Source organism: Stegostoma tigrinum, chromosome 14 (assembly GCF_030684315.1).
Source record: "Stegostoma tigrinum isolate sSteTig4 chromosome 14, sSteTig4.hap1, whole genome shotgun sequence".
NCBI lineage: Eukaryota > Metazoa > Chordata > Chondrichthyes > Orectolobiformes > Stegostomatidae > Stegostoma > Stegostoma tigrinum.
In genome coordinates this window covers 10,748,366-10,892,544 of record NC_081367.1, presented here as the reverse complement: position 1 = coordinate 10,892,544, position 144,179 = coordinate 10,748,366, and the positions used below count along the sequence as shown (strand labels likewise).

The 144,179-nt window shown below is 44.0% G+C and overlaps 2 protein-coding genes across 4 annotated transcripts; one reads left to right on the top strand and one right to left on the bottom strand.

Annotated features, from left to right (window-relative positions):
• Positions 1-8,777: 8,777 nt before the first annotated feature.
• Positions 8,778-37,538, bottom strand: klhl24a (kelch-like family member 24a). Of its 3 annotated transcripts, none has more exons than XM_048542013.2 (7): positions 37,212-37,538; positions 31,240-32,205; positions 29,937-30,121; positions 25,039-25,157; positions 19,532-19,720; positions 17,648-17,836; positions 8,778-15,869 (listed from the first exon to the last, which is right to left on the bottom strand). In XM_048542013.2, the coding sequence occupies exons 2-7, from the start codon at positions 32,157-32,159 to the stop codon at positions 15,672-15,674; spliced, it is 1,800 nt and encodes a 599-aa protein (XP_048397970.1). In that variant the 5' UTR covers positions 32,160-32,205; positions 37,212-37,538; the 3' UTR covers positions 8,778-15,671. The 3 variants fall into 3 exon arrangements, with proteins under 3 accessions (XP_048397970.1, XP_048397969.1, XP_048397971.1); XM_048542012.2 differs by having other exon boundaries at positions 37,257-37,538; XM_048542014.2 differs by lacking the exon at positions 37,212-37,538 and adding an exon at positions 36,831-36,937.
• A 32,572-nt stretch (positions 37,539-70,110) lies between these two features.
• klhl6 (kelch-like family member 6) lies at positions 70,111-121,539 on the top strand. The gene is made up of 7 exons (XM_048542323.2): positions 70,111-70,405; positions 81,407-81,572; positions 91,784-92,233; positions 103,632-103,869; positions 108,393-108,595; positions 109,984-110,197; positions 119,714-121,539. Exons 1-7 carry the CDS (start codon positions 70,146-70,148, stop codon positions 120,013-120,015), a joined length of 1,833 nt encoding a protein of 610 aa, XP_048398280.1. The 5' UTR covers positions 70,111-70,145; the 3' UTR covers positions 120,016-121,539.
• Positions 121,540-144,179: the final 22,640 nt, after the last annotated feature.

Here is a 144,179-nt window from a genome sequence, read left to right as displayed (position 1 = left end):
ATATAATCCATGGAGCCTCACAATTTACTGTCAAATCCTTTGGTTACTTCAATGACTGTAACGAAGGGTTCCTGGTGTTCGTCTTAATGCTATTTTTCAGACTAGCCTGATGACAAATAAATACAATAATGACACACAAGGCATCGCAATATGTGTGACCTGCTGGATAACTAGAGGGTGTTTTGATTATGTTGTTAATCATGTGTTTGAAATTGCTAATCCTTTTTTTCAGTTTCTCTGTACTAATTGCCAATCCCTTTCTTAATTTTCAGGTGCACGTTCTCAATCCCCTTTCCAGTCTAGCTATGCTAATACCCAAAATCTTCCTTAGTCTCCTTTTGCTGGGTTACAGTCCCCTTTTCAGTCTTCCCAGTGTTAATTCCTAGTCCCTCTTTAATTCCCTGTACAGTAATCAATGCATAATATCTAGTCCAGTTTATTAGCTCAGATTCCCGTCACAAATGACATTATTCTTTCTCAATAACTTCACATGGGTTCCTATTTTTGTGATGGAAACCACTAATTGTATTGTGGTTGACTTTCTTCCCTGTCTACTTACATACCTGCAGGTGAACAGTGCTGAGTCACTGAGTGTTGCAGTCTGTATCGATTGGGTAATAATAGTCAACAACACTGTGTTGTTTAGAAACCTGTTTATCTTTATTGGTGTTGGATGGGTTTTTTCGTTCGCTGTTTTGTTTCATTTCATTTGAAGTATTTCAATTCTCAGAATTTTCATGCGAAAGCCAAGTATTCAAATATACAGAAATAGCAATTTATTTTATTGTTTTAAAATAAATCTGTTTGGATGTGTGACACATCTCCTGGGGGCAGATGAAGTTTGAACCTTCTGGCCCAGATGCCGAAACACTTCTACTGAGCTACGTGGTACTCCGATGTAGAGCGATGTATGTTAATTCTGTTTAAATATATGCAGGTGGATGGCAGATGTTGTGGTTTTCCTTGAAGACGTATGAAGAAACTCTTTTTAGGGTTGAATTCAGAGGTATATGCTTGTAATTTCATTCTAAGTAAACACAAACATGAAATATAACATGGTAGCAGAATATGGGTGCTGAAAGTCGCAGGTTGGAAACTAAAAGGAAATTTCAAACAAGCAACTTTCATCCTTGTAGCTACTGTAGGAAATGACAAAAAACAAGTGCAAATTGTTGGGTTATGATAAGCTTCTGAAGTTCTTTGCATGTGAACCATATGAACAGTGGGAAGAATGAAAAGGATTTTTGGATATAGTGGCATTTACCAAAGAAGAAATGAGATATGGCCTTGGTGTTGTCAATTACCACCATCAATAAATTAAGATATAAACTGCTTTATGAGCTGGATGCCCATCAGGTAAGGAGGCAAAGGACTATTGATATTATTACTAGACCAGAAACTCGGCTGATGCTCTGGGGTTCAAATCTTGCCATGGTAAGTGGTGGATTTTGAAGTCAATAAAAATAATCTGGAATTAAATGAAACCATTTTCAGTTGTTGTGGGACAAAAAGACATCTGGTTAACTAATATCCTTCAGGGATGGGAATCTATTATCCTTACGTGGTCTGGCCTACAGGTGACTCCTGACAGTAAAGTGGTTGACTCTTAACAATTAGGGATTGGCAATAAATTTTGACTTAGCCAGAGATGCCCAAATTCCCATGAGTTAATAAAGGAAAGTTGGATTGTGATAAAAATTTGGATTTTCTATCTGAGTTCATGAATGAAATTTACAAATAAGATGACTTATTAAGGAACCATTAGGCATGGTCACACTTTGATAGAGGTGAGAAGTCACATAATTATTAAGTAGAAGATCATCATCTTTAATGTCTGTTAGGTATAAAGAAACTCAATTTAGAGATCCCTTGTTTATTGCTAGCATTTACATTACTGGGTTGTGATAAGGCATTGCATATGGTTATAACTAGGGTTTATTCCTGAGAGAGAGAGAGAGACACTTAGTTGGATCATATGTGTGCCGGCTTGAAAACATCCCAAGAGAACCAGTCATTTCCTGCAGTTTTGATGGAAAAAGTGTCACGTTCCACTGTAACGCAAGGAATACTCAATGACCACAGGATTTTCAAATGGTTCAGAAATTATACATAAATTACAGAACAACAGAGAAATTGCAGGCAAGCGGAATTGAGATGAAAGCACTTTTAACAGATTTGGTTTTTACAGCAGAGGACAGAAATGGAACAGCAGCAATAAAGCTCAAGAATGCTTGGGATACCCCAGGAACAGTTCACAGATGCTTCATTACACGACAATCTGGAAAGACATAGTCATGCAAAATTTCACAATAAATCCTGAGCAAGAGGCTCGTGATGATAATGAATTTGAATAAATTATATTAGTCTCAAAGGATTTAGTCCAAGGATGAATGTGTTTGTTGAGGATTTGCTTGACTGTGCTGTGATAGAGAGTCTTAAAGTTACATAATTTTCCTTCCTTCTTGCCAAAGATTAAAATCCCTCTTAAAATTTGCAGGTGTGGTTGAAAAACAGTAGAAGTGACCAACAGAGACGATTAATGAGTGGTATGAAACCCATGGAAAATAAGCATGAAAACAAACCAAGGGACAGATGGTGGTGAAGTGGTAATACCACTTAGACCTGAGGGCGTGGGTTCAAATCCCACCACAGCAGCTTAAGGAATTTAAAGACTGGAATTAGAAGGCTCTTGTGGCATAACGGTAATGTATAAGCCAGAAGGCCCAGGTTCAAGTTCTATCTGCTTCAGAGGTGTGTGATAACACCTTGGAGCATGTAATTTAGAAAAATATCCAGAAATAAACCAATTCCCTTTGCAAGCTTTCATTGTTATGCGATTTAAATGAGGTAGTTGCCATGGATCTAAGGGTGTGCAACAAAAGATAGAAATACATCCATTTTACAATTTATACACACACCAAACCAATTTAGTCTTTAAATATAGTCAACATAGTCTCTATGTAGTAAGGGAGGAGGTCATGTGGAAATTGATAATTGCCCCCAGGACAAAATTTGGGGCACCAATTAAGTTTCTATCTGAAAACAGAGGGAAAATATCCAATGATAATGGGAACTGCAGATGCTGGAGAATCCATGATAACATGCTGTGTTTAGAGACATGTGAAAATATGAACATATGGTCATAAATAATGCTACTGAAAGTCCTTCTAGCAATGAACTTTATAGTAGGAATTATTTGGTGACCAATCAAATACTGTATGATCAAGTAAGTTGCAAGCCAATAGTCATGCGGGTAGTTCATGCAAAGAATCCACTTCATATGGTTGGAAGGTATGGTTTCTACCACTTGATCCAAGGGCCAAATTCCAGCTGGCATCGGTGCTGTCTGATCATCCTTTTGCTCTAGAATATACTAATGTTAGTTTTTCTTTCTGCGCATTAGAAACTTTGCTTGCAAGGAATCAGAATTTAATTGACTCGAGGTCTCAGAGAAAATCCAAACAATTTTGAGATAGAATTTAATTCACACATTTGGTGTGTTGAAGAAGTGTCATAGCAAATAGAAAAGCTCTGGTAAAATAATAGACAGCGGCATGAAGACAGTAGTTATCAAACATGGCAATCCTACTGTTAAATTTCATTTAGTTTTACACCTCTGAATCTGAGCAGCTTGTCGAAGGAATTGAGTCTCCCTGTACCATGTGTGCTGATGTGTCCAATAACGAAGATCCTGAAGAGCAGAATGCAGCAAATCAAGGGTTGGATAGTGGTAATGTGAATTGGTCATGACATTGGGACAGACCTGTTGCATCCAAAGACCAGCTACATGACTGGGTATTTAGATGGCATATAGTTTAATTATAGGAGAAATAAGACAAGTGAGAACATGAAACACTGGCAAGTTTTTATATTGGTTGAATCCCTGAAATGAGAACGCAGGTCAATAGGGTGGTCAAGAAGGCATATGGCATGCTTTCCTTCATTGGACGGGGTATTGAGTACAAGAGTTGGCAGGTCATGTTGCAGTTGTATAGGACTTTGGTTCGGCCACATTTGGAGTACTGTGTATAGTTCTGGTCGCCACAGTACCAAAAGGATGTGGATGCTTTGGAGAGGGTGCAGAGGAGGTTCACCAGGGTGTTGCCTGGTATGGAGGGTGCTAGCTATGAAGAGAGGTTGAGTAGATTAGGATTATTTTCATTAGAAAGACAGAGATTGAGGGGGGACCTGATTGAGGTGTACAAAATCATGAGGGGTATAGACAGGGTGGATAGCAAGAAGCTTTTTCCCAGAGTGGGGGACTCAATTACTAGGGGTCATGAGTTCAAAGTGAGAGGAGGAAAGCTTAAGGAAGATACGCGTGGAAAGTTCTTTACACAGAGGGTGGTGGGTGCCTGGAACGCGGTGCCAGCGGAGGTGGTAGACGCAGACACGTTAACGTCATTTAAGATATTTTTGGACAGGTACATGGATGGGCAGGGAAGAAATGGACACAGACGGTTAGAAAATAGATGACAGGTTAGACAGAGGACCTTGATCAGCGCAGGCTTGGAGGGCCGAAGGGCTTGTTCCTGTGCTGTAATTTTCTTTGTTCTTTGAAGAGTAGTTTGATCTGAGAATAGGATAACGGGTCAGCACAACATCATGGAGCAAAGGGCCTGTACTGTGCTATACTGTTCTATGCTCTATATTCTATGTTCCATCTGGCCACTGAATTTCAAACTCTTAATTTCTTATGTAATCTGGTGAGGTATAGATAAACCAGAATCATTGCCCATCCAACTCATCTTTCAGCAGGAATTGGGAGCCCTGCTTCACTGTGCCATTACCTTTTGGACGATTCCAGCATATGCCTCTTTGCTGTGATTGTAGAGAATGAGAATTTGATTATAGATTCCCATGTTTTGAATTACAGGTATGATCATTTTATTCTCAACTCCTAGTTCTTTCATATAGGTTAGGATTAGAATTAAAAGACTTTTGTCACAGATTCGCCAACTTTAGGTACATTTAAGTCATCATTGGACAAGCATATGGACGTACATGGAATAGTGTAGGTTAGATGGGCTTGAGACCAGTATGACAGGTCGGCACAACATTGAGGGCTGAAGGGCCTGTACTGTGCTGTAATGTTCTATGTTCTATGTTCTATATTGTCTGAGAAGTGAAGTCCATGGACTGGCGGAACAGGGTGGAGTAGTGGTGAGTGGAAAAAAAAGGTAGTGCTACTTCTAATCATGGGCCTATAAGTGACTCTTGTATCAGAAAATGACCATATAGTGGAAAAAAAATTCAGATACTACAACAGGGAGATCTTACTGTTGTAGGCCCACAGATATAACAACGGAAATAGAGACCGTAGCTTGACTAGATTACACAAGGAAATGATGACAAGAGGACAGCCTTGGAACAGAGCCGGGAGCAGTATGTCCCATGGCAGTGAAATTTGGTGGAAGTCAATGAACTTGATAAACTAATAAGTGAACCAAAAAACAAAATAAACTAAATTAGGTAGTTGGAGAGTGAGGATTATTTTAAGGTACCACTAGCAGGCAGCCAGATTTGCCATTTAAGTAGATCAGTGCCGAAAATGTCCTTGCTGATAAGACTTACAAAGCCAACACAAAGCGAATTGCTTAGCATTTAGAAGATAGATTGGGTGGTAGCGAGGTTAGATTGGACTCTCCCACAGCTTGCAAAGTAATCTCAAAAATCCTCCTAACTCTTCTGGCCACAACTTCATGTGAGGGTAATGTAGAGGCACGTTTCTGAAACAGTGAAAAGAGGCCGAAGATAGAAAAAGAACAATAGAAACTAAACAACTGCAACCTTGGCCTGAATGATGTTTCCAGGATGTAGTATTTTTCAGTGAGATAGCAGGAACTGCAGATGCTGGACTCAGAGGCAATACAGTGTGGAGCTGGAGGAACACAGCAGGTTGGGCAGCATCACAAGAGCAGGAAAGTCGACATTTTGGATTTACACTCTTCAGTGAGATCTATTTTCCTGAAAATAGGTTTTGTCCAGCTAAAAGCAGCTACTACTATGGTTTTTGCTGATTTAAGAAGAAAACTTTTCATGCTCTTTGCTGGATGTTAATTTCTTTGGCATGGTACAAAAGGAATGATTAGAGTGAAACATAACATTAAGGTTCAGGTTTCTGGGGCTTTTAATACGTTAGTTTATATATTCCTCAGAGAATGCCTGTAATAACTTTAACTCAACCATCCTATTTAGAGAGTATTACTTCATCCCTCTTAAGCAGGCTTGATCATCATAGAAAAAAGAGTCAAAGCAATTGTGAAGCTCAGCTGGTCATTTGAAATTTTGGTGCATGCAAACTAGTTTGGTTGCTGGTTTTGATGGGTTAAAGTATGTTAGTTAAATGCCCAACAGTCAAGAAAATGCCCATGCAACAACTTGAAACAACAGTGGTCTTTTGTACTGATGTTTCACAAGCTAAACATCCTGCGTGCGAGGTGTTGTATTTTGGAGAGGCAACATCAGGGCAGGACTTATACAATTAATGGTAAGGTCCAAGGGAGTGTTGCCGAACAAAGAGACTTTGGAGTGGAGGTTCACAGTTCCTTGAAGGTGGAGTCGCAGGTAGACAGGGTGGTGAGGAAGGTGTTTTGTACACTTACCTTTGTTGGTCAGTACATTGACTATAGGAGTTGGGATGTCATGTTGTGGCTGTACAGGACATTGGCTAGGTCACTTTTGGAATGCTTCATTTAATTCTGGTCTCCCTGCTATAAGAAGGGTGTTGTTAAACTAGAAAGGGCGCAAAACAGATTTACAAGGATGTTGCTAGGCTTGGAGGCTTTAAGCTATGGGGAGAGGCTGGGACTATTTTCTCAGGAACATCAGAGGCTGAGGGGTTACCTTATAGAGGCTTATAAAATCATAAGGGGCAGATTTGGATGAATTGCCAAGGTCTTCTTTGCAGGGTAGGGGACTCCAAAACTAAAGTATGATGGTTTAAGATGAGAGGGGAAAGATATAAAAGGGACCTAAAGGTCAACTTTTTCACGCTGAGGGTGGTGCCTATAGGGAATGAGCTGCCAGAGGAAGTGGTGGAGGCTGGTACAATTACAACATTTAAAAGGCATCTAGATGGGTACATGAAAAAGAAAGGTTTAGAGGGATATAGGCCAAATGCTGTCAAATGGGACTAGATTAATTCAGGATATCTGGTTGACATGGATGAGTTGGACTGAAGGGTTTGTATTCATGCTGTTCATCTCTATGACTCTAATGACACGCATCTTGTTTCATACTTATCACGGGTGAAAATAGCCAATGTTGTCCTTTGCACCCCATACAGCCCTCAAATAAAATGCAGTCTCAGTCCACATAATGACAACGCACTCTCTCATTTTAATGAGGGCCTTGTCTGGGCTGGCCTGTGAAAATGACACAGCTCAGCTGAATTCAATGCTGCCTGTTTTTCACTGACCTGCATGCTGTATTTTTGTCAGTCATTTGGGACCATGGCAATATCCTTAGTCCCCTCACATATCTTTCAAATTGTCCTTTAAATTTACCCTCACCTTACCTCCCTGTATTGCCCATTACTTCACAACCCTTTCTGTAAAACAGTTCAAGAGAATTCATCTGTGCACCATCCCTCCTCTGACTTTGGGGCTGTATCCTCTGATTCTAGTGTTCATGGTCATCTTGAACTTATTGATAGGTGACGAGCACAAACAGGTTAGACAGATCTCTTTCTCAACATTTTCATCATCTGTTTAAATATTCTCTGATCTGCAAGGACTCAGAGGAAGGTCACCCAATTTGGATACTCCTGCTGAGTGCCCACACCACTAGAGGTGCATCTGGAGTATCCAACTGACCACTCTCATCAGGAAGCCAAACTCGCCAAATCTTTCTTAATACATACCTGAAGAAATAGAGGAGTGAGGCCTCTACATTCCTTGTATATGCTCCAATGCAATGAATCTAGTGAATGTAACAAGTGAACTGAGGACACAGTTAACATATACGGCATCACACTTAAAACTGAACGATTGCTATCGAAGGGTAGGTACGGCATGTCAAACTTCATGGTGTCAGCATTTTTGGATTGGATGGGCATTTAAAATGAGGGGTCATCCTCCACGTTTTGTTAATTTCCCTTGGCAGTGCCATGCCACGTTTTTATCCTGTTACTGCAGGTCCCTTTAAGAATTTTGTTCATCAACTTAAAGGCCTCAGTTGGCTTCCATGTGGGAAGGCTGTTGTCAATCGTAACACTCATGATTAAATATGGGTGAGTTGGGAAGTGACTTGCCCCTTGCCTTTATTCCTGATTCTACAATGCCATACCCCCACCTCCCAACTTGCTTCTCAGTAGGACATGCAGTAATTAAATTCGGAATAAAGGAAACAGAAGTAGGACTAAGCCATTTGGCCCATCGATCCTGTTGTATCATTGAACGAGATCATGGATGAACATCTATTTCAATGTTGTTTCCCTACACCATCCCCATATCCCCAGGTACTTTCAAATACATAGAACTCAAAAAGACTGAACTCTGAAACCATCTGAGGGAGAGAATTCCAAAGAATCACCTTCTGAGTGAAGAAATTCCTCCTCAACTTCGTCTTATCTGGTCTAACCCTTATTCTGAGGGTGTGTCCCCTGGTTCCAGATCACCCTCACCAGAGGAAACACCCTTCCTTTTCTATCTTTTGCAAGTCGATGAGTTCACCCTTCATTCTAGAGAAATATAGACCCCAGTCTTCTCAGCTTCTCGGTTCTGTTCGCCATGTGATGCAGTACATTCACATTCACACAAACATAGAACAAATAGTTTGATGAGAATAGAATCTTTATTAAAAGTCACTAACCTACATCACATACACACAATTAGAAGTAATTTACTTGTAACAATTATTATACGCAATCAGTGTTGGTACTGCTGTCTCAACATTTGACAAGAGCTGTTGATTGGTGAATGTGTGAAACATTCGAGTCAGCCCTCCAATCGACAATCCCTATTCTGGGTTCAGAAAAGGACACTCATACAACAGCCAACTCAAGAAAGGAGAAAAAAACATACTTATGTAGGTTGAAAAATGCAACTTGTGGTAATCATTTCAGAACGAAACAGAGCCTTAGACCGATGTTGTTAGAAAGGAATACAGATTTGGACGTTCTTATGTCAATTATTTGAATGTTTCCTCTTTCTTGTACTCTTTGCAATTGGCTTACACACTTCTCCCCATTTGGGTCACTTATTTTACAGGAATAACCCAGGCAGACTGGCCAGGTTTGACACAAATACCACTGTTCTCTCAACAACTGGAAGTACTTTGCTTTGTTCCGAACAACACACAAAAAAAATCAGGCACTGCTTTGTTCAGGCTCCTCCACCTCTCTTTTACACACCGTCTAAATTGTTCCCCTTTTTACGCCTAATTCCCTCTTGGATGGTATGACTGAATCTGCTTCCATTACCTTTTTCAACAAGGCAACCCAGAATATAACCATACACGTCACAAAAATAACCCCACCCCCACCCCCGACCCATACACTCTAATTCTTTTGCCAATCCATCTTCTGGTTCAACATTCCTGCCAGTGGAAGCCATTTCTCTGATTTACCCCATGATATCTACTCATAATTTTGAACTGCAGTTTTAGTTTTAAAGTAATGTGTTAAAATGAAGATCGAATGTGCTGAACTCAAGCGTCTTTACTGCTCACACACAAAAAGTTCCATAGTATGCACTTTCCCTTGTAGTCTGCCCCTTGTTTTGCGGCTCTCGATAACTGTGTCTGGAGGCCCTTTGTTTAGCATCACTGAAATCCAAAGACAATAATAATATGCATTTTTACAGCCTCCATTGTAAAACTTTGCAAAACTGGGAGTGTAATCAAACAAAAAATTGACATTCAGCATAAGGAACAGTATTAGGACGTATAGTTCAATTTCTTGGGCATTGAGTTTGGTTTAAAGTATGTAAAGGAGGAGAGTGAGAAACTGAGAGCTGGAGAGATTTAGGGAATTCTGAAGCTCAGACGACTGAAAGAACAGAGGAAAACACACACTCAGATAACACAACTCCCCATAACACTCAGTCACCGAAGGTCACTGCTGGCAATTTCATACAGTGCTATTTTGATTAATTGTGTTCTCTATTCGTTGAATAGTTGTGATCAAGTTTTTAAAACGATATACCACCCTGGATTCAAGTACAGTTTGTTTATATGCAGCTCATACTGTACAACTTAAGCAGAAAACAAAAGGAAGGTATGCTTTTGTCTCCAGGACAACCCAAATTTTACAAAAATAACACAACCACTTTACACCTATCTAATTACAAAAAAAAAGCATGCCAGCTACTTACAGCATTAAAAAATTCTCAACCAGTCTGAAAATTATTTACTCACTGCTCCTCAATGTATGGATCAAAACCATGAACCAGGTCAAATGCGACTAAGCGACATCACTCATTGTGTAGCTCATTCACACTTCATGGAAAAAAATACTGTTACAGTGGTGGGTCATTTGTAGGTTGAAATCTAAGAATAAAGTTTGGGTAATTTGTATATAAATAAATATGGATATTTGGCAGTAAGTTGCAGACTGGATTTTGTGATGAAACCATTTGACAAGGACTTGGAATGTTTCTAAATTTCTTTGATCAGGGTCACAACTTTTGAAGTAGTTGGTTGCAACACACGCTTTTTAACCTTTTAAATAATGTCTGCTGACAGACCTGGTGGCTTCCCACATTGTGTGATGATTACAATTGCGCTGTGCTTCAGTTGTTGTAATAGGTGATTCACCTCATAGGCCATGCATTAGTTAGGCCAATACACACAATCATATATTGTTCACATGCTGAGAATGGACATCAAAAGAGATGCCTTGCCACATCCTCAACTCCTGTGTGTTCGGAAAACAGCGAAACCTCAAAGATTGCAACGTTCATTCTGTAAAATGGTTTTGAAGAACATACTTAAAGAATAAATAAATTTGTTAATAAAAGCATAGCTTACAACAACAGAAAACTTATAAATACTCATTATTCTTAGGCATTCCTGAACTGGTAATGAGTGTGGCTGTTCTCACAAGGGGGATTTTCCCTGTTAAACTCAGGAGCTCTGTTTTCAGTTCAGTGTTCCAGCAATCCTGGGTGAATGCAATTATTAGTCAGTCATCATTTGACTGTATCAGAGTTCATGAGTAAAACCTTTACTGTGCCATGTTTTACTGACTGGTGAAGATGCTGGAGCAAGATCTCAGTAACACTTTTTCTGTCATGCCACTCCATGGAGAGTTTGACCACTGCAGAGTTCTTGCTTTCACCTTGACTTCTGGTGGATTTGAGAAATACTGTGGGGTGCCTTGCTGTAGTATTTTAAATAGTAAGTTACATATCTGAAACGTAAGGTATGACAGGAACATAAACATGATCGAAAGCAGCTTGCTGAGTTTGTCACAAAGGCTGGAGCGATGCCTAAGTAGTATCAATGTCATGCATTGCCTACCTTTTCTCTTTGCCCATCTTCCTTTTCCTGTCTTGCTTTCTTACTCACTCACCTCAGCACCTGACTGGTTCTGGGAATTACAAAAAGCTTTCTCTCACTGATAAGCAAGAGGATAACTGCTTCATTAGAAGCAGGGTCACTCCCTGCATTCCTTGCAGTGGTGAAAGACCCTCATTAAAAGAATGAGACTGAAGATCAGCTGCTGTCTGTACTAGGTTGAGCTCAGAAACAACGTGGAAGTCTGGCATGTGAATGACTTCACAGCATCACTTTCTCCGCCTCCAGTGCCTGGTGCTATCAGTCTATAACCTTGCCCTTTCTGACCGACCCTCTTTGACCTGGTATAAGGGAGCCACTCCTCTCAATGCCTCCGTGTTTGGACCAAGGGTCCATCCCACTGACAGGATGGGCACTATATTCCTATTCAAAAAAGACTTCCTCCTTTGGTTTCTTTTCTTCAGTGAATGGGAAAATAACTGAGGCCAAACTGGCTGCTGTTTCGCAAGAACAACATCTCCAATGGTTTTTGCAGCCTGTTCATTCATACGCCGGCTTCAGGCCTTTACATCAGTGTGAAGCTTATGCAGAAGCCAGCTCTCAGAACATCCTCAGTGAAGAACTTAAGACTGTGCCAGCTCTCCAACCTGTGTTCCTTCAGCAAGCAGTGCTCGCAGTTACCATGAAACATAGGGACATATGAATAAACAGCGAAGTGTGGTATTTACAGCAAAACAGTCCTGTAACTTATTGTGTAAAAAACAAAACCATTTCATATAAATGCATCAAATAATTAATTAAGATAAGGAGCAAGAAAAATTGAAGTCACCAGCATACTCAACAAAGTGGACTCTGGGCATTTCTTTGATGGAACTGAGGATGCTACATGAGGGTGGAAAGGATAAAACACACACATCCTACTAGTGGCAAGGTCAAGATAATCCGCTCAGATAAACACAGACGTTAATTTGGTGAGGTTTCTGCCATAGGGAAAGCTTTGTGCTTTCTAGATTGGCTCCAGGACATCTTAATCCTCAGCGCGCAGAAGCTACACAAGCCTTTGGGAACACAGGCCAACTGAGACCTGTCAATGTTTCCCTGATTCAGAATGTTCCGGCATATCCTCGCTTCCCAGCGCTAAAGTTATCATGTTTCACAGAGGAAATGGATTGGAAAATCAAGATTTCTCCCTCTTAAGAAGAGGGTTCGTAAGCCCTGGAGTGCCAGAGCACTTGCCATCCATCCCACCCTGATCACTCTAGAATCCAACAATTTTCATCTGCCTCTCAAACTCACCAACCCCTCAACACGCTTCTCAGCCTATAACATCTTGGATTTACACACCTGAGGTCCAGTGCTGCAACTGTTCTAAAATTAACAGTGCTGTAGGGTTTTAATTAACTTTGTTGTAGTTGTAATTTCTTTCTCCTTGTCAAGAATATCTCCGATTCAGGGCCTGGCAACTGAAGGAAATAATTGAATGATTCGGCACAAATGTAATTTATTTATTCTTTCGTGGAATATAGGTGTTGTCAACAAGGCCAGCATCCGTGTCCATCCCTAATTGCCTTTGAATGGAATGGCTTATTGGCCATTACAGAGGATTGTTAAAGGTCATCCGCACTGTTCTGCCTCTGGAATCACATATAAGCCAGGCCAGGAAAGGATGGCAGATTTGTTTTGCTGAAAGACAACAGTGAATCAGAAGGGCTTTGATAATGATCAATGATCATTTAACAACAATAGCTTTTAATTTCAGAATCACAAATTAGTTGAACTTAAATCCCACCAACTGCTGTCCCCAAAGCCTTAACCATGGTTTCTGGATTGCTAGTCCAGTGACAGTAGTACTATGCCATTAGCTATCCCAAATCGAATTAGGTCTGTTGAGCTACCTTACATTAGATCAATGAGTGCCATAAAGAATTCCATCCTTTAACTCCCTCAAATCTCACATTATTGTAAAATTTCCCTGATATTATGACTTAAGTTGGTGGAAAGTCCTTGGGGAAGACTTTGAACAGCAGTGCGAAATGAGTGATGTTTAACGAACCTGAAACGTCAAAGCCTTCCTGCTCCTCTGATGCTGCTTGGCCTGCTGTGTTCATCCAGCTCTACACCTTGTTATCTGTGTTTAACGAACAGGCTGTTTTCCATTATTTTTCCCATTTTTACCTTCACTGATGATGTGATTAAAGTGGGCTGTTTTACAAAATTGCACAAAGTCAAGGCCTCCGCCAAATATGTGTGCATGTGAGCCAAAGCTTGGATCAGGCCTAGAGGTTACACACCCATTTATTGCCTTCCAGCAGGCACATGAAGGGGACACCCACCCCCCGCCCTCAGGGTGGGTGGAGTGGAACTTGTGCATACTCACCCCCAACCTATTCCAACCCACTTTTAGGAGAAACTTTTAGCGGTGTTAGGAAATGCGAAAGGACACATTTTGGAAAAGCTACAATGGAATGTTCTTCTCTGAGAGACATTAACAACTTGAATTTTCAAGCAGAGGGTCTGACCCTCACTCATGCAGTGACACAGTCTCTAAATGCTCAAGCTGATATTCAAGGGTTAGCAGTCAGCACTATACCTCTGTCACTTCCTTTATAATTACTGAAGCTTTAATCTCTCATCCCATCAATATGTCCTGTTTCATGCTATATACATCAGTGGGAATTGGGAATAATTCACATACTGTCTAGCAAGGGTAAATATACACGGTATAAATAAACTGTCACTGCATATTACTGGGCTATAACTCTCTCACTGTGGGATATATATACACAGTATATAACCAACGCAGATCAACAATGTCTAGAAAATAACCCACATACACTTATTTCAATCATTGGATCTAGGATCTAAACCAGGACCCCAAGTAGGTCTGACAATCCAATTGTCAGAGACATAACTTTGAAGTCTCAGGATTCAAAGTCAAGTAACTAAGTTACTGTCTACGGAATGTTTCTTTGAAAGTATCGACACTAACAGCTCTCATTACACTGTGATCTGTTCAATCTGACCATTTGAAATCTGTTCTTGTGATCTCTAGCTGGAAAGTACAGGCACGTGATCGACTAGCAATGCAGTTATCCAAATTGCCTACACAAACCCAATTTGCACCAATATTAAGAGTACAAAATCTAGAAGACACACAACCTGGGGACCAACATGAGCTGTTATAGGTAACAGGAGGCATGCCCTCTTCCATGGGTGAATGACAAATCCACTCATGGCTACTCCTACCAAAAAGGCTGATGCTTTTCCAGAATTAAGGTGTTGCAATCCCTGATGCATTTGATGCATAATATCATCTCTGCAGTCTGGGAGGTGTGCCAGAAATGGAAAAAAAAAATCCGTTTTTCACAAAAAAATTTTTACAGTGAACTTGGGCCATTAAAAACTCCAAGAGGTATGATCTGGAAGGTTTTCCTTCTGGTCTTAACACATGGGATCACAGCTCGGTGGGTCTGACCTTCCATCTTTAACCCAAGGCAACCAGCGCCAAGGTATCTCATGACTGACTTCTGCTGGGTTACATGCAGGAACTAAAGTTCTTTTTTACCTCTTAGGCCTCAATAAAGACCAAAAGGTGAAAACTTAGGACGTTGACTAGGGTCACTGTATACGAAAACACCTACACATTTCACTGAGCGTGGCCATATGGCAGCTACTGAATGACATCAAAGTGACACAGATGCTCGAACATGAAGGTTTCAATCCTGACCTTGGACAGGGCCTCAGCCTCCAGGATTCCAAGGCACCTCCAACTGACTCAACAAAAAGCTTCCACTTGCATTTCTTGCTAGTTGACTGTCTAATTACGTTACAAAATGAACAGTAATTATCTTCTGGATTTGGATCCTAAAGTATTACCCTGTGGCACTAAATGCACCACTAACAGTCCATGGTTATCTGAGGGATGTGGGAACATGTGCAAATGGCAATAATATTGCCTGCCAAGCCACAGCTTTGGTATTCTTATCACTGGGACTTTCGCATTACACAGACATTGTTTGTTGATCTGCAACTCTATTGTTGTAATAAAAGTTTCTTTTACAAAAAAAGGCTCAATCTTTTGAAGAATATGCTACAGTAAAGTCATCTAACATAAAACCTGCAGAGGCCGCCTCTGGTCCTTCCACAGGATGTTATAGTGTGGTTGTGCTTCTTTGCCACTCAGTATTGGGCGGGTGCTGGAGATCCCTGGCTCAAGGTCTGTACTTCTCATTGTATCTGTGGATTGTCACACAGCCATGGTAGGAGATGGGCCTGGGCATGGCGGCCATTGCTGTGATGATTCCTGTTGCTGGGTCATAGCACGTGATAGTGTCAGTGGCCTCTCCAGTTTCCTTTCTGCCACCGAGGATGTAAACTTTGCCATTGCACACAGACATGCCACAACTCTCCTGAATGACACAGAAAAGGGAACTTGCATCACAAACAATCATGTCACAGACTTGGGCCTTCCTTACCTATTACTGAGGCAATGATGAATGCATCAACAGGCAAACAATTACACTGCACAGTCTGGTTTTAGAATAGCACTTAAGAAAAACTGTAAAGCCTGAACTTTCAGCTTTATTTCGTTACTTTCTACTTAAAAACTAAGAAGGTTCATTATACTATAATCATTACAATGTTCAATTTCTCAATTCTGTACCTAAGTACATATACCGAAGAAGGTGCCTTATCTAGTGACATCAAGCACTCTTCACCGTACTCCTGTACTTGGATACAAGTGACAATAAAATCAAAACCAAAAATCATTTCTTATCATTTTATCTTTCTTTGAAGATTCATATTTGAAGAGATGATTACAGTAACTAACCACCCATTGGAAAATTTGAGTCAGACGATTCCAGTAAACATATTCAGTACCACAGAGTGCTGGAGGTAGGGGTTACTGAGCAATAGTCTGAGGAAGCTGGATTAACATCAGTAGATATACAGTCAGCACCACAAGGGGGCTGGACAGGGAGTGGGATTGAGGGATACATCAGGGCCCAATAAGCAGGGCCAGAGGCTCTAGACAGCCCATGTGCTCAGGTTAGGGGCAGGGCTAGGAGCAGGACTGGGGCCTGGCATTTCTGTTCCTGACCCTGCTGCCAGCACGTGGGGTCACAGTGTGTTCACGTGAGAAGCTGAATTAACATCAACTGAAGCACAGAGAGAAATTTAACCTCAGAGGCTTTGTCACTCAGTGGGCTCTGGAAAACAAAGACATTCCAAGCAAAGTGAGTGGGAAGGAAAAAATAGAATAGTAAGGCAGAGGCTTTAGTAATTCACTGGAGCTCTTTAGGTTGATTCAATAGCTGCTATTGAAATCATTTGTCAAATTCCTTCTCACTTTTTGTCTCTGAATCTGACCATCTGTTTAGACCGTGACTTCGTGTATCTGTTTCTTTCCCCACATGTATCCCTGTCACTCTCTTTCCCACTCTTATCCAGTCTTATTCTCTGACCCTTTCACAAATATAACAAATAGGAAGTCCATCATGACAAACTCATTTCTTGAGACCTAGTCTCGACCTTGCTCATTTGTATCTTCCATCATGGGCTCCCTGGTTAATGATTAAAGGAGCTATGATTGAGTTTCTGCACCCGAATTCTACAATTTGCTGATTCAGCATACTCAGGGGGACTCTGCGATGTCCATCCCTGATATTCTTAGTGTTGATAGAAATAGTTGGAAAATCGCAGACAGGAGCTCCTGAATTTGATTCACCCAGCCCTCACCAGAAAAACTAACATAGGAAATGGCATCCATCGAGGCCAACTCTGTTGGCTTATAACACAGTGTGAAGCTGGATGAACACAGCAGGCCAAGCAGCATCAGAGGACCGGGAAAGCTTGACATTTCAGATCGGGACGCTTCTTCACAAAATTTTCTGAAGGGTCCCAATCCAAAACGTCAGCCTTCCTGCTCCTCTGATGCTGCTTGGCCTGCTGTGTTCATCCAGCTTCACACTGTGTTATTTCAGATTCTCCAGCATTGGCAGTCCCTACTGTCTCTGTTGGCTTATAGTCACCTGGTTGGCGTTAGTTAGGTAGACAGAACATGTATGGAGCAGCTGTACATATCAATTCCTGATCATTTCCTGGACATTGAGATCATGAGACAGTGAGGCTAATGGCGGTGGATACTTTCACAGTAAAGTCACAGAGGAGATGTTCATAGAGTTACCTGTCTGCTGAAAGTGTTCACCACATGCATCCAGTAATCCTCCACTGGGTCATAGCAAAAGATGGATTTAGTCAGGCCCCCAGCCACGTAAATGAGGTTGGTCAGGGACACTGCGGTAATGCATCGTTTAGCAACAGGAATGGGTGCTCGCAACAACCAAACATTAGTGGCTGGGTCATAACATTGAACCTGTCAGACAGTGATGGGGAAGTCAATAAACACACACTCTCACTACATATTGATCGACTGCAACAAAAGAAAGATGTGCATGGAACAAAACTGAATATTTACGTGAGGTACAGTAACAGATATGACACCATTCACAGGTACAGTAACAAAGTGTAAGCCGGCCAAGTATACATTAGAAACAAACGTGCGATGTAATAAAGATAGGACTACAACACTTTGAATTGAAATAGACGCCTTTTGCACAGGATAGTGATGAGGATTGGGAAGCCTGGCTGATTGCCTAATACTAGCCTAAGGTCTTTAAAGACAATCATTGTGACCACACTGTTGCCAGACTAAGGCCACAATGTTTGTTTCTCATGTTTTTTAAAAATTATTTGCTGCCTTTTCCTAAAGGCCCTGAAGAAGACGGTAGTGAGCTATCTACTTGAATACAGTCAGACTGCTTGGTGAGGTCAGACAAATATTGCTCTGTATTTGGAGTCACATTAGAGGTCAGTGTAGCTAGGACATTAGGCTTCCCTCACTTGAGGACAGTAGTGAGCCAGCAGGACTTTTGTGTCAATTTGGTCACTTCATGGTACAACTCTTATTCCAGATTTATTTAATTAACAGAACTTACACCCCACCCTACTGTATGTTGGATTTCAACTCCTATCATTATATCAAACTACACCTCTGGATTACCAATATGATAAACAGAATGCTACCTGGTAATAGAATATCACAGCATTCATTTGTAGCTCTGTAATTATGGAGATGGAGATGGTTTTCTCTCCATTAATAGATGCAAAACTAAAAGGAGGTGTCCAGCGATACGCTAGTCAATACAGTGAGCAGTTCGGGTTCAGAAACAAGAGCACAAATCTGGAAAGGCAGCTCCAGTGACAATGACAGGCTCCTGAAGGGATACTGCAGGAGAGAATGGGACCAGTCCACACATTCAAATAAAAGGGAAAACGATGAGACGATCGCCAGCTGATCGTATTATGATTTGCTTCATCTGTGGGAAGTGAGGGGGAACGAACTTAGCCAAATTGACAATGTCTGATCACCAACTCTCCTGCTAAACACTGGGTGAGAGTATGCGTGTGCACGAATACGAATATGCAGGGAAGCATAAACGAATGAGCACGTGAAACTGAGCATCTATGTATGTGTGTGTAAGTATTTACATTTGGGTGTGATTGGTCATTATGTAGGTAGGGGCAGCATGGTGGCTCAGTGATTAGCACTGCTGCCTCACAGCACTAGGTTCGATTCCACCCTCGGGTGTCTGTCTGTGTGGAGTCTGCACATTCTCCCCGTGTCTGCATGGATTTCTGCCGGGTGCTCCGGTTTCCCCCACAATCCAAAGCTTTTCAGGTTAGGTGGACTGGCCGTGCTAAATCACCTGTTATGTTCAGGGATGTGTAGGTTAGGTGCATTAACCATAGGAAATGCAGGGCGATAGGGCAGGGGTATGGGTGTAGGTGAGATGCTCTTCAGACAGTCGGTATGGACTTGTTGAGTTGAATGACCTGTTTCCACACTCTATGGAAGTTTGCGTTTGGGAGAATGAGTGCATGAGTCAAGACTTAAGCGTGCAATTTAAAACAAATTATTCCATAAATGATGATACATCGAACACTAAATGCCTCAATGGCACCTTCTTGATTTGATAAACAGTTAATTCCTGCCCCATTTGCCAGATACCTTATCGGAGCATGTGTTGTCATCAGGCCCTCCTCCGATCACAAAGAGCTTACTGACACAGCTAGCGACAGCAGGTGAGCTGACTGCCTCTTTGAGGGGCGCAATCTCGACCCAGCGGTTTGAGAAAGAATCGTAACACTCCACGCTGCTCAACCGATTCTGACCGTCGTAACCTCCTACTGCGTATACCTGGAGCAGGGCAAGAGTACAGAAATGTGCTCAAGGAAACAGAAAACATTTCAAAGCAGCTTTCCACCAGGGTCCCTAAAAAGAAAGCACATACAGGTGTTGGTTCTTTTCCCCAACTCCTATTTCATGTGGGAATTCACGTAATTACAAGGAATTTTAGTTTACAAACCTATGGCTCTTAGCAAACAGATGACACCTGCTGCTGGCTGCAGTCAAAAACATAGGAGTTTTTAACAGCCACAATGGCCAGGCACTAATTATTGCCAAGATAACAAAGTGTGGGGCTGGATGAACACAGCAGGCCAAGCAGCATCATAGGAGCACAAAAGCTGATGTTTCCGGTCTAGACCCATCAGAGATGAAGGGTCTAGGACTGAAACGTCAGCTTTTGTGCTCCTAAGATGCTGCTTGGCCTGCTGTGTTCATCCAGCCCCACACTTTGTTATCTTGGATTCTCCAGCATCTGCAGTTCCCATTATCTCTGATCACTAATTAGTGCCATAATAACAGAGGGAGCTTGTGTTCCTGTATTGCAGATAATGGGTTCACATTTTAATGCTGGTGGGAAAAGGACTTGTAGGCTGCTTCTGTTAAGGAGGGGGCTCATGTGCAGGTGCAGTCAGGGAGGGGCCTTGAGCTCCCTTAGTGCTGGGGAGAGACTCGTGTTCCCAAAATGTTGGGGAGAGAATGTGAGTTGTTTCACAGCTGATCTGGGAGCTTCTGCGCTGAAACTGTTGGGGAAGGCTGGCACGTTCTACGAACATGAAAGAGTTTTTCTCTTGCGCTGTTTGCACTTTCGCTCCTGGACTGTCATGGCACAGTCGACATACGCAGATGACATCTTGTTACAGTTTAATCTGCTTATCGGTACGCTAACCCTCCGGGAGCAGGCACAAAGCAGTCCGATGCTGGAAACAGATGTCAGCATATCCTCTTTCCTGCAAACTAAAGCACAGCACAGGTGAGGTGCCTCGCACTGTGTAAGTATTGAGGGTTGGGAGTGGGTTACCACAGCAACATACAGAAGCCACATGTGCTGTATCATCAAGTGACTTCATTACTAAAGTGTCAAATGTCCTATCAGTTAAATTAAAGTGAAAATACAACTGCGCTAATTGTGGATCAACCTCAGAGACATCTGTCTTTTTTTATATCTCAAAGGAGATATGGGGGAAAGGACAGAAAGCCGGACGTCAGCAGATATCTCTAACTGAAGAGCTGAACGGTTCCTTTAGGCTTAATTTTTATGCTAGCGTTAATGGAAAGCTTCCAAAAGACAAAAGAAGCAACAGGGGGTAAGAAAAACGCACATTTTAGTTTGTTTTTCTAATCTTCAAGGTAAAGAAAGCAAAGCAGGTACAGCTGTTCCGAAACACAAGACACAAAATGTTGAGTCTTTCTCTCTCCCTAAATGCTGTTGAACTTGCTGAGTTTCTCCGGCACTTTCCTTTTGTATTTCAAGTACAGCAGGGGTACAATACAAGTTGAAATGTCTGCCAAACTTGCTTATCCATTAAACACTCCCTCTACACCAGGAAGTAGGAAAATACCTGAGGCTCCAGCACACAAACAGGATCAACAGAATGTATGAGAGGTGCCATTAAAAACAATGTATTGTCAGCACAATGCAGGGATGGTCTGGGGACAGTCAGACAAACAGAAAATGCAGTACAAGGCTGGAATAAATTTGTGTGCCCTTATGGTCTGAGTTGTTATCATGCTGTCTTGGAATATATACCATTATTTAAGCCACGGATACCGGTTTGAGCCAGTTGGTGTTTCAGGCTTACACAACTCATCTCACCAACAGGGCCCAGAGTAGTCCAGGTGATAGAGCCACCTGTGATTGGGCGAAGCAGTAGCCTTTCAGAGAAGCTTTGGCGTACATGTTGCTAGGCGTTGAGGTTTACCTGTCAAGCCTTGATTAGTCCCCACCTCTTCACTTACTGTACCTGCTCACGTCAACCTGAATGAACTTTTGCTGCTGCCTTTAGAGCTGGGCCCAACACAGGGAAGCAGGTTAATCAAAACAGGAGCAGCAGTGATCCAGGAGCAGTGGAGAAAGCAGGGTTGCTTGTCTTGTGCCTCCGGTTTCACAACAGCACATTTTAACCATTTAATTTCCTGCTCACTCCCAACCTCAACAACTTCTCTTTAGATTCCTTCTACTTCCTACAGACTAAGGGGTGGCCATGGGTACCCGCATGGGCCCAAGCGATGCCTGCCTTTTGGTAGGTTATGTGGAACAGTCCCTCTTTCGCACCTACACTGGCCCAAAACCTCACCTCTTCCTCCGTTACATTGGAGACTGTATCGGCGCCGCCTCAAGCTCCCAAGAGAAGCTCGAACAGTTCATCCATTTCACCAACACCTTCCACCCCAACCTCAAGTTCACCTGGGCCATCTCCAACACATCCCTCACCTTCCTGGACCTCCCTGTCTCCTTTTCAGGCAACCACCTACAAACCGATGTCCATTTCAAGCCCACCGACTCCCACAGCTACCTGGAATACACATCCTCCCACCCACCTTCCTGCAAAAATTCCATCCCCTATTCCCAATTCCTTCGCCTCCGCCGCATCTGCTCCCAGGATGAGGCATTCCGCTCCTGCACATCCCAGATGTCCTCGTTCTTCAAGGGCCGGAAGTTCCCACCCGCAGTGGTCGAGAACACCCTCGACCGTGTCTCCTGCATTTCCTGCACCTTATCCCTCACACCTGCCCTCGCAATAACCGCCAAAAGAGAATCTGCCTAGTCCTCACATAACACTCCACCAACCTCCGGATACAACGCATCATCCTCCGACACTTCCGCCATCTACAATCCGACCCACCACGAAGGACATTTTTCCCATCCCACCCTTGTCTGCCTTCCGGAGAGACCACTCTCTCTGCGACTCCCTTGTCCGCTCCACATTCCCCTCCAATGCCACCACACCCGGCACTTACCCCTGCAACCGCAGGAAGTGCTACACCTGCCCCACACCTCCTCCCTCACCCCCATCCCAGGCCGCAAGATGACTTTCCGCATCAAGCAGATGTTCACCTGCACATCCGCCAATGTGGTATACTGCATCTGCTGTACACGGTGTGGCTTCCTCTACGTTGGGGAAACCAAGTAGAGGCTTGGGGACCGCTTTGCAGAACACCTCCGCTCGGTTCGCAGTAAACAACTGCACCTCCCAGTCGCGAACCATTTCAACTCCCCTTCCCATTCCTTAGACAACATGTCCATCATGGGCCTCCTGCAGTGCCACAATGATGCCACCCATAGGGTGCAGGAAGAGCAACTCATATTCTGCTTGGGAACCCTGCAGCCCAATGGCATCAGTGTGGATTTCACAAGCCTCAAAATCTCCCCTCCCCCACTGCATCCCGAAACCAGCCCAGCTTGTCCCCACCTGCCTAACCTGTTCTTCCTCTCACCTATCTCCTCCTCCCAACTCAAGTCGCACCTCCATTTCCTACCTACTAAACTCATCCCGCCCCCTTGACCTGTCCGTCTTCCCTGGACTGACCTATCCCCTCCCTACCTCCCCACCTATACTCTCCTCTCCACCTATCTTCTCCTCTATCCATCTTCAGTCCGCCTCCCCCTCTCTCCCCATTTATTTCCGAATCCTGTCCCCATCCCCCTTTTCTGATGAAGGGTCTAGGCCCGAAACGTCAGCTTTTGTGCTCCTGAGATGCTGCTTGGCCTGCTGTGTTCATCCAGCCCCACACTTTGTTATCTCGGATTCTCCAGCATCTGCAGTTCCCATTATCTCTGATCCCATCAGCAAACCAGCTTGATTTTAACGATAAAATGGCAGCTTTCCTGGTTCTTTGTCTTTCTTGCTGCCAGCCCATGACTTACTGGGTTTATATGTAATCTCACCATTCTGTAGGCAAGATTTGAACTCCAGGCTTTTAAAATTGCGATTCCTAGCCACAACCTTCTTCCTATCCTTTGTCCAAACAGCGGTGTTTTTTTTCCTAGTGACAGGCCGGGAGTTACTGGGTTTTATCCCACTCTGTTCTGCCATGTCAGATACACATGGAAGGATCCCACAGCACCGTTTCACTGAAGATCAGGGGGTCACTCTCAGTGCCCTGCCAATATTTATCCTTTAAGCAATATTGTGAAAACAAAATGATTAGATCATAGTCATGCAGCACGGAAACTGTCACATCGTTGTTTTCTAGTTGAGACACTTTCTCCAAAAGCAATGATACTGAACAAGTATCTTGTTGTCCATAACAGGCTCTGGAGTGTCCTGCAATCAAGAAGGATGAAACAAAAATTCCACACTAGTGTCTCAGTCAATTGCCTCGGCAATGTTAGTGTGGATTGCAATTCGTTTCCAGTTGTTGCTTCATTCTGTACTTCCCAATCAATGCCTGAATAGGGACTGCAACAGGTTCATTTGCTGACATGTTCTCTTCATTTCCTGCGGATGGTCTATCAGCTGGCACGTCACACGCCTTCCCAATTTACTGCCACAGGCACAAAACTGTCAGACAGTTCTAGCATGTCGCTGTATCCAGTCTTCCAAATTCTTGTTTAAACCTAGTCACGGCTTGTGGGTGTCAATGACATCTCTAACTACCCAGAGAGCATTTAAGAGTTAAGCATATTCCTGTGGGTCACATAGGTCAGATGAGTGAGCTAAATGGGTCGTTTTTTTCAAAGCTTATATTTTCCAGATTTTTATTGACTTCAAATTTCACCATCTTTCCCCAGGACCTTAACCTAGTATTCTAGATTACTGGCTTAGTGACAACACTTCTACACCACTGCCTGCCATTAAATTCCATTCAGCTGGAATTTAGTGTGGTATATAAACACTTGGCCAAAAAGTGAGTTTTATGAAATGAAAGGGATTTTGAAGCATTCAGTGAGGAAATCCAGAAGGGGAGGGCTAAGCGGCGACGGCAATCCCATGCTTGGAGGACAGGGGCCCCACCAGAGGCCAGAGCTGGAGGAACAGCAAGTTTGGAGGAAAAGAGGATCATTATGCTGTTGGAGGTTACAAACGTAGTGAGGAGACAAAGCACAAACTGAAATCCAACAGTGGAATCAGTTGCTGTAGACTGCACTGGTTAATGCACTCTTCACTATGTTATCAAAGGAGCTACTACAGAGTTCTTTCTGAAGGAAGCAGGTTCAGTCATTCGCCACAACATTAATTTCTTTGATTCACCACATCTTTCAAATTAACTCTTAAATAACTTTTCATCAAGACACTCAGCACGTTTGAAAAGCTTTTGTCCTTTTTAATTTGGTATTTGGTTACGTCAGAGTTTAAACTCCTGGTTGATTTAAAATTTCCTGTTACCTTGCCAAGAAGAACAGCCATTTTGTGGCGCCACCTGCCTTTGTTTAAACAGGCCACTCGCATCCAGATGTTCAGCTGGGAGTTGTACATCCACACATCACGACTGTTGATTCTGCCACCTGTTCAACACAAAGACAGAAGCTAAACACCAGGTTTGAGGTTCATCTGGCCATGGAGCTTGTACTGCTTTTAATATGTCTGGGTTTCAAGAGAAAGTTTGACTGATTAAAGGGCCTACATTCTGTTCCTAAGACCACAGGCCTTGGATTAGTGATAGGCCTTTGTCTAACTTTTAAAACGTCCACAGGCCTCATGTCAATTCAGTTGAAATCTGCGTTGGCCTCCATTACCCATGGAAGAAGCAAAGAAACTTGTAAGAAACATTTCAAGGGTTTTGTCCAGTCACAAGGCATTTTTGAGCTATTTTGCCAGTAAAATGTGAGGACTTCTTGAGAAAGGCCACAACCAAATGCCAGCAACACCAATGAAAGGCTTTACAACTCCTCCGCAATCCATGGAAAATGCTCAGATTGTTTTCCTAGGTCTCGGTTGGACTCGAATGTGGAGCAGGATCTACTGCCGTCCAACATGGGAAGCAGCAAGAGCCTATAATTAGCTGGAGTGAAGGCATTAGCAAACCCGAGTCACTTTCTCACTTCCACCAGAATGAGGTTCTGAGCAGAGATACCCAAGGGTGATCTTCCTACCCCTCTGCCAATCGAGGCTTTTATGTGGCCACCCAAGGACCTTGAATGGATCTAAGCCCAATGCTGGTGGCAGCTTCTCAGCTTCAGTGGTGGCAAATACAAGCAAGTACACCTAATCAGGAGGGAGTGGGCATTAGGTAGGGGTAGCCTACTGTGCAGTGTTTCTGCCATATCAGTGAAATGGCTCTCAATAAATTGACGGGTGATATCCAATGTGACTGCAATTACAGTGATCAATCCCACCAACCTCCCCCATCCCTCTGGACTTGTCTGCAGCCTTTCTTCATGGTTGACTACGCCATCCTCCCCAAATGCCACTCCTCTTCTCATCCAATTGAGTGGGAATGCTGTCACCCAGTTCCATTTTTTTTTCATTTATTTAACTAGTGCAAAATCACCTGCAATAGTTCTCTTTGCACCATGTCATAGAACCCTACAGTGTGGAAACAGGCCATTGGGCCCAACAAGTCCACACTACCCCTCCAAACAGCATCTCACCCAGCCCCATCCCCCTACCCTTTCCCTATAGTCCTCCGTTTCCTGTGGCTAATCCACCTAATTTATAAACCCCTGGACACTGGGGGCAATTTCCCATGGCCAATGGACCTAACCTGTTCATCTTTAGACTGTGGGAGGAAACTGGAGCACCCAGAGGAAACCCACGCAGACACAGGGAGAATGTGTAAACTCCACACAGACAATCACCCTGGGTGGAATTGAACCTGGGTCCCTGGCACTGTGAGGCAGCAGTGCTAACCACTGAACTATTGCATTGCCTTTCAGTGCTTCCTTAGGATCTATCCTGTCCCCCGACTATGTATTATGCTAACCCAAACCCCAATCCTATCACAGGTGCCCCTTGGTGACAGCATCCAAAAACATTCCAGGCTCCCCATACACAATGGTAGCCTTTAGCTGTACCTCACCTAACCTCCCCAAACCCATCAATTGTCTCGTTTCTCTGACATCCACTGCTGGATCAGCAGAATTCTACCAACAAATATTGTAAAGTCTGAAGCCAATGCCACAGCCTCTGTTTCTGAGCCACAGATCTCATTCCTCTCGCTGGCAACTGTCTCAGGCTGAACCAGACTGTTTGCAAACTCAGTGTCCTACCTATCCCCAAGATGAGCTTCAAACTACATGTCCATTTTATTTCTATCTCCACAGGTTTAAATGATTCCACCTTGCCTCAGTTCATCTGTGACAGGAGAACCTCATCCAGACTTTTGTTGCCTCTGGGACTTTTTGATTGCAGCGAAGAAGGATGAGAGGTGACTTGGTAGAGGTGTACAAGATGATGGGAGGCATAGATAGAGTGGAAACCTAGTGACTTTTACCCAGGGTGGAAATAACTATAATGAGGGGGCAAAATCTTAAGGTGATTAGAGGAAGGTATAGGGGACATAGGTTCTTCACACAGAGAGTGGTGGGCATGTGGAATATGCTGCCAGCAGTGGTAGTGAGGTCAGATCATTAGAGATATTTGATCGACTCTTGCATAGGCACATGGATGATAGGGTAATGTAGGGTAATGTAGGGTCTGCACAGTAGTGTGATCTTAGTAAAATAATAGGTTGGCACAGCATTGTGGGCTGAAGGGCCTGTACTGTGCTTTACTGTTCTATGTTCAATGTTCTATGTTCGATGACTATTTCAATGCGCTGGCTGACCTTTCACGACCCATTTGTGTATGTGTGTCCAAAGTTCTGTTGACTGTATCCTAAGCCACAACGAGGCTTGTTCACTAGTTCTCTTGTGCTCGGGGACCTACATTGGCTCCTGGTTAAGTAAAACCCCAATTTGAAAATCAGGACAAGACAAATATGGGCTTAGGAGCAGGAATAGACCATTCGAGTCTTAGAACTGCTCGACTGTTCAATAAGATCATGGCTGCTCCAGTTGGGATTCTCTCTGCACCACCCCACCAAAACATTCTTATCCTTATTTTCAAATCCCTTCATTGCCTCACCACTGCCTACAGTCCTAAAACTCTCTGATATTCACATTTAGATTCAGAGTCATACACAGCATTGAAACAGGCCCTTCAGCGCATCATGCCCATGCCAACCCAATTTCCTTAACTGAACCAGTTCCATTTGCCTGTGTTTGGGCCACATCCTTCTAAATCCTTCCTATCCACGTACCTGTCTAAATGTCTTTTGAATGAAGTCACCTCTACCAGTTTTTCTGGCAGAATGTTCCGTCTTTGCCACAATCTCTGTTTGAAAAGGTTGCCCCTCAGGTCCCTTTTAAATCTTTCCCCTCTCACCTTAAATCGATGCCCTCGAGTTTGGGACTTCCCTACCCTGAGGATATGGCCTCGACTATTCACCTTATGCATGCCCCTCATGATTTTATAAACCTCTGCAAGGTCACTCCTTCAGCCTCCTACACTCTAGGCAGTAAAGTCCCAGCCTATCCAGCCTCTCCTCATAACTTAAGCCTTCTCACCTCCGTAACATCTCAGTAAATCATTTTGCAATCAACACTTTGCCATGTACACCTGCATCTTCGGTTCCCTTGGACCTAAGCTGTGGAATTCCTTCCCTACAACTCTCAGATTCTCTCTCTCTCTTTCCACGTTCAAAACACTGCTCGACACCTAGCACTTTGACCATTCTGGTTACCCGGTCTAATATCTCTTTCTGTCCTTCAGTGGCAGATTTTGTTGAAATAACACATTTATGAAGAACCTCAGGCCGTTTTACAATGTGAAAGGCACTAGATGAATGCAATTTGTTGTCGGTCTAAAACAGAAAGGAGGAAAAGGTCACATAAAATGGACTAAAATTAAAACAATGACATGGAAGCAAACAGTTGGTGGCCTGTTACTGTCCTCTGCCATTCCCGGACGAGGCCCCAAGGCAACTTTGACAGTTTATAACTTCAGAGTTCTCAAAAACTGTTATGCAAATCAGATTTAGAATCGCAAACTGTTGACAGCCACCAAAAAAACACTTCCTCCAAAGTTTGAAACACTCCTAACTCCAGGATCATCGATCAACTCTGAGACAGTGGGCTGGTCTCATAAATAGACTGGCATTGATCCAATGTCTGCTCGTTACTTAGAAGGGTAGACACAAAGAAGCTATTTAGACTGGCAGCAACACGAAGAAATACCTTATTTTCCAGATCATAAGATGCAATAGGATTTTTAAAGGAAATGATTCGGAAATAATTCTTGGACAAAGAGACGCACCGCAATATAAGGAAACTTTTTTCAAGAAAAGTAACGCATCACTGAAGACGTTACATTTAACGTTTGAGCTGGGTCATTCAGAGAAATCAAGAAGCATTTTTTGATGTAGAAGGTAGTCTGAATCTAGAACTTTCTCATCAAAGAGCCTTGGGTGTTGTGAAACTTGAGGAGGCAATGGAATTGAGATGCAGATCATCCAGAAGCTAATTGAATGGTGGAACTGATACGACATGGTGAATGGCCTAGTTCTGTTCTTATGCTACAGCATCATACTGGGTTCTCTATTCTGTGCCCTGAGACCTCATGACCGCACAAAGCCTTCAATACAACCCTAGACATCCAGAAAACTCAACCCGTCTTTCACTACAACCTTTGCTGCGGGTGGTCTGAAGGGTTCGAATGGCTGTTCTTGGCATTGCAGCTAGATTAATGGATCCATTTGAAATCAGATTATGCAGGACCTTCAGTAACAGGACTAAATGGTTCCAGAGATTTAAGCTCAAAATATGCACCACAGTTTCCATTATGGTATGGCTCATAAGGTCAAAACTCAAAAGGCTACATACTGCTGTCAGAGTGTGAAAGGACAGTGTCCGACCCACTGTCCCAGCCAGTCCCAGAGTGTGAAAGGACAGTGTCTGACCCACTGTCCAAGCCAGTCCCAGAGTGTGAAAGGACAGTGTCTGACCCACTGTCCCAGCCAGTCCCAGAGTGTGAAAGGACAGTGACTGACCCACTGTCCCAGCCAGTCCCAGAGTGTGAAAGGACAGTGACTGACCCACTGTCCCAGCCAGTCCCAGAGTGTGAAAGGACAGTGTCTGACCCACTGTCCCAGCCAGTCCCAGAGTGCGAAAGGACAGTATCTGACTCACTGTCCCAGCCATTCCCAGAGTGTGAAAGGACAGTGTCTGACCCACTGTCCCAGCCAGTCCGAGAGTGCGAAAGGACAGTGTCCGACCCACTCAATCATAGTAGATGGGTTCTCTTACCTGACACAAGGATATCATTCCTCAGGGCACAAACAGCATACTCCGATTTGGTGAACTCTGGGAGTTTGGCAAGCGACTTCCACTCTCCGGTCATTGGGTCATAGCATTCGGTGTAAGGGAGATTGAAGCCTCCCACTCGCTCACAGCCTCCCACCACCACAATAACCTCGGAGTAACCTGTGGACCTGGGGTCGGAGGGGTAATGGGTGGTGAAAACAGAAAGGCATTGTGGGTATTGGCACTGGGTAGCAAAATACTACAAAACACTGATTAGTTAAATGTGGCCATGCATCTGCTGTCCTGTATCTTAGGGTTTTTGATGTTTCTTGGAACCAGTAGTGGCAAAGATACCATGTAAACAGATAGGACTGAGGGACATGATCCACGGTGGGCAAACAGGAGGCTGGAAGAACACAGCAGGCCAGGCAGCGTCTGCAGGAAAGAGACAGTCAACGTTTCGGGTATTACCCTTCTTCAAGTTACATCATCTTATTGCCAAGGACACATTACCTCCGGGCCTCATGCAGGAGTTGGTAACACTCGGGAGAGCTCTGGATTAGTTGGTTCCCATCCACTGTCTGTACAAAACAATTGGGGTGCAGTAGTGGGAGCCTGACAGGAGTCAGCAGCACTTTCAGCATGGGCCTCCTGCGGATCAAGTCCAAGGGTAATACCCGAAACATTGACCGCTCCTTTCCTCCAGATGCTGCCTGACCTGCTGTGTTCTACCAGCCTCTTGTTGTCTCCCTTGGATTCCAGCATCTGCAGGTTTTTTTTTGTCTCTGGCATGATCTAGAGGCTTCTTATAATCTCTTGCTGTTCAGTGCAAGTGAAAGTAGTTCCACACCAGAAGGCCTCACCACCTTCAGGGATAATAAATTGGCCAAACTTGCTACTCATCTCCTTCAGAAACAGTATCGTCTTAACACACTTACATGACTGAGGAGGGGTGAAGGAGGCAGGGTTAAAGGTGTGGGCATTCCCACTAAGAGGTCCTGTAAACAACCCTGGGCCAATTCTGACCTCAGCATCGACCTGTGATATTGCGACTGGCCAATAAGATTTGACCCGATTGGTGTGGAGGTTACGTGTCAAGACCGGGGCTGACATGGTCTAACGACATATATTTCTGTGCTGCCACCCTGCTTTTCGCACCCACCAGTACCTCCAGTCCCCATTCCCCACCTAACGAGTGGCAATCCGAGCATTTCTGTCACGGTTAGGTCTCCAACCAGCTTAACAAAATACAGGGCAGAGTGGCTTTTCAAACAAAGAAGTCCAGGCTTTTGCTCCCCCAACTTACCTACGAGGCCTTGTCCGTGGTGACATCATCTCATTGCCAAGGACATGGTACCTCCGGGCCTCGTGCAGGAGTTGGTAACACTCAGGAGAGCTCTGGATTAGTTGGTTCCCCTCCACCGTCTGTACAAAATAATTGGGGTGCAGTAGAGGGAGCCTGACATGAGTCAGCAGCTCTTTCAACATGGGCCTCCTGCGGTCAATGTCATGATATACCCAACGCATCACCGACTCGTATACCGTTTCCTCCTTGCTGATGACCAAATCGTCGCTGGAGACGTAGTCGATAAGCTCATCCTTCTCCAGTCCGAGGAATTCCTCGTGCAACGCGACCTCGGAGAACGTCTGCAGGCCGAAGCATCTGCACTTGGAGTGCAACACCTTCAAGGAGTGTGTGTCCGCAAACTTCTGGATCCCCAGGCAGTTGCAGGGGTCAAGCTGCTCCTCCAAGAACTTGGCACAAGCATCGCGGATGGCACCAATTTGGAAGAGACTGGAGGTCTCAAACAAATACTGCACGTTGTCCGTGGTGATCCTCACTTTCCCTGTGTAGACGTACTGCAGGAACTGCTCCATGGCATCAGCAAAGATGCCATTGATCTCCACCAGCATCTCCCGGCTCTCACGGTGGTCATTGCAGAACATGGCCCTGAAGTAGCTGCTGCAGGAGGACAGGATGGCACGGTGGCAAGGGAACTCACGGCCCTCCACACAGATAACCACGTCAGTGAAGAGACGGCTGGCCCTGAACTCATTCAGCAGCTCGAGGATGCTTTCAGCATGGGATGGGCCCGAGCAGAAATCAAAAATGTCTTGATTCACCGCCGGCTTCTGGTCCACTTCAAAGACTTTGCGTTTGCTGACAGGTGAGTCGCGGAAATGGTTATCGTCCCTGTTTATGCGTCGTCCCAGAATCAGCACCATGGCTATGCCTGACCACTCACTGCAATGAGGCAAATCCTGTATTGTCCTGAGTAGGGAGAAGGCAAATTCAATTAAAATGTTCGTGCTAATATTTACACATTACACAGTAAGGATATTATTCATCCACTTCTTGTCTACTGTATACACCGGAAGTAAGATCAGGAATAAAGCAGGAATAAGAGCAGTACAAAGGACAATATTATTAAGACTAATGGAGTAATGCAATCCATTTGTTTATGCTATACTACACAAAGAACAAGCATTTACTCCAAGATAGGACCAGTCTGTTAAAATGACAAGAAGTATCGTTCTTTTCAAGATGCAATACTTAACATCTGCCTTGGGGAAGAGAATAGAGGCATATGGTTCCAGTAAGTGAAGGCAGTTTTAGTACAGAGGGGCAAAATGTGTCAGCACAGGCTTGAAAGGCCGAAGGGTACCTTCCTGTGCTGTAATGTTCTTTGTTCTTTGATACCAAGGGGCATCACTCACATCTCACCTCTGGAATTCAGCTCTTTTGTCCATGTTTGAACCAAGGCTGTAATGAGGTCAGAAGCTGAGTGGCCCTGGCAGAATCCAAGCTGGGCGTCACTGAGCAGGTTATTGCTGTTTGATAGCATTGTTGATGATACCTCCCATCACTTTACAATGATTGAGGGTAGGCTGGTGGGGCAGTAATTAACCAAATTGGTTTGTTCTGCATTTGGTGTACAGGACATACCTGGGCAATTTTCCACATTGTTGGGTACATGTCAGTGTTGTAATTGTACAGGGACAGCTGGGCTCGGGGAGTGGCAAATTCTGAAGCACATGACTTCAGTACCAGTTTGGGAGAGACTGAGTTGCCTTTGGCTACAGGACAAGAGAGTATTCTCTGTTGGACAGTGTGGATGTTCTGATTTCCAATTTGTTAAAGTGCATGATGGACTGATTTTCTACTGGCTGCAGTGTGGATGGACTGATTCCCCATTGGGCACAGTGTGGATGGACTTTTACCCCTTTGGGCACGATGTGGGAGGGACTGATTCTCCATTGGGTACAGTGTGAATGGACTGATTCCCCACTGGGTACAGTGTGGATGGACTGATTTCCCATTGGGCACGGTGTGGGAGGGACTGATTCCCCATTGGCTACAGCGTGGATGGACTGATTCCCCATTGGGCACAGTGTGGATGGACTGATTCCCCATTGGGCATGGTGTGGATGGACTGATTCTCCATTGGGTACAGTGTGAATGGACTGATTCCCCACTGGGTACAGTGTGGATGGACTGATTTCCCATTGGGCACGGTGTGGGAGGGACTGATTCCCCATTGGCTACAGTGTGGATGGACTGATTCCCCATTGGGCACAGTGTGGATGGACTGATTTCCCATTGGGCACAGTGTGGGAGGGACTGATTCCCCATTGGGCACAGTGTGGATGGAGTGATTCCCCACGGGGTATCGTATGCGTGATACTGAATACTCATTGGGTACAGTGCTAGATTGATTCTCCATTGAGACAACACTATCTATACCTAATTGTGATGAGTATATTTTCCTCCTTGTATCTTTGATAGCAGTTGTACAAGTGAACTGAGCAGACTGCCTCCATTTGCCCAATTGAATCTGTAGCCTACCACCACAACTAGATCTGGGTTCCATTCACTGTTAATATATTCCACAGACAGTGACTTAAAGCTTTATGGGACAGCACTGACCAACTTCCTGGCTTGGGATTTTACGGCCAGGCCCTCATTTCAGTATTAGAAACCTGACACCTGAAACATTTGGGGGTCCTGAACCTACACTCGGGCAGCATCAGGGATCCATTGCAGTTTCCAAAGCAGCAGTCATTAGTTTCACTGGAATGAGTTTGCCCTCAATTAGGGGCCCTGTACATGGGCTGGACGTGGGAGACAGACACAGGGAACTAATTTAAAAGTCAATCAGTAGCCATGGTTGGGCTTGTTGTCTTTATAAATGGATGTCCAGGCCACAGTAGTAGTTCAAGGAGCCATTCCTGAGTGGCTCTACCTATTTCTGATGCCTCCTTTGAATACATGCACATTGAATCCATGCAATGATGAATGATCAATTTAGTTCTACCCAGGACTCTCTTAGCTGTTCAACAATATCTACCAAACTGTTTTCATTGATTGAAACATTTTTCATTTATGCTTCTAAATTGTGAAATTGTATGATTGTTTAATGGATTATCCCACTTTATAGTGGGAAGTTACCTACAATTCATACCTTACTTAAGAGGAATGTATGCTTTTGTACTGGAGGTGGGGTTTATTCTGTTGCAATCAGTTTCCAGAAATAGGAAAATAACAAGGGTGTTTCGAAACAGGAAATAACCTTCCAAACAATGAACCATAACAAATGAAGAACTAGTGGAACACTTGTTTAGACTTACGTTACTTAATTACTGGGGTGTGACTTATAGCCCAGGGTCTACAGTGGTGGGATGTATAGACTGGCAGCACTTCTGTTGTTTCAGATAAAATTATGGTCATATGCAAAAGAATATGTAATTTAGTTGCCCTAAGTTTTTCTTTTGACGTGCATTTGGTTGACATTATAACCACAACATCCATTAAATCCACAAATGATCATATAGCATATGCACAAATATACCTACATGCAGAACTATACACAAACATAACTTCACAGAGAACTATACACACACAACTGTATACAAAACTACGCAAGGAACAACCCACACACAAACACGCAGATATATACACAAAAACACATACTCAGAGCAACCCACCAAACTACATGTAAACTTAACCACACACTGAACTATACACAGCTATACAAACATAACTACATTTACGCCTGTCCACCATCTACAAGGCACAAGCCAGGAGTGTGATGGAATACTCCCCACTTGCCTGGATGAGTGCAGCTCCAACACTCAAGAAGCTTGACACCATCCAGGACAAAGCAGCCCACTTGACTGGCATCACGTGCACCTTTTTAATATTCACATCCTTTGCCACTGGCGCACAGTGGCAGCAGTGATTAATAGCGACAAAATGCATTGCAGATAATCACCGAGGCTCCTTCAACAAAACATTCCAAATCCACGACCACCGCCATTGATAATGGCAAGGGCAGCTGGTACATTGGAACACTGCCACGTGCAAGTCCCCCTTCAAGCCACTCACTGTTCTGGCTTGGATACATGTCACCGTTCCTACAGTGTGTGGGTCAACATACTGGAAAATCCATCCCTAATGTGGTTGTGAGTGTTAGTACACAATATGCACTGTGGCAGTTCAAGAAGGCAGCTCACCAGCACCATCTCCAGGGCAGCTAGGGATGGGTAATAAATGCTGGTCTGGTCAGTTATGGACACATGCCTTGAACTAATTTTTAAAAATCTGTGTACAGAACTACTGGCAGAATGATATACACGGAACCACATACAAAATGATGTGCAAATATAGCTCTATGCATAAGTATAAACGAAATATCAACAAAATCACACACAGAAACCACGCACAAACATCACCATTTACAGGCTACATACACACTGTCCATGCAAACATAAATCCACAGAACTATCAAAACCATTACACAGAGCTGTATTTAAACATTTTCAGAGGAGCCGGAAGGCTGACGTTTCGGGTCTACACCCTTCTTCAGAAAAAAAGGTCTAGGTCTAGGCCCGAAACATCAGCTTTCCTGCTCCTCTGATGCTGCTTGGGCTGCTGTGTTCATCCAACTCTACTCCTTGTTATCTCAGATTCTCCAGCATCTGCAGTTCCTACTATCTCTGTATGTAAACATTACTCCACACACTAAAACATGGATACAGATAGGAATAGATTTAGATCAGTACAACATTTGATAGATGTGTGATTCCAAGGCTGGACGCCCCTGTTGATGTCAGGCAGGGTTTTTTTTAAAATGTTTAGCACCATATTTACATTCACTGTGCATTTAGCACACACTATCCCAGGATTTGTCAATCTCGCCGGCATTAAGCATTTAGTCAGCCAGGAGAATGACGGGTAGACCTCAAAAGTACTGACTTTCAGAATTGCTGTCACTCAGTTACGGCGCAGTGTCTGGCTTATCGGCGAGAGACAAAAATAGGATCGTATTTATCTTTAATCCTTCAGCACTGACTGCCCTCGCAACAAAATGATCCTCGCAACAAAACCCAAACCCGGCTTTTGGGGTTATGAGACTCGCCAGGAATGTGCAGTGTTCCAGCAACACGCAAAAGTCGGGAACTCAGCTGATGCCGCGGTGTAACAAGGCATCAGCTGTTTGGGAGAGCTGTTGTCAGCGAGAGGCATACACCGACCAAAAGCCTATCACATCCGCCTGGAAACTCGGCGTCAGCTGGTAAACAAGGACGATGTAAGTTTCAGCAGCGACAACGCGCCCTCCCTTGACCATAGGAGGAACGCCATCGACAGCATTCGCTTTGTTATTGTTATTAAAATCGATCGCATTTATAAACTACCGATACTTTCAAAATAAAAACGAGACGGATTACTGCAGTGAAGAACTGCGCTCCTGGGTACTGGTCTTTCCCGCATGGTTTTATCTATCCTGGGGATTGTGTTATTCTGTTTAACATGTTCTTCCACACAATGTAAACAAACGCACCCGAATCACATGGAAGGAACAATAAACATTCGGCTTTCGCACCATCTTTACTGACCGGCCTCTGTCTTCCTGTCAGAATACAGGCTGATAAACAACTCTCGCTGCTCTCAATCCTCACTTATAAATGACAGAACCCTGCCGCTACCAGGACCACAACCTTCCAGGTTTTAAAGAACTAGAGGCTATTCTCTCTCTCTCTCTCTGGCTCACTGGGAATCAATCCAAACAGGATTAACATTCCAGCCTTCGAAGATCCGGCATACTGTTCACCAATTCACGTTCGTTCCTCTTTACTTTTGTGTGCGAGAATCGAGTTTTTGTGTTGCAGAGAAAGAGAGAAAAATTCCATCTTTATGCCTGCAATCACCAAACTATTCTCCCCTTGTTCCAACTTAAAACACAGGCTTTGCAACATGTATTGTAACAGTTCACTCACTTGTAGATAGCAGGCGCAAATCTGTAAATAATATTGGATCCTTACCGAGTTAAACAAAACACGATGTTCTGTTCCTCTGGCCCCAACAGACTCTGATAAATTTCCTCTTGAATTTCCGGGTGCTTCGTTATTGATTTAACGGAAATTTGAATCCACTTTGCTCACAGGCTATTCCACTCTATAGTTTAGTTCTGCCCTCGTCTCTCTGTTTAATGTTGGCACAATTCACTGCTGTTTCCAATGTTACAGCCACTCATGAGTCAATTCCCCTCTGCCATCCCACCTCTCGCTCCCAGTCTGAACAAAAGGCACCAACATCAGCACCTACAGATTGCATCAGCAAGCTTAGGCTGGGAGTTGTAGTTTTCCACATTTGAGTACCGCCCCCGATCTTCCTGTGTCCGGTTGCAGCGGGCCAAAGACTACAATTCCCAGTGAGCCTGTGGGCTGCGCAGGTAAAACTGTTCGTTCTCTCCCTCCAACGCTGCACCGTTCACTTGCAGGTGTTAGAAGAGAACTGTGGACGGAGGCAGGCTCTCACTGTTATCTAAGCACAGAGGAAATGGAATCCTTCTCAAATTAACCAGTCGTCAGTTGCAAAACAAGAACACGATGCTGCTTGGCCTGAGATGGTAAGAACTGCAGATGCTGGATAATCTGAGACAACAAGGTGTAGAACTGGATGAACACAGCAGGCCAAGCAGCATCAGAGGAGCAGGAAAGCTGAGGTTTCGGGCCTAGACTCTTCTTCCCGAAACATCAGCCTTCCTGCTCCTCTGAGGCTGCTTGGCCTGCTGTGTTCATCCAGTTCTACACCTTGTTGTCTCAGATTCTCCAGCATCTACAGTTCCTACTATCTCTGTAACAATTTTAATCCCACAGCGAAGCCTCTTCTAAGGATGCCTACCTTGAAGAAGTTACTGTTCTCCCTCTGGAAAGACCTCAGTGGATCTCCTTTATCCATCTTCTATCCGCCTCCCCCGTTCTCCCTACTTATTTCAGAATCCCCTTCCCCTCCCCCATTTCTGAAGAAGGGTCTAGGCCACAGCGTTCAAGAAGCCAGGTATTGAAGGCTGGAAAGGGGTGTTCCACAAGGGCCTGCTATGTACAATTTGTTTCAAAGACTTGGACTTAGAAATCAAAAGAACTATGTCAAAATTTGCAGCTATCAAAATTGGGGGCAAATCATAAGTACTGAGGAGGACTGCAACGCAGGGAAACATGAATAAACTTGTACAATGGGCAAATAATTGCAATGAAATTCAATAACTCTACATTTTGATGAGAAGAATAGAGAGATCACTTAGAAAGTGCAAGTCGAAATGGGTTAGAGGAACGGAGGAATCTCTGACAGACACATACAAGCTGTGCCATAAATTAGAAAGGCCATAAAAAGGTAACCCAAGCACAAAGCCTTGTTTCCAGAAGAATAGATTTGAAATGCAGGGAATTTATTCTAAACATGAACTGAGCCCTGGTTAGATCATACTCAGGTAGCATGTAGCTCTGACTGTAATATGGAAAGGGTATGGAGGCACTGGCGGGGACGCAGAGAAGACACATGAGGGGGATACCAGAAATGCATGGATATGAATATCAGGAAGGGATTCACAAGTTGGGTCACTTGAAAAACAATGACCAGCAGGTGTCCTAGAAGTCCTTAAAATGATGAAACATTTGCCTAGAGTGGATGCAGGGAGAATGTTTCCTCTTCTGGGTTACAGCATATCAACACATGATGTAGAGAGTTCACCCGAAACTTCATTACCAAACAGTGGCAAGAATGTGGAACTCGTTACCATTTGTTAGTGGTTGAAATGGACAGCATTGATGGGGAAGCTCGACATGCAAATGAGAGGGAAGGGAATGGATGGATAGAACTGTTGGTTGAGTTGGAGATGGATGGGCCAAATTCCAAATTGTGTGCTAAATGACCATTTAAGTGTGCTGGCCCATGGAGCTCTGAGCAGGAGTATTGCGGCATTCAGTACCTGCCTGCCATATCCACTGCTGATATACAACACACTCCTTACCTCGAACCTCACCCCTCACCTTTGTCTAACTAACTATTTTAATATTTATAGCTTGGAAGTTGAACAGTGCAGGGGATTGCTGCAATCAGCCTGCTCCACAGTTCCTGGCATTGGCTTAAGAGGAACACAGAAGCTGAAAATGGGACTACAATTGCAACCAATTCCAAGACCACTTCTTGAAAAGGAGGGCAGAATGTGGCATTTTCTGCTTAATTATCCTGTTTGTGGAGGAAAGAATGATTGTCCATTCTTCCTTCAAACTGGGATATGCCAAGAAACTCAGAACTTTGAATGTTGGAAGAATGTGGAAAAAGCATGAAAGAGTTAATAGGAGGCTGGGGTGTATAACCTAGAACAGTGCAGTTTAAGTGCACAGAAAGTAATCCTGAGCTTTGAGTCAGGCATCCACTAGAACAGAAGAATCTATACTTTTGAAGATGGATACAGGGTCACCACATTGCAGAGCAACTCTAAAAGTGACGTAAACTGCAGCTGAACAAGTGGTCTTGATAAAGTTGAGTGTCAGACACGATCTGGACAGTATGTGAGCCTGAAACTGGTTTAAGGTGGAAGCATTAACCCTTTCCAACATCAAAATGGAAACAAAAGATGAATTTGCCACAGAACATGCCTAGTTATTTAATGTGTGAATTAAACAATTTTACTCTAGGCATTTATCAGACTCTGCATTGCCAAACCATTAACAGATATATGAGCTCTAGATGACTTTGTAGCATTTGGGTGATAAGCAGTTATGTGTCCAATGTGTCCTTGTCATCAAAAACCGAAAGAACTGAGGATGCTGTAAATCAGGAACAAAAACAGAAATTGCTGGAAAAGGTCAGCAGGTCTGGCAGCATCTGTGAAGAAAATAATCAGAGTTATTGTTTCGTTTCTGGTGATCCTTCCTCAGACCCAAAACATTAACACTGATTTTTTTCTTTGTAGATGCTACCAGACCTGCTGAGCTTTTCCAGCAACTTCCGTTTTTGTGTCTTTGTCATTGTTTAGAGACTGCATAAACTTAATAAATTCTATGCATTTAGTACTTTAATGCTATGAAAACTCATGTTTCCACTTTCAATTCAATCTAGGAGAAAGTTGGATTCTGCGTAATAGACAATAATTTTCATCACAGATTTATAAACATTATGTGGTAAAGTTTTAAGTTTGACTCATCGAAAGGTCATATTGCATTGTGTTGAAACACTTCGGAAAGAATATTCTCACTTTCTGTAGATCGATTCTATCCTTGTACCATCAGTTTGTTCCTTTTCATTATAACTTTAGTGGAGCAAATCAATACCAAGGTGCCCTTGTACATTAACGTTTCCCAATCTATCACCATTTAAGTAATACACTGCCATTCTGTTTTCCCTACCGAAATGAATATCTTCACACTTACCCATGTAATACTGCATCTGCCATGTATTTGCCCACTCATTCAATTCATGTGCACCAGTACTGTGTAGTACAATGAGTCAGATGTAAAGATCAAATATTGCAAATGCTGGAGTTCTGAATAAAAGCAGAAAGTGCTGGAGAAATGCAGCAGGTCTGGCAGCACCGATGGAGAGAGATACAGAGTTAATATTGCAAATCCAAAATAAGCAGATCTCGAGAAGAGTCATATTGAATTCAAAATGCTAAATCAATTTCTGGTTCTAAGGAAGATTTAAAGCAAACTTGAAATGTTAACATTTTGCTGAATTTTACAAGAAATTGGTCATTTTCATTGTGTTTCCCAAAGGATTTATCTCCACGAGGCCCTGATGGTTTTCTCACACTATCGTCCCAAACTCACTTCATTAACTGTGTGCCATGCCTCTATGGTTCCCCTTTTGTCCAATGCTAACGCGATTCTCCCAGCTGCTGTGGATGGAGATATTCACTGTTGCAGGATTCCTGGCACCAAATTTAATTGGCTGTTGTGCACCTGGTCAACTCTTGGCAGTCCAGACCTTCCCAGTTTATGGCATTAGCTTTGTTTCTGCACTAAAAGGCAATTCAGTATAGAGGCGCTGTGAGCCTGTTCGCTACATAGCAGGATCGAAGCACAAAAGGACAGTACAAGCGAGGGCAGGGCAGAGATGCAGTGAGCATCCACACACGTGCAAGATGTGTGAATGCTGAGAGTGAGTGAACAGACTTGAGACCCCTTGTCTAACCCATGAAATTGGCTTCTGTCCCTGTGTGCAAAGTTTCCTTGCAGCAGCATTGCAGTGAAAAATGTCAGTGTACTCCAAAGTCCGGCATTGAAGTGAGATTTGTATTGTAAATAGATCGGAGATGTGCCACGAGGGTGCAGTCAGACTGGCATGTGTTAGATGCCAATGACTGTGGATATGGTGCCCATGGAGTATGCTCAGACATGGTGGGGACTGGTGCCCAAAATGAATGCCCTCAGGAGCAGGTAGTGATCTGGAATCATCAGGTGTCCGCTCTGACTTTCATCTCGGGAATTCTGGGAACCAGTGTGTCCATTAAGTGGGACAAAAGGAGGTTGCATATTAATGGGGTGGGATTAAGTATTGACCAGAATGATGATGAACAATAATCCATACTAATAGGCATCTCACTGGTGACGAGCATGAATTACATTTTGATATCCAGGAATTAGTTGGAAAATGTAATGTTAAGAAGGGCCTCACTGGACAGCTCACTGGATTTCCCCAAATATTTTGCCAAAGTTCACATCATTCAGAGGCTAAAAAATGCCATACTTTGTTTCTGTCCCAAGATACATCACGAGAACTGTTGAGTTACTTGGGATAACTTTCTGTTTTAGCGCAGCTATTACTCTATTACACTCTGGGGCTGGCTGGGACAGTGGGTCAGACACTGTCCTTTCACACCCTGGGACTGGCTGGGACAGTGGGTCAGATACTGTCCTTTCAATCTCTGGGACTGGCTGGGACAGTGGGTCGGACACTGTCCTTTCACAATCTGGGACTGGCTGGGACAGTGGCTCAGACACTGTCCTTTCACACTCTGGGACTGTCTGGGACAGTGGGTCAGACACTGTCCTTTCACACTCTGGGACTGGCTGGGACAGTGGGTCAGACGCTGTCCTTTCACACTCTGGGACTGACTGAGACAGTGGGTCGGACACTGTCCTTTCACACTCTGGGACTTGCTGGGACAGTGGGTCAGACACTGTCCTTTCACACTCTGGGACTGGCTGGGACAGTGGGTCAGATACTGTCCTTTCAATCTCTGGGACTGGCTGGGACAATGGGTCAGACACTGTCCTTTCACACTCTGGGACTGGCTGGGACAGTGTGTCAGACACTGTCCTTTCACACTCTGGGACTGACTGGGACAGTGGGTCAGACACTGTCCTTTCACACTCTGGGACTGGCTGGGACAGTGGGTCAGACACTGTCCTTTCACACTCTGGGAATGACTGGGACAGTGGGTTGGACACTGTCCTTTCACACTCTGGGACTGGCTGGGGCATTTGGTTAAATGTTAGTACTTCACAGTTCATTTTTAATGTATAATATACCTGACTCTGTGGTATTTGGGTGGTGTAGTAAATGCAGTATTTTGTACCTGACAATGCTTGAGTGATAGATTTCTACTGGAATTCATGATGGCATTATAAGAGTTAATTCCTTTTTACTGCACCAATCTTTTAATTTTTATACTTGAGTGTAATCTCAGAGAGAAGGCTTGGCATCAATAAAGGACTGGTGGGAAGCTACGCCATCTGCTGGGGGATAATTTGTGTGAAAACCACTTTTGTGAAAATCATCAACAAACAGAAAACAGTAAGAGGAAAGTAACTAACAGTAGCCAGTGTTCCAGGCACTCATGTTGGAACTGATGGAGGTCGAACATCAATGCTTGTCTCATGCAAAACATGTAAATCATTTCAGAGAAACCATCTTATTTTGAATGTAGTACAGAATCTGTCATATTTTCAATATCAGATGTATGCTTTCTGACCACCTTGTGCTTTTGCAGCACATTTACATTTAGTCCTTCATACACTAGCCTGTCCTAGCTTTGGTGCTGCATCTTTGATTGGTAAAGTTGCCTTGGTATGTGTGTCTCTCTCCAGTCAATGTTCTCCTTTCCTCCAGTTGCTGGCCTCCCTCTATGACGGAGTTTCACTGACATGAACTGGAATCTTATTATTTTGCCCTTACGGACATCTATTACGTAGGTACCGATGTAGTGATTGTTTGCAAGTTATTTGATTTTTAGTCAAACCTGCTCCCTCACCCAGCACATGCTGCCACGTCGAACACCCATCAGCCATTTCCAACGGCAACACCAGAACAACTCAAAAACAACATGAAGGGATGTTGTGCAATATCCTTGGAGCCTTTTTGGCTAAAAGCCAGAAGTATGAGGTGCGAACATGCAGGAGGGAGCAATTGTAGATCATTATGTTAATAATTCTATTTTAACAAAGGCCCACAACAGCTAAAAAGAATGCTGCAAGAATGAATTCAAATCAAATCTGAAACAGCAAGTACTTCAAAGATATTATGAGCCGGCGGCCTTAGTGCAAAAGCCAGACAGAAAGAGAGAGGTTCTCTTTCCTCAAGGGCCAGCAATCTGTCCAGAAAGGTAGTGAGAAGGGTCACCCATGGTGCTGATTCCAGCAACGTAGCCCTAAAGGCTTTGATGCGGTGCCTGGGGAAGTTCAATGACATTGCATCAGGGATTCTACGGGCAGCACGGCGGCTTAGTGGTTAGCACTGCTGCCTCACAGCGCCAGGGATTGATTCCAGCCTTGGGAGACCGTTTGGAGTTTGCACATTCCCCACATGTCTGTGTGGGTTTCCTCCTGGCACACCGGTTTCCTCCCACAGCCCACAGATGTGCAATGAAGGTGGATTGGCCATAGGAAATTCAGGGTTACTGGATAGGGTAGGGAGGTGGGACTGGGCGGGCTGCTGTTTGGAAGTTTGGTGCGGACTCAATGGACCGAATGTCCTGCTTCCAAACTGTCGTGATTCTATGATGAAGGTCAGTAAATGCAACCTGACATGCCATAAGTTAGCAACTGCACCCTACCCCATTCAAGGACAGTCATTGTTCATTTGACCACATTGTCTTCATCCACTTCTGACACTCTGTACCACCCACAACTTAAACCTCACATTTATATTGCTCCACCTCAGCCTTACACACACAGCACTGCCGAAAACCTCACGTTCACAGTTTGCACGCACTGTCACTTACCCAACTACGTCAGTTACATCACCCAAACACATTCACAAATCAAAGAACTGCAAATGCTGGAAATCCAGAACAAAAACAGAAATTGCAAGACAAAACGGGGCAGGTCAGGAAGCATGGAAGCAGACCCTTCACACCAACCAGTTGCAGAGTAATACAGCTTGGAAACAGCCCATCAGCCCAAACTGACCATAGTGCCCACTCAGCTAGTTCCAAAAGCCTTCATTTGGTCCACATTCCTCTAAACCCCTCCCATCCATGTACCTATCCAAATGTTTTTTAAATGTTGCTTTTATATCTGCCTCAACCACTTCCTTTGGCAGCCCATTCCATTTGCGCGCCACTGTCTGCGTGAAGAAGTTGTCCTTCAGGTCCCTTTTAAATCTTTCCCGTCTCACCTCAAACCTATGCAGTCTAGTTTTAAATTCCCCATTCCTGGGGGCAAAGGAAACTATATGCATTCATCCTGTCTATGCCTCTCATGGTTTTGTACACCTCAATGAGATCACCTCTCATTCTCCTATGTTTCAAGGAAAAACATCCTATCCTGGCCAACCTCTCCGTATAACTCATCCCAGCAACATCCTAGTAAATCTTCTTTACACACTTTCTAGTTTCCCTATGAGTTGCCCCTAACAGATTGTCCATGCCAACCATAATCCCAAACTAAACCAGTCCCACCTGCCTGCACTTGCTCCATATCCTTCTGAACATTTTCTATTCATGTACTTATCCAAATGTCTTTTTAAACATTGTAACTATACCCACATCCTCCACTTCCTCTGGAAGTTCAGTCCGTACATGAACCACTGTGTAGAAAATTTTCTCTCGTGTCTTTTTTAAATCTTTCTCCTCTCACCTGAAAAAAATGTGCCCCCTCATCGTGAAAGCCTCCACCAAAGGGAAAGACACCTGCCATTCACTCTATCTATACTCCTCATGATGTTATAAACTTCTATAAGGTCACCCCTCAACCTCTTACTATAACTCAAACCCTCCATTCCCAGCAACATCCAGGTTAATCTCTTCTGAACTTTTCCAGTTTAATAATATTGTTCCTACAACTGAACTGGACACAGTATTCCAGAACAGGCCTCACCAACATTCTGCACAACTTCAACATAATGTCCCAACTCCTATATACAAAAGTCTGAACAATGAAGGTGTATGTTAAATGCCTTCTTAATCACCCTGTTTACATGTGATGCAGACATCAAAGAAGTTTGTACCTGAATCCCAGGTCTCTCTGTTCTGTAACACTGCCCATGGCCCTACTTTTAATTGTATAAGTCCTGTCCTTGTTCGTTTTACCAAAATGCAATACCTCACATTTATCCAAGTTAAACTCCATCTGCCTGTCCATAGCCAACAATTGATCAAGATCTCTTTGTAATCTTAGATAGCCTTCTTCACTGTCTACTCCCACCAATTTTAGTGTCGCACTAGAGCCCACCGACTCCCACAGCTACCTAGAATACACCTCCTCCCACCTACCCTCCTGCAAAAATTCCATCCCCTATTCCCAATTCCTCCGCCTCCGCCGCATCTGCTCCCACGATAAGACATTCCACTCCCGGACATCCCAGATGTCCAAGTTCTTCAAGGACCGCAACTTTCCCCCCCACAGTGATCGAGAACGCCGTTGACCGCGTCTCCCGTATTTCCTGCAACACATCCCTCACACCCCGCCCCCACCACAACCGCCCAAAGAGGATCCCCCTCGTTCTCACACACCACCCCACCAACCTCCGGATACAATGCATCATCCTCCGACACTTCCGCCATCCACAATCCGACCCCACCACCCAAGACATTTTTCCATCCCCACCCCTGTCTGCTTTCCGGAGAGACCACTCTCTCCGTGACTCCCTTGTTCGCTCCACACTGTCCTCCAACCCCACCACACCCGGCATCTTCCCCTGCAACCGCAGGAAATGCTACACTTGCCCCCACACCTCCTCCCTCACCCCTATCCCAGGCCCCAAGATGACATTCCACATTAAGCAGAGGTTCACCTACACATCTGCCAATGTGGTATACTGCATCCACTGTACCCGGTGTGGCTTCCTCTACATTGGGGAAGCCAAGCGGAGGCTTGGGGACCGCTTTGCAGAACACCTCTGCTCAGTTCGCAACAAACAACTGCACCTCCCAGTCGCAAACCATTTCCACTCCCCCTCCCATTCTTTAGATGACATGTCCATCATGGGCCTCCTGCAGTGCCACAATGATGCCACCCGAAGGTTGCAGGAACAGCAACTCATATTCCGCCTGGGAACCCTGCAGCCTAATGGTATCAATGTGGACTTCACCAGTTTCAAAATCTCCCCTTCCCCCACCGCATCCCTAAACCAGCCCAGTTCGTCCCCTCCCCCCACTGCACCACACAACCAGCCCAGCTCTTCCCCTCCACCCACTGCATCCCAAAACCAGTCCAACCTGTCTCTGCCTCCCTAACCTGTTCTTCCTCTCACCCATCCCTTCCTCCCAACCCAAGCCGCACCCCCATCTACCTACTAACCTCATCCCACCTCCTTGACCTGTCCGTCTTCCCTGGACTGACCTATCCCCTCCCTACCTCCCCACCTATACTCTCTCCACCTATCTTCTTTACTCTCCATCTTCGGTCCGCCTCCCCCTCTCTCCCTATTTATTCCAGAACCCTCACCCCATCCCCCTCTCTGATGAAGGCTCTAGGCCCGAAACGTCAGCTTTTGTGCTCCTGAGATGCTGCTTGGCCTGCTGTGTTCATCCAGCCTCACATTTTGTTATCGCTTGTCTTCCTCCATTCTCTCGCCTATCCTTGCCCCGTTGCGTGCTCATGCTTTGAGGTAGCTCCCAGGAAATGCCAGTGGTCTGATCGATGCTTGAGGCACCAGCTCACATAATTACAGTGTGTGCAATTTGAAGTGTATAACAGAGGCGGCATCGACATGTGGTAAGTTAGCAGGCACGAGCAGGCTGCACCCAGGCCAAGCAGGAAATTGTAAGCTCATACATGAGTTCTGCTGTAGAAGACTCAGCGGAGGTGAGGGAGGGACATATAGAAAAAGGCTGGTGAGTGTGGTTGGTGCAATGGCTGGCCTACCATACTCACTCCAGTCAGTGGTAAAGGGTATGGAGGATTGGCAGAGTGCCCCACACTGAGCTTGGAGCCCATCATCTTCCAAATGGAAGTGGTGGCTAGCTCTGGAAGAAGGCTTGCAGACCCAACCAGCTGATGTGGCCTCAGCTTCCATTGCAGCATAAACAGAAGCCACCCAATTTTTCAGCGCTGCAGTGGGGATTCAGGGTGTAGCCGTGAAATCTTAGATCACAGTAGCGTTGGTGGTGGACATCATTGCTGAGAAGAGACTTGCAGGCTCTCATAACAGCCCACCAATCTGTGCCCGGTTATGAAGGACAGTGAGGTGCCATCTCCTGGGCCCTGTAGAGTGTGAGCCTGCTGGTCCTCACTCAGATTAACAGTGTTTGTGCTGTCACTTTGGATACTCTTCCAGGAGTCTTGCTGGTGCCTTTCAAACATTCAGCACACACCGCCGTTGCGGCTTCAAAGCTGGGCCTGTCAGATTGGCCCTCTGTGAAAGTCGGCAATCCTCCGTGAAACAAGTTGCAGCCACAGGGTGGCGCTGTGTAGAGCACTAGGACAGGCAAAGTGTCTCTGAACACATGCTAAGGGTGATGGCTTGACTGCTGTTTGATTTATTGAATGTTTTGGTGTCTCAAGTTTGGTTTGAATTTTTGCCTCTAATAGGGTGTTTTATCTGACAATTAGGAAATTGAGTACAGATATTCTGGGATTGAAGAATTCAACAGATATTTATTAGCATTACCTAAAATATACAAATATTACATCTTTCAAACATCTTCCAATCTGAGCTAATATTAAGCTACTTGTTTACAAAAGTGGAGCAATGCTTTCACAGGAGAGTCATGCTTCATGTGATCTGACGTAAGATGGAATAAGAGATCTTTGTCATCTTAGATTGCATGGCGTGATGCCACCATAATATCATGGGCACATCTCTGCAATTTATATGGGGATATATTGACCATGAAATATAACACAACATCCCGCCTTTTCCCCACTGGCAATAAGTTATTCCAGACAGATATACAGGGTTGCACATTGGCACATGTTGTCAACATAACTATACAAGCAGGTAACACAGAGTACAAGACTAAAATTACAAGCTTCAACCTAATGTTTCGGAGGTTTGACAACTTGTCCTGATCTGGTGACCATATCCCTGTTTAGTGAGGTGCAGATTGTCCTCTATTGTTTAACAATGTGGTTGCCTTGTCGCTGCCACTTGACCTCATTGCACAATCATGAATGGATTGTTCCTCCCGACTCTCTTCGTATGATAGGTGTGTTGTACGTAAATCTGGTTTGTTTATGTTCACTTACAATGTAGCGTTATGATCAGTAATGATTTTATATGATCTGGAATGATTATATATTTTAGAAAACTTTGCTATCATCCCACAATTTATGTTTGGATTTTGACCTCACTGCTCATGCACAGTTTTGTAACCTTCCTATCTGCTCATTGGCTGTATGTCTCTTTCATTCACTTCTGTCTTTGGAAAAGGATGTTCTGTGCCTTGGAATGGTTCAACAATTGGTTGCTGGACAAGGTTATTCACATTTACCACCTGAGCATACATTTTCTGGGGATAGTAATCCATTCTGTGATTGTGTTGGGTGGAAAGGCAGTGATACGATATAAAAATCTTGCCCTGTTGATCAACATTTAATGATTGTTCAGTTTTTTTTATAGTACATTCTTTTAGACTATTTGAGCATGAACAGTGCGATGACAATGTGATACAGTTACTCCCCACTTGGCACACATGTCTTGAAATGATGTGCCAGTGTACTCTGGTCCACTGTCAGACACAGACTGATTTGGGAGGGATGATGTGGAGGTGCTGGTGCTGGACTGGGGTGGACAAGGTCAAAAATCACACAACGCCAGGTTATAGTCCAACAGGTTTATTTGAAGGCACAAGCTTTCGGAGTCTCACTCCTTCCGCAGGTATCAGTGAGAGAGGTGGCATCAGACATAGAGTTTATAACTAAAAAATCAAAGAGTCAAAGACCTGATGCAAATGTATTGAACAAACCTAAGGTGGCTGTGAAATCTTTAATCTGTTAGAAATATAATATGCAAATTGCAGAATTTCATTCAAGTCACAGCCCCTAGATAACTAAAGGTTTTATTAGTATGCCAGAGGGGGGTACCTCAGATCAGACAGTGCATTTTAAGTGTGAGGTAGGAATTTATAAAATGCCACATTGACAGACTACACACACACACACACACACACACACACACACACACACACACACACACACACACACAGTCTCGCAAGCACACACACACTCTCACAAGCACACACACACACACACTCTCTCACAAGCACACACACTCTCTCTCACAAGCGCACACACACTCTCGCAAGTGCACACACACACGCACGCACACACTCTCACAAGCACACACACACACATAAATCTATGGGGTGTTTTTTGCATTTGCAGATTTGTAATTGCAGATGCATTCTATTTTGTTCAAGAACCACTCAATTTATAGATAGTGAATGTGGCATTTTATAAATTCCTACTTTGGAAATAAAACCAGTCTGGCTCCAAATTAATACACAGCCAGATCCTAAGCAAGGCTTCACACCTAAAATGACCCGAGATGTCACCTCTAGTATATTTATAAAGCCATTAGTTATCTCAGGGCAGTGACTTGAAAGAAATTCTAGGATTGGCATATTAATCCTTCCTAACAGATTAAAGATTTCACAGCCATTTTAGGTTTGTTCAATACATTTGCATCAGGTCTTTGACTCTTTGATCTTTTACTTATAAACTCTATGTCTGATGCCACCTCTCTCACTGACACCTGCGGAAGGAGTGAGACTCCGAAAGCTTGTGCCTTCAAATAAACCTGTTGGACTATAACCTGGTGTTGTGTGATTTTTGATCTGGGAATGTTAATAAACTGAAACTAACACTCATTGTGATGATGATAGCTGTGCTCATTGTGTTGGTAAGTCAACAAAGAATGGAAAATTTAGAGCAAGAATCTATCACAAGTTTGTCATTTCCCCCTTGTACTGCGATTACACCTTTCATCCGAGGAGTTGAAGGAACATTGTGTGAATACAGAGGCTCCCTCTGCTGCTGGGTTTATACATTCGACGTTTCTCATATGCATTCACAAGTCACTGAAAATTTTAATTCATTCATGGCTAGTGCACGGACTCTCGAGCTACCCCTCTTGCTGTTTCAATACCCTTGTGTCCCTGGCGGACCATGGACATGATGTCTTAGTGTAATGGTATTACAACTTGTTTGTCCTTGGAAAAGACATTTGACACAAAGGTTCATGTCTGTAAATCAATGAATCCCAGGTACTTCTTTGATACTGTCAGGCCATCCCTGGATAATGATGGCAGTTGCTCATCTTCAGCAGTTGTTGATTGCATCAGACTGGTCCCAGCCAATGAGCAAAAGATTATCACTAAGGATGTTTTCAGCTTTAAGATCTCAAGCATCAAAATGTAGATCAAGAGGGATGGTTAGATGATTGGTTGCTGGGCAAGGTTATTTGCATTTTCCTCCTGAGCGTGCTTATGCTGGAGACCGGGGAAGACTGCTCAGCCATAATAATCCTGATAGCTGGCTTCTAGGTCATTTCAAAGTCATATCCTTACTCCTTAGTCAAAGTCATGTCCTTACGCAAGTAGATGATGCATATGCGGTGGTTAGCAGAATCACCTCCATTGTTTCACTGGTGAATGTCTTAACAAATAATTATGAAACTGTGAAACTAGAGGGGGTGTTTTGCACTCTACATTGGATATGTTGGCTTGGACAGATGGCGGTGTTTTCCAACCAAAGGCTATATGTTTTGTGACTCACAAAAGACAAAAGCGTGGGCCTCGTTGGGCTGCGTCCACTTTGCAAATTGCTAAAAGATTCTTCCTAAAGACTGCAGTTGGTATAGAGGTAATGACTAATCATTGGCAGTTCCTGTTTGGGAAAATTGCATTTTTGCCTTTTGCAGTGGCCTCTTCTGACAAAATGGTCAATAAACCCTAGGGATTGTTGTCTTTAGGGAAATGAGTTATAGACGGAACACATGAGTCCACCATCTTTAAGGCACGATGCAGGAGTTTGATGGAAAACTCTACACTTGTCTGGATTCATGTACTCCAATACCACTCAAGAAAGCTTGACACCATCCAGGATAAAGCAGCCCACTTGACTGACTCCATATCCAGAAGCATTCAGTCCTTCTACCACCGATGCTCAGTAGCAGCAGTACATGCTATCTGCAAGACGCACTGTAGAAATTCACCAAAGATCTTTAGACAGCACTTTCCAAACCCACTTTACCTTCCATTTAGAAGGACAAGAACAGCAAGTTCCCCTTCAAGTCACACACATCTGGACTTGGAAATATACCACCGTTCCTTCACTGTCGCTGGTCAAAATTCCAGATCTCCCTCCCTAATGGCATTATGAGTCTAATAACGGACATGGACTGCAGCATATAAGGAGCTAGTTCACTAGCCCCTCCTTAAGGGCAACTCAGGATGGGGAATAAATTCTGGCCCAGGCAGTGACACCCATGTCTCACGCATGAATATAAAAAATCCTAACCTTTGACCTGGTCATTGAGATTCTCCTAGATCTCTTCTGAATCTTTTTGATCTTCTGTGGAAAAACTGCAAGCGTCAATTTTGTGAAACCCCTCCTTGCCAATGGCCAGCAAGATTTTCGGAGCTCATTTCTCAGGCTGATCTATAATTTGATCTGCAAAATAGAACTGTATATGTAGTTCGAACGATATAATTCAGTAAGGGTATTATTGGAAGTCCAGTCCATAATGAGCTTTCTGCTATCCATGATTGCATCATAAAACACTGGACTACCACCTTAAGCTGTGTGATTGTGACTTCATATCAGCGTAATTTAAAACAGTTCCTTTTTTTTCAGAAGACATACTTCACAGCTACTGTTGTGAAAATTGTCACTTATGTAACAAATGTCAGGAACCGAGCATACTTGTCTCTAACCACTGAATTGCACTGCACAGACTTTGTGTTCTAGTGGTGCATTCTTTGTACTTGTTTTTCTTGAATGGAAGCAATCTTACAAATTTATTTCATCTTGAAAGAACTTAAATTCTAATCAAATATCATTTATCCCTGTTTTCTTAGTGAGTAATTGGAATTACCTATGGATCTTTACAGCTGCAGAAGCTGATGCTGCCAGAGGCTGAGGAACTCTTGCTTTGTCCAAATTCTCTGTTGTCCAAAGCTGGTTTACCATTGGTCTTCAGTTAGTTTTCCAAATATCTACCACCAAGATAACAAAGTCAGATGGTCACTGTTGCTCCTGTGGTGTGAGTTTCACGTGGTATGCTGTTGTGATCATGAGCATGTCCAGTAAAGGTATACTGACTTGTGGGACATAGCACAACAAAGTTGGAATGGAATGGTTGCATTAGGAACATGGGAAATAGCAGCAGGAATAGACCACATGGCCCATTGGGCTTGCTTTACCATTTAACTAGATCATGGCTAATAGTCAATCCCAACATTATTTTCCTGCACTACCCCCATATTCGTTTAATGCATCAAAAGCTATTCATAGAACCCATACAATGCAAAAGGAGGCCGTTCAGCCCTCTGAGTCTGCACCAATCCTTGGAAGAGCGTCCTATCCAGCCCCCTACCCTATCCTATCCCTGGAATCCAACATTTACCATGGCTGATCCTCCTAACCTGCATATCCCTGCATATGACAGACAATTTAACATGGCCAATCCACCTAGCCTGTGCATCTTTGGACTCTGGACGAAACCAGAGCACTCAGCATACAGCCACACAGACATAGGGAAAACATACAAACTCCACACAGACTGTCAGCCAAGGCTGGATTCCAACCCAAATCCCTGGCACTGTGAGGCAACAGTGCTAACCACTAAGTTACTATGCCACTCTATTGTAACAGTTTTTATTTCAGGATTTCAAGTGTCTGCCAATTTATATAAAACACCTGGATGTTGTTTTCAGTTCCAACGTATATCTTACCCTTGCTGTCTCTTTTCATTTCGAAAGAAACAGACAGATTCTGTGTTAATGAAAGCAAAATATTGTGGGTACTGAAGCTTCAAATTAATAACAGAGAGTGTTAGAGAACCTAGGCCAATATATTTTTTATATGTAAATGATTCAAATTAAAGAAGAGCCTACTGGTTTGGGATAGAAAGTTAATAGGTTAAATCCAAACTCACTTTCAACTACTCTCCCCCCATTTCTAGCTTGTTTCCCGCAGGCAGTAGGGAGTTTAAAGTGGCCTTATAAGTTTTAAGCTTTCTATTTATCAATTATCCACTGGCCCCCAATCAGATACCAGCCCGTAATTCACTCCCAGGCGTCACATAGGCATCGAAAACTAGGTAGATTCTTGTGTTAGATTTCAGCTTCTACGAACACTCAGTGATACCCAGGCTGGTGAAACTCCCTCAGGCCACCAGTATGTAAGTCACCCAATTGTGAGTTAGATCTCATCAAGAAACTTATTCCCAAGTGTCTGTTATTTTATGTATAAATAATGCAAATTGTGTGATTAAAATCAGATTTGCAACGCACTTCATGAATTCATTATTCTCCACATGGTTCTGATCTTGTGACCTTTAATATACTTCCAGCTAAAGGGAAATGAAAACAAGATGACAAACAGAGAACGCTGCAGAAACTGGGTACAGGACACTTGGCAAGTGGCATCTTGGTTGTGTGAGCAGGAAATGAGAGAGACAGCGACTCTTACAGGGCCACTACTTGCCTTCAGAGAGGGGTAGATTTTTGTTTATTTAAGAAAATCCTTTTCTGGACAATACAGGTTTAGAGGAACATGAAAAAATATGCAGTTTTTCAGGATACATTGAAGGTTTTGCTACAGGGTTGCAGAAGACAAGCATTCCAGAAGGAATGATTATCCTCAAGTTAAAGATGTTTGGATTTAAGTCAGGGAATGTGTGAATGGATCTTCCAAGATATAGAGGTTACAGGTCAAACACAAGATGAGTTCATGTTGTATCAGGCAGAGTTCTAAAGTAAAATCCTTGCATTGAAAAACAGTAAACTGAATTATGCACTATTTTGGTTCAACACAGAAATTGTTAGGAAAGCTCAGCAAATCTGGCAGCATCTGTAGAGGGAAATATTTAGAATCCAGTGACCCTTCTTCAGAAGCATTTGTAGCTAGGAAAGGATTGGTAGAGATGCTGAAGAAGGCGTAGGGGAGGAGGGAGAAGTAAAGGATGGGTAGAGATGAAGCCCAGAGAGAGATGGAGCGACAACAACAGTTGCACAAAGGAATGGGTAAGGGTCAGCCCGAGAGAATCGAGTTTTTTTTGGTTAAATGTAAGTTGCCTTTTGCAACTGGAGTGTTTTGCTGTGATGCCCAGAGAGATTTCTGCATGTATCTTAACAAACAAACCTCATCAACTACCTTAGAGACAAAAAAAAACTGCAGATGCTGGAATCAAAGGTAGACAAACAGAAGGCTGGAAGAATGCAGCAGGCCAGGCAGCATCTGGATGAAAGGAGCAGTCAATATTTTGGCTATTACCCTTCTTCAGGACTGGATGTGGGGTTAGGGGGAGCTGCAGAAAAAGATGGAAGAGGGGAAAGGAAGGAGGTGGAAGTTTTTTTATATTTATTCATTCACAGGATGAGGGTGTCACTGACTCAGCAGCATTTATTGCCCATCCCTAATTGCCCAGAGGGCAGTTGAGAGCCAACCACCTTGCTGTGGGTCTGGAGTCACATGTAGGCCAGACCAGGTAAGGGTGGCAGTTTCCTTCCCTAAAAGACATTAGTGAACCAGACGGGATTTTCTGACAATCAACAATGGATTCGTGATCATCATTAGATTCTTAATTCCAGATACTCATTGAGTTCAAATTCCACCATCTGTCATGGGATTCAAACCTGGGTCCCCAGAACGTTATCTGGGTCTCTGGATTAACAGTTCAGTGACAATACCACTGGGCCATCACCTCCCCAACTGGTATGACCTGGTCAGTCATTGGGAGGGATGAATCCAGTTGGTCGCTGGAAGGGAGGGTCAGAAGTGGGATGGAAGGGAGCGGGTGGGGCTGGAGGGTCAGGCCAGGGATGGGTGGGTTGGTTATTTGAAATTGGAGAACTCAATATTGAGTCCTCCGAGCAGCAGGGTGCCCAGGTGAAAGATAAGGTGTTGTTCTTCAAATTTGCATTGCAAATTTCCCTTCTAGCCACCAACTGAATTCATCCCTCCCATTGACAAACCAGATCATACCTATCACCACTGTCCACCTTTCCACTACCACCCCTGACTCCCCCCCCCCAACTTTATCTGCAGCTCCCCTTACCCTCACATCCAGCCCTGAAGAAAGGTAATACCTGAAACGTTGACTGTTCCTTTCCTGCAGATGCTGCCTGGCGTGTTCTTCCAGCCTCCTGTTTCTCACTAACTACCTTCCCTGCATCTACGGTGTCCTCATGTCTGATTCTACTCCTATCTTACCAAGCGTCATTCCTGGAACAGCTTACCACTCAACCTATATCCATCCAAAGGCATAGGGCAACGTAGAATAGAATAGAATCCTCACAGTGTCGAAATAGGCCATTCAGCCCATTGAGCCCACATTGACCCTCTGAAGAGCATCCCACCTACACCCATCCCCCTACTTCCCATGGCTAACTCAACTGGCCTACACATCCCTGGACACTATGGCCAATCCACTTAACCTGCACATTTTTGGACTGTGGGAGGAAACTGGAGGAAACCCACGCAAACACGGGGAGAATGTGCAAACTCCCCACAGACAGTTGCCTGAGGCTGGAATTGAACCCGGGCTCCTGGAGCTGTGAGGCAGCAGTACTAACAACTGAGCCACCGTGCCGCCCCAACCCCACCGCACAAACGCCTCACAGCCAGAAGTGAGCTGAAGTTTGCCAGGTGTCCACTTTGTCTCCCACGTCGATATTTCGCAACATCTAGTTTGTTTAGCACATTTGATGAGATAGGATGCTGAACATTAATAAGGCACGTTGAGCCATTAATATAGTGTTCAACGAGCTATAATCACCCTCAATTAGCAACTCAAAACTGCCTATTGAGAATCTACCTGGGTGCTTGACAAATACATAAAACATTCAGGGTGTTGCTCCCAACATTGAAATGACATCAGGAATGCCAGTGCCAGATGCCAGACTTTACCAAGCAAGAGGGACAGTTTATTATAGGCGACGCTGTTTGACATAAGGATCAAGGGAATGGCCCTGCGTGGATCAGAGGCTTGGTTGACCGCAAGGTCAGGACCAGCAACATACAAAGTTCACGTGGGACCGACACCTGAAGAAGCACGTGGACCATATGAAAGCCGCAAACGGTGTGGGAGCAAAATGTGCCAAGCTCCTTGGAACAGTTGGAAAGGCTGTTGGAACTCATGGGTGCTAACCTTCCAGCAGTTGTTGAAGGGACCTCTGAATCTGAGATTGGTGCAGTGAATCTCGCGGGTGATTTCTCCCGGGATGCTCCGGGTGCAAGGGGCAAATTCCTGTGTATTACACACTGCCCGAATCTGACGCAGAGTTGGAAGAACCTGACCTGGTGCTGAAATGGCTGAGGAGGTGCTACAAGGAAAGGCCTATGTCTTCAGACTTGGGCAGGGGTGAAATGTAATGATTTTAATGAGGTCAGCCAGCTGGACCTCATAGAGTATGAGTTCCCCAATTGGGGCTGTTAACCTGGTCCAAACGGGGAGCCCTGGCTGACTAATATAAACGGGGCTCTGAGATGTTCTGTTCACTTTGAGAGCTGGAACTGGGGGTGCTGGATCAGTGTTAAGGACTCTCCACGTGTTAGTAAAGGGTGACTGGTGACGGGATATCGGCCTCTGTAGTTATTTCAAACGTCAAGGTAGGCTTTGTTGGACCTCACACCCACTTTTGCCACAAATTTTGCCATAACGCACATTGCTCAGATGCCTATAGGATTCTGTCTATTGTTTTATTAATGGTGTTTACTCATGTGATACAATTATCACTGAAAGACTCTCAGGGAAGTATCTTTGCAAAGCGAAAAAGCCTCTTTTCATTGCAGAATAATTACTGTTTTTTTGTCACTGATGTTAATTCAGCTCCCTCAGTCACTGTTGTGCACTAAACCTTGCTTTCCCTGGTAAATCTTGGCGAGGCCAGGATAGATGCGCAGCCGATTTTAAATTGAAAAGTGTGATGAAAATTTGCTCTAATTTTGAGGAATTAAAATGTGGTCATTGGCAATCTGCCTGTCCCAAGGTAGTCACACTCAGGTAGCCTGTTGCACAAAATGCAGAAATTATACGTTCAAACTGGTTTCCTCATGTTTTGTCAATGACAGAGGTTTTAATTTCCCTCTCCATTTCCCAAACCCATGTGCTGCTGCCAATTAAAGTTCAACCTAATGACTCTTAAACATCCAAGTGTTGCCTAATGAGCCAAGGTTGTGTTCCAGGAAAAGGAATTTCCAAATATTGTGAATACCACACCAACAGTGAAAGTGGGACATTGCTGTACAGCATTAACGTTTAGCTTTCAGGTGTTATTTGGTTGCTTGGAATGAATTGTATCACTCTAGTTAGCATTAGGTAAAATGAATTAAATGAGCTTTTTAAACCATATCATGTGCATAAATGACTTTGACAATGATGAAAGCATTCTCTGTAACTGGTTAAATAGAAGAAAATAAGTTAAGAAGACAAAAAGGGGTTAGTTACCATTACCCATAAGACTATGCAGGTGTACATAATACGTTAGAATAAATCATATTTTAGGGTGTTTATCTCGATGATTGTGAAACTGTGAGAATACAATTAACAGTAAGCACGCTGGTCAGGATTAATGTGGGAATTACTGAAGAAAAGCACTAGAAATCTATTAGGAAGGAATGTGTGCTTGTAAATCACAGTTTGGATAAGATCTGGTTTCTATTGCTTGCTTTCACCAAAGCTCTTCAGGAGAAAAAAAGGAAATCAGGTCATGTCTATGGATCACTATACTACAATTGCACTGAAGACTGGTTCTCCAGAATTAGTTATGTTCCTGGCCAAGCTGTTCCAGTGCAGCACTGGCAATTACCTGACAATGTGGAAAATTGCTCAGGTATGACTATCCACAAAAAGTAGGACAAATTCAACCCAGTCAATTATCATCCCGTCAGTCTACTCTGTAGATCTGTGGTTGAAAGCTCATGTTCAGGTCAAATGCAACACCAAGTTTGTGAACAGCGTTATATCATCGCAGGCAATTGGCAAACTGTCAGAAATAAACCAAGCTCACGAGGCCCAACAGGTTTATTTCTTTTGCTTGTCCCTCTTCTCAACACGTGCTGACATATAATCCTTTTCCATGAACAAAGCTACCCCATTCAAATAGACCAACCCAATACTCCAATTCATTCTTTCCACAATTCCATTAACAATTTGGACAAGATGATAGATACTTTGACTGCTCTTATTGCACTAATCTTAATTATTACATGCCCATCCCTAGGGATTCACTTGCTTCCCTAAAGGGAACATTTTCCATGGATAGTTTTTTTTGTCCAGTCTCCTTTAATAATCCTGAAAAGGATTGCTAATCTGGAGTCTGATCCTCCTGTAGTTATCAATAACGATTCACTTAAGTTCTTTGTAGGTGTTGCAATTGTAGGTAAGATTTTAATTCAGCACCATTCAGTTGGTAACAATGCTTTAGGCCAGTGCTATATGTAAACCCCATTGCCCACGTTTGAGTCAGCTCTGTCAGTGATCCCTGTATTGATCTGCAATGGAGGGAGTGCTTCAAAAAACATCAATGGCATTTGATGCATCGAGAGAGACATGAGAGAGAGAGAGGGAGTGAAATCTTCAACATTCTAATTCCATGAATTTACAGAAACAAGGAAATAATCAGAATTAGCTATCCCATGAAACAATCAAATACTCTCAAAGATGTTGTGTTTTTCAATTTCTTTTGTTAAGAATGGTTTACTTCGAAGAAGACAGTTTGTACTCGAATGTCCTCATCACTGATTTTGGGGAAAATCAATGCCAATAAATGTGAGCAAAAATAAAGAACTGTAGATGTTAGAAAACTGAAACAAAAACAAAAACTTCTGGGGAAACTCAGCAGGTCTGGCAGCACCCATGGAGAGAAAGCAGAGACAATGTTTCAGGTCCAGTGACCCTTCTTCAGGATATACATGAGGGCCGATGTTAGGGTTAAGGATTTGGACATGGTCAGTCATGCTGCTTGGGGTTGGTCTGATTCAGACTGCTCCCCTCATAAGGGATGAGGAACTGAATGCTGTGCAGTCCACTACCCTGTTGATTTTCTCTTGGAATGAGAGAGAGGCACGTATCAAGAGAGATGAAAACAAGTGGAATAGGTTGGTTCAGGTAGAGAGGCATCTGGACCAAGACAGAAGCCAGTACAGAGGGCATGCAGGGCTCCTGGTGCTGGGGGCTGGGCTCGGTGTCGGTTAGCGAGGGAAGATACCCGAGCAATAGTTAGAGTGGAAGAGTACAAGCCTTGCTGGGAAGCTGGGGACAGTAGCAGAGACAGAATGAGTGTGAGGTATCCGAGAGAAGAATGCAGCATCTTACAGACAGCTGAGACTGCTTTAATCAAAATGGCAACTTCAGACTGGGCTCATAGATCTCATTATAGTTGCTGGGAGGGAGGAGGAAATTAAGTAAGTCATTAGGAGTCAGTTGGCTCCGGCTGTCTGGTTTATAATGTAGAATGACACCAACAGTATGGGTTCAATCCCTATGCTAGCTGAGGTTACTGCGAAGGCCTTGCCTTCTCAACATCTCCCCTCACCTGAGGCATGATGACCCAGTCATCACACTCCCTCTAACGAAAAGATCAACCCTGTGATCAGGGAAGACTAAGACAACATTACCATTAAACAATCTTTAATTCATCCAGGACTCCACAGCCCCCATTCTGTCACAGGCCAAGCCCAGCTCACTGGTCACCCTAATTTTTTTTTCATCCTACTTTGTAATTCCCTCTCCGCTATCATTTACAGTTACCTCTGCAGTCTCCTCCAGCTCCTGCCCTCTACCCGTCAGTGCTGCTTAATTGCCAGTGCCTCTCTTGTTGCCCTGTTATGGGCGACAGAGCTGTCAACCACTATTTCTTCATTACCGAGGAGCTGACTTTTTCCCCCACTGTCTCCATCCCCTGGCTTTCGCAATTGAACCCAACATCAGCCATCCTTGATCGCCTCTTGTATTTATTTTGAAAATATTCTCCGTGCGCAGGTCCTCATTCTGAAGTGATTGTGTCAGACAGGCAGATGCCCAGGTCTTCTTGGAATGCAGACAAAAGTTGTTTGGATCTTACTGTTTGAATTCTATATTCTCAGAAGGATATGATTGCTGAATACAAGCTTCACATTCTGACACTCTCTATTGTCATTACAGCGTAGGTGGAGACCATTGGCCAATCGAGTAGCCTCCAGGCTTCTATAAAGAAAACCAATCAGTTCTATTTACCTGCTCCATCCCAGTGCCTCTGCAAATATATTTCTCTCAAGTCCTTCTTCCCCACAATTTCTGCTTGAAATCATTGTCATTTAATACCCTTAAGGGCAGTGAGCTCCAGGTCATTAGCATTTGCTGCTTAAACGTCCCTGCCCATATCCCCCTTCATATTTTGGTCAAAGGTAAAAATCAGTATCCTCTATGTTCTACGCCTGATAGTCAGTTGAAGAGAAAACCACAGCCAAACCTTAATGTAGAAAAGATTTATTCACAGAGTGAAAGGTTACAGGTATGTATCTCCCGACTCCACTCTACTCCATATCAACAAGGTGTATATATTCAAGTAACCATCCAAACAGCGCCCTCCACCTGAATGTACTTGACTACAACTGATACAATTGTCACTCTCCTTGACAGGCCTTTCATGTATATTATTTAATTGGAATCACGGTGTTTTACTGGTGTTAGTTAATAAATGAAGAAAGATACCACCATTCAGTTAAGTGTAAGAGCACTACGGGATATAGAAAACAGTTAACACCTTCGTGCTTATAATGCAGGTTGTAATTGAGCATTCCTCAATCAGCCAAAGCCTCAACAATCTGCACATCATACTATTTAATCAGGACTGCTCAGTACTGTGCTTTGTACTTCCTGTTCCACAGCACTCGAAATGTTTCCAACATCATATTTATCAGTGGTGATAACCACCTTCAAGTATGGCAGCGATCATGAAGGTTAACACCTCATTGAGTGATGTTCTTTGTGGACCACTTGGGGTTCACTGTACAGTGTTTGCTCCATTAAGCATGAATTGAAGATGTTATGAGGGTAAAAATGTTTCATGCCATTAACACGAAAGGGGATCCTAATCGAAAGCTAATATTACATTTTGAAACTTGCCTGCTGATTTAAATCAGTCATGGTTCATTGATTGATTTATTGTCACAAAATACAGTGTTATATACTGTTTACGAGTGATACAGGCAGATCACAACAGGCAAAGCACGTGCAGATCAAAAAGACTCAGAGGTATACAGGTTATATTGCAGGTTATATTATTTGAGGCTAGAGTTCATTCAACAGTCTGATAATGGCCAGAAAGAAGCCGTTCCTGAACATACCTGTGCATGTGTTCAGGTTTCTGTATCTCCTACCTGACGGAAGGGGTTGTAGGAGATCATTACCGGGGTGCAATGAGTCTTTGGTGATGTTGACAGCTTTCCGTGGCAGTGGGCCATGTAAACAGAGTCCATGGATGGAAGTTTGGCTTCCCTGATGGTCTGGGCTGTGCACACTGCCTTCTGTAATTTCTTACGGTCCTGGGCAGAGCAGTTGCCACACCAGGGGCCTTTATGCACCTGGACAGTATGCTTTCAGTGGTGCATCTGTCGAAGTTGGTGAGGGACCTTATGATCCTTCCAAATTTCCCGAGCTGCCTGAGGAAGAGAAGGCATTGTTGTGTCTTCTTGATCATTAAATCTACATGGGAAGTTGAGGACAGGGCATCATTGACCATCATTCTGAGGAATTTGATGCTGTTCTCTCTTTCAACCTCATTCTGTTGATGTAGATGGGTGTGTGTTTTCCTACTTTCTTTCTGAAGTCAATGACCAGTTCTTTAGTTTTGCCAGCATGTAAAACATGTTGCTGATTTGCTAAGAGCCTGCCATGTCTCTCTGGCAAGGACCTGTGCCATCATTAACAAGCACATATGCACACTGGCCCATTTGTGTACCAACTTGTCAATGCATGCATCATTATGTGCCTCAGGACATTTATTGTGCTATAGAAATGATTTACACCCAGGGTTTGGAACACCCAACTGATGTTTCAGTGCCTTCCACCTGATCCACTTCAAATATTACATAAAATCCCTATTGTGGAAGCAGGCCATTCAGCCCATCAAGTTCACACTGACCCTCCAAAGAGCATCCTATGCAGACCCAATTCTTACCCTGTTGCTGTAACCCTGCAATTCCCATGGCCAATCCACCTCATCTGAACATTCGTGGACACTATGGGCAATTTAACAAGGCCAAGCCATTGAACCTGCACATCTTTGGATGGTGGGAGGAAACCAGAGCACCCGAAGAACGCCCACACAGACACAGGAGAATGTGCAAACTCCACACAGACAGTCACCCAAGGGTGGAACTGTATCCAAGCCCCCGGTGCTGTGAGGCAGCAGTGCTAACCACTGAGCCACCGTGCCACTTCAACAGTCGCTCCTCGATGCTGACACGTCACATTCATAGTCTTGTTTTGGATTACAAAATTACATAGATCAGAAAGTTCCATCCCAAGCTTAGATTGGTTGTGCTGATCTCAGCTGGGTAACAACAGAAAAATAAAACATACAATGTGCCTTGGTGCCTACAGACTTGAAGAAAGTGCACATTTCTTGAAATAGATGTAAGGCAGGGTCCTGATCAGCTCTGACTTCCCTTATAGTCATATTGCCTCTATTAGTACCATTTTTATCTCTGAGTGAGCAGGCTGTGTGTTTGAGTCTCCTGCTCCAGATTTGAGACAGAATCCGGGCTGACACAATTGCAGTGCTTCGAGAATGCTGCACTGTTGAAGATGCTGTCTTTCAGATGAGGTGTTAAGCGTGTCCTGTCGTGTGAATGTAAAATATTCCTGACATTATCCATCACAGAACAGGGCAATTTTCATGGTGCTCTGGGCCACTTTCGTCTCCCAATGTGACAATACAAAAGGGTAATAAAATGTGAGGCTGGATGAACACAGCAGGACAAGCAGCATCTCAGGAGCACAAAAGCTGACGTTTCGGGCCTAGACCCTTCATCAGAGAGGGGGATGGGGAGAGGGAGCTGGAATAAATAGGGAGAGAGGGGGAGGCGGACCGAAGATGGAGAGTAAAGAAGATAGGTGGAGAGAGTATAGGTGGGGAGGTAGGGAGGGGATAGGTCAGTCCAGGGAAGATGGATAGGTCAAGGAGGTGGGATGAGGTTAGTAGGTAGATGGGGGTGTGGCTTGGGGTGGGAGGAAGGGATGGGTGAGAGCAAGAACCGTTTAGGGAGGCAGAGACAGGTTGGACTGGTTTTGGGATGCAGTGGGTGGGGGGGAAGAGCTGGGCTGGTTGTGTGGTGCAGTGGGGGGAGGGGACGAACTAGGCTGGTTTAGGGATGCAGTAGGGGAAGGGGAGATTTTGAAACTGGTGAAGTCCACATTGATACCATTAGGCTGCAGGGTTCCCAGGCGGAATATGAGTTGCTGTTCCTGCAACCTTCGGGTAGCATCATTGTGGCAGTGCAGGAGGCCCATGATGGACATGTCATCTAGAGAATGGGAGGGGGAGTGGAAATGGTTTGCGACTGGGAGATGCAGTTGTTTGTTGCGATCTGAGCGGAGATGTTCTGCAAAGCGGTCTCCAAGCGTCCGCTTGGTTTCCCCAATGTAGAGTAAGCCGCACCGGGTACAATGGATGCAGTATACCACATTGGCAGATGTGCAGGTGAACCTCTGCTTAATGTGGAATGTCATCTTGGGGCTTGGGATGGAGGTGAGGGAGGAGGTGTGGGGACAAGTGTAGCATTTCCTGCGGTTGCAGGGGAAGGTGCCGGGTGTGGTGGGGTTGGAGGGCAGTGTGGAGCGAACAAGGGAGTCACGGAGAGAGTGGTCTCTCCGGAAAGCAGACAGGGGAGGGGGAGACCACTCTCTCCGTGACTCCCTTGTTCGCTCCACACTGCCCTCCAACCCCACCACACCCGGCACCTTCCCCTGCAACCGCAGGAAATGCTACACTTGTTCCCACACCTCCTCCCTCACCCCTATCGCAGGCCCCAAGATGACATTCCACATTAAGCAGAGGTTCACCTGCACATCTGCCAATGTGATATACTGCATCCATTGTACCCAGTGCGGCTTCCTCTACATTGGGGAAACCAAGCGGAGGCTTGGAGACCGCTTTGCAGAACACCTCCGCTCAGTTCGCAACAAACAACTGCACCTCCCAGTCGCAAACCATTTCCACTCCCCCTCCCATTCTCTAGATGACATGTCCATCATGGGCCTCCTGCACTGCCACAATGATGCCACCCGAAGGTTGCAGGAACAGCAACTCATATTCCGCCTGGGAACCCTGCAGCCCAATGGTATCAATGTGGACTTCACCAGTTTAAAAATCTCCCCTCCCCTACTGCATCCCTAAACCAGCCTAGTTCGCCCCCTCCCCCCACTGCACCACACAACCAGCCCAGCTCTTCCCCACCACCCACTGCCTCCCAAAATCAGTCCAACCTGTCTCTGCCTCCCTAACCGGTTCTTCCTCTCACCCATCCCTTCCTCCCACACCAAGCCGCACCCCCAGCTACCTACTAATCTCATCCCACCTCCTTGACCTGTCCGTCTTCCCTGGACTGACCTATCCCCTCCCTACCTCCCCACCTATACTCTCTCCACCTATCTTCTTTACTCTCCATCTTCGGCCCGCCTCCCCCTCTCTCCCTATTTATTCCAGAACCCTCACCCCATCCCCCTCTCTGATGAAGGGCCTAGGCCCGAACCGTCAGCTTTTGTGCTCCTGAGATGCTGCTTGTCCTGCTGTGTTCATCCAGCCTCACATTTTATTATCTTGGATTCTCCAGCATCTGCAGTTCCCATTATCTCTAATACAAAAGGGTAATTTATTTAACTATGCTTTTTAGAAATGTGCTGTGCACAAGCAAGCCACAGTGGTTATTAGAGATAGTAGGAACTGCAGATGCTGGAGAATCTGAGATAACAAGATGTAGAGCTGGATGAACACAGCAGGCCAAGCAGCATCAGAGGAGCAGGAAGGCTGATGTTTTGGGCTAGATCCTTCTTCAGAAATAGACCCTTCTGAAGAAATAGACCTTTCCAAAATGTCAGCCTTCCTGCTCCTCTGATGCTGCCTGCCCTGCTGGGTTCATCCAGCTCTACACACTGGTTGTTATATTGCAACACTTCCGAAGTATGTCAGTCAATGTGAATGCTTTTGGGTAGATATCCTGAGATAGTAAACGTGCTATACAAATGCATGCTCTTTCTTTCAGATGACAGTCAACGTCTGTGGTTGCACATAAATCAAAATAGGTCACACATGTGGAACACCTATGCTCAGTTCGCGACAAACGCACCTCCCAGTTGCGAACCATTTCAACTCCCCCTCCCACTCCTTAGACAACATGTCCATCTTGGGCCTCCTCCAGTGGCACAATGATGCTACCCAAAGGTTGCAGGAACGGCATCTCATATTTCGTTTGGGAACCCTGCAGCCCAATGGTATCAATGTGGACTTCACAAGCTTCAAAATGTCCCCTCCCTGAATGCATCCCAAAACCAGCCCAGTTCATCCCCGCCTCCCTAACCTGTCCGACCTTCCTCCCACTTATCCACTCCTCCCACCTCAAGCCCCATCCCCACCTCCTAACTACCAGCCTCAGCCGGCCTCCTTGACCTGTCCATCCTCTCTGGATTGACCTATCCCCACCCTAGCTCCCCACTTACACTCACCTTTTCTGGCTCCATCCCCGCCCCTTTGATCTGTCTGTCTCCTCTCCATCTATTTTCTCCTCTATCCATCTTCGATCCGCTTCCCCCTCTCTCCCTATTTATTTCAGAATCTCCTTCCCCTCCCCCATTTCTGAAGAAGGGTCTAGGCCCGAAACGCCAGCATTCCTGCTCCTCTGATGCTGCTTGGCCTGCTGTGTTCATCCAGCTCTACACCTTGTTATCTCAAAACACATTCAGCTCTGTTCTAGCTGGAGTCAGTTCCCCCCCAGGGATGTGAGGGAGGGAATGGGAGGGTTAGTTAAAGATAATGATTTTGTGCAACACAATATTCTGAAGTAATGGAGGGAAAACGCACCATCATGTAGCCTTCCACAAATGTGACAATGATGATGTGTTATATGTTTAAGGAAAAAGTAAAGCTTGTCAAAAACATTTTAACAATGATTGAGCTTATAAATTCAAACCCTAGCCCCCAGCCCCAGGAAGGACAAGAATTGTCCATTATATCCTGAGATTTAGACTCTTATTCCGGCTTTGGTAGATGAATGTTGAGCAAAGGTTTTAAGATGTCCCATCGGAAAAGGCATAACTGAGGGGAAGGGGATTAATCTCAAAGTGAGATGGATATCTGTAATAGTTAGTGGAGCAGATCATTCTGTGGAACAATAGGCCCACTTCTCCAAACAGGACAGAGGAGGGCGGAGCTTAAAGTGAACTTCCTCTGATGCAAAATAACAACAGATCCAATGACCTGGAAAACAGCCAGAATATTAAGTGACTCTAAGAAGAGTGCTAAATTGAACTAATTGTGTGCATTTATACAGGGATATACACACACACACACACACACACACAAACACGACAATTTTTTGTCAATTTAAATCGGCTAACCAATGTAGGGAAGTGGGGAATGGTGTGTACGAGCCTTTGCGTGTGAAGTGAATTAATATCAGCAGCGATATGGTGATTAACTTATAATATCTGTTGGTTTTCCTGTTCCCCTATTGACTGGATCTTGACCTGAATTAACACATTCCAAATTTTTCCCTGAAAGTCAGCAAGTTCCAAAATCTGGCATGGCCTCAGTACTGAGGCAGAGGGATTTCGGAGAGAGTACCTTTTGTATGAGCACTGTCCTAATAGTTTTATCTTTTATCATTCTGGGAGTCTTAGTGTGTACTCAATCAAGCCACTATATTCTTCCTGAGGTGCAGTGCTCCTAGACTAAACACAATACTCCGGAAGAAAACTGATCAAGAGCCTGTAACTGTTGCACAACTTCCTTATTTTAATATTGTGACATGCTTAAAATAAACCAGATTGCTTTCATAGAATCATAGAATCCCCACAGTGTGGAAACAGGCCCTTCGGCCCAGTCCATACCGAACCTCAAAGCATCTCACCCAGACCCACCCCGCTATAACCCACCTGAACACTATGGGCAATTTAACATGGCCAAACCACCAAGCGTCTCTACCTTTTGCAGGCAACATTGAACACACAGAACATTCAAACACTCGCAGTTGTTTACTTAGCAATAATTGCCTTCAAAAAATGTATGGGGCATCGTGGAGATGATCTAGTGAATGAACTGGATTGACAGACCTGATGCAAATTTGCTGTCAAAGTTCATCAGATCACTCCCTGCACTCTGCATTGGAAATACAGAGCAGACCAATAAAGTAGGGGTTTGTAAATGCTTGATAAGTTTCATCTGCCCTGCATTTGGATAGCTGGCACTCAAGTTTCTGGCGTGGCCCATGGAATTGTTCACACTTTTACACAAATTGGAAATGGCCTTGCAATTGACAACCTCCCTGGGAAAGGTCAGAGGATAGACTATTGCAGCAGGCGGTGCTAATCTGACACTGAGGTTGGATTGAAGTTGAATTGCTGCTATTGATAACTTGCCACATCTTGTTATAACACTGTAGTGGAAGATTTACTCTATATCTGACCTGTGCTGTTTCTCACCTGGGAATGCTTCACGGAACAGTTTCTACTCTGTAGCCAACTGTGATGCATATGACCTGAGAATTTCTCAATTTTACAGTCAGCTTTACTCTGTCTCTAACTTATCCTTGTTTTAGCAACACATGACGAGACAGGATAAGGGAGTTTTATTTTATGTCGACCTTGGCTGTAACTGCCCAGGGAGTGTTTGATGCGACCGTACAAGAGATTTGCACTGTAATTAAGACTGGAAATGTTTGTTGACACAGTGTAGAGGAAGCTTCACTCAACACCCAATCTGTGGTTCTTAACTTGGGACAGTTTGATAGGGTTCAAGGGTTAAAAAGTGAAAAAATGCTCTATTTGAGTTGACATCCTATAACCCAAAAAGCATCATTTGTAAACTTGCCTCACTTTATTCCAGTGATTATATTTAGTCTGTGGATGTTGGTATGTTCGTCGAGCTGGGAGGTTTGATAGCAAACGTTTCATCCCCTTACAAGGTGATATCCTCAACCAACGTCTACAGCCAACAGCCGAAGCTACAATCTTCACTCAAATCCAGAACTATATTCAGTCTGCGCTGATTGTCTCAGGAGACTGCAATATTACACTACAGTTACATATAATGAGAATGCTTAATCCTGATTCCCTATCAGCCTGACGACTGTGTTTCAACGGGATCCATTGCCCTGTCTATTGGTCACACTTGCTGCACTAGATCCCCTCATCCTAAGACCATAAGACATAGGAGTGGAAGTAAGGCCATTTGGCCCATCAAGTCCACTCCACCATTTAAATCATGGCTGATGGGCATTTCAACACCACTTCCCTGCACTCCCCCCCCCCCCCCCCCCCCCACTCCGTAGCCCTTGATTCCTTTTGAGATCAAGAATTTGTCGATCTCTGCCTTGAAGGCATCCAACGTCCCGGCCTCCACTGCACTCTGCGGCAATGAATTCCATAAGCCCACCACCCTCTGGCGGCAGTGATATAGCTTTGCACTAGGGTTAGAATTTGTGAACTCACTGCGAGAGGCAGTGTTTGCACTTTGCAACACAATGTATGAACTTTCCAAGCCCATAGCATCAAACATCAACAAGCACCATTATCCTCCAGGAGAGATGGTGGAACATTAAAGGAATTGCGTGATGGAAAATCATCGCTGTCTTGTTGTGGACCTGCCAGAAAACATCTTATTCTGGGGAAGGCATCCCTCAGATTGGAACTGACTGTCGCATTGAGGATTCAGATCAGACACGCTCATCTTCCAAACCCTTGCTTTGCCTCTTACACCCAATGGCTATAAACGTTCTGATATTATTGGAGCTGTATCCAGTGAAGTAACTTTCAGCTCTCTGTACAGCAGAAAGGAAACTTGAAAGAGGTGCAAAAACATTTTATTATGATCATTCGATGGGCTAACAACTCCACATCAGTACAGGCAGGGGGTGAGGGGGGCAGGGGAGGATGGCGAAGAAGGAAAAAAATACGAGAAAGTGTTGCTCTTCCTGTTCTGCATATGTGTTGGTCTCTGATAAGAAGCGAGTCATGAGCAGGAAATCCGTCAAAGGGCAACATTACAACTGACTGTGAAACCTCAAAACGCTGCATCAGCCTGTGAGGAGTGGAGCAACCAGGCAGGAGTATGCGAAATGGCTGTTGTAGTGGAGAGCAGCAGCGACAAGGGCTCGAGCTGCCAGGCTGGGAAACATACCTGGGCTGTTGAGGGGCTGACAGAAAGCTCGTCAGACGGGACAGTGACTTTCAACGACACCGGCTTCTCCACTATCCTGCAGGGTGGCCTGGATGACCTCCGGCTGGACAGCTCCCTCACGGATGTTGTCCTGTGTGTGGATGACAGAGAGTTTTCCTGTCACCGGGTTGTGTTGGCAGCTGCCAGCAGTTACTTCAGGTAGGCCGAAAGCATCATTTCTTTGTTTATGTGCCAAGACTGTTGGATATTTCCTTCGGCCCAGCATCGGTGACTGTACCTTCAGTTGTCTAGGCCTGAAGTCCTGACTTCCATCTCTTAAACTCCTTTGCCTCTCCTCTGTGGACCTTTAAAAAGCTCCTTCAGACCTCCTTGTTTGACCAAACATCTGCTCACTGGCCCTAATATCTCCTTTGTGTCAACACAATTATCTGTGTCTGATAATTCCCTTGTGGGGAGTCCAAGTCTTTTTTTAACTGTATTGGAGACACTGCATAAAGGCAATTTGTTGATATTCAAGTTAAATCTTGCCATGGATATTCCACGACAATCATTTCTTTGGGACGACGCTAATTTCTGCCCAACGTTTGAATAGTTCCCGAGTTTGAGAATGTCTTTGCCAGCAACAACTTGCATTGAAATAGCACCTTTAATGTATCATCACAGCAGAATAATAGGATGGAAAAATGACACCAAGTCGGAAACAAAGGCCCAAAGCAAAGCATAGTTACAGTGATGGAGAGGTATGTTTTAAGTAGCATCTTAAGGGAGAAAGAATAGACAAAGAGCTTTGAAGGTGGTGCTGAAGCCTGTAAACCAATAAAGAGATAAAGAAATATACAGTAATAGTGCTCCAAAACCTCACTGTTCTGTGGCCAATCATTTTTACTCAAAGAAACTCTGTACCTGTCTTTCTGTTCACTGTTTAAGTGCCACAGCTGACAAATAGGAATGGCTTCAGTTATTAGTTTGTTCCTGATGTCTCAGTGTGGTATCCTATTGCTGATCTGTGATTATTGGAGCAAAACATTAGGGAAATGTGAGGATGAGCAAACATTGTCAACTTTGTGCCTCCCGAACAGGAAACAATTAAAAAAATTCATTCATTTTCATTGATTCGTTCATTTACTTGCATTTATTAGCCACGGACATTTTTAAATACCAAAGGAAAGACCCAGGAATATGCCCAAATAAAGTTGGCTACTCAATATGTGAGACAAATCACGGGCCCATTTAAAGATGCAAAAGATTGTGGGGAGTGGGCCCCTAAGATGACACAGTGTGGAGCTGGAGGAACACAGCAGGCCAGGCAGCATCAGAGGAGCAGGAAAGTTGACACTTCGGGTCGGGACCCTTCTTCAGAAATGGAGATGGGAGCTCGGAAATAAATACAGATGGTCCTGACCTGAAACGTCGACTTTCCTGCTCTTCTGATGCTGCCTGGCCTGCTGTGTTCGTCCAGCTCCATACTATGACTCCAATATCAGCCTCTGAGCCCCTAAGAAAATATGTCTTTGGCTATAGATATCAAGCTGATAGACTGACACATCTTTTCATCGCATGCAGTGTGTTGTGCTTTTACTTTAAATTTATAAAGACATAAACCATCTAACAAATTTATACATCATCAGAACTTTCAAAAGCACTAAAAAGCCAATGAGGTACTTTTGAAATGTCATCAGTGTTGGTATATATGCAGACGAAGTAGCCAATCTGTGCACAGAAAGATCACACAGGCAGCATCATTGCCACCTGTCCCTTGAATTGAAGATGACGTCAATGTATGATTGTGTGTTTCCAGCATGGGTCCCAATATGATTCACAGGCCAATTCTCAACCTACAGATCTTTGGGTACATTGGTTGGATGAGGCAGTGGGATCTGGGGTGCAGGATTTGCTTTCTTTTCTTTCCTTCTCTGCCATTACGTCACTTCGTCATTAATGTTTTCAGGCAAAAATGTGATCAAACTTGATAGAAAGATTGTTGCCATTTTGAACATATGGAAGCAATCTCCTCCCGGTCACTGATGTCAGTGATGCTGTTCCTCAAGGAGAGTTTCGGAGAGTCTTTATAGTGTGTTCTTTCCCCTTCCCTGGAACATTGACCATTCAGTAGTTGAGAAGACGGGACCCAGCAGGCGAGATAATTTCAGCCATCCACTGGACACTGAGCTCAATTCTTCACCGCTAATCTTGCTGGGGTTTCTTCTGAATGTTTGTGGAACTGGCTTCAAGAAGGACAGTAGTATTTCTTTCATAGACCTCCCATTTAATCAGGTGTATGCAGCAGAGTCTTTATTGATGGAATGTCCAGGTCCCTTGCAGCACAGAAATGTGTTGATGACAGCTGGTCCATTCATATAGACGTTTGTTAACTTGCATAGATCTTCATTGCCGATAAAACATAGGCAGCAATGTGATAATGACTGATTAATTCACTGTTGAGGGATTAACTTTGGCTTTGTGTTTTATGGAATAAATAGCAATAGCAAGTTACAGATTTCTCCCAAATTTTTGCTTGGGGACGTGTTAAAATTAGCGACTGAATCAATGACACCAATTTTACACAGAAGTCACTCTTGGTGGAGATTGAGGGATGAACATTGGTCAGGGCATCTGGAAGATACCTTTGATCTTCAAGTTGCTATAGTTCATGTGAAAGTGAGCATTTCCAATAATGTTCTTTCTCTTTGTCTTACACTGAACCAACAGGTTAGATTATGTCAACAAACCTGGACTGGGTCTTAAACCCCTTATCATTTGACTCAGAGCCAAGTAGTGCCACAAAATAATTCTTTACATGGAACTCTCAGCAGGTTATTGTGGGGTGAATGTTGATTGGTGAGTAATTCCCTGTGGGATACTATGTGGGTTAGAGACCCCAAGTAGTCATTGTCTGGGGGATAGTAACAGCTCAATGGTACCCCGTGACCAGATCCTTAACGCAAATGTCTCCCATGCCCAATGGAACAAGCATCGCAAATCACTGGAACCTCCCAACAATACCAAAAGACTCTGAAAGATGTAAAACCTATTTATGGTGTAGTCCATACCAAAGAATTTTTGAATTGACTAGAAGAAAATTCAAGTCATGGCGAATGTAAATTCACACTGTGGAGCCGTGTCCCAGAACTCATATTTGTTAGCATCTCCTGTGGCCGATTCCTGTCCATGGGAAACCATCTGAGAAGGAGTATAACCTGACTTCTCGACACCATCATCAGTCCAGGACCAGGCCCATCACTTCATTAGATAGGATTATAGAAACATCCTGCAGGTGGAATATTGAGTCCTTTGCATGGAAATCGACAGGGAAATGTTGTAAAGCTCAAAGCCACTATTGAAAGAAAGAGAGTCATTGCATTTATAATGTTCCTTTGACAAACTCAAAAATGCCATAATGCATTGTATAATACCATGGAAATGTTAAAAATTCAGCATCAGGGTACCACAAGTAACAATGTGATAATGATTTGGTTAAATGTTTTCATGGGCGTTAGTTAATATTAATCAGGATCCTAGGGAGAGCTGCTCTGGTCTTTTTCCAATAGCATCATGGGATCTTTTATGACTACCCAAGAAATGTAATATCTCAATTGAAAGCCAGCAGCCCAACAGTATGCATTGATGTGACAGCCCAGAATATGCACTGAAGTCATTGCAATGTATCAGCTCACAAAATTCAGACTCATAGGTGAGAGCGCCACTTCAAAATTGGGAAGGCGTTGGCTTAGTGATATAATTGCTGGACAGTTAATACAGAGACCCAGGCAATCTTCTGGGGACCTGGGTTCAAATCCCACCACAGCAGAGGTTGGAATTTGAATTCAATAAATAAGAGTTTAATGATGGCTTGCATCCATTGTGGAATGTCGGAAAAACTCATCTGGTCCACTAATGGCCTTTAGGGACGAAACTGCCGTCCTTACCTGGACTGGCCTACATGTGACTCCAGACCCACAGCAACGTGGTTGACTCTCAATTGCCCTCAGGGTAATTAGGGATGGGCAATAAATGCTGACCCAGTAGGCAATGCCCTCATCTTGTGAATGAGTGAAACAAAAACCATGTCTTAAGAAATAAGAATGGGAGTCAGCCATTAGATTACCAAACCTGCTCAACCTTTCAATACGAGCATGGCTGATCTGACTGTAGCTTTAACTTCACACGTCACTCCGTCCCCCATAAGCCTTGACTTCTTGGTTGTCAATCAAAATTCTCTATCTCAGCTGCGAACATTTTCAATGCTAACCTCCACTTCTCTCTGTGGAGGAGGAATTTAAAGTTTATTGACTCTCTGAGAGAAGAAATTTCTTCGTATTTCTCTGTCAAGTGATTATACTCAAATTCTGCCTCTTTGGCCTAGATGCCACCTTGAGAGGAGACAGTGTCTCAGCAAGAACCTGTCAATCCCCTCCAAATCAACTAACTTTGACATAAAGGGCACACTTTGAAAAATATTTATATCTTGCGCTCATCAGGACAATTCACAAAAATGCCAGCGTGAGAGAACTCAACATTTATACCGTACGAGAGAAGAGTTCAGATTGGTAAAGGTGTTGCCACGAAGAATGCAGCCAGTAATTATGACTGACTGTTAACTGACAAGCTTTGTTTAAATTTTAAATCAGGCAGGTTGACTCTGATTGGTCAAGGCCCTGAAAATTTGAACCAGTAAATAACTATCAATATTTTCTTGAGTTGAAATAAGCACAGTGTACATGTTCCATCTGGTTGCAAATAACAGGGCCCTCTGTACTGCTATATATAACTTCCAGTACATGCAAAAATGCCACCTCGTGAGCCCAGCTGACAATCCTAAACTGGTTCTCATGCACTGATGACTATTCAGCAAATGTCCAATTTCAGAATTACATCTAATGTTAGATGCTATGCTCGGAGTGTTGAAAGCACAGCGTGGCTGGGTATAGTCAGTACCTTACTTGTTGTGAACAGCCTAAAGGGTATGTTGTTTTGAAACAATCCACCAGTCAAAAATGTGTTCTGCCTTTAGTACATATAAGCAATGTATAAGATAAATACTAGGTATTTGGGTCAGACACCACAAACACTGACAGACTTCACTGGACTCCTTTCTGGCCGACTCCTCTTAAGACTTTCAGCCTTACTTCTTGCTGCATATAGTGTATGTTTGGTGCCTGTTGCTGCTGCCATTTGGTATGGATGCTAGACTGACGTGGCACACTGATGTATGACAAGATGCAGACACCCATGACTGAAGACTCAAGCACCAACACGGCCACCTGTCTGGTTGTGTGTCTGCGCCAATCACAAATGCAAGGTACGGCACGGTGAGTCAAGGCATGCATGTTTCGGGCATACTGTTAGGCACCAGATGCCTGTATGCTGACAGAGCAAGACAGCAGCCCCGGAAGGTGGCCTGATCCACCACGTGGACTGCTGACTGTACCTGATGTAGGGGTACAATGCTACAAGTCTGGGCTTGCAGGGCGCACTGCCAGAAGCATTAGAGTGACGCAGTGGATCACTGAAAGTTGGGTGCCAGTGTTTGCAGTGGAAGGGTGTATGCAGCATATTGATCACACCCTGCTCAGCCGTTTTACCCTGGGAAAGATAAAGGTCTTTCAGAGGAGGCAGCGAGACAGACCCACATAGGGCTCACTCTGATTTTGCATTCAGGTTTTCCTGATGGCTAGTTCATTTGGTAAGATCACAACTGGGATATTAATAAAGCGAGCTGGGCTGTCAAGAGGGAGATTAATGAGTGTTAATCCCTGTCAGTTGGCATCTTGTCACTTGCTGGTGAGAATCTCATCATGCCTCTTCAGAAAAGCATCAACGGCAGTGCAATGTGATCTCAACAGATTGGCATCGCCTTACTTCTTGTCTGGTTCTGCCATAAATCTCACCTTAGCCCATGTCACACAGACTTCTTTAAGATTATGTTCAAAGTGTCTTTTAAAAGTTGAAAGGCATGTAAATGCTGGAGTCCAGAAGGAATTGGATGATCTTGCTTATGAATCACTTAGAACCAACATGTAGGTGTAGCAAGCATGGAAAGCAATTTGTGTCCTCTCCTTTGCTGCAAGGAATTTCAGTAAAACATAGACGCTCACCTCATGGTAAGACTGATACTACTTTGTAGGTTTTACCTAGAAAACTTAGACCTGTCTCAGAAGAGATGCAACAAAAATTCAGTAGATTTGTTCTTGGGCATAAGAGTGCTTTCTTTTGAGAATTACTAAGTAAAATGCAACCAAATTCCCTAAATCAAAGAATGAGAGGTGATCTGATTGTGTTTGGTTAATGCACCTAACCTACTCATCTCTGAATGCTATGGGCAATTTACCATGGCCAATCCGCCTAACTTGCACATCTTTGGATTGTGGAGGGAAGCCACAGCACCCAGGGCAAACGCATGTAGACTGGGGAGAATGTGCAAACTGCACATAGACTGTCACCCAAGAGTGGAATTGAACCCAGGTCCCTAGTACTAGAAGGTAGTGGTGCTAAACACTGAGCCACCATGCTGCCCTATAGACTAGAATGTACATTTGTGGCATCTATCATTTTGTCAATACCAGATGTTGGAATATATATTGCAACATATTTCACTCAAGAATGTACACTGTGAAATAAATGTGCAGAAAAGATCTGTCACAAAAGGACCTGTGGAGCAATTTGAGGTCCTAAAAACCATCTATAACACACAGTGCAATTGCATTTCTCTAAACATCCTCCATTTATAGACAAAACAACAAGAGATGCACTATCATATGCAGTTGGGAATTTCCCAAGCTGCACAATATGCACCTAATATGACCAGTCATTAACAGAACTGTGTGTTAACTCTAGTCACTCCCACTTCTGTCAATCTCTGTACGAGCGTTGCATACACAGTCTGTGAATTTTGCATATCTTCTAATGGCACTCATGCAACTTGCCATTTGCAATCTCTTTAGCATTTTCTCATTCCTAGGATGATGTTCCTTCTCAGGGAAGCAGCTATTTTTGAACCTGTTAAGCTTTTGTGTCTTCTACCCGATGGAAGAGTTTAGAAGAGATTATAACCAGGGTAAGAGTGGTCTTTGATGACGAGGCCATCTTTTCCCAGGCATTGAGAAATGTAGATGGAATCAATGAATGGATGGTTGACTTGCTTGATGTACTGAGCTGTGTTCACAACTCTCTGTAGTTTCTTATAGTCTTGGGCGGAGCAATTGCCACACCAAGCCATGATGCATCCATGCTTCTATGATGCATCAATAAAAGTTGTTGACAGTCCTCATGGATGTGCTGAGCTTCCTGAGCCTCCTGAGACAGAAGAGGCATTGTTGTGCCCTCACACCATCGTGTGTGGTCCGGGACAGACTGTTGGTGATTGTCACTCTGAGGAATTTGACACTTTCGACCATTTCCACCTCAGCTGCTTTGATCTGGATCTGAAGAAGGATCTGGGCCTGAAACGTCAGCTTTCCTGCTCCTGTGATGCTGCGTGGCCTGCTGTGTTCACCCAGCTCTACACCTTGTTGTCTCTTGATCTGGATGGGGTTGTGCTCTCCTCCTTTATTCCTGAAGTCGATCATCAGCTCTTTAATTTTGCTGAGGTAGAGATTGTTATCTTTAGACCATGCAGCATGCTACCTCTTTCCTGTATACGTTCTCATCAGTGTTTGATACCTGGCCCACAATGGTAGGGGTGTCATCAGCACACTTGTAAATGGAGTTCAGACGAAATTTGGCCACACAGCCACGAGTGTACAGGGAGTAGAGTAAAGGGGTGAGTAGGCACCCTTGTGAGGCTCTGGTTTTGCAGATAATCATGAGGAGATGTTATTGTCTGTCTTCACTGATTGTGGTCTGTGGGTCAGGAAGGTGAGGATCCAGTTGCAGAGGGTGGAGCAGAGACCTCGGTCTTGGAGTTTGGAGATTTATTTGGTCAGGATTATCATGGCGAAGGTGGAGCTGTAGTCAATAAGTAGAAGCCTGACACTTGTAACTATGTCAAGGAGACTTCATAAGTACACATCGTTGTTTCTCAGCACAGGCATTGTTGTCATTAGTTGTCACTTGCATTTCTGAAAATACAATGAGATGTGTGTAAGTCACCATAATAGGGTGCCATTTTAATTACAGAAATCATGGAAAGAAATAATTGAGACAAAGTTAGGACAAAGTTCATCTTTTGTTCCCTCCACAGCTCCAGGGTTTCTGAAGTGGCTACGGGATTTGGCCACCAAAGCTGCCCCCGCAGTCGCCAAACCAGGACTTCCAACTACAGGCCCACCACCACCAAAGCAGCTGCAGGACCACCATAGCCCAAAGGGACAGAGCAGACACACCAAGTCGGTGACGCTGAAGCTGTCACTCAAACTGTTGCCACATCAGGCGTCTCCCGAAGCTGCTGCACCGTAGCCACTGCTGGAACTGCCGCCGGGAGGAATGGACCAGACCAACTGAGTCACCAACAGTAAAGCATTCGATAAAGGTACAGCTGCTGTGGCTCCGAGGAACGGACGCCTGGATCCACCAGGTTGTCGCCACCATACCCCGACCTTCACAACTGTCTTTCCTCCACGGCAGCTGCAGCTGGCAAGAGAAAGTGGACTCCGATACAGGAGGGAAATGAAGAAACAAAAATAAACAGCAATGAAGAATGCAGTCGGCCAACTGAGCGGGAGTGTACAGGCACAGGAGCCCAGAAGCTTCCTCCCTTGCCACTACCCCCATCTTGTTCTGTGCCTCAATATCATTTCACGTCCTTAGCAGTGAACTTGCAGAGAGGCTCAAGCTCTAATGGCAAATGAGGCTAGATCTTTGTGACACCCAGCAATTCGTCACACTGCGCTCACATTTGTTGGTCACTGCATCTATGCTATCACTGTTACTGAGTCAGCATCTAGGCAGTCATTTTGCTGTCAGTAAGTGATTTATATACTTGATATCTGTCATTTTCAATTATATCTTTTTTCTAGATCAGCTGTAGTGTTACCTGGGGTGCTCAGCTAGACCATCGTACTAGATTCTGGTCATGGGCTATGATAGTTTATTCCATTATGTCCCCTCGCGCATAGATGAGCAGGTCACCCCCCACAATAGTTTCCACTCCAGTTGGATTATTGACTATCCTATACTGTCTGCAGTGATGCTCTTCTGGAGCTGTGGAAATGCCAAATGACACACGTAGCCATCCGCATCTCCGGAATGGGTTCGGAATGTAATTGGAGAACTGCAGCTTTACTTGCCAACACCATCCCTTGCATTGAGGGAAATAATGTTGTGTCAGGATTTCTTCAGTGGTGGCATGGATGGTGCGATCTTTCAAAGCTTTATTGAGATCAATTGGAATAATACTTAGTCTCATATTATCACTGCTGCCGTGCTGCTAATGGAGTCTGCGGAGGTTATCACTTTCTTGATTGCCCCTTTCTTTTCCAGCGTATTCAACTTGCCTTTCAGGCTGAAGACACATTTGTAGGTAGACATTCATTGCTGTTTTTGTTTCACAGTAGATGGCTCTCTTCCAATTCTGAAAATCCCCATACTTCCAGTGGCACCATTCCTGGCACCATGTTTCAGGCCATGTGTGAAATGGTTGCCCACACTTACTGCAGGGCAGGAGATCACATGACTATGGCAACCTAGCCAACATTACAACTGGATTCCTTCAGCCAGAGAATACCAATTGTTGAAATCCAAACGCAACATTTTGAGGGATATCAGATTGATTTCCCACTCTGGTATTACAGTATCAAAAATCTACATTCCCACTCACCAAACCCACAATAATCCAGCACAAAGTATTCCCTTCTGTGTTCAGTCTAGGCCTTCATTGTTTTGCTATGCTCACTGCGGACAGATAACAGTGAAATTAGAAGCAGGGAAAGAATAGGAAGAGGTGCTATATTTTAAAATGCAGCCCATTAACTGTCCCTGCCTTCATTTAAAATCAGACCTATTTCCACAACAGCTTCTGCCACTCATATATACATACTCGGGGAGTATTGTGGTTAGCAGATTCACACTTCAGGGGGCCACGTCCTCTAGAATTCCAGCATGAGGAGCAGGCAAAGGCTCAAACATCTGCTGTGGTACAAGGTGGAATAAACTTGTTGCAGACCGAGGCCAACGAAGGATCCCAGAAGGTTTAGGTCGCCAATGATCCTTCATATATATTCTTGCTCATGGAAAATTTGGCTGTAAATTATGAACTCAGATAAATGTCCACGTGCATAAGTTTCGAGTGACTTCCTGGACTAAATGTATCACCTCAAATGGCAGTTACAAGGTCCTTTGTAAATTACTCCACATCTCCCAGGATGCTTTTAGTGAACTCGGGCCTATTTACAGGGAGTTTAGCAAGGCAGCTTTTCTGAAGGGATCCAGTGGTTTGGCCAAGCACCCAAATTGCTCCTTCAGCACTCTCTTGGAACTTCACTAGAGTGACAGCATTGATGTTTTGAGCTCAATTCCGAGAAAGAAATTGAATCCACAATATTTTGTCAAACATATTTAACATTGCATTCACTTTGACTGGTGTGTGAAGGAGGAAATCTGGCATCTGGGAGTGCTCTACGTTTCTAAGAACAAATTGAGCCCCATTGGGTTCTTTCCATCCAAAACAGCGTCTTGTTTGTTTTCTAAACATCTTAAAAAGAGTACAGAGGACCAGAACATCAGAAATGAGAGATTCCAGTCATGGGGAGAGGCTGGAAAAGCTGGGATTTGCCATTCAGCAGCTGGAGAAGGTCAATATGAAGTGTAACAAATGTGTTCAAAATTATGAGATAAGCACTTAGCTGGAGGGTTACTAAGGAAAGGACACGAATTTAAGGTAACTAGCAATAGAATCAGAGATGAAAGAAAGTTTATTTTTAATGCGGCTATGGTGATGATTTAGAAGTTGACTCAATTATAACTTTCAAAGGGGAATTGGAAATTCATTGAAAAGGAGAAACTTTCACGGCTATGGGAAAGGGAGGATTGGATGTGGGATGCATTGAGCAGATTGATCAAACTGTGGGATAGTTAAGATGGCCCGAATAACCTCCTTATTTGCTGTGGGATTTGCTGTTTGATCACAGGGTGGAATTTAACAATGGTTGGGGCGAACCTGCCTCACCTTCTCCAAATGATCTGATTTCAATACGCCAGAGCAGGGAATGGGAAAAGGAAATGGAATGATTCATTGTCTCATGCAAGATTTCTTTTCTCTCCCAGGGCGATGTTTTGCAATGATCTTAAAGAAAAACATGAAGAAAAGATAGTGATTAAGGGGGTCGATGCGGACACCATGCAGATGTTACTGGAGTACACTTACACCAGCAAAGTCTCTATCACCAGACAGAATGTCCAAGCAACCTTGGAGGCTGCCAGCCTCTTTCAGGTTAGCAGCTAACAAAACTTCCACTGTGGGGTGTGCAGGAATGGTTCTTTCCATGTTGCGTCATCATACCTGGGGGGGGGGCAGCATGACATCATATGGCATTACGTTGGAGGGGATTTCTATTTGGGTCCTCGGAGACATGGAGGAGATGGTAATAAGAGGTGTTGGAAGTTCCCATTAACAGCAAACTGGGCTTTTACTTCCATATTAAAGTGGATGGAATACTCACTGTTAATAAAGGGTGCCGGATGTCAAGATGTGCTACATGTCAAGAAAAGTCTGTTCCCACGAGACCAAAGGGTTGCTAGGGATTGGATAGCTTAAGTTTCCTTAGCCCTTCATTGTTAACACTTTTACCTCTATTGTTTTATGCTTCTAACTGTTACTAATGCAATCAATGAGTCTTCGTGACAGTTTTTCAACATTATTATTTGTGGTTTGTTGCCTCAAGCATCTACTGCAACTGATGTTATTGAATTGCACACATTCCACAGTTTGTGTTTCATCAAAACTATGTATTATATGGTCCATGTTGAAGTTTGTGTGATGATTCTCCAAAGGGATCTGCTCAGAAGAGGTGGGTAATTTGCACGAGGCTAGACTGTCCATCTGACACCCACATCTGCAGCTACATTTAGCACACGCATATCAACTGGAGCCTCCCCTTCACAAAGGAAAATGTGGTAACACAGCATGGGAGCTATCAGAGATAATGGGAACTGCAGATGCTGGAGAATCCAAGATAATGAAATGTGAGGCTGGATGAACACAGCAGGCCCAGCAGCCTCTCAGGAGCACAAATGCTGACGTTTCGGGCCTAGACCCTTCATCAGAGAGGGGGATGGGGTGAGGGTTCTGGAATAAATAGGGCGAAAGGGGGAGGCGGACCGAAGATGGAGAGAAAAGAAGATAGGTGGAGAGGAGAGTATGGATGGGGAGGTAGGGAGGGGATAGGTCAGTCCAGGGAAGACGGACAGGTCAAGGAGGTGGGATGAGGTTAGTAGGTAGGAGATGGAGGTGCGGCTTGGGGTGGGAGGAAGGGATGGGTGAGAGGAAGAACAGGTTAGGGAGGCAGAGACAGGTTGGACTGGTTTTGGGATGCAGTGGGTGGAGGGGAAGAGCTGGGCTGGTTGTTTGGTGCAGTGGGGGGAGGGGACGAACTGGGCTGGTTTTGGGATGCGGTGGGGGAAGGGGAGATTTTGAAGCTGGTGAAGTCCACATTGATACCATTGGGCTGCAGGGTTCCCAAGCGGAATATGAGTTGCTGTTCCTGCAACCTTCGGGTGGCATCATTGTGGCACTGCAGGAGGCCCATGATGGACATGTCATCTAAAGAATGGGAGGGGGAGTGGAAATGGTTTGCGACTGGGAGGTGCAGTTGTTTATTGCGAACCGAGCGGAGGTGTTCTGCAAAGCGGTCCCCAAACCTCCGCTTGGTTTCCCCAATGTAGAGGACTTTCCACATTAAGCAGAGGTTCACCTGCACATCTGCCAATGTGGTATACTGCATCCACTGTACCCGGCGTGGCTTCCTCTACATTGGGGAAACCAAGCGGAGGCTTGGGGACCGCTTTGCAGAACACCTCCGCTCGGTTCGCAATAAACAACTGCACCTCCCAGTCGCAAACCATTTCCACTCCCCCTCCCATTCTTTAGATGACATGTCCATCATGGGCCTCCTGCAGTGCCACAATGATGCCACCCGAAGGTTGCAGGAACAGCAACTCATATTCCGCCTGGGAACCCTGCAGCCCAATGGTATCAATGTGGACTTCACCAGCTTCAAAATCTCCCCCTCCCCCACCGCATCCCAAAACCAGCCCAGTTCGTCCCCTCCCCCCACTGCACCACACAACCAGCCCAGCTCTTCCCCTCCACCCACTGCATCCCAAAACCAGCCCAACCTGTCTCTGCCTCCCTAACCTGTTCTTCCTCTCACCCATCCCTTCCTCCCACCCCAAGCCGCACCTCCATCTCCTACCTACTAACCTCATCCCACCGCCTTGACCTGTCCGTCTTCCCGGACTGACCTATCCCCTCCCTACCTCCCCACCTAAACTCTCCTCTCCACCTATCTTCTTTTCTCTCCATCTTCGGTCCGCCTCCCCCTCTCTCCCTATTTATTCCAGCTCCCTCTCCCCATCCCCCTCTCTGATGAAGGGTCTAGGCCCGAAACGTCAGCTTTTGTGCTCCTGAGATGCTGCTGGGCCTGCTGTGTTCATCCAGCCTCACATTTCATTATTATGGGAGCTATCACTAAGGTGTGTGAATACCTGAATAACCATTGGCTTACACTGTTTTCCAGATGAACACGCCAATCACAACAGGTTGTGCTTTACCTCCCACAATATTAGAAATAATCTCATCCCAAATGTTCCCATGATCACAACAGACAAGATGTTGTTGCCTATCTCTGTAGATGCTGAAGTATCTTCCTGTGGCAAACACCACAGAGTTTAGTCACTTGAGGAAGCAGAGAAGCATTACTGAGTTGTGTCATTCACTATGAACATTCCTGCAATCACCATGCAATCTGAGCCCTGTGTGTATCTCATTGCAGGCTTGCTACAATGCTGACTGAAAAAGATATTATCATGAGGTGGTACAAAGGATTACCTTCTTTGCAATGGATCTCCTGTAGCACCATCTCCACATTAGCAGTAGTAAAACATAGCTCGACTACTCCTGTACTTGTTGCCAGACACGTATCTGCCCTTAGGGATTTCTTCACAGGCTGCTCACCTGCTCCCCCAGCCTTGCAGAAGACAAACCATCAGCTGTGATCCCGTTCTAACAGTGTCCCCTGAGCTTCATCATATGCATTTCCCACATTCTAATTCACTTAATTCACATTCATTCACTTAAGTTGGACATCTGCTGTTTTTCTGTTTTGGCACCAGCAGCTGGTGTTGTGAATAATTACGAAATAAGTCTTAGGGGACAAGAAAACTGGTCACACTTGACCAGTCAAGGGGAACTTGCAGAAACTCTCAATGCTTAAATAGCAAATTAAACCCATGGACTAAAACCAACTAAAGGCATCAACAAAAGTACAACACTCACTCAACGAGTGAAGGTGGAGTGGTCGTGGAAGAGTCCTTTAAAGAGCTGGAAATATCTCTACTAATCATAGATACAGCAGATATAAGGCAGCTCATTTGACTTAAGTAACTAACTGATGGCTGATTATCAAGTGCATTCGTTGATTATCATCACCAAGTCAATAGGCAGAGATGATCGCCCATCAGGGGTGAGGTGGCACAGCGTGGCAAAGGGCTAAAGTATTGCTGGTTATGAGTGACTGCATGGGGAGCACACTGGTAATCCCCCAACATTCCCTCACCCTGCATCTACCATTGGCAGTTATTGACTCCAATGTTAAAGCAAAATATCTGTTGTATACACAATTGATTCCAGCACACAGAATCTAAGACACCAACTGAAGTATTTGCATCTCACCACAAACTATTTACTTTCTGTCTGAGTAGGGAACAGCCAAATTTCTATGACAGATATCAATGATAAACATCTCAGCTTCTCCCTCTCTGTATTTGCAGTCGCACTGATTTGATTTGAAAATACAACATGGGTTCAGTTCTCTCAAATTTCCGTGAAGTTAATACCATCTTTACAGAATGAGCTGGGCAGCTGGTGCTGTAGCTCTAAAGGGCACAGCTTGTTTGTTATTTGTCAGTTGTCTGAGAAAGCTATTCCTTTATGGTTTCAAAATACAGAAACACGTGCCCAGGTTAGTCTGTAAAGAGCAGGATGGTGTGGTTTTCACACTAGTGCACTTTGCTGCCTCTGTAGTAGTTCTCTTACTTTGAAACCCACATCAGATCAGCAGCACAGCATCAATAGATTTTGTCTAACTAGACTGTGCCCATATTTATGCTCCAATGAGCCTCCCACGTTCATGTTACTACTTTTTATCTCCATCTCCATAGTGCTTCATTCCCTTCTCCTACTCCTCAAATGCATCAATGTCATTTGCCTGAACTAGTTCATGTGACAGTGAGTTGCACATTACCACCTTCCTCTGTATAAAGAAATGCTGCCTCATATCTTTGGTTCATCTGTTAGTGGCTATCACGTATGCATGCCTCTTTCATGCAGAAATTGTGCAGTCAGTTCTCAAATGTCTATCTTCTCCAACTCCTTAATGATTTGAAAGGCACCTCTTCTCTTTTATGTTTTCTCTTCTACAAAAAGGAGAGCTCCCTTTCCAGTTTGCTTAATGCTTTCTGATCATTGCAATCTCTTTATTGTGGTAGCATCACTGGGAATCTTTTGTACGCATTCTCAGTTTTTAATCATCTTTTTCTAGCATGGAAACTAGTACAGCATACAAATATACTCTGACTAAGTTCTTTATATTTTGTCTTTGCCCCCCCGTTTAGTCATCCCATGAATTGAACCTCCATCGGGTTGAGAGATAGTAGGAACTACAGATGCTGGAGAATCTGAGATAACAAAGTGTGGAGCTAGATGAACACAACAGGCTAAGCAGCATCAGAAGAGCAGCAGGGCTGATGTTTCGGGCCTAGATACTTCTTCAGAAAACCTTCTTCATTTCTGAAGAAGGGTCTAGGCCCGAAACATCAGCCTTCCTGCTTCTCTGATGCTGCTTGGTCTGTAATTTATTTGGCTATTTATCCACTCTGCAAGTCAGTTTATGTCTTCTTTTATTGTGCACTCCTCCACTTTATATGTGAACTTAGTGTCATCTACAAATTTTTGCACAAAATCTTGAGTTTTTGAGCCCAAATTAAGAATCTAAAAGATGACCATGGTATCATTATCAGTTGTTGGAAATACCCTTCTGACTCACTGATGTTCTTTAAGGATGGAAACTGCCATCCTTATCTATTCTGGCCTATGTGTGACTCCAGACCCACAGCAGTGTGGTTGACTCTTAACTGCCCTCTGAGCAATTAGGAATTGGCTATAAATGCTGGTCCAACCAACCATGCCCTCAACCTGTTAACAAATTTTTAAAAACCCTTGACAGACATGGTCAACAGTAAAGATTTCAGCATGGATTTTCTGCAGGACATCATTTTTCACTTTCTATCACTTTGATATATTATCGTTAACTCCCCCCTTCAGTTTTGCAGCCATCTGTCATTACCTTCTGTTTCTTGACCCCTGACTCACCCACCTTGGCGATTGTCAAAGGCATTTTAGCAAAGGCACTCTGTAAGCCCATGTCTACCACATCCACTACATTGCCCTTTTCTACATTTTGCGCTATTCTTCAGAAAATCCAATAAGACCAATTGAATCTGAGCTTCCTGAAATCTGTACTGGGTACTTAATTACATTCACTATAGTTCATTTTTGATGACAGGGTATCTTTCCTAATGTAGACATTAAGTCAACTGGCCAAAGTTCTCTAAATTAGTCTATCCCCCCTTTGAAGGCAGAAATTACATTTGCAATTTTGTCTTTAGGCTCTATTACTTTTCCTATTGTGTACTGATACAGGAAATGTATGTTAATACCTTTGCTATCTCCTCTTTGATTATTTGCAGATGCAGTCAATGCGAGCATCCTGTGCTGGTTATGTTCATGTAACAACTCCTTTCTTTCTATCTTAACTTTTCTAATGCCCCATTTCCTGCTACTCCTGTCATTTCCTTTTTGCCAGATTCCTCAGTGAAAATTGACGTGAAGTCTTTATTCAACAATCCTTCCAATACATATTGTCTCCAGTGGCTCGATATTATCTTTCCTCTTCTGTTGTCACTTTAGGATGTGTTATGCCATTTTAAAAAATTAGTTGGGATATTTCCATTTCCGATTTCCTCTTTGTCTTTTTAGCCTTTTTCCTGAGATTACCACTTTTCCTGTTGTCATCCACCCTGCGATTCTTTTGTATTTGCATATGTCCAAATCTCTAGGTTTATTTTTATCCTCATTCCTTTATTAATATACCTACTCATGGCTAGTGTTCACTTATTACTTTTGTGAAAAATATTTACTCAACACTTTCTTTTTGCTCCTATGAAACATTGTTGTTCTGCTTCTTTGTCAATCATATTCATCCAAAATTTTATGTTCATTCCTTCATAGTTAGCCACTTCCATTATTATTATTTCATTTATTATTTCATGGGATGTGAGTATTGCAGAAGACATTCTATTTTTTGCCCATCCCTAACTGTTCTCGAGAAAGTGTTGAGTAGCCATGCTCTTGAATGCTGTCGTCCTTACTCTACATGTATACTGACAGTGCTGTTAAGGAGAGAGTTCCAGCCTTTTGGTCCAGTGACAATGAATGAAGGGTGACACAGTTCCAAATCATTATGGTGTGTGGTTTAGAGGGGAACTTACAGGTGAAGATGCTCCCCTCATGTATCTGCAGCCCACTTTCTCAGTGGGAGAGGGTTTGGAAGCTGCTCTCAAAGGAACCACAGTAAATTGCTATAGTGCATCTTGTCAATGGTATACGCTTCTGCCACTGTGCGCTGGCACTGAGTGAGTCTGCAAGGTAACGGGTGCTAATCAAGTGAGCTACTTTTTTTCTGGATGGTGTTGAGCCATAGTAGTATTGTTGGATCTGTATTCATCCAGGGTAAGTATTCTATCTCACTCCAGACTTGTCCCTTTTAAATGGTGGATAGGTTTTGGGGAATCAGGATTCAGTTGTCCACTGCAAAATTCCTAGTTTGATTTGCCTTTGTAGCCACAGTATTGATATAGCCAGTCCAGTTCAGTTTCTGATCGCTGGTAATGCCATTGAGGCAGGTGGAAATGGCTAGATTCCACCTGTTGGAGAGGGTCATTGCCAGGCACTTATGGGGTGTGCATGTTACTTGTCGCGAAGCAGCTCAAGGCATATATTTACACAGACCAATTTTCAAGTTTAAATGATGTACAATTGTTGATCTTACAGTAGTGTCCTTGTTTGTAAACATAGCTGTGATATCATTGAGAATACTAGGGAGATGAGATGCAGTTATTGACAGATATGGGGATACAATATCTTTCAGACCAGTTAGAGCACTCTGTTTGATGCTGAGCTATGATGGAGAAACTGTGTTAGCAGATGCTTCATGCTAAGTTTGTGGTGATCTGTTGCCAGTGACAAGCCACTCGTTTTGGAATTTGAATGGTTTGTGTTTTAAAATTGGTTGTTTTTTTGTATTGGTCAGTATCTGAGCAGCTGTGAATGGTGCTGAACATTGTGAAATCATCAATGAATGTTTCCCCACTTGTGACCTTATGGTAGAGAGAAGGACTTTGTTGAGGGTGGTTTGGCCCTGTGCACTAACCTGAAGAAATCTACAGTGATGTCCTTGTGACTAAGATGATTGACCTGCAACAACCACAATCATCTTCCTTTGTTCCAGTGTGGAGTTTTCTCCTTGAATCCCATTGCCTTGGGTTTAGCAGGGCTCCTTGATGCCATGCCTGGTCAAATGCTGCTTTGATGTCAAGGTTATTCATCCTCACCTCACTGCATGAGAAAGTCTTTGTCCATGTTCGGGCCAAAGCTGTAATGAGGTCAACAGTTGAATGGCCTGGCAGAACCCAGACTGAGCATCAATAAGCAGATTATTGCTGAGTTAGTGTCACTGGGTAGCATTGTCAACTGCACCTTCCATCAATTTGCTAATGATTAATCTTAGACTGATGTGGCGGTGTTGGCTAGTTTAGATTTGACCTGCTTTTCGTGCACATTGGAGGTAGCTGCCAATGCTGTAGTTGTACAAGGATGGTTTCGTTCAGATCACGGTTGGTTCTGGAGCACAAGTCTTTGGTACAATTGCTGGAATATTGTCAGGGGTTATAGCTTTTGCAATATCCATTGCATTTAGCCATTTCTTGACATTACATAGTAGTGTGAGGGTGGAAGACTGGCATCTGTAATGCTGGGTAATCTCATATGTAGGCCGAGATGGATCTTCCACTGCATATCCATATTATATTGTGACCACTCCTCTCTCAATGTCTACAAAAGCTAACTGTCAAGTCTCTGAAGAAGGTCTGAAGACTTCTGAAGAAGGGTCCAGATCTGAAACATCAGCTTACCTGCTCCTCTGATGCTGCTTGGCCTGCTGTGTTCATCCAGCTCTACACCTTGTTATCTCAGATTCTCCAGCATCGGCAGTTCCCACGACCTCTGTCATATCCCCTCCAGTTTTTCCCATCACTTGACTAAGCAGTTAGCCTTTTGGATCAGAAATGAGTACCTTACACAATGTCTCCTTCCTCTTGCATGCTGTTTCTTGTTTAAAGTTTTGTTTGTGTGATATTTCAAGGCAAAGTAAGTTAATGGTGAGGATGACAGCTGTTTCTATCCTGTTGATCCAGTGACCTTTAAACATGGTGAGTGGAGCACAGAAGAAGACTCCTATCACCATGATTCCATCAAACTGTCAGGGCAGGTACAGCAAAGATAAATGCAGAGTAAAGATAGATGGGCTTGCATTTATACGGTGCCTTTCATGACCACAGGACATTCCAAAGGACTTTACACCCAGTGAAGTACTTTTAATCTTTGTAATGTAGGAAATGTAGCAGCCAATATGGGCACATCTAACAGCACAAGCAGCATAGTGGTAATGACCAGAAAATCAATTTTTGTGATGTCAGTTGGGGGATAAATATTGGCCAGGACACTGAGACTAACTCCCCTGCTGTTCTTCAAAATAGTGCAATGGGTCTTTTATATTCACTCAGCGCTTAAATGTGTCAGCTGGAGGAGTGACCTCCAGCAGAGTTGACCTGCCTTGACTTTTGTGCTCCAACTAAGAGCCAGGTGTTGTCTGGGGTGGACAAGGTTGGAAATCACACGACACCAGGTTATAATTTGAAAGCACAAGCTTTCCGAGCCCCGTTCCTTCTTCAGGAGTTTGTGAGAGAGGTTGTATTTTACTTTATAAGTAAAAGATCAAATGTTCACACCACTGATGAGGATGTGTTAAACAAATGTATTAATCAAAGAGCGCACAATTTATAGACAGTCAGTCAAGGTGGTGTTTTGTAAATTCCTATTTTAGAAATACAACCAGTCTGTCTGTGGACCAGAACACAAACAGATTCTAAACAACGTCTCACACCCAACAGCATTTTCTGACCTAAAATTTATCACCTCTTCTTTACACTGAAAAAACCTTTGGCTCACTCAGGGCAGTGACTTGAAAGAAATGTGGGGATTTACTTATACATGTTAATCAATTAAAACGTTCTTACTAATTAAAGATTTAACAGCATCTTATGTTTGTTTAATACATCCTCATCAGTGGTGTGACCATTTGAACGTCTGCTTATAAATTATGTGTCTGATACCACCTCTCTCACTAACACGTGAAGAAAGAGCAAGGCTTAGTAAGCTTGTGTTTTCAAATAAAGCTGTTGGACTATAACCTGTGGGTGTCATGTGATTTCTGACCTGGTCCAAGCGAGAGCAACCTCCTGGTGCTCGTCTGCATTAGACGCTTCAGGGTAGGTTCAGCACCAGGTAGCTACAAACAGAACGTCCTTCCTACCATCTGTCATGAATTCCCAGGGTTTGATGCGCCAAACATTAGCTACAGAGGTAGCTACATTTTGCACATACCAATGACGTTCCTTCACTGGGGGTATATTTGACCGAATAGTGTGAAAAGACAGACTGTCCCCCAGTTTAATATCTTCACTGAGAGATGGCACCTCTCACAGTGCAACACTCCTTCCATTTCCGGACTGGAATGTTAACGCTCACTTTTTATGCGGAGGCCATTAACATTGGTGTGTCCTAAATCTTTAAGGAAAGGTCTAAATCATTGTCTAGCAGCTTTGAATATCTGAGCTAGCGAAAAGTGCTGGTTCTTATTTCTTTTCAATGCACTGGTCTGTAAAGCTGAAAGTTGCTGCTTTATTGAGCAAACGAGATTCTTTAGACCATCATGATCTCACTGGTTGAGGTGAAGTGGTAGAGGTCATGTTTAGTGGCGCTGCAGGTGGCCTCAGTACCCAAGTAATAGGGAGGATTTCCTGTCTCTTCTAATTGTAGAATCGGGTTTGACCTGTGACGGGAACTCACCTCACAGTCCGAGCTCATAAAGTCAGGACAAAGTGAAGGAGGGGATGTTAGTGGGAATGTGGAACAGCGAGAAGTAGCGAAAGGAGGTTTAAGGGTAAGATGTCTGCACAGTAAGTGTGGTGCAGGGAAGGGAGTCATTCTATCCCTGCTGACTATGTGCCTGTCTCCTTGTCCAACAGTTCCTGCGGATGGTGGATGCCTGTGCCAGTTTCCTGATGGATGCAGTGCACCCGGATAACTGCGTGGGGATCCTGCGACTGGCTGATACTCACTCCCTGGACAGCCTGCGGAGACGTGTCCAGAACTACATCGTCCAGAACTTCCCTCAGGTACTCAACAACGAGGAGTTCCTGGAACTGCCGGCAGAGATTCTCTCAGATATCCTCAGGAGCGACGAGCTGTACGTGACTGATGAGGAGCAAGTGTTTGAGACAGTGATCCGCTGGGTACACTACCGGGAGTCGGAGAGGCTCCATCAGCTCCCCCAGGTCCTGAGGCACGTACGCCTTCCCCTACTCGACCCCTGGTACTTTGTGGAGCAAGTGGAAGGCGATGAACTTGTTCGGAAAAACCCTGATGTCTTCCATTTGTTGCAAGAAGCTAGGATGTACCACCTGTCTGGCAATGAGGTCAGCTTTTCCCTCCCACTGTTTTTGTCCTTCTTACTCTTTACTTTCAGATTGCGCTGGTCCCTTACGTTACTCACGGAAGGGAACATGGGGGAAAAAAATCACTTGCCTTTATCCAGCAATTTTCACAACCTCATTGAGCCCCAAAGCGTTTTACAGTTATTGACATTTTATCGACTAAGGAATAATATGAAACAACAGCAGTGAGAAACTCGATCAGTTCATCTGTTTCAGTGCTATTGGCTGAGGGATAAGTATTAAAACAGGAATGTACTGGAGAGAGGAATCCTTCTTCCAGACAGTGTGCTAGAATCTGTACATTGGCCTGAATGGACACAGAACCTGGTTTAATATCTGCCCAAAAAATAACACTCCTTAAGGACTACTCTACAGCATCAGCCTGGATTATGTGTCGAATATAACAGAGGGGACAGAGGCTTAAGTACAATGTGTTTTGAATTAACCTGTTCAGAGATGTTACCACACACCTCTGGAGCAGGTAGAACATGAAGCCAGGTCTTTTAGGCTAAAGGGAGGGACACTATCACTGCATCACAAGACACCTAGGCTTAAGGCTGGACTAATAATTGGATTTGGTCAGCTGGGGTGACTTAAAATGAGCTCCCCCGATGGTCCAGTTGTAAAATCGTCACCGAATGTAATGCTGAGGCAACTAAACGGACTCCATCTGAACAAATGGTGAGGGCTTATGTTTGACCTCCATACATCTTGACAAAGTGGGGTAACTGGTTCTTCCTGACCATGACCAGGTGAATTTGGCCTGGCAGTGCCCACTGGCACATGACAGTTCAGAAATGGAGTGGGCCTGAAAGTGATCACCTCCACAGTTGAGTAACCCAGTGAAACATTTGGAGAATTGTCCCTTTTGACTGGCTTGACACCAATTCTAAACTGAGTCAGCCCCGCAGAGCCTGTTAGCTTTTTCCATTGCTATAAGTGCCTGAATCATATCACCCCTTGATGAACATCCCTCAAACCCGAAGTGTATAAAGCAAATTTTCCAGTTTCATCAGTCCTTAAATCTGCAGGGAAGTTTCTACAAATCTGAGTTTCTATAACCATAAGAACTCAAGATGTAGGAGCTGAATTAGGCCTTTCTGCCCATCGAGTCTGCTCTGTCATTTGATCATGGCTGATACATTTCTCAACCCATTTTCCTGCCTTCTCCCGGTAACCCTTGATCCCCTTACTCATCAATAATCTATCTATCTCTGTATTAAATACAGTCAATGACTTGGCCTCTGTAATGTTCTGGAGTAATGAGTGCCACAGGGTCACCACCCTCTGATTGAACATATCCCTCCTTATCTCATTTCTGTAGGGTTATCCACCTTCAGACCTTTCAGCTTCCCCAGCACTTTTTCCTTAGTGATAGCCATGACAATCACCTCTGCCCCCTGACTCTCTTGAAGTTCTACTGGTGTCTTCCACCATGAGAATTGATGTAAAGTACCTCCTGATTTCCTCCGCCATTTCTCCCCATTACTACTTATACAGCCTCATTTTTCAATGGTCCAATGTTCACTTTTGCCTCTCTCTTATGATTTGTTTTTTACTAGCCAGCTTACCATCATATTTTCATCTACTCCCCCTTTATTGTTTGTTTTACTATCCTCTATCAGTTTTTAAGGGCTTCCCAATTGTCTGACTTCCCGCTAATCTTCAACACATTGCAAATGTTCTCTTTTGCTTTTATGCTGTCCCTACTTCCCTTGTCAGCTGTGGTTACCTTATCCTGCCTTAGCATGTTTCTTCTTGCCTGGGATGAATTTCTGCTGTGCCTCCTGAATTCCCCCAGAAATTCCTGCCATTACTGCTCCAAAATCATCCCTGGTAGGTTCCCCTTCCAATCAACTCTGGCCAGCACCTCCTTCAAGTCTTTGTAGTTTTCTTGACTCAACTGTAGCACCGATTCCAACTTCTCCCTCTCAAACTGTAGGTTGAATTCTATCATATTACGGTCTCTGCTCCATAGGGGTTCCTCCAACTTAAGCTCCCTAACCAAATTTGCCTCACCACACATCACCAAATCCAGAATTGCCCATTCCCAAATAGGATCTCCAAAAAGCTTCTCCAAAAAAAAATTTCATTGATATCCCATGAGCTCCTTTTCTTAGGATTTGCTACCAACTCGATTTTCCCAGACCATCTGCCTGCTGAAATCCCCCATGATCACTGTATTAGTGCCTTTCACACATGCCTTTTCTATTTGCTGATTTACTTTCTTCCCCACATCCTGACTACTGCGAGAAGGCCTGTACGCTGTTCCCATTAGGGTCCTTTTTCCTTTGCAGTTCCTCAGCTCTACCCGCACAGATTCTACGCCTTTGAATTCTACATTACCCTCTTGCAATTAATTTATTTTCATTTCTTACTAAAGTAACACTGCTGCCCCTGTCACCCCCTGTCCATCTGCCTGTCCTTTCAGCAGGATATGTATCCGTGGCTATTTACTTCCCGGCCCTGAGCCCTATCAGACCTGACAATTTCAATCTACACTACCAGCTCATTTACCTCATTTTGTATGCTGCATGCATTTAAATGCAACGCCCTCATTGTGTTCACGGACTGCCTTGTCATAATTTCCTACGTACCAGCTGTGCCTGGAGTTAGATTCCTGACACTTTCCTTACTCTCTGTCTTTTTACTTGTTCTGGACCCTTTAATAACCTCCCCTCCCTGAACTTATTCCATAATTTTCCATTCAACTGAACTCACCACCCCTCCCCCCAAAACTATTTTAGTTAAAGCCCTATCCACAGCCCTAGTTATGTGATTCACCAGGACACTTGTCCCAAAATGATGCAAGTAAAGCCCATCCCACTGGAACTCCCTCCTTTCCCAGTACTGGTGCTAATGTCCCATGAATTTAAACCCATTTCTCCCACACCGTTCTTTGAAGCCACATGTTTACTTTTCCAATATTGTTGACCCTGTCCCAATGAACTCATGGCTCAGGTAGGATTCTGGAGATTATTACTTTTTTTGGTTCTGCTTTTTAATTTAATCCCTAGCTGCTCATATATCCTCAGCAGAAACTCTTTCCTTTTTCTACATAAATGGCTGGTACCTCTGTGGACCATGACAGTTGGATCTTGCCCCTCCCACTCCCAAGTTCCTCCACAGCCCAGATGAGATATCCTGAATCCGGGTACTCGGCAGGCAACACAGCCTTCAGGAATCTCAATCCTGGCCACAGAGAACAGTATCTATCCCCTGACTATGTTATCCCTGATTATAACTACATTTCTTTTTTCTCCCCCCTCTTGAATGGTAGCATGGTGCAATGTTCAATTTCCTCATCCTCCCTACACATCCCTCTCGCTCTCATCCACACAGGGAGCAAGAATCTCAAACTTGTTAGACAAGCTCAAGGGCTAGGGTTCTTTTGTCACTATTGGATCCCTCTGCCTGCCTCACTTGTCGTCACACCCTCCTGACCCTCGCCACTGACGCATTTCGAGGTAGTTATCTGACAGGTCCAGGTAAGTCTCGCCACCACCCCTCACCGCACCCCCCCCCACCCCCCCCGATATGTTGCCATGTTTGAAGCACAGGGTCCAGTTCAGCAACCCTGAGCCAGAGTTCGTCCCACAACCAGCACTTGCTACAGGCTTGGTCACTACAAACACAATGTGGTTCACAGCTCCCACACTGTGTAGATCACTACACACCCTCTGGCCCTCATCTATACTTTCTTTATTTAGTTCTTAGTTTTATTTTTTTAAATTCCTGCTGGTCTTTTAGTTTTGAAATTGTAAATATTTCGCCTATATGCCTTCAAGCTGAAAGTAACTTATAATAGATAACCAAATTAATTGCAATTGCCAGCCAATGAACCTCAGCTCCAATGGAGAGTCATCTAGACGTGAAACATTAGCTTGCTCTCTCTCTGTGCATGCTGTCTGACCTGCTGTGATCTCCAGCTTTTGTTGTTTTTCAATGAGCTTAACGGCTGTACTGTGATGCCACTCTTTCTTTAGAGCTGGGCCCATGATTGTGGGCTTCAATTTATACTGTAAAAAGACCTTGCAAATGTAGAATAAGTACCTCTTTCCCTCTGCAGCCAATTCTTGAACTATACACTCATGCAGGCTGTGTTTCACTCCAGATATGATCTCTTGTTCCTGATAGTGTGCTGCTTACTGTTTTGAGATTAATATGAATTAGTGCATTCTAGATGCATGAATTGAATTTTAATTCCACCAGCAGCTGCAGTGGGTTCGAATCGCTGTGCCTCAGCACTGCGTGCCCAGTGCCTTAGCACTGCGTGCCCAGTGCCTTTACTATTCTGCCACCATCACCACCATGCAGTGTGATCAGGAATCATAGACTGAAAAATCACAGTGGGTGCAAGTCCAGATTCCCCAGATCAGTTCCTGACAGATGAAGTTTTCTGCTGGAAATGCACATGCATTAAATTGCAAACTGACTTCTGAGTTCGGGTCACCTCACTACCAGAAGGACGTGGATACTTTGGACAGGGCGTCGAGAGGGTTTACCAGGATGTTGCCTGGCCTGGAGTGTTATAGGATAAACTCGGATTGTTTTTATTGGAAACACAGAGACTGAGGGGTGACCTGATAGAAGTCTACAAAGTTATGACAGGCATATGCTGGGTGGGTAGACAAAGGCTTTTTCCCAGGGTGGAAAGGTCAACCACAAGAGGGCGAGGTGAGAGGGGGAAGTTCAGGAGAGACGTGTGTGGAAAATTTTTCACACAGAGGGTGGTGGAAACAAGCACATTAGCAACATTTAAGTCTTGTGATAGACACATGAGTGGGAGGTGAACAGAGGAATAGAAACCACGTAGGGCAATAATTAGTGAATCTAGATAAGGATAGGAATAGACTCAGGCTTGGAGGGTCAAAGGGCCTGTCCATTTGTTGTATTTTTCTTTGTTCGTTGAATTAATATCAATATATTGGCCAAAGCTTTTGCTTTCATCAGTGACTTGACATTTGGAAGGATTCTTGGTCTAAACTTTCTGGTACTCCATTTAGATTTTCAATCACGTCTTGCTTCCAGTAACTAGCTTTTAATATCCACTTGTCTGAACTCAGTAATTGACTTGTTAATTGAGGATTTACACCTTTTCCATTTTGATTGTATGTTGTCACCTGACACATGATATTCACTTGCTCACAAACTGCTGTGAGCTGTTACTATCCAGAACGCACCTTCAGGAAAGCTGGGAGGAAGCTTGTTAAAATAAAATCAGAGCTGAACTAACATCACAGCTGCTTGAGGCTTGACAGGAAGGACTGTGTCCAACCTAAACAAGCCTGTGCACTCAAGAGCCTGGTCAGCACGATGAAATGAGAATGAAAAGTTACCGAGTTGGGGACCACAAAATAACTGCACAAAGGAGAAGTGAGTGAGAATAGGAAATCTGGAGAGAGAAAGAGTGAGACAATGACACAAAGGAATAAACTGAAAGAAAGTGCAATGAGAAAAGAAATCGGAGAATATGTGAGGCAGAGGGAAAAAATGGAAGCAGAGTGAGAAAGTGATGGGTCTGAAGAGGGCTCACTGGACCCAAAATGCTAACTCTGCTTTCATTCGACAGAGCTGCTACAATTTTCCAGTAGTTTCTATTTTTGTTTCAGATTTCTAGCATCCGCAGTTCTAGGTTTCATATTAAGAAAGTGGGGTAATTAACGATGAAATAGGTGATGGTGCTACAGCCTGCGCCCTAAGAGGTCAGTCCAACGATCTTCCAAAAGCCAGCCTCTGGGCTTCATCTTAATAACTGCACCACGACACTGAGGCCCCCTGCAAACTGTAGATGACGTGTTTGCATAAACCATCGCCATCGTGATTCTAATGAGCTTGAGCCAGTGATATGTTAGTAAAGATGTATTGTTGGCTTATCTTCCTTCATAGCACGCGGGTGGGTGCTTCTGACAAGATCAGCATTTACTGCCCACCTCTAATTGACCCTTGGGCTGAGTGACTTTGTTTGGCCATTTCAGAGTGTCTGGAATAACACGTAGGCCAGACCAGATAGGGAATGATGATTTCCTCTCCGAGTGCAAGGACGGAGTTTTGCAAAGTCAATGACAATTACATGTCCATTGTTATTGACACTCACTTTATATTCTACTGTGATGAATTGAACTTAAATTCCATGAATTGCAATGGAATTTGAGTTCATATGCATTAGACTGAACCTTGTCACTATATCATGACAGAAAGTTCACTGAGACTACATGTAAATGACACCTTTAGTGATATTTTTAATTAACCTGTCCAAACGTGTTATGGAACACCTCTGGAGCAGATGGGACTTGGACCCTGGCTTCCTGGCCCAGAGGTAGTAGGGACACTACAATGGCACAGTAAGACTCCAATTGACATCTTTTTAGTTATTTTAATCATCAGCAGAGATGTTATTACCTACCTCAGGAGCAGGTAGGATTAGAACCCATGCCTCCTGGTTCATGGTGCTGTACCATAAAAACCTACAATTACTTTGCATACTTGCTGTTAGGAGGTCCCTTACTGTCAGAGAAAAATCTAACTCAACGTGTGAGAAATCACAAGTGTAGCTGAACTGAGTCATGTTCGATTTTTGCTCAGTTGCTGCCGCTGCCTTTCTTAACTTATTTTTATGCTATAGTTTTAGTTCCTGTCTTTAAAATCTCTCTGAGACTTTTTTACTTTGCCATGATGAGCTCATGATCTCACATTTTCCATTATCTTTGAACTAATTCATCCCTTTGTAACTGTGGCAACTCTTAATTCCACTAAGAAAATTTTCAGCTTGTGTCAAGCAATCCTAACAATACTTAGTGCTTATGTCAAGTTATCCTGACTAAATTACGTCGTGCACATACATCTAAATAGCTGTGGAAGTAAGTTAAGGGTTGCAGGTTAGAATCATTGTGGACCTGGGAAGCTAGTTTGAACATATATGGTGAACAGCCCTCTTATATTTTGATAAATATTGCACAAGGGTCCTGAGAAATGCATAGGACATATCAAAATTGCCCCAATGTTAGATGCGCCTGAAAATAAAGATCAATTCTCAAAAGCCAAAACACTGATACGTATTGAGAGCAGAATCTCAAGGCCGGAAATTGGTTATGATTGAAACAAAATTGCATCCTAAAACCGAAGATAATATGTGTCAGTTTATTTCCTTATATGTATGCAATAGTGTGATAGAAAGAGAAAGAAAATTACAGGAAAATAGACGATGTACAACAAATGGAAATGAGAGCTCAAAGAACATAATGCATCACTTTTAGTGCAACTGCAAATTACTTATTAATTGAGCATTCATCTCCATTCCTATGTTTTGGTGTGCAAAACATTTAGTGGTAGTAAGTGTTGTTAACAGAGCTCAGTTCAATAACCATATCCAACAAGAAATTTATTTTCACTGAAACGTCACCATACTCCTTCTCCCGTGCTGTGTGTGTGAAGAAATTTGTCAAGACTCAGAGCTTTTACAGCCTTTAGCTGTGTCAACGTTTGTAGCTAAATCAAAAAGCTGTTCAGAACTGGAAGAGGAATTATAAAGAGGCAGCGGAGCTTCCAACAGCACGGGGGCAAGCCTGGGGATCCACGTTACTCCTGATGCATTGCAGGAGCCAACCACTGTGAGCAGGAACATGGCCTGCACAAAATGTGAGCTGAAAACCAGAGCCTGAGGGGCAAAATGGAGCAGTGGGACAGAGTTGTGTCCTTGTGTTTAAATAAGTCCCAGCACAGGCCAGTGATGCTCTTAAACCATTTGTTCAGTGCTCCTGTGGATGCTGGCCCTCACTCATCATTAGACCTCCCTCAGGTAGGGTATCCCTGCTTTGGCTTTTGGCCACAGTATGTATTCAGCAGACTCCATTTTGTATTCCTGATATCAGTGGGTCAATCAATATCTGGCTGCACGGGTTATTTAGGACATTGAGCTATAGATTTTAAACTATCCAAATTTGGGTAATTCAAAACTGCACCTGCGGTAAAAAGAAAACCAGTAATATTTCAAAATGGGCAAAACCTTAAAAAAACCCTCAAAACCAATGAGGCCTCAAACCAGTTAGTCCAGCCAACAAGGTTTCAAAACAGTACTCTAAAGGCCTAAGAACAAAGACTGTAGAAGTTTTTCATTATCATGACTGCCATATCAGCAGGTCATGCTGTTCAACCACATAAATATTGACAGAATATAGATTGTAGTCTGTGATACTGACAAGGAGAAGTCTCAAAATAAGTAAAGCTTCAAAAACAACATAGCCTTAAATACAGCAGGGACCTGAAAAGGCCTCTGGTTAGGTCTCAAGCCTCAAAATCAGCAAGCCCTCAAAAATAACAGGATATCTTAACTTGAACAGAGAAACAAAAGTTAACATTTGAGGTCCAATGACCCTTCTTTGGAAGTGGCTCGTCAAATTCGAAAGAAGGGTCACTGGACCCAAAACATCGACTCTTATTCTCCCCACAGATTCTGCCAGACCTGCTGAGTTTCTCCAGCTGTTCCTGTTTTTGTTTCAGATTTCCAGCATCCGCAGCATCATTGTTTTCTTATTTTAACAACAGGAAGCCCTCAAAACATGGCCGTGAAACAAACACTGTGCAGAGCCAGTCACAGAAATGTACAGAGAATCACAGAAAAATCCAGAGTAAGAATTCCTACAACAATTGCTGGAAAGAGCATCAGGCAGGTAGAGAGAGAGAGAGAGAGTCAGTCAGAAGAAGGTTAAGGTACAGATGTAGCAAGACCGTACTGAACACATCTCGTGCAATGGGACTTCACAATCGCTTAAATTATTGACCAATACAAGCTGTTTAAGACGTTTTTCTCCCAGCCCCATCTCTGGCTCCATCTCTAGTTGCTGATAATTGATGCGGATGGACATAGTTCCTCTTTTTGATGGAAATGCTTTATTATACACAATGCCGTTTCCTAGCTGCAGGGTGCACTATCGTCGATATTGCAGCAGAGAAATACTTTTGTTTTTCAAGTCCTTGCATGTGTCTTGTGTTAGCTGTGGTGGCAATGGTGATAGGACAGCATTTATTTTGCATTTTTAACTAAGACACTTCAAAGCAGGGGATTTAGACACAGCATGATTAAAGAAGGAACATTTAAGATGATTAGAACCTAAAGCATGGTGAACAAGCTAGATAGTAAAGGGGATCTGAAAGACAAGAGGCGAAGACCATTCCAGAGTTTAGGACCACAGCATTGCCCAAAAAGTGGGACAAAGGTAGCAAGGGATCCACAAAAGGCCAAAACTGACGGAATACAGATTTTCTCTTCTTTGGTACTCCCTTGGCAATCAAGGGTGCTGTTCTTCCATTCCTGAGTTGTGGATGACTAAACAGTGCAATACTGGATCCACACATCATGCCACAGGTGGGACAGTTGGTCCTTGCTGAAGCAGGAAGAGTGGAACACTTGGGTTTTTGTACCTTCCACCCCATATTGTTTTAGCTTGTTCTCCATCTGGGCCCCTCAGAGGCGTTGAAGTGCTTCCTCTGTCCTCCGAAGTAATTGCATGCTGTGAAGGAGCTGGGAATAGAAGTCTTGTGTCAGGCATGAGGATAATGTGATCTATTCAGGGCAGCTGACTGATTTTAACCAGTGCCTCAATGCTCAAGATATTGCACAGAGACAGGACACTGATACTGGAGCCCCAATTCTGCCAGGTGATCTGCAGGATTTTACTGAAATACCTCAAGGGAGTTAGAATCATAGAATCTCCTCAGTGCAATCCGTCCCAAGGGATATTTAACTAATTGCTGTCCCACCTAATCTGCACATCTTTGGACTGTGGAAGGAAACCCACATAGACATGGGGAAAACATGCAAACTCCACACATTCCACCTGACGGTGGAGTTGATCCCGGGTCCCTGGTACTGTGAGGCAGCATTTCTAACCATTGAGCCACTGTGCCACCTGGGTTGAGCTCTACAGATTTCTAAGACAGTGTGGGACTTGGGGAGTTACAGAGATAGGGAGGCACTAGGCTATTGAGGGATTCAAAAACAAACACACAAAATCTATAGGTCTGGCAACACCTGTGGACAGAGAAAAACAGGGTTAATCTTTTGTTTCAATCTGACTCTACTTCAGAATTGGTGGGAATGATAGAAAATATATTTGACAATTTTAAGTATGAGGAATTGCTGTACAACAGGAGCCAATCCATTCCGCCAGTACAGCAGTGATGGATGAGAGGACTTAGTCAGAGTTCAGAAGTGGTCAAAAGATGGAGGAGCTGAAGCTTACAGAGAGTTTTAGGTGTGAGGGGAACATTGGAATGGTCAGCAGTAGTGAGGTTAAAGGTAAGTGGTTTGGTTCCACTATTTGGATGTTTCTGGGATTAACTGTTTTACAGACATGCAACTGTATTAGGAAGGTTATCTTTACCTAAGAGTAATTATATGGTCTGACTTGGATAGGTGTCGACGAAGTTCCCTTTATTTGCATCATACAACATTCAGTGAGGCAGTACATCTCTCTCTGGTGTAGACTTGCTGCCTTCTTCTCAGAGTCCACAGTCAATAGTGTAGCACTACTTTTAGCCCTAGGTTGTGTGTTGAAGTTTCTGGAGTGGAACATGAACTCACACCTTCTGTCTCAGAGGCAGAGCCATGATCCTCACATGAGGCCAATTCTAATGCCAGTACTTGAAGCTATTTAGTGATGAGCTCGGGGATTGAAGTGAAGCCTTTGTAAGACAGAAGTATAGAAAATAGGTGCAGGAGTAGGACTTTCAGCCCTTTGAGCCTACACTACCTTTCAACAGCATCATAGTTGATCATGCGATCTTAGAATCCCATTCCCGCCCTCTTCCCCCATACCCCTTGACTCCTTGAGCTGCACATCCAGCTCTCTCTTGAATGTACCTGACAAACTGGCCCCAACAGCTTCCTGTGGGAGAGAATTTCACAGGTTCACAACTGTCTGAGTGAAGGAATTCTTCCTCATCTCAGTTCTGAATGGCTCAGCCCTTGTGCTGAGACAGCAGCCCCTTGATCTGGACTTCCCAACACTGGGAACATTCTTCTTCCTGCATCCAGCCTGTCCAGTCCCATCAGGATTTTATATGTTTCTATGAGAACCCCCCGCCCCCACTCATTCTTCTAAATTCCAGCGAAAACAAGACCAGTCAAACCAGTCTTCCTCATATGTCAGTACTGCCATCCCAGGAATCAGTCTGGTGAACATTTGCTGGACTCCCTCAGTAGCAAGAGTGTCCTTCCTCAGACCAGGAGACTGAAACTGCACACAATAATCAAGCTGTGGTCTCTCCAAAATGGAGAGTGAAGAGGCTAATTTCTATCCTGTTTCATGGTAACCTGGGTCTGAACAAAGGAAAACGTATATCTGTTTTAACTCTTGGCCGTTTCTCTCACTGGTTGCAGATTATCTCAGAGAGGACGAAACCCAGAATGCAGGAGTTCCAGTCAGAGGTCTTCATGATAATTGGCGGCTGCACCAAGGATGAGAAGTTCGTGTCAGAGGTGACCTGTTTAGACCCACTCCGACGAAGCCGCCTGGAGGTGGCCAAGCTGCCCATCACTGAGCTGGAAGTAGAGAGTGAGAACAAGAAGTGGGTGGAGTTTGCCTGCATCACATTTCGGAATGAAGTTTACATCTCAGGTGAGTCGTGAGCTTAGAACCACATGCTCATCGCTCCCTGCTGGGATGATCCTTTGCATTTGCTTATTCTGCCCTCACCAAGGTAAGCCGTGGGGAACAGTCACTTTGCATTTCCAACATTTTCAAATCTGTGACCAACCTCAGTGCAGGTCAGTACAGGATTAGATGGGATAGTGTAGCTGGAGCTTCACTCTGTGTCTAAGCAGGCCTTTCCCTTGGAGTGTTTTTTTTTAATTCACTTGTAGAGATATAGGCATCACTGGCCAAGCCAGCATTAATTGCCCATCCATAGTGCCCAGAGTGCAGTTAAGAGTGAACCACATTGCTGAGAGTGTGGAGTCACGTGTAGGCCAGACCAGTTAGGGATGGCAAATTTCCTTCCCTAAAGGGCATTAGTGAACCAGAAATGGCAATTGTTATCTTTAGACTTGATTTCTTTTTATATCAGATTTTTTAAAAATCAAATTCACATGTCATTATTTGCCTTGGTAGGATTCAAACCTGTGTTCCTGGAACATTGGTCTGGTGTTGCTGGATTGCTAGTCAACTGTCATTACTACTGCTCTGTTCCCAATCCTCAATAGGACAATGCAATGAGAGATATACTCTGTATCAGACTCATCTCAACAAACAAAGCAATTCAGAAGTTAAAAAAGACAACAATTGTTTGATTCCTGTTTCCAGCAGTGCAGTAAATCGTTTAACTGCTTTCTTTAAAATAAACTTAGTGGCTGTTCCACTCAAATTGGCTAGAGATGGAAAACATTGAAAGGAACATAGAAAATGGAAATGGAACTTCACCAATGGTGGAGGGATTTAAAAAGTCAGGGATGTGACGAAGGCAAGAAGTAGAGGAATGCAGAATAGTTGGATGGTTGTAGGACTGGGGGACACTATACAGATGGGGGGCAGGCCAAGCTACAGATGGTTTTGCATACAAGGATAAGAATTTTAAAAGTGAGGTGTTGATTAAATGGAAACCAACATGGACTGGTGAGCATGGGGTACTGGATGAATAGGGTTTGACATGATCCTGGACACAGACAGAAAACTTTAGTTAACCTTCGAATTATGCAGGGAGTAGGTGGGATGAAACTCAGACATGTCTTATAATAGTATCAGAGATAATGGGAACTGCAGATGCTGGAGATTCCAAGATAATAAAATGTGAGGCTGGATGAACACAGCAGGCCAAGCAGCATCTCAGGTATGAGATGCTGCTTGGCCTGCTGTGTTCATCCAGCCTCACATTTTATTATGTCTTATAATAGCCAGGTTTAAAGTCAACCTCCGCCTGGTGAGGGAGTCAACAGCAGATGAGCTCAGGCAGGTGTGGAGATGGACTGTGTTACGAGGTGGAAGTGGGTGGACTGTGTAGAGCTGGTCAGAAGCTTATCTCACTTATCAAAAATGACACCAAGTCTCAAACAATTGGTAGTCTGATCATGGCTGATTTGTACCTCCACTTTATTTATCCACCTTTGATGCCCTTGCCTAATAAAAATCTGTTGCCCTGATTCTTGACAATGCTCCAATATCCAAAACCTTCTGGAAAGATGGCTCCAGATTTCCACTATTCTTTGTGTGAGGTGGTATTACCTGACTGTATTCCTGAATGTCCAAGCTCTCATTTGAAGGTTGCATTCCCTCACTGGGAGAAATCGGGGTTACAGTAACTCCGAAATTGGCTGGCTTTGGTCTGTGTCAAAATCCAGCCCACAGCTTCTCTGTACCTACTCTAACCAAATTCTTTCACATTTTACTCACTGCAGTCAAATCAACTCATAACCTCCCGAACTGAAGTGGATTACACATCCATGCCATCTGTTATTGAATCATGGGATGATGGAACACGGGGAAGGAAGCTCTTCAGTTTAGTGTGCCTGTGTCAGCTCTTTGATTATTATCTCATTAGCTCCTCGCTTTTCCCCATAACCCTTCTCCTCCTTCACATTTTTAAAATAAAATCCAATTCAGTCAGCCATAGACCAGTGGCTCTGAATCAGAAAGTTGAAGTCCTATGTGAGAGACTAGAGCACATCGATTTAGGCTGACACTTCAGCTCAGCGCTGAGAAAGGTGCTACATGAAGAGAATTCTCCCCACGGATCATTTGCCACCCTTCTTCGTTCTGTTTAGTCCAGTTGCTGCTTTTGCTGTCATTGCAAGTTCCTCCTTATTTACCCTATCAAAACTCTGGATAATTTTGAACACCTTGCTTAAATTTCTCCCTCACACTTGCTGCTCAAAAGAGAACAACCCCAGCCACTCTGCCATCTCCATCCCGTCCCTGGCTCCGTTCTTGTAAATCGCCAGCCCCTTCACTATCTTAAGTCACAGGGAGATAGCAAGATCTGCAGATGTGGAGAAAAACAGTTTTTTGGAGGCTCTGGATGCAGAAAAAAATTGTTTTTAAAGAAGAATCCTGATCCGAAATGTTGACTTTCCTGCTGCTCTGATGCTGCCTGATGTGCTGTGTTCCTCCAGCTCCAAACTGTGCTGACTTTTCACTATCTTGGCATGGTCCCTAAAGAGAGTGCCCAGTATTGGCCGCAGTACTCCAACTGAGCCTGAATCAGTGAGTAACTTATGAAGATTCAGGATAACGTGCTTGCTGTATATACATAATATCATTGTTCCATTGTTCTTTTCTTTAATCAGCTTTCTCAACATTGCCAGCCATTTCAAAGATTTGTGTGCATACATTCCAAGGTCTCTCTGATTCTAAATCATGTTTAGAACAGTTTAGGTCAAATTAGCCTTTCCACTCATCCTACCAGACCACACATTTCTCTGCTTTAAATTTCATCTGCTGCGCACTGGGCTATTTTACCAGACTGTATATGCCAGCCTGATATGTGTCCTCATAATGTAACTCTGTAAGTCTTAACATTGTTCTGCTGAACATGCCTGGTACATCTTTCAAATCTACTATAGCTTAAGGGGGACTCAATGCCCAGAATGCAGCACAGTATTCCATAGTGGCCGGATTCACTGAAGCATTATTTTCTGCCCTTTCTATTCCAGCCACTCTGAGATGAAGGCTGACATTTGATGCATCTGTTTGATTTCTTTTTGTACCTGCCCCCCAGCATTGAGTTACCTGCCTGTCTGGATTCCCAAATCCCTCTACTCCTCTGCAATTCCTAGTTGCTCGTCAGGGTCCAGTCCAATGGCTGCTGTGTCCTGCAGCTCAGCCAAGCGACTGTGAGTGTCACAGTGGCTCAGTGCTTAGCACTGCTGCCTCACAGCTCCAGGGTTGGATTCCCACTCTTGGGTGACTGTCTCTGTGGAGTTTGCACACTGTCCCTGTGTTTGCATGGGTTCCCTCCGGGTGCTCCAGTTTCTTCCCACTGTCCAAAGATGTGCAGGTTAGGTGGATTAGCCATCCTAAATTGACTCATAGTGACTAGGGATATCTGTGGGAAATTCAGGGTTACAGGGATGGGGGGTAGTGAGGGTTGGTGTGGCTGGGAAGCTGCTTGGAGAGTTAGTGTGGACTCAATGGGCCGAATAGCCCACACAGTAGGAATTCTATGGTTTCTCATGCCCATGAGTTGTGTTGGTTTGAGTCAACTTTAGCTTCTTGATTGTTGGGTGGGTGGAAAGGAGCTGTCTGGAGACAGAGAGGCATCTGCACAGACCCAACCTGCAACATGTACACTTTCCATCAGGACTGTAAAGTCTTAGCTGATATTACCTTTGCCCTGAATATTGTCCAATTGTGCTTCAGCCCATTCTGTCTCTTCCATTGTTGCCTCTGTTACCTAGTAGCACAGACTAGGAATCAAACCTGGAACCTTCCTGGCTACATTAGTCAGGCTTTTGTCCTTAGAATTGTTCCCTGCATAAGTGAGGATTTCAGGATGCACCAAGATAGCAGACTGAGGTTTCCCAAAGTGGGGGTTGGGACCCACAGTAGGCTAGAGACCTGAACTCCTGGGGTCATGAACTCTGAGACAGCAATAGCCACCATGTAGCTCTTGACTGAGTTGTACCAACCACTCTGTCTCTCTCTAAGAGACCCCCATTCTCTCAGGGAGGGATCGTGACAATTTTCAAGTCTCATAATGGGGCCTCAGTGGGAAAAAGATCAGGGACCACTGTGGCAGACTGTTGAAGGAGCCTGGAATTTCTCAGTGTGTGAGCGACAGGCCAGGAAATTCACTTTCTTCGGGAGATACAATGTGTTTTTCTGCTACGGGGTCCCAAGTTCAAGACCTGTGACAGCCAGAGATTCCTTTCAGGAGAAATTAGAATTAGGATTAGGATCAGCTTTATTGTCGCATGTACAATGGGGAGAAGTTTACAAGTTGCGACTTCTGGTGCCATCGTAGGTACTAGGGTGCTAAGGTACAAATTCTCAAGTCCAAATTTTTAGGGAAAATAAGGAAATAAAAGGTCCAGCATTACAACTCATAGGAATCAATCAGAAAAATAAACAAATAACCTTGGGAAAAGAGGAAGGTCAAACGTTAAGTGAAGTTACAGGACTAAGGTTTCTCTTTCTGTGGTGCTTTGCAGGTGGGAAAGAGACGCAGCATGAAGTGTGGAAGTACAATGCCTCCCTAAATAAGTGGATTCAGGTCGAATATTTAAACACTGGAAGGTGGCGCCACAAGATGGCAGTTCTGAGCGGCAAAGTGTACGCAGTAGGCGGCTTTGATGGCATTTCCCGTCTCAACAGTGTGGAAGCATATGACCCATTTCACAATTGCTGGTCAGAGGTATCTATCGAACCCAGCATGTGTGTTTCATTCTGAAGAAGGGTCATACGGGGCTCGAAACATTAACTCCGTTTCTCTCTGCTCAGATGATGCCAGGCCCGCACAGGTTCTTTAGCCCTTCCTGTTTTTATTTCAGCTCTCTGCAGCATCTGCGGTATTTTACTTTCATCTCTGCGGTGTCTTCTGGGTTAGCATCAGTCAAGAGTACAATGTGATTTTTCTTGCATGCTGTGTATTTTCTGTATATCTGGTGTCACAATTTTTTTGTCACGTGATTTGGACCATTTGATACATGACTTCCTCTGAATGTGCCAAAGTGCTTCACACCCATTGGAGTGCCCCTTAAACGTAATCGCTGTTGTAATGTAATTTAAGTCACAGCAGTCAACTTGTGCAAGTCAAGGTATTTTAGATGCACTTTAGAGGGCAGTTAAGGCCCTGAGTCTAACATTTCATTCAAAAGGCAGTACCTCTGACAATGCAGCACCAAAATATCCACCTAGGTTAGGTACACACATCCTGGGGGAAGACTAGTTCTTGCAATTTTCTGATCCAGAAAAAACCTGATGAATACAACTGTCCAGAAACAAAAATAGAACATATTATTGCAGATATAAGCAGTTTCTTGAAAAAAAACCCAATAAGTTGTTCAAATCCACCAGTCGTCACTTGTTTCAGTTTCAGGGAATAATAACAGTATTGTAAGACTGATCTGAGGACGTCCCAAAGCATTTTGCCTGAAATGACAGACATTTGAGGTTTAATTATACCAGATTAGTGCTTCCTCTTCTTTAACCTTGCTGGAGGTGTGGGTCAGGATTTAGTCTGGGCCTGTTTCCAGGCCTCAACTTCAAGCTGTGGAACCTGTAGCTGAACAGATCTGCTCGAGAATCAGATGTTTGTACTGCCTAACTTACCGTTATAAAAACAGAGAGAGTGCTAGAAATACTCAGCAAGTCAAGGCAGTATCGGTGGAAACAAAGTTTGTGAATAAACTGATGAAGTAGTCATTGGATCTTTCCTGGGTTTGTTTTGTGCAAACAGGACATACGTACTTTCATCATTGTTCAGTAGAATCCGATGTTGTTGTTGTACTGGCCCACACTTCCTGTAATGTCAGGTCATTCACTCTTTATTGATATCATACAGAGTTTCACCAGTTCTCTCAGACCTGGGGAATGGAGGGAGGGCTAGAGTGGCCTCGAGGTTTGGCAGGGAGAGAGCTGGCTGTGAAGAAGGGTGGTGGAGAGAAGCTGAAGGCGTGAGAGAAACACTCAAACATATATCCTATCTCTTACTTTTTTTGATCAGTTACAAGTTATTCCCAAAGGTGTCCTTTCAATCTGGTTATTGGCTGAGCGAGACTCAAATGATTTCCTCTCCTGTAGGTGGTTCCACTCCTTGTAAATGTGAGCTCGTTTGCGGCCACTACTTATCAGAAGAAACTCTACGTGATTGGAGGAGGACCCAATGGGAAGCTGGCCACTGACAGAACACAGTGCTATGACCCAACAGTCAATAAATGGAGCCTCAAATCACCGATGCCTGTTGAAGCCAAGTGCATCAATGCCGTTACATTCAATGATCACATTTATGTTGTAGGTAAGTGGACTGTGCTGCTTTACTCTGGGAGGGTGGGTCGTGAGCACATGTTAAGATCTAGGTAAAGAGGTTTAAGGAGAATGTTTCATAACATGAAAAGGGCATTTAGCCATTCACTTAGATCATGGCTGACCTTTATTTGAACTTCATTTTCTCCCCTTTGATCTGGAAACATTGACACCTTGACATACTAACAATCTATCAAGCTCAAAATGGAAGCAAATGTTTCAGATACGTGCTATGCTCAGCATATTTTTTTAAAAATATTCCTACATGGGATGTGGGCATTGCTGGCAAGGTCTGTTTTAGTCACTCTTTCTTAACTAAGCGGCCCATTTCAGAGGATGGTTAATGGTGAAACACATTGCTGTGGATCTGGAATCTCATGTAGACCAGACCAGGTAACAAAGGCAGATTCCCTTCTTAAATACCTTGTTGACCCTTTTATATCCACTTTACTAACATTTAGTGGCCAAATTTGGGACAGCTCTTGTATTAATCAGTTAAACAATAATCAGCGTGACATTGTCTGTAAGGTATGATTATATTTAAGATTTACCAGGTTGTTGCTGGGGTTGGAGGATTTGAGCTACAAGGAGAGGCTGAGCAGACTGGGGTTATTTTCCTTGGAGTGTCAGAGGCTGAGGGGGTGACCTTATAGAGATTTATAAAGTCATGAGGGCCATGGATAAGGTGAATAGCCAAGGTCTTTTTCCCAGGGTGGGGTGTCCAAAACTTGAGGGGATAGTTTTAAGATGAGAAGGGAAAGATTTAAAAGGAATCTAAGGAGCAATGTTTTCACGAGGGTGCTGCACATGCAGAATGAGCTTCCAGTGGACGTGGTAGAGACTGGTATAATTACATCATTTAAAAGGCATATGGATAGGTACATGAATAGGAAGGGACTAGAGGGATATGGGCCAAATGCTGGCAAATGGGACGAGATTAATTTCAGATATCAGGTCAGCACGGACAAGTTGCACCAAAGTGCCTGTTTCTGTGTTGTACAACTCTATGACCCTGTATCCCAGACAGTATTATTACCATTCATAGATATGTCCTGTTCCACCAGTAGGACAGACTTGCTAGAGGTGGTGACATAGTGATATCCAGTAGAGACAGAGCTATAAAATATCCTGGGATGTAATCAAAATTGATTTCAGATCTTACGATGTTTCATAGCACCAGGTCAAACGTAGGAAGGTATCCACCTGCTGATTACCAAATACACTTACAGCTCCCCTTTCTGAACACCACAGACTCTGTCAATTGATATATCTATTCTCCTCTGTGCTAAACACCAATTGGAAGAAGCACTTGTGGTGGAAGGGTACAGAATGTACTCTGGGTGAGCCATTTGAACAACCATCACCAAGGGTGGCTCATTAGCACTATTCCTGACAAAATTGACTGAGTCCTCAAGTACATAACTGCTAGACTGGGTCTGTGGCAGATGGTGTGGGAACCAACAAGAGGGAAAAACGAACTTGACCTTAGCGCCACTGGCTCACATGTCCATGACTGTCATGGTTGGAGTGAACAATGTGCAGTCTTTGTGGAGATGAAGTCCCATCTTCACATTGAGAATCGTGTTGTGTAGCACCACCATTGTGCTCAATGCAATAGATGTTGAATGAATCTAGCAACACAGAACTGGGCTTCCATGAGGTGCTGTGGGCCATTGGCAGTAACAGAATTTAGTTCAGCCACCAAGTGGCGTATCTCTTCCTTTACGATTACCATCAAACTGGGGACCAACCCTGGGTTCAATGAACGGGGCAGGAGGGCATGCAGGGAACAGCACCAACAATTGAGATTGTTGGACGTTAAAGATCTCAGCTCTAGGACATCTCTGCAGGACTTCCTCAGGTGAGTGTCCTAGGAACAATCATCTCTGTCAATGACCGACCCTCCATCATAAGGTCAGAAGTGTTGGATAGACTTTGTTCATTGCACAATATTCAGCACAATTCCCAACTCCTCAGATATTGAAGATATCAGTGGTGTTCATGTGCAGCAAGACCTGGATGTCATTCAGACTTGGGCTGATATGTGACAAGTAACATTCACTGCAAACAAGTGCTTGGATTGCCCATTTCCAACAAAAGAGAATCGATCAATGCCCCTTGACACTCAGTGGCATCACTATCACCGAATTTCTCATTATCAATACACTGGATTTGCCACATAAACACTGGACCTACAAGAATCTAGAAATTATGCCCCTCCTCATTCCCCAAAATCCTGTCCACCATTCATGAGGTGCAATTCAGGAGTGTGTTGGAATATCCCCCACTTTGCCTGGATGATTGCAGCTCCAATAACAGTCAAGAAGCTAAACACCAGTCAGGGAAAAAAGGAGCTTGCCTTGGTATTATCCCATTCACTACCTTTAACATTCATTCTTTGCATTATTAACACTCAGCAGCAGCAAAGTGTACAATCTAAAAGATGCAGTGCAAAAATTCACCAAGGGTCATTAGGCAGCACCTTCTGAGCCCAAGATCCATATTGGGACCTCTGCTGTTTGTGATCATATATAAATGACTTGGATGAAAATGTAGATGGGTGGATTAGTAAGTTTGCAGATGATACAAAGATTGGTGGAGTTGTGGATTATGTAGAAGTTGTCAAAGGATACAACAGAATGTCGATCAGTTGCAGATATAGGCTGAGACATGGTAGATGGAGTTTAATCCAAGTAAATGTGAAGATCTGCACTTTGGGAGATCAAATGTTAAGGAAAAATATACAGTTAATGGCAGGACCCTGAACAGCATTGATGTAGAGTGGGATCTTTGGGTTCAAGTCCATAGCTCCCTGAAAGTGCCACTCAAGAAGGTAGGATGGTAAAGAAGGCATATGGTATGCTTGCTTGATTGGTCAGGAAATCAAGTAAAAGACATTGCAGCTTTATAAGAGATAATGGGAACTGCAGATGCTGGAGATTCCAAGATAATAAAATGTGAGGCTGGATGAACACAGCAGGCCAAGCAGCATCTCAGGAGCACAAAAGCTGACGTTTCGGGCCTAGACCCTTCATCAGAGAGGGGGATGGGGGGAGGGAACTGGAATAAATAGGGAGAGAGGGGGAGGCGGACCGAAGATGGAGAGTAAAGAAGATAGGTGGAGAGGGTGTAGGTGGGGAGGTAGGGAGGGGATAGGTCAGTCCAGGGAAGACGGACAGGTCAAGGAGGTGGGATGAGGTTAGTAGGTAGCTGGGGGTGCGGCTTGGGGTGGGAGGAAGGGATGGGTGAGAGGAAGAACCGGTTAGGGAGGCAGAGACAGGTTGGACTGGTTTTGGGATGCAGTGGGTAGAGGGGAAGAGCTGGGCTGGTTGTGTGGTGCAGTGGGGGGAGGGGATGAACTGGGCTGGTTGAGGGATGCAGTGGGGGAAGGGGAGATTTTGAAACTGGTGAAGTCCACATTGATACCATATGGCTGCAGGGTTCCCAGGCGGAATATGAGTTGCTGTTCCTGCAACCTTCGGGTGGCATCATTGTGGCAGTGCAGGAGGCCCATGATGGACATGTCATCAAGAGAATGGGAGGGGGAGTGGAAATGGTTTGCGACTGGGAGGTGCAGTTGTTGCAGCTTTATAAGACTTTGTTTAGGCCACACTTAGAGTATTGCATTCAATTCTGGTCACCACATGACAGAGAGGATGAGGGGGCTTTGGAGAGGGAGCAGAACAGGTTTACCAGGATGCTGCCCTGATTAGAGGGAATGAGCTATAAGGAAAAGCGAGAAACATTCGAGTTGTTTTCTCTGGACTGGCAGAGGCTAAGGGCAGACATCTATAAAATTATGAAATGCATAGATAGGGTTGACGGTCAGAACCTTTTTCCCAGAGTTGAAATGTCTAAAACTAGGAGGCATGCATTTAAGGTAAGAGCGGGAAAGGTCAAAGGAGGTGTGAGGAGCAAGTTTTTATACAGGGAGTGTGGTAGGAGTCTGGAATGCTCTGCCAGGGTGGTGGTCGAGGCAGACGTGATGGGGCATTTAAGGGAAATTTAGATACACACATTAAAATGCATGGCATAGAGGGAAATGGACTAAGGGCAGGCCGAAGACATTAGTTTAATTTGGCATCATGTTTGGCACAACACCATGGACTGAAGGGCCAGTTCCTGCACTGAATAGTTCTGTGTTTTATGTTCTACATTATCATCTAAAGGGATGAGGGCAGCAGAAACTGGGAACACCACTTCCTGCAGTTTTCCTTCCAAGCCGCTCGCCATCCTGACTCATACAGATTTGGTGTTGCTTCTGTGTTGCTGGGTCAAAATCCCAGAATTCCTTCCCCAAGGGCATTATGGGTCTACCTACAGCAAACAAATGACTGGGGTTCAAGGATGTGGCTCAGCACCACCTTCGCTGGGTCAGTTAGGAATCGGAAACAATCGCTGGCCCAAACACCAACACCCACATTCTGTGAATAAATAAATAACCAACAATGGAAAGTATTGAAAATTTCAAGTTGTATTCGGGGTCTCTTTGACATTTATTGAAAGATAAATGTGTCCACACTGCTCTGCTACCTCATTGTTTCACAGCCATTTTGATCTGTCACTTCTTAATTTCCAGTTTTTATTGTAGAACATCTTGTCTTAAAGCTGGAGTTGACTAATAGTTTTGGACATCTGCTTTTATCATGGTTTCATCACATTTCTTTTGCATATTATTGTTTGCTCAATCACTTTCACTTCTGCTGTCCACGTCAGCAACTGTTGTGGAACTTACGTAGTGCAGAAATCTTCCCACCTCTCACTAACAGCTGTTCCATCTACACCCAAAAGCTGCATTTGCTGACCACAGGCTTCTTTTTTCTTAGGGATTAATTGATAATTCTAACCTGTCTCTGTGCTGTTCAAGTAATCCTCTTCTCTCTGGCACTTCCATCCTCTATCACCAACCCTTCATTAGCTTGATTTCATCCCTATGTATCCTAAAACTGCAAGGTCCATTCACAAATCACCACTTATGTTTGCAGATGTCCTGTCTGGCAACAGCTTGTACTGAAAGTTCTCATTCTCATGTTCAAAATTGGTTCATGATTTCACTGTTTCCCTGTGACCTCCTCCTCTTCTGTGGTAAGACCAGAAGCAATCAACTCAGGAGTAAACCACATGGACATTTGAGCTCAGGACATCATGGCTGAATTTCTGCATCAACACTGCTGACTCACCCCATGCCCATTTCCCTTAATTCCCTTAGTCCTTGAAACCCAACCTCACCGAATGGAAGAGCTGAGCACCTACAGTACTTTGAGGTTGGGAATTCCTAAGATACACAAACATCAGACTGAAGATTGCCCTGTCTTAAGTAGCCTACCTCTTTTCCAGAACTTATGATAACGATAGTCCACCAACTCTGGCCATTTGCAGCTCCATCCTTAACATAACATTGGCAGACATGTCTTCAATGGTATTGGTTCCAAACGTGGCCACCCATTAATGGATCCTCAAAGCTCTTTGTCTATTCTTTCTCCCTTAAGATGCTACTTAAAACATACCTCTCCATCACTGTAACTATGCTTTGCTTTGGGCCTTTGTTTCCGACTTGGTGTCATTTTTCCATCCTATTATTCTGCTGTGATGATACATTAAAGGTGCTATTTCAATGCAAGTTGTTGCTGGCAAAGGCATTCTCAAACTCGGGAACTATTCAAACATTGGGCAGAAATTAGCGTCGTCCCCCATGTGGTAGAGTTGAGATTTATTTGGGTAAGATTGCGGCTATGGGAACCGCAGTGCCTTCCAACCTCCACCTGATGTCTATGGCAGAAAAAGTCCCAGGATGGCCTCCTTATCCTGCCTATAGAGACTCTTACCTGTGCAATGAATGTATGAATTGATAAACATGCCCTTTGGATCAAACGGTGGAAAAGCAGGAATGCCACCAACAAGTTCCTTCTGATGAACCCTGTTTGACCAATTTCACCCACAGTGAGAGCAGTTCTTGTGAAAGTGTTGGAGGAAAAGACAGGTCCCCATTGCCACTAACACTCACCCCTGGCACCGCGGTGTAAACCATTCCTGCTGTTGTGGAGAGCGACTCAAAACAATATGGCACTTTGATGAGGTATGCCCCTTACAGACTGGATGGCAAATAAGGGAACTACCTCTTGGGATTGTGAATTTGTACTTGATAGCTAAAATAACAAGTAAAATCACAACCCATACAAATCCATGTCAGTACACAAGAGAGATTGCACCAACACTACTGATCCTCTGCTGATATTTTCAGGTGCATGTATCAGATATGGAACAGACATAAGGAATTTCACATTTGTAAAGGGCAGCATCTTTCTTATCAGATTGGACCGACTGTGATCATGAAAACATACAGGTAGCTTGAGGCCTGCAGATGATTAAATTTCCAACTAGGTAAAAATGACAGGGACATTTGATAAACTGTCAAATAAGCATTTCTTTGAAACTTTGATATTCTATTCTGTGATAAAATACCACAGCCACTGTCTTGAGCAAAGTGTGGAATATTAATATGTTAACATATGTTAATCCACCAGTGAACAGAATTCCTTAGAATTTACTTCCACATCTCAAACAGACATTTGGTGAAATATATTTTAATTGACGATTGCACACACAATTTAATACGATCAAGGTTTTCAATCTCTACAGTAATTAGATGTTTCAAATTATTTTGGTGGCAAATGAGGGCAGCTCCCTATGGGTATTCCCCCTGACGAGGTGCCCATAAACAGGTCCAGGCCACAGAGAGAATTGGAAGCAAAAAGTTGCAAAATGACGCAAACAGGTAGACAGAACTGGGCGGATGGTGTTCAATGTGGGAAAGCATGAAACCATCCCCTTCTGGCTCCATTAGAAACAAATATTTTCAGAAATATTTTCCAAGTGCCAAGAGACACTGTGAAGGAAGGAAAGAATGTAGGTGTTAATGTACAAGCACAGAAAGTGACAAAAACACCCACTAGAATGAACCTCAGGCACAGTGGGCTGAATGGTATCATTTTGTGCCCTACCTTTTCCATGGTTCTGTTCGTGATCTTTGTCTCAAGGGAGCTGGAGAACAAAGACCATAGAACCATAGCAAACAGGAACAGGAATAGGCCATTCAACCCGTCCAGCCTGCGCTGCCATTCAGTAGGATCATAGCTGATCCGACACTTCTCAAATCAACTTTCACATCCTTTCCCCGTAACCCTTGGCTCCCTTTTGATCTGGAATCCACCTCATCCTTAAATGTACACTCTGCCCCCACAGCTCTCTCTGGTAAGGAGATCCAAAGAATCTCAACCCTCTGAGGGAAGAAAGTTCTTCTCATCTCAGTCTTAAATTTGGTGTCCCTTTAACTTGAGACTATGCCCTCTTGTCCCAGACTCTCCCAAGAGGGGAAACATCTTCTCAGCATTTATCCTGTCAAACCCTTTAAGAATCCCACAGATTTCAATGTGATCGTCTAAAACTCCAAAGAAAGAGACCAAACCTGCTTAGCCTTTGCTCAGAAGACAATCCCTCCATACCAGGGATCACTCTAGCAAACGTTCTCTGAACTGCTTCCAATGAAATAATACCTTTCCTTACATAAGTGGACCAAAACTACTCTCAATACTCCAGATGTGGTCTCACCAGCACCTTATGCAGTTGCATAAGACCTCCCTTACTCTTTAACACTCCAACTCCCTTGAAATTAAGGGCCTGCATTCCATTAGACTTCCTGATTCCCTGCTGCCTCTGCGTGCTAGCTTTCTGTGTTTAAGGAATGGAATGATGCTTCTGTTGTATGGAACCATAATCTGACTTCACCTGAAATACTACATCCAGACTTGGATGTCTTATTTCAAACTGAATATCTTGGCCCTTGAAAGGATTCAATGCGAGAAGACAGCAGATCCTAGGATAATGTTGTGAAGATAGACTTCATGAACTTGAGGGCAGCATTGTGGCACAGTGGTTAGCGTTACTGCCTCACAGTGCCAGGAACCTGGGTTCAACTCCACCCCTGGGTGACTGTCTGTGTGGAATTTGCACATTCTTCCCATGTCTGCATGATTTTGCTCTGGTTTCCTCCCACAGTCCCAAGATGTGCAGGCTTCAGGGATGTGTAGCTTAGGTGGGTTATAGTGGGATTGGTCTGGGTGGGATGTCTTGAGTGTCAGTGGGGACTGGTTGGGCCGAAGGGCCTGTTCCCACGCTGTAGGGATTTTATGATGATGACTATTACTGTCCGACATTTTGACAGTTTAGGGATAATCTAATTAAGGCAGCCTAAAATTTCACAAAAATCAAAAGGATCCACAGACACTGGGCTCCCCACTTGCTCTAGTGCCTTTTGCGCCCATTGTACAAGATGCCTCATCTCACTCTTTGTCTCCTGGGGGCTGGTAATATTCAGCCCTGTGTTTCAGTTGAACTAGGCTTTAATAAGTTGTCTGTACTTCTTTCTGCCTGACCTATTGGGCTGTATCTGATGTTTCTGAAGCTGTTTGTCATGATTCTGAACTTGCCAGCTGTGAAATCTATACATCTCTGCTGTTTTAGCCATAGCTGCTGGAAAAGCTGCTGTTGGTTATGGTATAACTAGGTGGGGAGCTGGATGAACACAGCAGGCCAAGCAGCATCAAAGGGGCAGGAAAGCTGACATTTCGGGCCCAGACCCTTACTTCAACTGAGAGCAAACGACAGCGCCACCCTCTGGTCAACCCTCTGTTCCTGAAGCAGCTTCTTCCTAATAAGCTCATGGGATCAGTTTCTCTCCTTGGTGTCTATCAGATGGATCAGTTAGTAAACCCAGAACAGACACCAGAATTATTGCTGGGAGGAGCTGTTTTTACAATCTGGCTTTGAATGGCAGGAGTATAACTTCTAACTTCAAAAGGACAGAAGAAGGCATGAAGGGACGGTCATGTAACAAATAAATCACCCAGAATGACCTTGAGATGGACAATGTGAATAGAGTCGAGGGAAGGTTTAACTCACTCACATAGAAAGAACTGCTGATACTGCAGTCAAAGATAACCGTGTGGAGCTGGAGGAACACGGCAGGCCAGGCAGCATCAGAGGGGCAGGAAAATTGACGTTTCGGGTCGGGACCCTTCTTCAGAAAGGATCCTGACATGAAACGGCAACTCTCCTGCTCCTCTGATGTTGCCTGGCCTGCCGTGTTCCTCCAGCTCCACACTGTTATCAAGGGAAGGATCAATGTGATTCTGGTGAAGAAAGGGGGTGAGGATTATGGTGAAGTGGGTAGGTGAGGGCGAGGGATACAGTGAAGTGGGTAGGTGGAGGTGAGGTGTGGTCAAAAGATGAGGGGTTGTAGTTGGAGGGTGAGCTGAGTTATTGGTGTAATCATGGCGAAGGTAAATGGTAGGTGAGGGTGTACCTTTGATCTCGCTTCAGTTTTCGTTACACTGTTATCATTGAATACTGAGCTGGGGAAGGCCTGGAGCAAACCTCCTTCCTCGAATTCCAGGACAGTCATCTTTATGTGCTGCTCTTAATGGCGCTCTCTCTCTCTTTCTTTCTCAAGGTGGTGCAATGAAGGCTCTCTACTGCTACAACCCTACCGAGGACCTATGGACCCTGGTCACCCAGTTTGGCCATGAACGTGCCAGCTGTGGGATCGCGGCATGCAACAACAAGCTATTCATTACCGGGGGGCGTGACGAGAAGAATGAGGTCATTGCCACCGTGTTGTGTTGGGACACAGAGAAGCAGAAGCTGACAGAGGAATGCGTTTTGCCCCGCGGGGTCTCGCACCATGGCAGTGTCACTGTCCGGAAATCCTACACACACATCCGCCGCATCGTTCCAGGAGCTGTCTCCGTATGACAGCAGGAAACCCTACTCGCTTCCTGACTCAAGGATTTACAAAAATCCACACCGCCTTGAGTTTCTATCTCACTGTTTGGATGCATTCTAAGAAACAATTTCATGTCCTGATGGTCCACTGTCTCTGGATGTTTCCAGGGACATGACTATGCCATTTTTGCAATAGAACCTTGTGGGACAAACACTGACTTGTCAAAATATTTGGAAACTTGATAAGATTTTTTTGCAGATTTGTTTGATTTGTAAAGCAGCTACACACTAGATTTAGAGGATGCACAGGTGGATGATGTAATGGAAACACTTTGGAAACAGAGGGATGTGGAGTCAACATGTGAGAGATATAATGAGAGGGTCCAGCGCTGGCTGAAAGAGGTAAATTATATAGACTAAGCTGGCAGGCAAGGGTATTAAGGAACCAAACTGAGCAAGTAATTGGGTTAAAGGTACAGATCCACCACAATGTGACGCTGAGAGTAATGAAGCCTTCGAGAGTGGGAAAGGGAGAGCACAGGCTTACAGCAAGAAAAAGAGGTTGTGATATTTGATAGTGTGCTTCTCTGATGATGGCCCCACTGAGTTATTTTGTAAAGTGGCAGGGAGTTAGTTATACTGCATGAACTTGGGCTGATTGCCCACAAATAACACTGGATTTAACGCTATTTAAATTAGCAGGTGTAAAACCTGATGAAGAACAGATTAACCATGTGTTAGATACTATACAACCCTCAAACACGTCAGACATCTCTGTGACATGTTCCCTCCAACTCCATTTGCCAAACCTTTGTTTTTAAATTTCTGTTTAACTGTACTTCAGATCCTTTTAAATGCATATTTGTACAATATCGATGTGGCTTCATGTGAATTTGAGTTCAGACTTACTTAAATGCCACGGACCATATTCATACAGCCGGCCAACAGCTGAAGTTTTGGTTGACTCTGGTTGCAAGGGTTAAAGTAAAGTCTTTTCCTCAGTCTCTTGACCAGCTTCAGCCCTGGTCTAATAGCAACGGTCATTTCCACTGTTTGTGCCTGGCGGTCTTGCCCCAGCTCTGGGCACTCGATGCCCAAATTGACCCCCAAGCTGTTGGTCCTCTCCACTTATGCTGAGAGCAAGGTGCCATCTATCCGATTCCAGCCCATCCATGGGGAAAAGGGGAGTGGTTAGGAGAAGCAAGGAGGGAGACACGTTAAGATCCCTGGGAGAACTGCAAGGGATATGTGGGCTGAAGTTTAGATTAAAAAAAAATGGGCAGTAAATGGAATTAAAACTAAAGGGTGCAAACATCTCAAGAGATATAAAACATTACACTTTAATAAAGTTTCAAGGGCAATAAAAATAATGCAAACTAATTGGTTAGTAAAACAGCAGAACCCAGAGAAGAAAAGAAATTGTAGGTTCAGCTAAGAAGTTCCGTGAGATTGAAGCTAGTAAAAGTGTTTAAACGTATTTAAAAGTTTTGCAAAGTGCTCATGGTGTTGAAAAGTATTTCAAAGTTTGTAAAAGTTATAAAAAGTGCTCAAAGATTTTACAGGTATTTATAAAGAAAAATATATGCCTACTTCGATGAGATGGCTGTGTCTTCATCTAGTGATACATGCACAAACACATGAGCAAAAGAATTAGGGGCAGGCATAGGCCGTTAAGCCCCTCAAACCTGCTTATCCATTCAATAAGTTCGTGGGTGGTCTGATAGTGGCCTCACTCAGCTGCATACCCTGATATCCTTTTGTTCCCTGGTTAGTCAAGAATCTGCTATCTCTCCTTTAAAAACATTTCATAGCTCTGCCTACCTCTAAGCAAAACAGCTCCAAAGACTGCCAAAAACTGACAGGATTTTTCTTTTTCATTTTCCATTTCTATTTTTTTGCTTTTTCATTTTTTTATTCCTCATTTCCATCTTAAATGATACTCCCCTAATTTTACAACTGTGTTCCCCGGTGGTTGACGATCTTACAAGAGGAAACATCTTTTCAGCATCTATGCTGTCAAGTTCCCTTGGGATCATATATATATTTCAAGCGGATCTGGACTCCAAATATGTCCAGCCTGTCCAAATCTTTTCTCCCAGGTTCAGAAGAGATTTACTAGGATGTTGCCAGGAATGGAGAGTTTAAGTTTAAGGAGAGGCTGGCTAGTTTGGGACTTTTTCACTGGAGCTTAGGAGGTTGAGAGGTGATCTTATATAGGTATATAAAATCATGAGGAGTACAGATAAGGTGAGTGGTAGGTGTCCTTTCCCTAGAGTGGGGGGTTTTCAAGATTAGCTGGCATTATTTTTAAAATGAGAGGAGAAAGACTTAAAAAAAACACACACAAGGGGCAATTTTGTTTTACACAGAGTGGTTCGTGTGTGGAATGAACTTCCTGAGGAAGTGATGGAAGTGGATACAGTTACAACGTTTCATCGATGGACCAAACTTTAGAAATTCTCACTGCAGCCAGTAAATCAGGAGGGCGCACGTTCTTCAGTGATGTCTCGGCTGTGAATTTTACTGTTTGTTTATTTTTCTTAGACCGAACTCTGATGTCCAGCAATGCTTGTAAGTACACAGCACAGGTAGTCGGCTGTGAAAGTTCACTGCCTAGTCTGTGCAGGTTCTCTGCTCCCTTTCCTCTTCACCTCCCTCGTGGTCACTGGTCTCCCTCTTTCCTCCCGTTTTAAAGAATCATTGTTTTTTCTTCCCAAGGTTCCAAAACAATGCAGCAGTTTATAAAACAGTAATTACTGCTCCAAGAAATTGAGGGAAATCTGCTCCAACACTGAAAGAAACCTCAAAAAGGGAGTAGTTCTTACAGCCATCATTTTTTTCCCTATCCTCCATCTTGGAATATCCAGAAATGGATGGGCATACGATAGGAAGGGCTTAGAGGGATGTGAGCCAAATGCTGGCAAGTGGGACTTGATTAACTCAGGATATCTGGTCAGCATGGACGAGTTGGACTGAAGAGTCTGTTCCCATGTTGTACATCTCTATGTTCTATGTTGGCTGACATGTCAAGCTAACTGCAAAGTTGGGGGTCAATCGAACTGAGTTAAGAACAGAATCGAGGAGATGAATGGCTGATCCTTATTCCTGTGTTACTGTATGTCCCACTTTCCCCAGGGCTTTGACCTCTTCCCACCCACTATGTTGAAATTCTCCATATTCCCCCGTTCTTGAATATTTCCAAAGTACTTCAAACACAATGTAGCACAGTCACTGTTGTAATATAGAAACAACGCAACCAGATCACACACACCAAGGTCCTACAAAAAGCAGTGAGATAATGATCAATTCGATCTGTTTTAATGGTATTAGTTAAGTGATAAATATTGATCAGAACATCTGGAGAGCTCCCCTGCCCATCAAACTGGATTATTTACATTAACTGAGAGGGGAGATCAGGTGTAAATGAATGCCTCACCTGAAAGGTAATACCTCTGACACTGTAGTACCACCCCCAGTGCATTTTCGCTGCCCTTATACCAGGAGGGGGACTTTCTGATTCAGCAACATCCAATATTTATGGACTGTGTACAAGGTGCAAAACATTTTAAGGTTTGTAACAAGGGAGAGATTTCTGAGAAAGGGTCCCCACCTGAAATGTCAACTTTCCTGCTCCTCTGATGCTTCCTGGCCTGCTGCGTTCCTCCAACTCTATCCCTGTTATCTCCATCCCCAGCACTAGCTGAGAGATTTATGGAAACATTTTTGATGCTGAGTGACCCAGGAGTACAGGTACCCAAACGTTTGGTTAAAAAAAAGATATGTTTTGAAAATCTTCTCAAAACAGGAGCAAAGGGTACAAGAGATTTAAGGACCTTTCCAAAGCTTAGGGCAACAGCAACTGAAAACAGCCATCTTTGGGCAGCACAGTGGCTCAGTGGTTAACACTGCAGCCCCACAGCACCAGGGACCCTGGTTCGATTCCAGCCTCGGGCGACTGTCTGTGTGGACTTTGCACATTCTCCCTGTGTCTGCGCGGGTTTCCTCCGGGTGCTCCAGTTTCCTCCCACAGTCCAAAGATGTGCGGGCTAGGTGGATTGGCCATGCTAAATTGCCCATAGTGTGCAAGGGTGTGTGGGTTGTAGGGGAATGGGTCTGGGTGGGATGCTCCAAGGGGTGGTGTGGACTTGTTGGGCTGAAGGGCCTGTTTCCACACTGTAGGGAATCTAATCTAATCTTCTAATTCTCTTCACATGCTACCCCTTCACAAAGCATTGTAAAACACATTAGGTACTACCTATACACTAAATAGTATGTCAGATATAGAAGCCAGGCTAATTGGTTTACTTAATAAAACCGCCGACCATTAACACCTATTTTTCATCCAAAGCCCTTCTCTATTTACTGTTAACACTCACTTTGCATTTTGTCTTCTCCTTCTCCCCCACTTTTTACAGCATATAACATTTCTCCAGAGACAACACAGTGTGGAGCTGGAGGAACGCAGCAGGCCAGGCAACATCAGAGGAGCAGGAAAGCTGACATTTTGGGTCAGGACCCTTCTTCAGAAAAAGGCTTGGAAGAACGATCCCGACCCGAAACGTCAGCTTTCCTGCTCCTCGGATGCTGCCTGGCCTGCTGCGTTCCTCCAGCTCCACACCGTGTTGTCTCTGACTCCAGCATCGGCAGTTCTTACTATCCCATCAATTCTCCAGGACCTTTTTGTTCGGAATGAAAGTCATGTAGGACTCAGTTTCTTTCTCCACAGGTACTGGGCTTCTCTAACACTTTCTGTCTGTGTTTTAGATCTCCAACAGTTGTAGAAATTTGCTTTTGTCACAGGTTTGTCAAGGTCAATACCTGAAATCAAGGGTATTTTACCAATTCCAAACCCACCAATCGTTTGCTGAAGTGTTCGTATCACACAGGGAATTTGATAGTCCTTCGCAGTGCCTTCACACAGCAATGTGTTGTGGAAGGATGATTTTATGTGTCTATTCCCAGTGTAATCAAAAAGACAGAACCACTTGAATGTGGAGTAATTTTCCATGCCTCAATGCTTCGTGAATCCCAGGCCAAATCCACCCACTCCTGGATTGAAGAGGCACCTCAGGACCCCTGAAATGTGCCAATCTATTTTTCAACTTCAGCTTGGTAACTCCCCAGCTGTCCCTGGCTCTGAATTACAACAGAGGATTTGGACTTATTTCCCTGGGTGGTTATCCAGGAAATGTTAGCAGGAACTCATGTGAGTACTTGGCTACCACACAACACCCTCCCTCCATCTTCTCACTGCCCACTATGCCCCAATCACCTCACTACCCATCAAAATCTGGATTACCCAAACAACCTGATCCAATTACCCCAATCCACCTCATCCCACCATCACACTCACCAACCTACCCACCTATGTGCTCATACAACTACCAGCTCACACATGTATCATCTCACTCATCACACCTAACTAGTCATTCAATCACTCACCCCTTCATTATATTCACCCATTCACTCGTGCATGAAGACTGATTAGATTACCTGCTGTGTGGGAACAGGCCCTTCGGCCCAACAAGTCCACACTGCCACTTGAAGCATCCCACCCAGACCCATCCCCCTATAACCCACACACCCTTGAACGCTACGGGCAATTTAGCATGGCCGATCCACCTTGTCTGCACACCTTTGGACTGTGGGAGGAAACCAGAGCACCCGAAGGAAACCCACGCAGACACGGGGAGAATGTGCAAACTCCACACAGACAGTCGCCCGAGGCTGGAATCGAACCCAGGTACCTGGTGTTGTGAGGCTGCAGTGCTAACCACTGAGCCACTGTGCCGCCCGTGCTGTGATGCAGTGAAGCTTTCAGCTTATCATACAGCCCTGTAAAACAAAAGGTTCCTTTCATGCCCTCTCCATGCTGCTACAATGTTGTGATCAAATCACCATAGAATCCCTGCAATGTGGAAGCAGACCATTCGCACCATGAAGTCCACACTGACCCTGTGAAGAGCATCCCACCCCTCCACTCTATCCCTGCATTTCCCATAGCTAGTTCCCCTGGTCTGTACACCTTTGGAATGCGGAAGGAAACCCACACAGGCACAAGGAGAATGTGCAAACTCCACACAGACAGCCAACAGAGTGTAGAATTGAACCCGTATCTCTGGCACTGTGAGGCAGCAGTGCTAACCACTGAGCTACCAGGCGACCCCTGCTAGATGCTCAACTCCATAATTGTCAGAAAGTCAGACTCTGAAATCCTGATAAGAATTGTAGATCAGATTGAATCTGAATAAAGTACGAATCGAGTGGCAATCCAACAATGAATGCAAACCCTTGGAAGGCATGCCTTGATTTCTGAGAGGAGTGGGCATGTAGCAATATTCCAAACTGATAACTGATTCCCTCAATGATTAGAAATCTCATTCCCAGGCATGAACTTCCTTAACAATCCAGTCCCAACAGCTATCTGCTGTAGAGATTTCCACAGGTTCACTAATCTCTGAGAGAAGAAATTCTTCATTGTCTCTTGACTTAAATGGGTGATTCCTCATTCTAAGGTTATGCCGTCTGGTCCTAGATGCTCCCACAGGGGAAACAACGTCTCCACATCTACCCTGTCAAGCCCCAGAAGAATCTTCTGTGTTTCAATGAAGTCACCTCACATTTTTCTAAGCTCCAATGAGGACAAACCCAATCTACTTAGGCTCTCTTCAAAATACAGTCTTTACATACCCAGAAACAACTCAGTAAACCTGCCTCCAAAGCCAATGCATCTTTTCTTTGATAAGAAGGCCCAAATTGTTCACAGTATTCCCAGGTGTGGTCTGAGTAGTGCCTTGCATAACTTTTATCTAGACCTGCCTACTTGTACATTTTACCTTGAATATCTCCACACCTCTGAGACCTCTCATGACCTCAGTGCCTCAGTGCAAGAGCTTGTTCTACATATTGAACATTCACAATGTAAAGAAAGGAAATAGTTTGCATTTTTCCAGCACTTTCCAGAACCACATGATGTCTGAATGTCCATGTACACTACTTTTAGAGTGTGGTCACTCTGGTGCTAGAGGAAACACAGCAAAGAGTTTTTGCACAGCAAGATCCCACAATGACCAGATAATCTGTTCTTGTGATGCTAATTGAGAGACAAACATTAGGCCAGGATAACCCCCCCTGTTCTACATTGAAACAATAGAATGGTATCTTTAATATTTGCCTGAAGTGGCAGATGGGAATCACAGTTTAATTTCTTGCATGAAAGAATAGCACCCTTTATACGCAATGCTCTCACTGGAATACATCTTCTGCTCAAGCTCCAGAGTGAGATGTGAACATGCAACATTCTTGTTTTGAGACAAGTGTGTGACAAAATGATCCACGGCTGATGCTGGTGAGAAAACATGCCTGACCCCCTAATCAGCTTTTACAAAGGTACTGTACTGCAGATGCTGGAAATACTGCAAATCTGAAATAAGAGCTCCAAGTGGTGGAAATACGCAGCAGCTGAGCCAGTCTATGCGGACAAAGAAAAAGAGTTAACATTTCAGGTTGATCACCCTTCATCAAAACATCTGGGATTCCTGTCTCGGGGTAGGGACACTGTCACTGTGCCAACATGTCACTCTTTATATGTTCTCAAAGTATTTAATTGTGCCCCCGCTTGCATATGACCTTTTTGCCAGTGCAGAAATGACTATTACGAGAGGCATAATTTTAAGGTGTTTGGAGGAAGGTATAGGGGAGATGTCAGAGGTAGGTTCTTCACACAGAGAGTGGTGGGTGTATGGAATCTGCTGCCGGCAGTGGTAGTGGAGTCAGATACTTTAGAGATTTTTAAACAAATCTTGAATGGGCTCATGGAGGATAGTAAAATGCAGGGTATGCAGGGTAGATTGCTCTTAGTAGGATAATAGGTCAACATTGTGGGCTGAAAGGCCTGTACTGCTCTATGTTCTATATCCTTAACAGTAACCAACACACCATCACCGTTAACTATTTCAAATTTGGATTGTGGGCTACCTATCACAAAGTTGAACATTTGAATACAGTGGTTATTGTTGAAATAGAAGTATTGAAATAATCTTTTCCAGGAAACACGTTTCCATGATAATATTGCTGAAAGAGCCAAATGTTATTAACTGCCTGCTGGTCAATGTTTGACACATCTTCATAGGGAACCTTTGTAGAGTAGACCATGTTTTAAGATGGCTGCCAGTAGCTGTCTTCTCCTGCAGTGTAGGTACTGTATTAGTGGTCTGCACAATCCCTCTAATTCCCCCACCCCATTCCTCTTCGCTGTCCTCCACACCAGTAACTGTACTTACCAGTGGCAATAATTTACATGGTACCTGTTGTAATATATATTTGCTTGGTAACTATGGCAGAGATAGCCTTGCCTGGTTATTCAGGTGTGATGACAATAGCGTTATCACTTCATTTCCTAATGTGTCAATAGCAGCAATATTTACTGAAGTAGCCCCATTTCCATCCAGGAGGTGATTGGCTACTGAGAGGTTTACTTAACAATGATTCCACTTCTAAATGCACTTTACCACCAGCTCAGTTCAGTCAGCTGAGTGAAAATCGTAATTTACTTTGTGTACAGTTAATGCATGGTTGCACTGGCTGGAAACATTCCATTTTTAATGAGCTTCATTTTTTTATGTTTGTTAACCCTACTGCTTAAAATGGAATGAGATGCGAATGTGTGCGAATTATAAAACGGTCAGCCCAAGAGTTTCCGTGGAAGACACAAAAAACAGAAATTGCTAGAGGTCTGGCAACATCTGTAGGAAGAAAGCAGAGGTAACACTCCCAGTCCAGTGACTCTTCATCAGAACAGAAAGTTTGCGTGGAAGAGACAGGCTAAGAGTTGGAAATCAGAAAGTGATGGGAAAACGGGAGGGAGTGCAGTGAAAAATGAGGAGTGAGTTCTTTACTGTCACTACCTCTTGCTATAAGCTACTGTTGAGTTAAGACTTTCAGAGTTTCCAGAATTTCTGCTACTTTAGTGGTTTACTGCCCTTCAGCTCCTAACTTACTTTTCCACGTGTAAGCAAACATACTTTGCAGCTAGAGATGTGCCTCAGAGCAGAGAAGCAACAGACTTCAAATTGGTGTTGGTATAAAGCCTGTGAAAAACTGCAGCCAGGTTGGGAAATTCTGCTTCATACCTGTGTTCACTCAATCACTTATTGAACTCATACCTTCTTCTCCTAACTCTGCCCTGTCAAGGCCTCAAGATAAAGCAAGAGCTAGTGGCTTGGAGATAGCAAGCACTGCAGGTGCTGGAGTCAGAGTCAATACAGTGTGGAGCTGGAAGAACACAGCAGGTCAGGCAGCATCAGAAGAGCATGTTTGACCAGGAACCTCCCTCTCCAATCACCTATCCTCTGGGATGTGATGGGAGGGTTTGACGGCTAATGTTTCATCACTTGTTAAACATAGCTCACCCAATACATCTCAAGACCTCTCTTTGCCCCATTTCCTTTGATAAACATGTCCAACAAAGATCTACTGATGTCACACACTGTACTTAGCTTCATCATTGCACACTTTTTAAAATAGAAATTACAAATAAATAGCGAACATGAATAAATTGAAATGTGTTGGCAAGATGACTTGGGGAATTGTATTTTTTTGTTACCATTTTGTCTTTGAATCTCTCTCTTTCAAATTCCCACGAGGTATGAAATTTGACAGCTTTATTTTTAAACTGATTTTGCCTTTAAACTTCGATCAATGCTTATTCACAGCAACCATGAGTCAAAAATCAAGTGTCCCTGAGGCCGATCAATCTAGGAAGCTGTGAAATCTGGATGTCAACCAGGGAAGAAAGAGAAATAATACACAGTAGAATGTACAATGTAACATCATCGTTGCAAATGGCTGAAATTCCATTTTGTAACCTAAGTGCTTTAGGTGGGAGAAAATGTATGAAGAATCAGCAATTGAAAAGTCTGCAGGAGATCATGGTTTCAAGCTGAGAAGGTGGTATTTCCCTGTGCTGTCCCAATCAGACTGGAAGCACAATGGCTTTCCTTGGGATCACAATTTCACTGTGATCTTGGATCAGAGATAGTGGGAACTGCAGATGCTGGAGAATCCAAGATAATAAAATGTGAGGCTGGATGAACACAGCAGGCCAAGCAGCATCTCAGGAGCACAAAAGTTGACGTTTCGGGCCTAGACCCTTCATCAGATCTAGCTGGGTATTAGACTTTTCAATGCCAGCAGCACCAGTCAGGTCTGCACCATCTCCATTACAAGCATGCTTCAACAGCATTTAAACACGGTCCCCATCTCTCTGGCTGTGTGTCTGGGAGGGACATTGGTGGCTAATCCGTTGCTTGTGGTGCTTATTATGTTCACAAAATGGTTTCGCCAGGAGATCAACAGCCTTATCAGCACAGCAGCTCATGCCCACACTGGTATGTGATGTTGCAGTTATTGGATGAATCATGACTGAATTGAGCAGTGTCACTCCAATTGCAGTTATGATAATTGACATCTACGTAGCTCTTAGCTTCCCACTGTGTTACTCGTCGCTCATCACCCCATCACACGCCGTTAAACTTAGAATCCTGATTTAAATTCTAGCATCAATGTATTTGTTCATCTTGCTAACTCCAATCTGGCAAAAGCAATCGGCTCTGACTCATGGCCACAAGGTGTGCCTCACGTTGCTGCTCCCAGGTTTGAGCTGTTTTGGCCACCGTATGTCATTAGAAATCAACATTGCCTTCACATACAGCATTTTGCTCCTTTTCCCCAATGGCACTGTATTGCTATGTCATGCTGTCAAGCTGGGTCATCTGGGACAGTCGCAAATCCAGGGCGAGACTGACTCTACTAATACATGGGATTGTCCCCTTTCAGTACTTCATCCCCTGTTTGACTTTTAACCTTGAGATTGTGTTCAGAAATTCACATCCCATCAGCCTCAGTGATAGAATATGGCTCCACTTCATCAACATTCATGTTTTCATGATGCTCCCATGACTACTGTGCCCTTCCCTGTGTGGTTTGAGGTATAGAGAACTGGCAGAAGCAGTCAAGAGGCTACTTTATAATGAAAACTCATCGTGTACACGTGACAAATAGATCAGACCCCAAAATTTCTCCAAGGGGTCGATGTTGCCTGACTCGGCAGGGATGCTGTTCCCGCTGCACTTGCTGTTTATATCCTTGTAGAAGTCACAACTTTAGCTCCCTGCTGATTTAAGGGTGGCAAGGTGTCCCATACTAACCCCAGGTCACCAACGCCAGGAAAGGGGCTGTGAATGGGTTGCACATGGTTGCATGTGTGCCCCAGTGGTGTATAGCCTGGCCCACCATCAGAATGCTAAGGTGCATTGTGTTACTCGAATTGGAGGGTGAAGGTCTGGCTAGAGCCCAAGAAATCTCAGACTGACACTCAATGGCTCAAGTGAGCCCAGCAAGGCAGGTGATCAATTCCCCATTATCAATTATCTCCCCATGGCAGTTTTTTTTATATGTAAAGGTGCTAATGTTCTTCAGATTCTATTTTGACTCAAGTGGCATTTTAGGCCAACAACTTTATTTGTTTGCCTAGTGACGTTGTTGCTCCTGCCTCCTCTTCACACTGGAACATGTTCAAAATCTGGTACAACTGGCAAATCCAATGTGGACAACATTCAGACTGGGTTGAAATGTTCAAAAACCGTTCTACCTTAAGTGCTTCTGCTCAGAAGCCAGGCTTGGAACAGATTAAACGACGTCTCACTAGAAGTATTGTGGAGAACGGTCTTGAAAATGTAAATATGTTTTATAAATTACTGGAGATATGGTTCATTTTATTTATATACAAAGATAGATATGCACCTCTGAACCACTCGTCACGATGCTCAAGGTAAATTAGGAGATGGGCAGTTTTATATGAGCGAGAAAATTGTATTTTACAGGTGTAAGTCCAACCGCCCACTTAATGTGCATCCCTGAAAGTAATGTTAGAGTTACTTGTCAGGGCTCTTCTGAACGCTGCATTTGTTTGATTGACAACTCAATTAGGAATCTGTTGACATTACATAATGGGAGTGCAGCTGAAGTGTGGGAGCCGAATCACACACCATTTTAACATTGCACCAGTGAAATTGAGTGAGCTATCAGCAGTAGAATGTACTAGATTATAAGAATAATTGATATGTTATTACATTTGTTGCATTGTACTACTGATAAGTCTCATACGCACACTTCCTTTGGAGGTTTGCACATTAAATATTTGTCTGCCAGCTGGCAGATTTGTACACGAGTTTCCATTCCCTCGCCACCAACTCCATCCACCTCTACGGGAACTCAGAGGCTGAAGCAAATTGTTTGTAACTCTGATACTATGTTTTGCCCAGAGGACAGCTATCCATGCCGTCACAAGACTGACTATTTTCACCTTCAATGTTTCTATTCCTATAGAGTCATGGCTGATCTGGTTTTAACCTCAATTCTACATTCCTGCAGATCCCACATCATCTTTCGCCCCTTGGTCATCAAGAATCCATCTACCTCTGCCTTAAAAATGTTTAAAGATTCCGCATCTACTGCTTTTCTGGGGAAGGAAATTCCAAAGACTCGTTACCTTCGGAGTGAAAATGTTTCCTCATCTCTGTCTTGAATGGGTGCCCCTTATTTTTAAAATGCCGCTCCTAGTCCTATATTCTCCCACAAGGGGAAACTCCCTTTCAACATCCAACTCGTCAAGTCTCCTCACGATCCTATACATTTCAATTAAGTCACCTCTGACTCTTCTGAACCCCAGACCTGTTTAGCCTTCAAAACTTCATTCAATTTGTGTCATCTCTGGGGCTTGGCTTTTACAGTAGAGTCTGGGCCGGTTGCTACAATCTTCTTTTTGTAAATGCTAGGTCATCCAAAACTTTGATGCCCATATGTTGACTCACAGCGCTGGCCTCTGGCCCTGTAGACCCACGACGAGATACCGTCAGCTTCTCGTGTTCTGTTGCTGGGCAGGTGGTGTTCATTGTGATCACATCTCTGAGCAGCAGCATCTCTCAAGCTGTCTCTCGTACAGTGAGATAGCTTGCAATAATGGTTCAAAATAACTGCAGCTTTTGAAACTTAATAAAACAAGGAGGATCAAATCTGTCACTTGAGCAGTAAGTCTGTAGTGCAACAGTCTATTTTTTAAAGAGTCCCTACAATGTGGAAGTTGGCCATTTGGCCCACCAAGTCTCCACACCAATTCTCCAGCCCTCCCAGACTCACCCCCCCCCTCCCCCATCCTATCGTTGTAACCCTGCATTTCTCATGGTTAATCCCATCCAACATACACATCCCTGGACACTATGGGCAATTTCCCACACCCAAGCCACCTAAACCGCACATTTTTGGACTGTGGGAAGAATCCAGAACATCCAGAGACATGGGAGAATGTGCAAACTCCACACAGACAGTCACCCAAGGCTGGAATTGAGCACGGGCCCCTGGTACTGTGAGGCAGCAGTGCTAACCACTGAGCCATCGTGCCACCCAATCCTGCCCACTCTGCTGTACACACGTGAGAGTTAGACTGTGCATCAGTGTCAAGGTGAGAAGCTCAAACACTTCCACTCACGCTGCCTTCTGAAGATCAGATGGCAGGACAAAATAGCTGAGGTATTCACTTGAGCTGCCCTGCCAAACATCTCCATCCCATTGAGACAGTCACAACTGATTCGGTAGCCAGAATATCTAACACTTAGTGACAAGAGTAAATCCCCTCTGGAGAACTAAAGCATGGCATGTATTTTCATGGAATTCAGGGAAGTGCTAATGAGAACAACTTCTAAAACCATAAACACCTTCATGTAGAAGTACAAAGGTAGCAGATACATAGGAAGACCACCGTTTTCACCAAGCAATTCAGCATTCTGACTCAGAAATACATATTTGTTCCTGCAGTGTCACTGAGTCAAAATCAGGGAACTGCCTTCCTTATGGTATTGTGGATTTGTCTACATTGTAGTGGTTCAAGCAAGCAGCCCAAAACCACCTTATCAATAGTAGCTAGGGGCAGAACATAAACACTGGCCCTGTCAGCAATACCCACATCCCATGAACGAGTAAAACCAAAAACACACTGAAGTCTTCACTTAAAAGTCTCGATAATTATCCTGAGTCCTGGGGGAGTTCAGTACTGTATATTACACAACCAAATAAATGATGCTGCCTGGCCTGCTGTGTTCCTCCAGCTCCACATTTTGTTATCTCTGACTCCAGCATCTGCAGTTCTTACTATCTCCAAATAAAAATGATGCAGCTTCCTACGAAAGCCAATTCTATCAGAGGCAGAGAGAAAGCACAAGGGAAGGAAATCCCCAGCTTCTGTGCTATTGGCATCACAACCTTGTGGGCACAGATTGACCTCAGCAGTCATTTCCATACTGACTGAAACCCTACCAAACATCCCAATGGATGCTCACCAACTCAGACAAATGTGCACGCTGATTGACACTGGCTCCCAGCTGAGCAATATCTCAATTTTAAAGTTTTCATCCTCATTTTCAAATCTCTCCGTTATCATCATTATCCTCCATGATCACCTCCAGTCTCAAATTCCCGTATTTCTGACCCTTCAATTAAAGTTGCTTGCACCGTGATGGCTATTCCATTAATTGCCAAAATTCCTAAATTTCTTCACTAAATGTCTCCCCTTTGCTCACTGTTAACATACTCCACAAAAACAGTGTCTTTCTACAAGCTTTTGTTATCTGAGTTAATGTCATCTTAACCTGTTCTGATGAAATGTTATTGTTAAAAGAATGAGTTAACTCAGTTACTATCTAACTTGAAGTATTTTCAACTCCTTAATTCTATCTTTAATATCACAGTAAGTGGCTCAGTCCTGAATTCTGGGCAGCACCCTGGAGGCATTATCTTTGATTAAAGACACAATATAAACATAGATTTCTTGTTATTATTCCAGGTTTTCTCTGCTAGCTGTTATTCTGGATTCACCTCTGCTCATTTCTCTGTTATTCCAGGATTATTCTGCTTTATGCTTCTACTTTTCTGAGAACAATCTGTTATCTGTTTTACTATTAGTCTAGTTTCAATTTTCCCACAATGACAGGTTCATTTATTTCTTTGGTCGTCAGCTCACGCTCTGTTATCCCAGATTCATTCTACCTCTATTGCCATCTCAAACCTGCTTGTCATGATCACAGGCCTTCCTTTATCACAGCCTTTTTTGGTCCATTATTCCAAACTCATTCTCTCACTCTCTCTCTGTGTTATCCCAGACTCTCTGCTGCCTTCACTATCTCAGACTCTGTTCGGTAAATTATCCCAGGGTCACTCTGTTACTCATGCCTCTTTTAGCAGGATACTCTCATTGGGTTCATTGTCTCTGTTATTCCAAATATCCTCCTTCACAACATCCACAACCCGAGCTACAAATATACTCTAAAGCCGTAGAAATCCTCCATTGTCTCAGTTTAAACTGCGTTCCCTTCTTTTCAGGCAACGTGACCATCATATTCCATGGCTAACAAGATGCTGTATAAAAAAAGGAGAGATATACATTGCAGCATGCCTGGACAAAAACTGAAATCTCTATTATTTTGTTCCTTTGGAAAACAGGCTGACAAGAAGGTGATGAAGATTAATTAAGCTGTTTATTCACTCAATAGAAGTATCTCTGCATCATTCAGTGTTTCATGCACCTTGTGGTTGCGCAGAGACTATGTATTAGATGCCTTAAATCACAGAGTGTTTAAGCTAACTGTAGCTGGGTTCTTGGCCAGTTAACCATTCACTAAGCAACATTCCCTTAGTAACTGGGCTAACAGATCCAAAAGCCTGGGAGCAGGTGGAAAAGGCTAAAGAAATGGTGTGCTCTGTTAGTCATGATGATGCCTGAATGTCTTCCACGACAGCAAGATGACAGTGCATGCTACCTCACCTGAACTTGTGGGTTAAACCACTTTCACTTTTATTCCTATTTTAAAACTATTCTTTATTCTTCTTTTATAGCCAGTATTGTTATTGAAAGGGGCCACAACATAAAAGGGAGGAAGCTATGCTTAAGTTGCATAGAATGTTAGTCAGTGTTACAGTGCTGTGATCAGATTTGAGCACTGACCGCAGGAAGGCCATATTGATGTTGCTATATATAGAGGGACTATACATAGAGGTTACATTCTCAAGATGTTTGCCTTTTTGTTTAACATAGACTGTGAATTTCAAAGGATAGGTTTAGTTCTTTTAGTTATTCTTTTCCAGATTGTGATATTTCTGGCAGACATCAAGAGATCTTTCTGTATCAATACCAATGTGGATAAATGACACCAACGATATAATCATTACAGGTTTACCACCTGACAACTGACAACATTGTTTTCTTCGATAAAAAGCTTGTTATTGATTCAACTTGTTATATAACGTAGGAACAGAACATATTGGATATTGAGAGTCAATGATATATGTTACAAGAGACTACAATATGTATTGATTACTGAGTCAGAATGTCTTTTAAACAGCCTCATTATGTAATTATGAAAAGAAAATTGGACTATATTGTGCCATGCAGACACAGTCCCAGTACATCTTAAGCACTCAGTTAAAGAGTATTACATAATTGATGCTGGGCATATGGTAAGTGTTGACTAAATACACAGTATATCAATGTTAGATTTTTTGGATCTTCTTCAACTTTTCCAAGAGAATGATTTGGCAAGAAGGTATTGGAAATGTTCTGTATTAAAAAATGTTCTTTAATGCACATTAAAAAGGACTCGAGATAAAAGCAGTTAGAATTCTACTGAGTTCATTTTAATCATGTAGCCTCATAAACAGGAGATAGATAACCCATTAGCCTGTTTTGATAATGAAAATACCAGCAATCCCTTCACTTCCATTGCAATGGAAAACTGTTCCTCCTCTTTCTGGGAAATAACAGCATGAGATAAAATGCAGGTATTCGACCAATTAGACTGGACTTTGAAAGGTAAAACTGAGGAAGAATTGGGTTCCAGATGAAAATTGCATCAAGGATACACTATCAGGACAATTCGAAGTTAGGCTAACAACGTGATCTACTGACACGAAGCATGGTTTTAATTATCCTTCCACTGTTACTCAAAATACAAATTGTAGACTTAGAATAATGAAACCTTTGAAGAGCAGGTGTGCATGCTGGAATGGATAGAGATAGACGAAGCTGATGTGCTGAAAATTTTGTCAAACATTAAGATTGACAAGTCGCCAGGCCCAGATCAGATTTGTCCTCGGCTGCTTTGGGAAGCGAGAAATGCAATTGCTTCGCCACTTGCGAAGATCTTTGCATCCTCGCTCTCCACTGGAGTCGTACCTGAGGACTGGAGAGAGGCAAATGTAATTCCTCTCTTCAGGAAAGGAAATAGGGAAATCCCCGGTAATTATAGACCGGTAAGTCTCACGTCTGTCATCTGCAAGGTGTTAGAAAGGATTCTGAGGGATAAGATTTATGACCATCTGGAAGAGCATGGCTTGATCAAATACAGTCAACACGGCTTTGTGAGGGGTAGGTCATGCCTTACAAACCTTATCGAGTTTTTTGAGGACGTGACTAGAAAAGTTGATGAGGGTCGAGCTGTGGATGTGGTGTATATGGACTTCAGTAAGGCATTTGATAAGGTTCCCCATGGTAGGCTCATTCAGAAGGTCAGGAGGAATGGGATACAGGGGAACTTAGCTGCTTGGATACAGAATTGGCTGGCCAACAGAAGACAGCGAGTGGTAGTAGAAGGAAAATATTCTGCCTGGAAGTCAGTGGTGAGTGGAGTTCCACAGGGCTCTGTCCTTGGGCCTCTACTGTTTGTAATTTTTATTAATGACTTGGACGAGGGGATTGAAGGATGGGTCAGCAAGTTTGCAGACGACACAAAGGTCGGAGGTGTCGTTGACAGTGTAGAGGGCTGTTGTAGGCTGCAGCGGGACATTGACAGGATGCAGAGATGGGCTGAGAGGTGGCAGATGGAGTTCAACCTGGATAAATGCGAGGTGATGCATTTTGGAAGGTCGAATTTGAAAGCTGAGTACAGGATTAAGGATAGGATTCTTGGCAGCGTGGAGGAACAGAGGGATCTTGGTGTGCGGATACATAGATCCCTTAAAATGGCCACCCAAGTGGACAGGGTTGTTAAGAAAGCATATGGTGTTTTGGCTTTCATTAACAGGGGGATTGAGTTTAAGAGTCGTGAGATCTTGTTGCAGCTCTATAAAACTTTGGTTAGACCGCACTTGGAATACTGCGTCCAGTTCTGGGCGCCCTATTATAGGAAAGATGTGGATGCTTTGGAGAGGGTTCAGAGGAGGTTTACCAGGATGCTGCCTGGACTGGAGGGCTTATCTTATGAAGAGAGGTTGACTGAGCTCGGTCTCTTTTCATTGGAGAAAAGGAGGAGGAGAGGGGACCTAATTGAGGTATACAAGATAATGAGAGGCATAGATAGAGTTGATAGCCAGAGACTATTTCCCAGGGCAGAAATGGCTAGCACGAGGGGTCATAGTTTTAAGCTGGTTGGTGGAAAGTATAGAGGGGATGTCAGAGGCAGGTTCTTTACGCAGAGAGTTGTGAGAGCATGGAATGCGTTGCCAGCAGCAGTTGTGGAAGCAAGGTCATTGGGGTCATTTAAGAGACTGCTGGACATGTATATGGTCACAGAAATTTGAGGGTGCATACATGAGGATCAATGGTCGGCACAACATTGTGGGCTGAAGGGCCTGTTCTGTGCTGTACTGTTCTATGTTCTATGTTCTAATAAGAATTAGGTTTATTGTCACATGTACTCAAGTACAAAGTGCAAGAGTACAGTGAAATATGCACAATGTCACCAAACAAGGTGGCATCTTAGATACAAAGTACTGAGGCACAAATCTTAGATACTCAAATAGATCAGGTGCAAAAGTAGAGAAGGAAAGAGAAACGCTAGAAGTTTTACATTACAGTTCTTCATAGTACACATAAAGAAGATGAAAGAAGTTGAAAAGTAAGTATTACGGTCCTTCTATAGTCTGCGGTCTCTCCACACTGCGGTCTCTCCACACTGTGGTCTCTCCACACTGTGGTCTCGCTCTCTCTGCATTGCAGGGTTTGAGATCTGAGACAGGCTGACCACATCAGGCCCCAGCCCGCTGGCCAATCCAACTGGGTCTCTGCCCTGCCGGCTGTTCCACACTGGCTCTGCAACCGCTGGCTACCTCACTTCGCATGGACATACTAATCGCTAACTGCCTTGCCCTGTACAGGCCCACTGACCACTGGCCATCCCAGTCCGTACAGGCCTGCTGACCGTCTCACTCCGTACTGGCCTACTGCCCACTGACTGTCTCACTTCGTACTGGCCTGCTGACCGCTGACTGTCCCACTCCATACCAGCCTGCTGACCATCTCATTCCGTATTGGCCTCCTGACCAATGACCGCCTCACTCTGTACTGACCACTGACTGTCCCCCTCCATACTGACCACTGACTGTCCCCCTCCGTACTGACTGACTGACCGCTGACTGTCCCACTCCATACTGGCCCACTGACCGCGGACCATTCCACTTCATACTGGCCTACTGACCATCTCCCTCCGTACTGGCCTGCTGACCATCCCACTCTGTACACTCCCGCTGACCATCCCACTCCATACTGGGCCACTGACCACTTACCGTCCCACTCTGCACTGGCCTACTGACCGCCTCACTCCGCACTGTCCTGCTGCCACTCTCTTTACAAGCCAAAGTAGGTTGGAAATAAAACATTGCTTTGTATCAGTTGAACTGGGTGAACCTGGCCATATTGTTGCTTTGTATGTTCATTCTCTGCAAATTAAAACAGTTTACAAATTCTTTTTGTAATCATCTCATCAAGTGCTTGCTCATTCTCTTGCAAGAGAGATTGAAGATCATGTTATAACATGATTATCTGGGTCTGACTGAAATGGGATGCTATTGTTATATCGCTAGATTATGATACTGTGCCAGTAGAAATTGGAAAATTATCTCACATAATTGTAAAATGCCCTGAACACTTGTGCATGTGACAAGCACTAGTGAGCTCCAGAAGCATCTATTCAAGATCCGCACTTGTAAAAATATCCAAACGTTATAGCATTTGATATGAAGTTGGATATATTATACAATACAGCCTTCAGTATAAATTAGACATTAAATTCAAAGATGCAGGTAGTGATTTGTCATTTATTATACCAGAAACCTTGCATTTCCTGAACTGAATGGTTGCTTTTTTTGCTGTGCTTGGTGGTTACACATTTCATGGGAATTTTAAACAGGAAAAATCATTATGAAATTAGTTATAATGGAAGTTTGCTCCAGAAGCAAAGCCCAGTGATATGCTAAACACAGAATGTGGCCAATAGGTGCTTGCTGCAATCCCACTTTATTCACAGAAACATAGTAATGAATGCCATCTCTCATGTACTGTTGTATATTTTTAATGCTCTCAGGGGATGTGGGTGACACTGGCTGGACCAGCATTTGCTTAGGCCTCTGGATTACTAATCTAAAGTCAACACCACTGGGTCACTGCCTCCACCTATAGTAATAATTTCACACCTACAGTTACACCATTCCACCTTTTGCAGCTCTGTGACATCTCAGTTTGCATCTCAACAACCCTCAGCCTGCACTGCACAGAACGTACTCTAAAGCTAAGTCTCCATTAACCAACTAGGATTTCTGTGTGGTTCTAATAGCGCGGAATTATGCCCCTGCACCTTGATTCACTATTCACCCCCTGCTTTAAATAAAGACTGAGGGCTGGAATTTAATGGTCTCATTCAAGACCAAATGGCAGTAAAACAAAATGGATGTGGAAGTCCTACCCTCACTTCCAGCCTCTATTATTTTCACCAGCGCAGGACTGAGTGTAGGCTGAGAAACCAGCGTTCTGTGAAATCGTATTTACTGAAAAGTCCTGGAAGTGGTCATTTCAGAACTTTAGTAGCATAAATCTTGACTGACATGTTTTGGAAATGTTCCTAAAGCACAACTATAGCACTGAGGCATGAACAATATGTAGCAGGCCGGAACAGTATAAAGGGTGAGTAAAATGATCTTACTTCCTTTCTGGCTGATCATGAAATGCCATAGTCTAAGTTATGTTGATATTTACTAAAGCGGGGGATGATACTGTCTTGAATGGAAAAGGTAAATGAGGCATGGATAGGATGGATGTTCTGAGTCTTTTTTCCCAGGGTAGGCATGTCAAAAACTAAGGGGACACATTTTCGAGGTGAAACAGGAGAGCTAAAAGGAGATGTGCGAGGCAAATTGTTTCATACAGAGGATAGGTAAGTGGCTGCATCATACTGCCAGGAGAGGTGGTAGAAACAGATCAGGTAGCAACATTTAAGAGGCACCTAGACGGACACATGAACTGCCAGGGAATGGACGGATACAGACCATGGGCAGGCAGGTGGGATTAGTCCGGTAGCGCAGCACCAAGTCACCCATTATTTACATGTGCACGGTACACTGGCTGTGGCCAGTCAGCTCGGAGTTAGTCCCCTGAACCGAGGAGATTCGGAAATCTCTGTTTATGTCTGTTAGCCAGGGCTTCCTGACCAGCCCTGGTTAACAAACCTAAGCCAGGTTCTCAACATCAATAAGACCCACCTGGTCTCAATCACTACATATGATATGGCATCATGATTAGCACAGACATGGTGGGCCAAAGGGCCTGTTCCTGTGCGCTACTGTTCTATGTTCTACATTTAAAGAATCAGTCCCTTAGAGCTAGTCTATGGGCATTAGGTGCTGTGACCATTCAAGTTCATTAAAGAATGAATCATGGTCCAGAAAAAAAAAATATTTCTTTGAATTATGTGTCCAATGTTCAAGAAAGCCTTTTGAAAGCTCGCACTGCAGCGCAGTAACATATTAGAGTTTCGCAACAATGACGAGCTAAGCAGATAACACAACCAAAGCACAAACTGTTCTGCTTTGGGATAAATTGTTTTCTCTATCACTTTGTCTGGGCAGTCCCTGAGTGCTAGGTTTAGTGGGCCTAAGAAGAGTCTCCAAGGGATGTATCACAATATTAGTGCTGCAGATGGAAGATATCATTAACAAGATTGTTGTGCAAAAATGTTAAAAACCCATTGTGACCAGGAAGCTTGCACATCAGCGAGCACACTTCAGTTATTGAAAAGAAAGATGATAATATGAACATACTGGAGGTGTCACATGGGGAGGCACAGAGCTGGAGGGTTCTCAAACACAAACCAAATCACCCCTCCAAAACAACGTTAGCCAGTATGAGGGCACGAGGAAACTTACACAACATGCCGCATCACCTTCCATTGAAATGCCAGGGCGACGCAGCTGAACTGCTTATGACATATGTGTCATCATGCAGTTATCAGACAGGGACATTAGCTTTACATCAGGTTGATGTAGGAAATATTACACCATCCAAATAAACCCCTTTTTCTTGTTGTTGGGACTATTGTTAGGGGGAGACAATGGCCTAGTGGTATCGTTGCTGGCCTGTTAATCCAGAGACCCAGATACTGTTCTGGGGACCTGGGTTCAAATCCCACTATGGCAGATGGTGGAATTTGAATTCAATGAATGTCTGGAATTAAGAATCTAATGATGACCAAAATTCATTGTTAATTGTTGGGAAAAAACCATCTAACTCACTAATGTCCTGTAGGGAAGAAAACTACCACCCTTACCTGGCCTGGCCTACATGTGACTCCAGGCCCACAGCAATATGGTTGACTTTTAGTTGCCCTCTGGGCAATTAGGGATGGGCAATAAATGTTGCCTAGTCTGTGATACCCTCATCCTGTAAATGAATAGAGAAAATAAAACCTGCATATTGCAGGTGGCAGCGCCAGCTCAGTAGGTAGTGTTCAGGCTCCTGAGCCCGTCTGCTCCAGGCTGGCCATATCCTTCTCTTCCTCGCCTTTCTTGTCTTTCTCGTCCTCTTTTCTTCTTCTTTTCTGCACCGTCTGACGTCATGGGGAAGCCGGAACTGTGCTCAGTGGGTTGTCGGTTGCGGCAGTGATGTTGCCTGGAGGAGGGACCCATGGCTGCAGTAGACCTGAAGCAAGTTGACTCCTCGAGGCCTGGGATACCCTGCAGAGACCTTGCAGAAGCCCTGGGGACCTCCTGTACTGAAGATGAACTCTATTTATGTCATTTCTTTTTATTCTTTTCGTGATTCGGAACGGCACTGGATTGTGGCAGCTAAACACTTTTCACTGTAACTTTCTTAACACCGGTGACAATAAATAACTCATAATTCAGAAAGACAACTTCATTGTTGATGCACTGGCCAGTGTTGAAGGAAAGTGTGTAAGAAAAGGAATGCAGGCATTGAGCTATGTTCATGTTGTGATGCTGAAATTTTGCTGATCCGACTTGTAACGTATGCAGCTGTTTTAGTTGAGTTAAGTTTTTGGAAGTTTGTTAATTTGGTATATGCAAATATATGAATGAAAGGATTATCTGTAAAACCTGTAAGCATTTTGCTGCAAGTTTATGATAATATGTACTGTTGTATTTTCAAAGCCATTGTAAAAAAGAACCTTCACTATTGTGAAGCTTTCATTGTTCCAAGGGAAGAGATGTGATCGAATCTTTGAGTCCAATTTGTGCAGTGTATGCCAGAAATCTATGAACAATGTAACATTCAGAGAACTTAATGTTCCAAGATTTACATTCAATCCTGCATTACAATTGAGTAGCTTTATTTGTCACAGTTTACTGAAAACAGTTCAATGGCCATGAAGACTGATTCGAATTCCAGTTAGAATTAGAAGACAAAAGCACGCTCCCTGACAAAACAAAATAATTAGCTGGATTGCTGAGAATGCAAATGAATACACTGATTCTGTGTTAACATGGTGTGAAGCTGAATGAACACAGCAGGCCAAGCAGCATCAGAGGAGAGGGAAAGCTTGACACTTCAGGTCGGGACCCTTTTTTTTCTGAAGAAGGGTCCCGACCCGAGACGTCAAGCTTTCCTGCTCCTCTGTTGCTGCTTGGCCTGCGGTGTTCGTCCGGCTTCACACTGTTATCTCAGATTCTCCAGCATCGGCAGTTCCTACTAACACTGATTCTATGTGGTTGGGGCTCAGCAAGAAGTCCCAGACCAGTTGAATAATTCTGCACAGTCTGAACTCACAGAGAAGTTTTAGGAGTCAGTAGGGAGCTAGGTGTTATAGAGAGTGAGGGATCAGAAGAAGCTGTGTGCTGCTAACAATTCAGTCAGTAAAGAGTGA

Excerpts from the sequence above, each read along its gene's own strand:
- klhl24a (XM_048542013.2), bottom strand. The coding sequence starts at position 32,159 with ATGGTGCTGATTCTGGGACGACGCATAAACAGGGACGATAACCATTTC. Across the intron at positions 25,158-29,936 it reads GAATGATATCCTTGTGTCAG|GTGGCAGAATCAACAGTCGT; the intron begins GTAAGAGAACCC and ends TGTGTTGAACAG. Across the intron at positions 15,870-17,647 it reads TGAACACTTTCAGCAGACAG|GAGAGTTGTGGCATGTCTGT; the intron begins GTAACTCTATGA and ends TGTGTCATTCAG.
- klhl6 (XM_048542323.2), top strand. The coding sequence starts at position 70,146 with ATGGCTGTTGTAGTGGAGAGCAGCAGCGACAAGGGCTCGAGCTGCCAG. Across the intron at positions 108,596-109,983 it reads TTCACAATTGCTGGTCAGAG|GTGGTTCCACTCCTTGTAAA; the intron begins GTATCTATCGAA and ends CCTCTCCTGTAG. Across the intron at positions 110,198-119,713 it reads TGATCACATTTATGTTGTAG|GTGGTGCAATGAAGGCTCTC; the intron begins GTAAGTGGACTG and ends TTCTTTCTCAAG.